General features: G+C 35.5%; 1 protein-coding gene across 1 annotated transcript; it reads right to left on the bottom strand.

Moving 5' to 3' along the window:
* Positions 1-23,520: 23,520 nt before the first annotated feature.
* On the bottom strand, positions 23,521-98,676 carry LOC143248264 (QRFP-like peptide receptor). Its single transcript, XM_076496675.1, has 7 exons — positions 98,528-98,676; positions 79,763-80,127; positions 59,658-59,779; positions 39,064-39,187; positions 31,570-31,775; positions 26,737-26,854; positions 23,521-23,966 (listed from the first exon to the last, which is right to left on the bottom strand). The coding sequence occupies exons 2-7, from the start codon at positions 80,099-80,101 to the stop codon at positions 23,619-23,621; spliced, it is 1,257 nt and encodes a 418-aa protein (XP_076352790.1). The 5' UTR covers positions 80,102-80,127; positions 98,528-98,676; the 3' UTR covers positions 23,521-23,618.
* Between the last annotated feature and the right edge of the window lie 45,503 nt (positions 98,677-144,179).

Here is a 144,179-nt window from a genome sequence, read left to right on the forward strand (position 1 = left end):
GTAACGGCTGACTGCGTTATTTACGTATTATGTTTTTGTATTGTTACAAACGAGTTATTGTTCGCGAACGGCTGACCACGTAACGTTATTTAGGTGTTAAGTTTCCATTGGGGCCTGGCATGGCCTAGCGCGTTAAGGCGTGCGCTTCGTAATCTGAGGGTCGCGGGTTCGCGCCCGAGTCGCGCCAAACATGCTCGCCCTCCCAGCCGTGGGGGCGTAAGCCGTGTTAAGCATAGCAAAAGTTTCAGTCGCAGATTTTCCAAGTTTAACACAAAATTTCACAGCAAGTCGTTGCTCCTTCAGGTAATTCATTCTGAAATCCGCCAAACGAAAAAATCGCACTTCGCTTAAAACCGCGTGGCTAATATACAAATGAAGATATCTGCAATCGGGAAATGGCATCGTAATCAGCTGATCTGTGCAAACCTTGCGACACCAAGCGGATTCCTCTGGAACCAACTGGAGCCGCGCAATTCAAACAGTCCGCGTATTTTTTGAACGGCCCTCGTTGGTAATGAGTGTACAACAAGTTAGCGACAGGAAAGGTAGCTAAGCAACAAGTGTTGGTGATCGCTATATGTTGACGTGTTACAAAATGCTCAGGGTTTGTATCATAAAAGAACCATGTAGCTTTAGAATGTGCTTTAACTTTAGAAATGTGCCCCAAACCCTGATATCTCGAGAAAAATATAAATATATGAAAAATGAAGTAAAAACAAAACTTGTTTTTCTTTGTAGTTATTTGTTTGTTTGTTTTTGAATTTCGCGCAAACCTACGCTTGGGCTATCTGCGCTAGCCGTCGCTAATTCAGTAGTGTAAGACCACAGGGAAGGCAGCTAGTCATCACCACCCACCGCCAACTCTTGGGCTACTCTTTAACAACGAATAGTGGGATTGAGCTCCTCACATTATAACGCCCCCACGGCTGAAAGGGCGAACATGTTTGGCGTGACGGGGATTCGAATCTGCGGCCCTTGGATTACGAGTTGAGTGTCTTAACCACCTGGCCATTCTGGGCAAATACTGTTGGAACATAAAGATGGAAAATTGCTGGAATTTGGATGAAAAAAGTTTCATTTTGAAAATCAAACATCAAGTACACCCTTCTAGCCGGAAAACATGAAAAATATCACAAATTGTTTGAGAAATACCAAGGGTGTAAGTAAGCCTGGGTGATGTGAATATAAAATAATTTTTAAATACTCCCACAAAAAGTGCGCATTTCAATGAAAACTTTCTTCTGAAATATCTGACTGTCTTCGTTTCTAGGAAGAATTCAATACTGAAACATTATGCCTTTAATGAGAAGTAGTATATCGCTTTCGAAACTAAAAAAACAACAAAAATTTGCTTTTACAGAGAAAAAAAAACACCTAAAGATGGATCAGACTGAAAATAAGTCTTAACGACCTTCTAGATTTAGGAATCTTGATTCGAAATTCCTATTTCTAAAGCTTTTCCATTGTTTGTCTTTTTCTTTGACAGCAAAGTAAAATCGAAGCCAGCCGGAATGTTCATGACAAGTCGACGATTAAAGCCTTGGTAGTTTTTACGAAAAGATACCTATTTTGAAAATGGTCCGTTAGCAATATTCGTTCACGGTTTACTTATCAAAAGAATTTTATTATTATACAATCCCTTTTGCGACAATTATGGGAAAACATTATTCATTTATTCTATTGACGGTCTCAGAAACATGACTTTCGAAATATGGTGTAGAACAGAGACGAGAGAAAATTATAACTATATACTTTATAGCTTCATAAATCGTAGTTTTTATATAGATAGTTTATATAGCGTGAGTACCAAATTTAGTTTTCTAAAAGCGCGATAGTTCATTTTTACGTAACTGTTTACGAATCACACGTTGTATAGTTCAGTTGTTGTAAAATGATAATTGAGAAAACTATTGAGTCACGTTACTAGAAACTTCTGAGTTTTTCTGATGTTTTATAGGCGCAGATAGCCTAGTTGCTTTGCGATATAAAACACCAAACCAACCAAACAAGCGATGTTTTATTTAAGTGTTTTTTTTACAGTTTAATATCTGTGTTTCAGCTCGGACAGGTCGTTAGGGCGCCCGACTCGTAATTTGAGGGTGTTGGGTTCGAATCCTCATCACACCAAATATGCTGGCTTTTTCAGCCGTGGAAGTGTTATAACTTGATAGTTAATCTCACTATTCGTTGGTAAAACAGTAGCCTAAGAGTTGGCAGTGAGTGGTGATGACTAGCTGCTTTTACCCTAATCTTACACTGCTAAATTAGTGACGGCGAGCTCGGATAGCCCTCTTGTAGATTTTCGCGAAATTCAAAAACAAACAAACAAATACCATAATATTTAGTTGTGTGTGGAACGTTCTAGGCATCTTTAGAGGTGTGAATACGTGTTGGAAATTTAGTTCGATAGATAGATCTGTACTGAGTGAAGGTGAGTTTAGTCATAAAGAGCGAATAGTGGCAGTTCTGAGAGCGAATTATCACAGATTGCACTGCAATAACAGCAGAAAGAAGAAAAATTCGTCTTCTCAAAGTGTGTTCTAAAGTAACTGAAACACTATGTAAACTCTGACGAAAAAGATATAATTATTTAAACATCTGGGTACAACTGTGATAATAAACAGTGTAACGAATATTTGTATATACCTTTAACTTCTCTTAAATTAATATTTTAAAACAACTAGACTATGTGCTATTTGTTTACTGTTGAAAGTTATTGCCAACAATTCACAGACCCCTACTGTAAAGAATCCGCACTATAATCCTTAATATTGGCCTCATTCTACTTTTCGTGTCACAGTGCTGTTTTTTGTTGGCCGTATTGTATTTCTTGTATCATAGTGCTTAATGTTTTTCTTTATCTTATCGTGCTTTTTGTGTCACAGTTCTGAATGTTTTGTTGATCTTATCGTGCTTTTTGTGTCACAGTTCTGAGTGTTTTGTTTATCTTATCGTGCTTTTTGTGTCACAGTCTGAGTGTTTTGTTGACTTATCGTGCTTTATGTGTCACAGTTCTGAGTGTTTTGTTGATCTTATCGTGCTTTATGTGTCACAGTTCTGAGTGTTTTGTTGATCTTATCGTGCTTTTTCTGTCACAGTTCTGAGTGTTTTGTTGATCTTATCGTGCTTTATGTGTCACAGTTCTGAGTGTTTTGTTGATCTTATCGTGCTTTTTGTGTCACAGTTCTGAGTGTTTTGTGGATCTTATCGTGCTTTTTGTGTCACAGTTCTGAGTGTTTTGTTGATATTATCGTGCTTTTTGTGTCACAGTTCTGAGTGTTTTGTTGATCTTATCGTGCTTTATGTGTCACAGTTCTGAGTGTTTTGTTGATCTTATCGTGGTTTTTGTGTCACAGTTCTGAGTGTTTTGTTGATCTTATCGTGCTTTTTGTGTCACAGTTCTGAGTGTTTTGTTGATCTTATCGTGCTTTTTGTGTCACAGTTCTGAGTGTTTTGTTGATATTATCGTGCTTTATGTGTCACAGTTCTGAGTGTTTTGTTGATCTTATCGTGCTTTTTGTGTCACAGTTCTGAGTGTTTTGTGGATCTTATCGTGCTTTTTGTGTCACAGGTCTGAATGTTTTGTGGATCTTATTGTGCTTTTTGTGTCACAGTTCTGAATGTTTTGTGGATCTTATCGTGCTTTTTGTGTCACAGTTCTGAATGTTTTGTGGATCTTATCGTGCTTTTTGTGTCACAGTTCTGAATGTTTTGTGGATCTTATCGTGCTTTTTGTGTCACAGTTCTGAGTGTTTTGTGGATCTTATCGTGCTTTTTGTGTCACAGGTCTGAATGTTTTGTTGATCTTATGATTTTTTTCTACATTTAACATAATTAACAGATTAAAAATGTTTGGTTAGTATTAGAACAAAATGTTGTCAGCTATTTTTATATCACAACATAATCAAATAACGCAGTATTAACGCTCATGTATCTGCCTTTGTTTCCTTAGCACAGTTTGAATAAATTCTGAAAGACGGACGCGGGTAATCTGTCTATATATACAGCCACAGCGCCACCTGTACAAACACTTTAATCATGAAGAAACAAATCATGTTAATGTTGTGCAAATGAAGTTTATAAACAAAGTAATTGTCAGAAATTGTTTAGGAATAGTTTACGTTCCTTATGGGATGATGTAACCATTTTATTTCTTACTTCTCTCGAGAAAAGTTTCAGTTAAGCAGTACAGATGGCAGCACGTACTTGTGTTGTAAATTCTTATAATTTAATTCTCGTAGAAAGAATGTTTTTAAAATAACACTTAGTAATGTAAGAATGCTTCATAAAAGTTTAATATAAGAGTGTTTGATAAAAATCTACACCTTAGTGTAAGAATTCCTTGTAAAATAATGCTTCATATTCTAAAAATCCTTCTCAAAATTATACTTTCTGATGGATTTACAACGCTAAATTCGATCCCCCTCTTTGGGTTCAGCAGATATCCTGATGTGGCTTTGCTATAAGAAAAACACACATTTTCTGATGTGAGGACCCGGCATTGCCAGGTGGGTTAAGGCTTTCGACTCGTAATCTGAGGGTCGCAGATGACTAGTTGCCTTCCCTCTAGTCTTACACTGCTAAATTAGGGACGGCTAGCACAGATATCCCTCGTGTAGCTTTGTGAGAAATTCAAAAACACAAAACAAAATTTATAACATTCGACTTTTAATGTAAGAATTCCTCATAAAATAGTACTTCCTTATGTAGGAATCCTTCGTATCGCTCTTTTTAACGTAAAGATACAACCTTCTCCTTGTTAACGTAACAACTATTCTCTGATGTGATTCTAAAGAATCGTGAATTTCTGCCGCTGTTTTAGTCCTCAGTAAAAGCTTGTTATTGTTTTCGTAAATGTTCATAACATCTTCAACAATTTCATCGTGAATTTCACCAGTTGGTAAAAAAATAAAAAATAAATTTAATTAATCTACAGGAATATTTTCCTGCTAGTACTGTGCAAAATCGATAAGAACATTCAAGACGCTGTTCTAAAAACGAATCTTCATTGGGTACAGTACAAGTAAATATTATTAAAACCAGTAAATTACTTCATCAGTGCATCATCGACTCGTAATCTGAGGGTTGCGGATTCGAATCCCCGTCGCACTAAACATGCTCGCCCTTTCAGCCGTGGGGGTGTTATAATGTGACACTCAATCCCACTATTCGTTGGCAAAAGAATAGCCCAAGAGTTGGCGGTGGGTGGTGATGACTAGCTGTCTTCCCTCTAGTCTTACACTGCTAAATTAGGGACAGCTAGCACAGATAGCCCTCGAGTAGCTTTGTGCGAAATTAAAAAAAAACAACAAAAAACCCGAAGGTCCTCTAGTGGTAAGTCAGTAGACTTGCAACACTAAAAGCCGGATTTCGATACCCGTCGTGGGCTGAGAACATCTAGCTCATTGTGTAACTTTGTGCTAAACCTGAAACAAACAAACATTTCGATGATGAGCGATAAATAAAAATGCAAAATGTTATAATAAACTTACAATGCTAAAATCCGAGGTTCGATTCCTCACGGCTGACACATCAAACAATCAATTTGGCGCTGCTGTAAAACAGTCAAACAAATCTACTTTTTGTAATTAATGTTGCCCTTACGTATCTATACATATAGTAGCAAAATGTCTCACATTGTTTGTTTTTTTAATTTTGCGTAAAGCTACACGAGGACTATCTGCGCTAGCCATTTCTAATTTGCCAGTGTAAAACTAGATGAAAGGCAGCTAGTCATCACTACCCACCGCAAACTCTTGGGCTACCGTTTTACCAACGAATAGTGGGATTGAGCGTCACTTATAATGACCCCACAGCTGAAAGGGCGAGCATGTTTGGTGTGACGGGGATTTGAACTCGTAACCCTTAGATTACGAGTCGAACGCCCTAACCACCTGGCCATGCCGGGCCCCTCACATTCTTTATCCTCTAAATGGTTAATTTGAGAAAGCGTTTTTTCTCTGTGAGAAAATTTCACGAACAAAAACTGGACTTCCTCCGTTGACTGATTGAAAGAAATATTTCGAAGATAGAAGCATGAACGAAAAAGCACTTAATGAAATGAATGAGTTTGAGTATGTAAACTGATATGAATTGAACATGTCCAATTTGACACTTATAAAAAAAAGCGAAAGTAGCGGTCTTTTTTCTTGTGCTCATTAAAATGACAAGGAATCGGAGCATCCAACAACAAGAGACCCGTCAGCTTCTTAGCGAATGCGAGCGCTCTATTGTGCTGACAACAGACACATGGTGGTTATGTACAACTGAAAATAGATGCATTGTGGTTATGTATAACTCACAACATACATATAATGTTTATTTAGAACTGACAACATGCCAATTATGGTTGCGCACAAATGAAACCAGACACGCGGTGGTAATGTATATCTGGCAACAGATTCATGATACTTATGTAGAACTGACAAAAGATCCGTAATGGTTATGTAGAAGTGAAAACATACCCATGATACTTGTGTAGAACTGACAAAAGATCCACGATGGTTATGCAGAAGTGAAAACATACCCATTATGTTTAGCTAAAGCTGATAACAGACTTCAGTGATGTCGAGAAACCCACTTGTTGAGAAATTTATATGCAAAAACGGCTCGTTTGGGTTGAGAAAATATTTTACATAGAAGAGCGAACAACGTTTCGACCTTCTATGTAAAATATTTTCTCAACCCAAACGAGCCGTTTTTGCATATAAATTTGATAACAGACTTATGGTGGTTATGAATAACTAAGAACAGACCCACTATGACTATGTAGAACTGACAACAGAAACGATAATTATGTAGAGCTGACAACAAGCACTACAGCATCATGCACATCTGACATTAGGCACAAGACAGTTATGTAGAACTACAACAGGTCCAAAATGCTGTATACAACTAACAACAGGCACATGATGGTTATGTAGGACTGACAACAGGCACGTGATGATTATACAGAACTGACAACAGTCATACAATGGTTAGGCGCAATATGGCTATGTACAACTAACAACAGGCACACGATGGTCATGTAGGACTGACAAGAGACACGTGATGATTGTGTACAACTAACAACAGGAAAACAATGGTCATGTAGGACTGACAACAGACACGTGATGATTGTGTACAACTGACAACAGGCACACGATGATTAGGTTGGACTGACAGCCGGCAGATGGTGATTAGATGCAATTGATCTGAACTTAAAGGGAGGCACATACAAATATATTCTTCTTCAGTCACATCAAAAGCTAATTTTGTTGTTATTGTTTTGGTGGGGGGTGGGTATAAAAAACCAGTGGAATCAAGAACTACGCCATCTTTACTTTTTCAGTTTAAAGCTAAGATAACTTATTTCTAGATTTCTGAAAATTGTATTAGGAATTCCACAATTGTTGTTCAGGTCCTACTTGCAGTTTATTATCTTACGTAAACTCCAATAATGTTGACAAGAAATGTATTTATAGTTTATAAGTTGTTTCTCAGAAATTATCAAACGTACTATTTGTAATTCTTCTGCAATAACATGATTTTTAAATCCTCTGTGTCTCAGGGATCGCCACTGTAGTAAGAAATTATTATTATTATTTTTTACATTATCTGAACGGCCTACCGAATGATATAGATTTTTTACCGGTCCAGTCGATGCCAGATTACCTGATTTCCCCAAAAATTCACGTTTCTTCGACAATCAATTTCCCGAATTTATTGTTTTCTGCTTTCTTTGTAATGAGTAACGTGTACTGTTGGGGATTGTTATCAAAGCACTTTGTTAAGGTTTCAGTTGTTTTTTCGATGAATAGAGCCATGAAGTAGTCACATGGGGCAAATTGGGGTTAAAAACAGCTCAATAGAATTATTTTTATACTGATCCTCTAACGAGGTCTAGATTGAGAGACATCTGAAAGGAAAACCGAGTGAGATGACGGGCTTAATGTCGCATAGTTTACGATATGTAGTCGTGATATTAAGACAACAATGAATGTAGTTTAATATAAAAAAATATTTTCATTCTTGTGATTCCAACGGTTTCAGCTCAAAATTTCCCACGTTTGTACACCATCATCTCACACTTTACAAAAGCCAGAAAGTTGTTTTGCTTTTTGATTTGATGAATGTATCGGCTGGATCCTTTATTGTAAATGTCTGTGACTTGTTGGCGATAAATTTCAACAATAAACAAACAGTACGCACTCCACTTGTTTTAAAATAATATATTAAACAAATCAAATGGATATATAAGTATTCGTTACACTGGTGATTATCACAGTTGTATTCGGAGCTTTACATAAATGTCCCTTTTTTTCGTCAAAGTCCACACAGGTGGTTTAATTACTTTAGAAAACAATTTGATAAGACGAATTACTCTTTCTGGTCAGTTATTACCATACAGCGAGTGATAATTTAACTTTAAAATCTGCACTATAACTGATGGTTATCACAATTGTATTCAGACCTTTAAATAAGTGTCTCATTTTCATCAAAGTTCATACACAGAAAATGTGACAGCTGCGAGCCAGCCAGGATTTATAGTTTTAAGCAACGGTAAACGTAGACGTAAACAACAACAACAGTAAACAGGTGACAAAATATTGTAGTGGGCACAACCACACTACATAATAATGTTGACTGATTTTGATAAATGAGTAGAAAGGAGCGAACAGCTTGAGCTGAAACATGGCAGACGACCTACGAGAGCTTGTTAAACAACTAGCCACAAACACCTGCTGTACATAATCCAGCTTATGCATACGAAACCTGAGTGTATGGTATACATAGCCACTACTACTCGGGCTTACGTAAAGATTATACAGAAATTTTTCACAAAATTTGAACAACAAAGTTAATCAACTTATTTTGTTTGTCTCAAATGATTTTTTGCGATCAGTCAAATAAGTGAGCTTTTTTAAAAACATTATATCAAAATCAGTGACATTTCACCTGTGCTTGAACGTTGATTCAAAGAAAAGATGATGTTTTGATGACTCGTTATTTGACGTGAGAAACGTAAAAAGGAATAAAAGAAATAGAATGGAATGATACGAAATAATTCAGACAACTTGTACAGTGTTATTATACTAAAATGTAACTCTTGCTTATATAATACTGGAAAAACATTTTTTACTACGCAATGTGCATCACCAACTTCGCGAAATTTTTTATCCTATTTGTATGTAGATTAACTATAGGGGTCGCTGTTTTCGCGTTTCGCCTCCGTTTCTCGTTACGGAGAACTTTATTTTTCTCCATTCCCAGGGTGGAGATATGACGTCATGAATACATCACACACAAATGTAATGCACTTGCGCCATCTATATAAATATAATAGTACTGTATGTTATATGTCCATGTAAATGCGTGTGTGTATGTTTTTCTTATAGCAAAGCCACATCGGGCTATTTGCTGTGCCCACCAAGGGGAATCAAAACCCTGATTTTAGCGTCATAAATCCGTAGACTAACCGTTGTACTAGCGGGGGGCTCCATGAAAATGCTTCGCAGGTTGTGGTTGGATATTTACTAAACTTGACATGGAGGCTCATCAATTTCATGGGGAAATACAAACAAATTTTCAATTTTGCATTTTGAGGGGTTTTTTTTTTACCACTACTTCATCCTTCTTGATAGATCTTCAACAAGTTTCACACGAAGGTTTGTGTGTTTGGTCAATGAGAAGATATATGAAAATTTACGGTTTCATATTTTGTGTTTTGCTGTTTTTGTGAGCATTTTGTGTTTTTAAAAATATTATATACAAAAGAAACAACTTTTCATATCCTAAAATAACCTATCATTAATCATGAATTTACACAAATTTCATCCAGAGTACTGGTACCCCAGCTAGTCTCAATAATTTTACTTTTTACAAATAGTTTGATGAATTTCGCGTTTGGTCAGGATCTATATAATTGCATTTCCATAAACCAATTATAATATACAAACAAAATATAGCGGACTGGCACAGCTAGGTGGCTAAGGCACTCGACTCCTAATCCACGGGTCGCGGGTTCGAATCCCTGCCACATCAAATATGCACGCCCTTTCAGCCGTAGTGGCGTTATAATGTAACGATCAATCCCACTTTTCGTTGGTAAAAGAGTAGTTCAAAAGTTGGCGGTGGGTGGTGATGACTAGCTGCCTTCCCTCTTGTCTTAAACTGCTAAATTAGAGAAGACTAGTACAGATAGCCCTCGTGTAGTATTGCGCGAAATTAAAAACAAAGCTGTATTTTTTTTTCTCATCGAAGAAATTTCGGAAGATTTAGAATTTAAATTTATTCTTCATTATAAAGTAATATAATTTCTGAAGAGTAGGTCCCCAGTAGCACAGTGGTATGTCTGCGTACTTTCAACGCTATAAATTGGGTTTCGATACACGTGGTGGGCAGAGCACAGATAGCCTATTGTGTAACTTTGTGCTTAACTACCAACAACAACTGAAGAGTAGTAAGGCGCAGGCCATAGGCTATTGGTTCTTGTTCCGGGATACTTATCAGAAAGTCCAAAGTTCGAGTTGCCATGGCGGCACATTATTTTAATACTATTAATCCCTTTGTTCGGTTTCAAGAGCCGGATAAAACTTTGTGGCGGCAGATATTGGTATTTTACTACCATCCAATCAGCTGACTTACTTCATGTTACTATTCAACTTTAAAATAAGAGAGAAATTTCAGTAACAAATATAAACGTCGAAAATCACATCTTTCATTTTCAGAGATTAACGCTCAATATTTGAATTCGTTACATTGTGTTTGTGTTGATTGTAACGGATTTAGCGTTATTCGTGTATTTTTATACCTACGTGTGTTTCAATTCGATGCATGTGGCGTATACTGTTTGATGTGTATTGTTCTTTAAATTTGCAGAAGATTCTTGAGAGTAAGAATCAACAGTATTTATTTTACAGCGTTCGAACATTGTTGAACTTTCTAGAAACTCGCCTTAAACTATATAAATCAACGAGCCAAGAGACGGTAAAAATGTTGATATTATTATTGGTTTGCTACAGTCAGTGTGCCACAGGTCTCGTAAGCTATAATTGTGATTAACACTTATTCATTGGAAAACTTTAGATATTTTACCAGGAACGTTTATATATAAAGATTTCGAACATTGCAAACCGTTCATCTTTACTTCAGACGTTATTATTTTTACGAGGACATTAAATATTTTCGTCGGAAGGCCCGGCATGGCCAGGTTGGTTAAGGCATTTGACTGGTAATACAAGGGTCGCGGGTTCGAATCCAGGTCGCACCAAACATGCTCGCCTTTTCAGCCGTGGGGGGCGTAATTATGTTACGGTCAATCCCACTATTCGTTGGTAAAAGAGTAGCCCAAGAGTTGGCGATGGGTGGTGATGACTAGCTGCATTCCCTCTAGTCTTACACTGCTAAATTAGGGACGGCTAGCGCATATAGCCCTCGAGTAGCTTTGCGCGAAATTCAAAAGAAACGTTCGAAATAAATTACATTACGTAACGAAATGTTGAGAACAAAAATAATTTTGCTCCCCCTTGTTATTTCATGACGTTTTACTTCATGGTTGTGTTGAGCTTTTCAGTTACAGACAACCAACATAAAATATTTATTCTACATAATTAAGTATATCTGACAAACTATGGACTTCACTATGCCACTAGTAATTTATATTTGTGCGTTGATAAAAATATCTATTCCTTATAGAAAATTGCATTACCTTCGTTTTGTCATCCTTAGAAAAGCAATTGGAAAGAACTTGGCAGATGGTATACTATTTGGCTTTTTTCTTGTTTGTTTGTTTGTTTTTGTCTGAAGAAATTAGCACGAATTCGAAACAAGAAAAATCCAATTTGCATGTTTCGTTATATGAGTAAAAGATCTCTTATAGTCACCGAGAACGCCCAATTACTTAGAAAGATAAATGAATGGGGTAGAAATCTTTAAATCTCTTTCGTCGGCTGATCAGATAGATTGCTAGGACACCGTGAAGGACAGCTGTGTTTTGCCGATTTTCCCACCAGCGAGTTAATGCATTTGTGATAATTCTGAAAAGAAGCGAAAAATTTTCCGGAGAAAAGACGAAAAGTCAAAAGGTTCATCTATTAAAAAATTAATCATGTTTTTGTTAAAAATTCCGAGAGAGAGAGAAAAAAAAATATTTTAACGGCAAAGATTTTGAACCTGACGAGTTAATTACGAAGACAAATGGTTGTCTCCTAACCTCTTCTTTTTCTGATTCGTTAGAAAATTAAGTTGAGTTTGTTTGGAATTTCGCGCAAAGCTACATAAGGGCTATCTGCGCTAGTCATCAGTGTAAGACTAGAGAGAAACAACAACCCAAAACAAAAGCTGTGATTCTACTAGAAAACAAAGTTTGTTATTCACGTTATTACTACGGCTTTGTTGTTAGCTTTTCTTCATTTAAATAGAAAGCAGCTTCCTCATATTAATATACGTAAGTTAATTTTGCATTCGTTACTAGGTTCAGTACCAAAGGTAAAATTATTTCTTCAGTATTCCATACGGAATCAAATCCAGATCGAATAGCTATGTAACCAACTGTAAATATGACGTATTATAACATTCAGGCCAACTCGATGTTTTAACGTGCAAATGTTGAATGTAGAAATTATTAATAAATTATTTCTTATTTCTTGACCTGACATGCCCAGGTGGATTTAAATTACTCAACTCGAAATCTGATGGTCACGGGCTCGAATCCCCGTCACATAAAACAAGCTCGTCCTTTCAGCCGTGAGGGTGTTATAATATAACAGTCAATTCCATTATTCGTTGATAAGATAGTAGCCCAAGAGCAGGCGGTGGGTGATGATGACTAGCTACCTTCCCTCTAGTCTTCCACTGCTAAAGTAGGAATGGCTAGCGCGGGCAGGTAGCCCTCGTGTAGCTTTGTGGGAAATTCATAACAAACATCTTATTTTTTAATTATTTGTGAGAAAAAGTTGTTGTTTTTTAATGTTTGTGTGATTTTATGAGCGTTTTTGGAAGACTGGTTACGTATCACATTCCGCTAGGAAGTTTTTATTTTATTTAACAACTCACAGAATAACCGATTAATCACAACCGGTGAGACCGTAAAACGTCACACACACGCGCACACGTAAAACGCAGTTAAGGTTTATGGGAGCAAATGATTCTAAGATCGTTCATCTTTTGATCGTGGAATAACTTTTACTGGATTCTCCATACGATCATAAAGATTCATGAAGAGACGCCCCCGGACACTTGAAGTTGTTTGCGGTGCTTTTATTGTGATCATTCTTGTCACGTGGCTGTGTTTGTCCGATACAAACGGTACTAACAGCGAGTCTCAGTGCCATCCATTAAAACGAAAAAGTTAAAAACCTTTAATGAAAAGGCCCTTTCATTATGTAATAAACAAGAACACATTGACCAGGACAGTATAGAAGGACGCAGCAATAAATGTTCCAACTACACCGAAGGCCTGGCACATTTTTATTTGGTAGACACTCAATCAAATAGTACTTTCTAACTTGTATTATCGGAAAGCGTTTTTATGTTGTTATTTCTGTTGTATGAGAAATCGTAAAAAACAAAACAAAATATCATATTAATTAACTGTTGTTTATATCACAGGAGAAACAATATTTTAAAATGATCCACAACGCAGTTTTTTGAATTCCATTGGTAAACTCGTATATGCTTGCATAAAATACACTCGCTCATGATTCATAAAGGCCCAGTGTACCGATCAAACTCTTACATTGTCCCCAATCAATTCTTCAGGTACTCCAAGGAAGGTGTGTGTGCCCGAAACCAAACCCCGTTTCTACACCTTCCGGGAGCGTCTTGTTCCCCTCCCCCTTGTTAAGCACGCGAAGCTGTACAGATAAAGACATCTCTGGAGTCAACATGCCTAAAGTGTGGTCCCACTTGTCCCAGAACTGTCGGAATAGTTCGCGGACAAACAAACTTACAAGTGAGCAAACACTTAGTGAATGTAGAGCTAACTCGAACAAGGTTTATTTCATGACCAACTGCTTGACTCAGTTCCTTTCTTGACTACTCTCAGGAGAAACAAGCATGTATTTCTACTTTGATAGATTGTTTAGTCAGAATGTTCGTGATGAGTACACTAGAGTGGACAACAACTGTTTGCCTTAGAAAACAAATATAGCAGACGACGTTTCGCAAGCCTTTCGGAATGTTGTGCTCTGACTTTTTACAACAGGCGGTTGCCGTCCATTCTATATACTTAGCATGCCGGTCGTTTGTTATATTCAAAGGGATACTTTAGTGATGGTTATACTAACGTCAGTTTACCCTGATGTAATAATAAATACATTCTATATAAGTAAGTCTACTATTTTACCATTCTAAACTCGGTTTTAAAAAATTAAATTCACATTATAGCAGCTATGGACATTGGACTGAAACAATGTAAACTAGCAGCTAAAGTATTAAATTAGCACTATAGTGGCCCTGTAAATGTGGGCCTTAGGACCATGGGTTTGTTAGTGCTTTAATAATGTGAGATACGTTGAATTTGCTGTTACGTAATAATGTTTGTATTTACCACAGTTTACTCCTGTGTAATAATGTTTCAATAAGACGTGTAAACTTTACTTTGATGTAATAAAGCTTTGAGAAGGTGAGATAAGTGTACTAAGGTTTACTCTGGTGTAATAATGCTTTAACGAAATGAGATATATCAGTTGTACAGCGTTTACTCTGATGTAATAATACTTTCAATAACTGATTGTCTGTTTTGTTTTGTTTTTTTTAATTTCGCGCAAAGCTACAAAAGGATTATCTACGCTAGCCGTCCCTAATTCAGCAGTGTAAGACTAGAGGAAAGGCAGCTAGTCATCGCCATTCACCGCCAATTCTTGGACTACTCTTTTACCAACTAATAGTGGGATTGACCGTCACATTATAACGCCCCCAAGGCTGAAAGGACGAGCATGTTTGGTGCGACGGGGATTCGAAGCCGCGACCCTCATTTCAATAACTAAGATATATTAAAGGCAGAAAACACCGTTATTAGTCAGAGTTACTAAATTTTTGTAGTTTACCTGTTACTCATAACTAAGACTATTTATTAATAATTATAATTACTAGCCGATTACCCGTGGCGCCAGTGCGTTAGCTCCGCGTTTGACGTATTTATGACGTTATAACTGCACCTTGATAATGGAGAAAAATCAAGCTCTCTGTGGCAGGAAACAGAGGCGAAATAAGAAAATCGTGACCCATATTGCAAATCTACACGCACTCAAGATAAAAATTTTGCAAAGCTGGGAATTGCAAATTCTAAAATAGAAATGTTTTTCCAGTATCATACATGTAAGTAAGAGTTCTACTATAGTAGGGCAATGATAATTACCATAGAAATATAGCAATATTTTTTATAGAATTTATTGCATAATTATGTTTACAATGTGTTTGGATGTAATAATGCTTTTGTACTCCAAATATATTCTTATGTTGAAAGGCCCGGCGTGACTAGGTGGTTAAGGCACTCGACTCGTAATCTGAGGGTTGCAGTTTCAAATCCCCATCGTACCAAACATGCTCGCCCTTGCAGCCATGGGGACGTTAAAATGTTACATTCAATTCTACAATTTGTTGGTAAAGGAGTAGCCCAAGAGTTGGCGGTGGGTGGTGATGAATAGCTGCCTTCCCTCTAGTCTTACACTGCTGAATTAGGGACGGCTAGCACAGAAACTCCTCGTGTAGCCTTGCGCGAAATTCAAAACAAAACAACTTTGGGTTAAAATAACATTGATCTTTCTATTATATGTTCGAAAGCTTGGAAACATTACGTTTGTTTCAAACTTTTTAACAGAGTTTCGCAGCGGTGTATCTAACTAAACCATATATTTTACGAAATATTGTGTCTAATATTTTATCTTGACGAAATAAAAGAATCAACGAAACTCATCCTGTGTGGTTATTTGCTGAACTTTGTCACAAAGTATAAATCGAAAACAGAAAATTACGATTTTCGTCAAAGGTGAGAACAAAAAAGTGAATTTAACTTGTGCTGAAAAAGGTGAAAAACTGATTTTATTACTACACAGAAAAGTTCGGTTTTTGTCAATATATAGATCTTAAAGCTGGTTTGTTTGTAGGCGTTGTTAGCGAGGGGGATACAAGGAACGACTCATCCAACTAATATTTGCATAGTCTACCTTTTTATGTTTTTGTTACTTTCTTTTCTGAAGACATCTTGAAATATTGCTTGTTTGCATTTTTAGATTTATTTGTTTCAAAGTGAGAATCTAATTAGTTAGGTAATTTGGTTTGTTTTGAATTCAGCGCAAAGCTACACGAAAGCTACTATTTGACGTCTGCAAGAACTAGTGATTAAAAAATGGCGGATTCCGCATTTAAACTCGTTAAACTAGCTGCGTAGAAATGTTTGTTTTGTTGTTGAGCTTTGCGCAAAGTTACACGAGGATTATCTGCGCTAGCCGTCCCTAATTTAGCAGTGTAAGAATAGAGGGAAAGCAGTTAGTCATCACTATCCATTGCTAACTCTTGTGCTACTCTTTACCAACGAATAGTGGGATTGATCGTCACATTATAACTCCCCCACGGCTGAAATGGCGAAAATGTTTGGTGTAACGGGGATTCGAACCTGCAACCCTCAGAGTACGAGTCGAGTGCCTTAACAACCTGGCCATGCCGGGCTCACGTAAGTTAGTAATTATAGCTCGTATTTTTCATGATGAGGAATTACACATTGTTGTAAAAAATTCGGCACTTTGTTGCATAAAAATTGGTGTCTCATTAAAAAAAGAAATGGTTATATCTCAATAAAACAATTGTCAACACATTTTTCTCAGTCGAATACAAGAAGGCCCTGCATGGCCAAGCGTGTTGAGGCGTTGACTTGTAATCTGAGGGTCGCGGGTTCGAATCCCCGTCGCACCAAACATCCTCGCCCTTTCACCCGTGGGGGCGTTATAATGTGACGGTCAGTCCCACTATTCGTTGGTAAGAGAGTAACCCAAGAGTTGGCGGTGGGTGGTGATGACCACCTGCCTTCTCTCTAGTCTTACACTGCTAAATTAGGGACGGCTAGCACAGATAGCCCTCGAGTAGCTTTGCGCGAAATTCAGAAACAAACAAACAAACAATACAAGAAACTAAAATCATCAAAATTGATTAGAAAATACAAAGTCATGATTATACAAAAAAACACAATTTTGTCTGAACACAAAGCAAAAACAAAAAAATTACGATTCAGTTCATGTATAACAAAACTTACAACAACAGCCCACAACTGAAACATCGTTAAAAATAACTTCTCTAAAATTTATGAAAACTGGAGAAATGTTGGTGGTTAACTTCATTTGATTACCGCATTCATGTCTTATAGCTATAGCTGTTCACAAAGTATGCATCTAATGCTTTCTCAAATAAACTCTAAATGTTTTGCAAATCTCTGTATTTATAAATAGAATTGCAACATCAAAAGTTAGTTTGTTTTAAAGCGAGAGTCAGTGATCATGGAGGCAAGACATTGCCCTGGATTTGTAGGCGAGTCATAACAACTTTTCCCAGGAGCCCTCGGATTACGAGTCGAACGCCTTAACACACTTGGCCATGCCGGACCGTTCCCAGAAAATCATGGTTCATCACTATAGAAAGTTCCTTAATTTATTTCCAGGAGGCGTTTCACAATTATCATACTTTTGCTAGATAAAGTTCCATAATTTTTATTGTTGTGTTTTATCTTCGATTTTTCAAATCTGAGTTTTAAAAACATTGACATTGTCAGATGACTTCGGACATTGCTGATAATAGAGCAGTGTCGTAGGGGATGACCAAAACGTTTTAAGTTTCTTTGTTCTTTCTTTTCTGGTTTATTAGCCGCGGCAAATCGACTCTTTTTCTTCATGTACAAACGTTTAGCTCATGGCTTCGTCTTCTCTTGACCGAGCTGAAATCAAATTACAGTTTTGAACTCATGAGGTCATACCCTTTCGATTAATGTATTTGACCATGCCCAAAATGTCATTGATTAATGTATTCTAATCGTGCCTGAAAACAAATTCAATTTGAGGGTAGGCTGATTAAGTTCCTGTTGAGTACTAAAACCAACTCGAGCATTCTCGCACCCCACTGTTGGTCTCATTGGTCAAGTTATTCTGATTTTGTCATAAAAGAGAATTCCCTCTTGTTTTTCTTTTAAAACGTGTAACATAACGCTCAATAAAAGGCGTTCTAATTTGAATGATCATTACCTGCAAAATCTGTCATGCCATTTCAACTGAATAGACACAGTTTACCAATTGACTACTTCAGCTCAGAGAAATATCAACAGAATAAAGATAGTGGATCAACTTGACCATTTCAGGTTAGGATGTTATAATTAACTAAATAAAGATAGTGGATCGGTTTGATTACTTCGGACAATTTAGCACAATTAAAATATAGCCTCCAATTCTATATGAAAGAAACTTTCTAATAACCGTAAAATTAGCTACTTATTTTTATATTGAAGACATTCATATGCTGCTTCGTTTTGACTAATTTTATGTTTTTATCTGTTATAACTCAACGTAAAGAAATGATCTCTGACCAAAAACTGGATAAAATTACTAACGTACGTGTTGTGTGATTTGTATGTTTCCAAGGGCCTTGTAACCAACAAAATCGTTGACTTACAAGCATATTTGTACATTACACGTTAGAAAAAAAATGGGTTTAAAAAGCCATGTGTTTGATATAGACTCACAATGGTAATTCTAGAGGTAATCTGTTGTATTTATATTAGTTTTAAGGAGATGATGTGATTACATCTGCAAAGAAAATATTTGATGCAAAGTGACGCAAAAGTCGCGCTCCCTAGAGATTTCGGGAAGAAAAAAAATTAAATATTTTTTTTATTAACGTAAATAAAATCACGACCTATATTTTCTGAATGTATCTTTATTAGCTCAGTATCTTGCTATTACAACTTTGTCATGAGATATCAATATCCTTGAGTTTTAATTGGAAATATTTAAACAATGTGAAAACAAAAGCTTATTTGTTTATTAAATGTTCGAATCGCTAACCATAAACTTCAAAGCAAGTATTGGTTCAAAGTTAACAGCCAACAATTCGAACAGTTACTTTGAAAAACAAACAATAATTATCAGTGATGACGAGAAACCCACTTGTTGAGAAATTTATATGCAAAAACGCTCTTCTATGTAAAGTGTTTTCTGTTCGCTCTTCTATGTAAAGTGTTTTCTCAGCCCAAACGAGCCGTTTTTGCATATAAATTAAACAATAATTACTTCTGTCTATTATTCTTGAAATCCACTGTGTATAAAGACTTTCATTCGCGTAAAAAATCAAAGGTTTGAATGTATATGTTTTCTTATAACCAGGAAACCTATCGGACTATATATCTGCTGTGTTCACCCAGGGAATCGAACCCCTGATATTAGCGTTGTAAATCCGTAGACTCATCGATGTTCCAGCTGAGAGCCGAAAAGTATAGACGTATATATATTTTTTTAATTTTATGATGAATGTTTAGTGGACTAGGAAATAGTACATTATAAAACATGAAAACTTTGTCGCCCGTCACAAAGTTGAACCGTGATTAACAAAATACGAGACAAATGTCTTGGGAACAAAACACATTTAATTTAGTCATGACTTTATGTGATAGTACAATACATACTTTTAAACAACAGTTGCACAACATATATAAATAAATATATACACAATACATTTAAGGCATTGCTTATGTAAGGGTGCGCAAATAACGTTTATTTTATCTACATGTTTATATTTCATCCACAACATTAAAGTTTTAAGAAATGTCTTCATAATGTATCACACAGTCTGGCAAAGTAAATCTCATATGAAGAAATACGTGGTTACAGACTATAGTTTACGCACGATAATTTCAAAATAAGATAAAAGAGCTCGTGAATTATTGTGTCCGATCAACTACAACTTGGCCACGTCACTTTTGAACAGAAGCTGAAAGACAGAAAGTATAAGCATTTCAAACACATCACCATGACAACCCAATTACGTTTCACAACAACGTAACAAACACACAACTATGTCGGTATTAACGACAGTACTTTTATTGGGACAAAATTCAACAATGACCAGTTATTACTAAGGAAATTTGCACTCATTAAACGATTTGATATAAGTAAGGGTTTGATAAAAATATTGTTGTGTTTAGTTTAGTAAAATGGGTTTAATCCTTAAACAGCGGCCATCGTGACACCGGGCCTGGCGTAGCCAGGTGGGTTAAGGTGTTCGACTCATAATCTGAGGGTCGCGGGTTGGAATCCCCGTGGCACCAAACATGCTCGCCCTTTCAGCCGTGGGGGCGTTATAATGTGATTGTCAATCCCACTATTCGTTGGTAAAAGAATAGCCCAAGAGTTGGCGATGGGTGGTGATGACTAGCTGCCTTCCTTCTAGTCCCACACTGCAAAATTAGGAACGGCTAGCGCAGATAGCCCCCGTGTAGCTTTGCGCGAAATTAAAAAAAAAAAAAAAACTACGACATTTCTCTATTTGAGGGTTAATGGGCGCACTCAACAATAGAGCTGAAGAAGGGTTACTGTTGGAAAAACAAAGCAATTAATGAGATCTATTATGATCAAACATATACAAATGAGAAAAGTACTTTAAACAGGTCAGAATTGTTTTCTTTCAGCGCAAAGCTATATAATGTGTTACTGTGCTGCGTCCACCATGGGAATCGAACCCAAATTTTAGCGTTATAAGCCCCTCAAGTTTACCGCTAATTCACCGGAGCATTTACTTTAAACCTTCGATGAGAGGTAAAAAGCGTTTACAACAACAATGTAGAATGAACCTTCTAGACATAGATTTCTAACACCTTTATGTCAGTTCTCAATAACTAGGCCTAGCGTAACCTAATGGTTAGGGCACTCGATTCACAATCTGAAAGCAGCGGATTTGATTCTTCATCACCGAATATGTTAGCCCTTTGGCCGCTATAATTTATCACTTCAAAAGTAGGAACGGCTAACGAGAATAGCTCTCGAATAGTTTTGGACGAAATTCGACAAACCAACACAATAATTAAACGTCTTTCAGTCCATATAAAATTTCGAAACATCTATATAAATAGCACTGTTTTCAGTTACTAGTTTCTATTGTATAACCTTTTCAGTCTTCTTTTGTTCATAAAATTTGGTTTAGCTTGAATTTCGCGCAAAGCTACTTGAAGGCTATTTGCGCTAGCTAGCCGTTTCTAATTTTGAACCGAAGGCCTAGAGGGAAAGCAACCAATCGACAACACCAATCGCCAACTCTAATCAAATAGTAGGACTTCACTGTCATTCAAAGCGAAATTTTGCAGCAGCAAAACGCGCATCATCAATTTCTGGATTCACTGTAAATTAGGTTAAGACTAGGTCTAATTGGATTCACAGTAATACTAGGACTAACTGGGTTCACAGTAAGTTAGGCTAATACTAGGACTAACTGGGTTCGCAGTGAGTTAGGAAAACACTAGGCCTAACGTACTCTAATGATAGTAACATTCAAACGAAGAAAGTCCGCATAGTTCTATTTTTGTACAAAACTATTTTATGTTTGCTACTAACACCCAATCAGAACACTTTGATTCTGATACCACATGAAACTAAAGCTGTATTAACAGATAAAGAAAACGTTTGACTGGACTATTTTTTCACTACTTATGAATGAAGACAGAAAGTTTATCTTCTTCACAGTGCAAGAACGATGAATGAACGTCAATGCACTTCTAAGATTATCGAATTGGTTTGTTGTTCTGTTAAATATGCTAATTATTCTTAGATAGGCCAATTTTGCTTTATTTTTTATATTTTTCTCTCTTTTTTTTCCTACAGTAACACATACATACATAGATACAACAAATCATGAACCTAATAGTTGAAATAATATTTAGTATAATACATATCCCAAACATTGATTTGAAAGGTTTATTCTAACAGACAAACTCACATAATTTGGTGTTTTAGAATTTTTGTGAGAGAAAAACAATGAGCACAACAAACTGAAAAGAAATCTTTCAGGTATCCCTAACCAATAACAGAAACCTTTATACAGTAGGTTTATTAGTTTTTGGGGTATATCATATCGTATTCTGAGAGATCCAATGCTGATAACAATTAAATAAGCTCTTAATAAAAAAGTGTGAAATTTGCATTTATAAAGCTTGTCTTATGGTATAACCTCTACCAAACTAGTAATAATAATAACAGCCATCGAAATTTCTTTATATGAATTCATTACATTAGGTTGTTGGTTTCTAGAGTATTTGTTTGTTTACTTGTTTTGGAATTTTGCGCAAAGCTACACGAGGGCTATTTGTGCTAGCGGTCCCTAATTTAGCAGTGTAAGACTAGAGGGAAGAACAGCTAGTCATGACCACTCATTGCCAACTCTTGGGCTACTATTTTAACAACGAATAGTTAGACTGACCGTCACATTGTAACGCCCCCACGGCTGAAAGGGCGAGCATGTTTGGTGTGACGGAGATTAAAACCTAAGACTCTCAGATTACGAGTCGAACGCCTTAACTCACCTGGCCATACCGGGCCTGTTTCTAGAGTAACAAACCTTTTCTCTCTCCTTTATTAATTTCTAATTATATGTATATGTATGAAGGAGAGTTGACGTGAATAGTCGCCAGTAATAAATAAAATTAGTACTTTATCAAATAGTAAAGGTTTATTTTAAATACGGTTCTGAGTGTGTGTGTAGGTGTTATGTAATTACTTAATTTTTAATGGTAAGAATAACATCTCGCTTATTCCTATCTGATCAAAATCGGAAACCAGTGATGATCGCCATAGAGTCGAATTAGAAACAATTAGAAACAAATGTAAGATTTAGAAACATTATTTACTGTGTTTATTAGATCAGTTTGTTATTCAAAGTTCGTTTATAAACACTAATGGTGATAGCTGATCAGTAACTGGTTTTAGTGCAAAAAAAAAAAACCAACAACAACAAAATATACCCGACCTGCTAAACACTGAATAAATAACTGAACTAGATTTATTTTCAAATTTGTTCACAATTCTCTTTATACGTTCTGACAACTCAGTTTGTGGTAGCAACCACTGAACTGAGAAACGCTTTTCTAGAAGCATTTAAAGTTAACTTTCATTATTAGAAAAGCGAGAGTGTTGTCACTACGAATTGTTTCTGTCCCCCCCCCCTATTTTTATAATCTCAGTTTTAACAATATTGTATGCAATACTCCATTGTTTCTCCCCCTATCTTTTTATTGTCCATTTTTGAACAATATTGTATGCAATACTCCATTGTTTCTCCCCCTATCTTTTTATTATCCCCGTTTTGAACAATATTGGATGCAATATTTCATTGTTAGCGGAGGAAAGCGACAATATTATTATCAAGAACTCCCTGTAATTTCTCACTCTACTGCTATCCAGTTTTAGAATAATATTGTATCGAATGTTCTATTGTTAGTAGATAAAAGACTAGCTTGGACGCTTTTGGTTTTTATACGAATATAATGTACTTGGATCTATATTCAAGTTTACCAATTTATTAAATAGAACTTTACAACAAGTATACGTGGATTCGTAACACCAAGCTGCAGTTAATATAAAAGCAATTTTCTTAACAAAAATGGCTGAACGTTTTCAAAACCCATCATTCACTACGGCTGTCGATCGGCCGTAGCTTATGGAAGTGGTGCGCGTGCGGCTGAGAGACGAGTGACCGCGAATTCGCTGCTTTTTCCCTGCGCACATACACATGCGCAGAGCACTTTTGAAGCTACTCCGGAAGTTCTGAGACATGAACCCGTAGACGCAGGGGTTGACACAACTGTTGAAGTAAGACAGCAGATGAAAGGCGGTTCGCAGTGGCTTCAAATAACCATAATTCAAATGATGAAGGTAGCCGAAAGCAGTCAAGACGTTGGTGCTAAGAATTGGAGCCCAGCACGTTACAAACAGGAGCACTACTGCTACTAACATCTTGATAACCTGATAAAAAAAAACACATTTTAGTAGTGAATCATGGATCTGTTTATACTTTTTACACATAATATAGTTCAATATCTTTCACTTCTTTTCACTGTGTCAACAGGAGGTTATGGATCTATTTGTACTTGTTACACATAATACAGTTTAAAATATTCAACATCTTAGTAACACAGGATATTATGGATCTATTTGTACTTGTTACACATAATACAGTTTAAAATATTCTACATCTTAGTAACACAGGATATTATGGATCTATTTGTACTTGTTACACATAATACAGTTTAAAATATTCTACATCTTAGTAACACAGGATATTATGGATCTATTTGTACTTGTTACACATAATACAGTTTAAAATCTCCTACTTGTTAGTGACACAGGAGATTGCGGGTCTGTTTATATTCGTTACTTTCTACCACAAAAGAAGGAATAAAATTCAAAAGTAAAAATCAATCGGAAAAATTAAATAAAAATCTGATGTAAAGAAAAGAGAAGTTTATGCAACAAGAAAAAATTAAATTGGAAAGAAATGTTCCCTAAGGACTTTCGCAGAGCTAATACAAATATTCTACACTCTACGGTGACGGAGAGTTCTTTGAACTTCTATGTTCTCGGTTCCTTGTATCTCTTTAAAAAGTTCTAGATTTTTTTAATGTTTTCTATAGACATTTCGCGAATTATTTTTCTTGCGTCGCAATACTATCACTTGTAAGCAATTTCTGTTTTTTACAGCTGTAGGGTAAATGTTTTAACAAAAACGACATTGAAAAACATATTTTATTTGTTAAACTTGCCATCTTTATATGGCAGTCGAAGTCTGGGCACAGAAGTTACAAATTGTGACTGATAAACGATGGTTTACCTGGAGGTTAAATTTCCTCATTTATGTTTTTTTTGTTTGGTGTATTCCAAGATCAACTCTTCTAAAGAAAACTTAGGTATCATATCATTGTTGTTATGTGTTTTTATTATACTTTAAGAACCTATAATGCTAAAATTTTGAGTTCGATGCTCACGATGGCAAAGCGTAGGTAACCCATTGTGCATCTCTGTGCTCAAACTAAAATACATATTTGTTGAGAAACCATTTACGATAACAAATATTATACATTGAAGTTGTTAAGATTGTATCTTTTGGTCCATAATGGAGCAGCGATATGAAACACTCTTGGTTGAAATGGTCCTTGAAACAGAATAAGAAAAACAAAAACGAAAATAATTCTTAAGCATATTTCAGAGTATCTTCGCCATTAGCTCTGAGATAATTAGTGATGTTGTAGGAAACTGTGATGGAACCTTTTCCTCTGACGACGTTTCAACTCCACCTTCAACCAATGTTCTGCAAGATACAAACTAATGGACTGCATATGCAGCAAATTGTTTTTAATTCGTTAAATGCTATTACTTGTCAGTAAAATACCGAATTTTAAAGTACCTCGAGAAGTTGCTCTAGTTGTTATTATAAATGAGTGAACTAAACTACTTAATGGTTTGGAAAGGTTCAAATCAAAATAATCAAACACGTAAAACTAAGAACAGTGGCTAATGCAGTAATATTTCCATTACACTAATATGTCCCTTTCGGCATGTATGTTTTAAGGATAAAATATTACCTTTTAGAAAAAGGAATTTAAAACGAAGACCAATGTTATTTCTGTCCTAAACAACAAGTTATGTCACACATCAACAAAACGGTTTAGTCAGAGACTTTAAGGTTCTGATTTTGAACTGCTGACCAGCCGGAACTACTAAGCTACGTTAAGTTAAAGCGAATAACTGTATCATTTGTTGCTGTTGTAACATTCCCAGGGAATACCGGGATTGTTGAAAGTGCAAAGAATGTCAGCGACATATTGCAGGATCTAACCTTGGACCTTTCGATTTGCAGCCAGACTACACCTTTAAAATGGAAAATCCAAACAACCAAGCATGTTGGCTTTGCCAAAAGAGTGATACAAGTTTAGCCTGAAGTTTAATAGAAACCAAACGAAACAAGAACAAAAACTAACAATATTTTCTCAAGAACTTAATAATTAAATAAACTTAACTATATTTTATCCACTAACATCAAAATCGAGTGTACTGAAAGGAGTTACAGTTTACGCATCAACTTTACTTACCTTTAATGTAAGGTTATGATAGTTACGGTGAATCTCAAATCACAGTATTTGTACTAACCCGTTTTTAGATCTTAAGCCTATGTGAGGTTATTTATAATACGTTTTTAGATCTTAAGACTGTGTACGATTTTTTATAACTACGTTTTTTAATTTTAAGTCTATGTAAAATTATAATAATTCGTTTTCAGGTCTTAAGCCTATGTAACATTATATTTATTAATACATTTTGTATCTTAAGCCTATGTAACATTATATCTATTAATACATTTTGTATCTTAAGCCTATGTAACAGTATATCTATTAATACATTTTGTATCTTAAGCCTATGTAACATTATATCTATTAATACATTTTGTATCTTAAGCCTTTGTACAGTTATTTATAAAAAATTTTAGAACCTCAGCCGTTTTTTTCCTGATTTGTTCAAAAGTACGTTTTTAGATTCTAGCCTATGTTATATCTTTTCTAATAACACATGTTTAAAATACTAGATTTCTGGTCTCACTCATATAGCTGGCTACTTAAAGTGATCTATTTCTAGATGTTAAGCCTGTGTCATGTCACTTATATATACTTCCGTGGTACGTTATGTGACATCACGTCCGGAACATGTTATATATATCGACATCAAAAACCTTCATTTTTACCTGTTTTACCTGGGCATTATCATCATCTATTCTATGGATAGTGGATCTAGGCTTAGCTATCGTGCTAGAAGACATTGGGTGGTTCTTGGTTCGAATAGATATCTCCATGGAACAGCCCCTGGAACAAAGGAAACACCCAGAATTTAGGTAATTTGTACACATCTCTATTCGGATCATTACAAGATATGCTCACATCGCTACTCGGGTCATTACAAGATATGCTCACATCTCTATTCGGATCATTACAAGATATGCTCACATCTCTATTCGGATCATTTCAAGATATTCTCACATTGCTACTCGGATCATTACAAGATATGCTCACATCTCTATTCGGATCATTACAAAATATGCTCACATCTCTCCTCGGATCATTACAAGATATACTCACATCTCTACTCGGATCATTACAAGATATGCTCACATCGCTACTCGGATCATTACAAGATATGCTCACATCTCTACTCGGATCATTACAAGATATGCTCACATCTCTATTCGGATCATTACAAGATATGCTCACATCTCTATTCGGATCATTACAAGATATGCTCACATCTCTATTCGGATCATTACAAAATATGCTCACATCTCTACTCGGATCATTACAAGATATGCTCACATCTCTACTCGTATCATTACAAGATATGCTCACATCTCTATTCGGATCATTACAAGATATGCTCATATCTCTACTCGGATCATTACAGGATATGCTCACATCGCTACTCGGATCACTACAATTTGTTTTACAAATCTCTACTCAGTTAATTAAGGGATTTCACACATCGCTACTTAGAGCATTACGAAATTTCACACAATCATCATTCGCTGTGTTCAGTATTTACACAAGGAGCGTAACGTCAGAGAAACGATATCTGGAAGCGAAAAAAAGAACTTCTGCGTAAGAGTGTTTTGTCGTAAAGAAAGGAAACTTTGGAATAATTAGAGACTTGTAGAATATCGACAAAAATGTTAAACCTGAAGTGCTCAGAGTTGGAAGCAGACGCACTTGGGAAATCTAATAAATAACTCTCATTTTAAGCTGTTAGGCGATGTGTCTCGACGGGAGATAAAGCATCTTTTAACACTTCATAAACAGAATTTGTATCGTTTTATTAAACGTTCTTTTGTTCCCAGCATCTTGATTGATTAAAAAAACCAGAAACTTGTGTATTAGCTTCTACGATTCGCTCTTCTTTGTTTTTAATTTTCTTGGTTTTTACTGACATCTGTCGTCATTATGTTAATCTGGGCTCCATTAAAAACACTTAAATAATGCTGTGAATTATTTTTTTACTGCCCTTACTTCCAGTGATATTCGATTCATTTCCCAACAACAGTAGTTTTCTTCGCCTGCGTATTTATATATTTAATTTTAAAATGACTTCTTATTCTATTTTTGATATATTTAACTGATGTGTCTGCTGCGGTCTCTCTTGAGTTCTGAAGAATACAAAATTACTTTTGTAAGAATTATTTGGTGTTGTTTATTTTGAATTTTGCGCAAAGCTACACGAGGGCTATCTACGCTGGTCGCCTATAATTTAAGAGTGATATACTATAAGGGAAGGCAGCTGGCTAACACAAATCACTGCCAATTTTTGGGTTACTCTTACCAACGAATAGTGGGATTGATCTTAATATTGTAACGCCCCCATATTTGGCGACGGGGATTCGAATACCAGAAATTCAGACTGTGAGTAGAGCGTTCAAACTATCAGTTCATGCCAGGCCACCACAGAGAAATATGAAAAGCATGGCCGTCAACGTTTGTATACAGGAACAACACAGAAAAATAACATGAATAAATATATCCTACGTTTGTTTGTTTTTGAATTAAACACAAGATTACACGATGGGCTATCTGCGATCTTCCCACCACGGGTATCGAAACTCGGTTTCTAGCGGTGTGAGTCCGCAGACATACCGATGTGCCACTGGAGGGAGCACATTGTATGATAATAATTTTAAGAGAAAACTAATTGAACGAAAAACTTTGTTTTAATAATTTTAGTAAAACAATAAATAAAAAATTAAGGCAGCTATATGCAATTAAAATTCATGTAAATGAAATTATATTTCTTTTACAAAACTGATTACTAACCTGAGCCTTAGGAAGGGGTAAGGCCAATCAGGCCATGACCTAACTACTTTTTCATAGCATGTATTAAAACGTATTTTCGTTCGATACATTAAGTTGCGTGTGTGCATCATTTGTAGTTTAAACTGTCCAATATTCAATGCCACAGCAGTAAATTTACAAAAAAATATTTCTAGGGGGCGTAACCTCATACCCTCTTCCATTAGAAAGGCAATGACCTGAGAGCTTCAAACTTGTTTCCTTCTGCAATTCTGAACAAAAAAAAAATCCAGTTTCACTGAGACAAGCAGAAGTACAGGCAACTGAGATCATGACAACAAACAAGGTTTATCACATGTCATCTCCTCGTGAATTCTTGACAATTACCTAGCAACTGTAACCATGCGTCGTTATGTATGTATATACATATCACTGTTTCACGGTAGTTTTACCAATTTATCACCAGAGATATTGCTTAAGTGTGTGTGTCAGTTCCGTATTTCAATTGATGTAATTTTATGTAATAATACATCAGTTTTGATGTTTCAACGTAGCTGCACGTATTTACCTTTCAGAAATCTTGGAAAATGTATCCTTGACGAACACCATTCGTATGTTAGTAGTGCAGAAGTAACAAACGTAAGCACTGTCAAATACGTTGTGGTTAGGGCCCGGCATGGCCAAGTGTGTTAAGGCGTTTGACTTGTAATCCGCGGGTTCGAATCCCGGTCGCACCAAACATGCTCGTCCTTTCAGCCGAGGGGGCGTTATAATGTAACCGTCAATCCCCCTATTCGTTGGTAAAAGAGTAGCCCAAGAGTTGGCGGTGGGTGGTGATGACTATCTGCCTTCTCTCTAGTCTTACACTGCTAAATTAGGGACGACTAGCGTAGATAGCCCTCGAGTAGCTTTGCGCGAAATTCAAAATAAACAAACGTTGTGGTTAACCATTATTTTAAGAAGCGTGGTATGTGGGATATGTTTAACAGCAGAATACTAAACATATTTCGTAAGTTGCTCTCCCGCTATCGAGATATAAGCAACATCCAGTTTTTCAGATGAAATCGGGAACATACACTGTGAAAACAAAATACAAAAAAATGTGTTAAAAACAGCACAGTTTATATTCCGTGCAGCATCTAGTTAGTGGGGGGTCCAATGGAAGAGCAATAGGGCTGACGATCCGGGTTCGAATCTTTAATAATCGAAAACATGTCCCGCACTTTAAGTAATGAGTGCGTTATAAGAGTGATCATTTGCCCGGTAGATTTACAGTAAACACAAGTACAAATTTTGTACAGTACACGCCTGGTGTCTGATGGCTTCAACACAATTTCATATTCAAAACAACACAGTGTAACACAACACGAATATGCTGACTGATTCATAATATTTTAGTGGAACTTTGTACAATAAAAAATGTAATAAGATTCTGACCTGATGTGTTTAAATAAACACAATATTGAACTGAAAACCGCACGTCGTTTGTGTTTTTAGAAAATATGAAAAAATTAAAGTGTGTTCTTATATCGCTATAACACATCATTGTGTTAAATAAAGCCCTAGTCTACGTTTGAAGAACTCTTGTATCGCTTTTGTGAAATACCACAATGTGTCAAATTAACGTCATGGATTTGTTTGTTTTTGGAATTTCGCACAAAGCTACTCGAGGGCTATCTGTGCTAGCCGTCCCTAATTTAGCAGTGTAAGACTAGAGGGAAGGCAGCTAGTCATCACCACCCACCGCCAACTCTTGGGCTACTCTTTTACCAACGAATAGTGGGATTGACCGTCACATTATAACGCCCCCACGGCTGGGAGGGCGAGCATGTTTGGCGCGACTCGGGTGCGAACCCGCGACCCTCAGATTACGAAGCGCACGCCTTAACGCGCTAGGCCATGCCGGGCCTAACGTCATGGAAGAGATTTCTGTTGAACTAAAGACGTTCGCTTCACCAGTGACACACCAATATGTGTACGTACTTACAACCCTAGAAACCATGTTTCGATACCCGTAGTGGGCAGAGCACAAATGGTTCATTGTGTAGCTTTGCGCTTAACTAGAAATAAACAACCAAACAAAAGATGGTTTCTCTCTCTACTTGCGTCCCTTAGTGGCACAACGATACGTCTTAAATTTTATAACGCAAAAATCAGGTTTACATACCCGTGGTGGGCACATTACAGATGGCCCATTGTGTAGCTTTATACTTAACTACAAACAAACCGTTTAGTCGCAATTTTATCGAAATATGTCAACGTTATGAAATTTTTGTCCTCCATTCTAGAAACTTGTGGTTATGTGTTAAGAGAGCAGTGAGACGACAGTTTTTACTTTGTATGTGTGTCTTTACAAATGTTAAAAATCCCGAGCCGTAAAAAATCACGACTTATTAATGTTTTTTTTTTATTTTTGTTATATTTGTCTCTTTATATGTAAAAACGGCTGGTTTGTTCGCTCCTCTACATAATAAATTTTCTCAACCCAAACCTTGGCCTCTATCACGCCGCTTCAAAACGAGTTTATTTAAACAAATAATTTAAAACAGTTTAAACTTGCTCTTCCTGGTAAAGCTAACTTTCGTGTAGATGAATACAACAAAAACAAATATATTATTCTCCCGATTCTCGATATATTTTGAACAAAGAAAATCGCATTACCAAAAATTTGAGAAAAAGAAACAATTGCAAACACAAGAAAAAATATATTAAATATTTATATCTATCTGTCCTAAAATGTAAATACATACACGTTCCCTAGAGTCATATCCGCACGTTCTTTCACAACAATCCACAGTTGGTGACATATCCTTGTGTAAGTGTAACACATGACACCAGATGGCACCACGAGAATAAGAAAAAGCATATAGACTTCATAGCTTCGCCACATGATTGGACTTTGCCAGTCACGAACGCACCAGTAAGCTTGTATTCGTACACCAACTTCTAAATGAATCTGAAAAGATAATAGGTAGAAATAAAAACAAATTAAACTGGAAGGTTTCTTCCCTTTCTTATGGTAACGTTGGTGGTAAGTTATCGGATCATTTCGCAGAGGGTCTATTTCCTCTTTGTAATATTTTTATAAAAGGTTTTAGCAAATAATCCAACACTTGTGTTACATATAATTTATCAGTAGAGGGCTCTGGCGAAGAAATCGAAAACTGATGCTACATATAATCTACCAGTAGAAGAAGACTTTGGCGAAGAATGCAAAAGCTTGTATTATATATAATGTACCAATAGATGGCTCTGGCTAAGGATCTAAAAACTTACACTACATATAATCTACCAGTAGAGAGCGCTGGTGAAGGAGCCTAAAGCTTGTGCTATATACAATATACCAGTAGAGAGCGCTAGCGACAAATCCGAAAACTTATGTTTCATGTAAATAATTATATAATCTACCGGCAGAGGGATCTAGCGAAGGATCAGAAAGCTTGTGTTCACTCCTTTTTAGTAACTGACTGAAGATGTGCTAATTATGATTTTCAGCGCCTAAGCACGAGAGTAAGAGCAGTTTTCTCAGAGTTAGTATTGTACTGACAGTCTTTACGTGTAATTAACCCATGATACTATAACCTTAAACAAAATACTATAATATGGGTAGTTGTCGAGCTTCTTTATGAATATTTATGCAATATTGTATAAACACCTACCACATTAAATGTTGTGGTATAAGTTTATTTTGTTCCTCTCTGAAAGCAAAATAGCAAACTAGAATAAGTTATTTATTTCAAATGTGAATATTTCTCAGTTGAATCACAAAATTAATTCTTGTAATATAAAACGTCTCTGTTGTCGTACGAAAACTAGGGTTATCATATATATATATAAATTATATCCTCACCGCAATGTGGATCTTACTTCCGCAGTCACTTCCAAAACCTAAAACACATTTTATAATCACATGTTGTAACTTGTACCCTCGGATCTTTTATTTTTAAAATATGCACTGTATTTTGTTTAATTTCAATGTGTTTTGTTTATGGTTTAAGAATTTATGGTTATAATGTAATTAATCAGAGATTGGGATTTGCTATTTGTAACGCAGTCTTTCCTCATGATTTTGTTTACTTATTTGGATGTAACTATATAATTTCACTAAAATATACGCGTTTTGTAAAACAAATAAAAAAAACTTGAGTTACTTATTTAAATTATTAAGATAAAAAGCAGTGTGTTAACGGTGTTTTTACGGACTTACAACGTTAAAATTCGTGGTTCGATCCATTGTGGTGGTTGGCGCGCAGACTGCCCATTGTGTAGCTTTGCGCTGAAACAGAAATCATAAATAAAAGAAGCACGCCCTCTTCACTGTTTTCTTCTTAAATCTGACATTCGAATAATTACGTAACAAACTCAGAAGAGACAGTTAACCCTTGTTTTTCTTAAATGATATAAAAGTTACACAAATTCAATAACTTATGTTTCAATGTTTCGTGGGTAAATAAGCACATCCACAACGACAGCGAGGATATTCTGTTTAATGTAAACAGGAAGACGTATGGTAATTGGATATTTCTTTGAATAAGCTAATATTATGTACGTTTCGCTAAGACTAATGCACTTTATATTTGTGGAGGACAGAAATAGATCGTTCGTTAAAAGCATTCATTTTGTCAACCTTTTATTTTTTGTTGATTCTCTTCAAAATGAAAGCTTTAATTTAATGTTTCACATCAAAAGAGAGATACGAGAGATATGTTATCTGTTTTTGTTCTTTTCAACAGCGTTTCCCGCCTTATTTGCATACGTAATTTACACTTCAAAAGCTTTAAGTTCTATCTTTTGTTGTTCTATCTTCTCCGTCATTTTTTGTTCTAATATTGTTATCATTTTTTGAACTTCGTTCTCTATTCAAACCGGTGTTGTTCGATTAAGCGTGAAGACACGTGCAAGTATAAAACTAAAACAGCTTTCGTTTGGTTCGGTCAAAACAAATTCGGTAAAATATAAGTTATTCCACCTAGCTAAGCGTGAAATGGAGTCCTGTTAAAAACGAACCGTTGAAAATAAGTTACAAACAAAAACATGTCCGAAGATAGAAACATAAACCATGCATCCTTTTCAAGGATAGCTCATCATTATATTTTAAAATCTCACAGACAATCCATTGAAAGACTCAACCATACTTCCTAAGATAGGCTTATTTAGAAAAATCCTTGTTTTCTACCCCCAAGTATAAATACGTGTAAGTAGGCTTAAGAGAATGCATCTGAAATGCAAGGACATGTCGTAATTTCTCCAAATATGGCTGAAGCTATGTTGTATCTGTTCAGAGAGAACAATATTCTGTATTATCTGTTCAGACTCAAGAATATGTTAGAGTATCTGTTCAGAGAGAAGGACATACTGGAGGATCTTCTCAGTGGCAATGACATGCTGTGAAAGGTTGAAGCAGGACTCTGTAGAATCTGTAGAGGATATACTGTCGTATCTGTTCATTAAGGTGGATATATTGCCTTATCTGTTCATTAAGGTGGATATACTGTCGTACCTGTTTATTAAGGTGGATATACTGTCGTATCTGTTCATTAAGGTGGATATATTGCCTTATCTGTTCATTAAGGTGGATATACTGTCTTACCTGTTTATTAAGGTGGATATACTGTCGTACCTGTTCATTAAGGTGAATATACTGTCGTATCTGTTTATTAAGGTGGATATACTGTCGTATCTGTTCATTAAGGTGGATATACTGTCTTATCTGTTCATTAAGGTGGATATACTGTCTTATCTGTTCATTAAGGTGAATATACTGTCGTATCTGTTCATTAAGGTGGATATATTGCCTTATTTGTTCATTAAGGTGGATATATTGCCTTATCTGTTCATTAAGGTGGATATACTGTCGTACCTGTTCATTAAGGTGGATATACTGTTTTATCTTTTCATTAAGGTGGATATATTGCCTTATTTGTTCATTAAGGTGGATATATTGCCTTATTTGTTCATTAAGGTGGATATATTGCCTTATTTGTTCATTAAGGTGACATGTTGTAGAATCAGTAGAGACAGAAGGATATACACTTCAACGTTACTGTTAACTTGTTCAGTTTGGGAATACGTACAGTTCAACGTTACTGTTAACTTGTTCAGCTTGGGAATACGTACAATTCAACGTTACTGTTAACTTGTTCAGCTTGGGAATACGTACAATTCAACGTTACTGTTAACTTGTTCAGCTTGGGAATACGTACAGTTCAATGTTACTGATAGCTTGTTGAACTCGGGAATACGTACAGTTCAACGTTACTGTTAACTTGTTCAGCTTGGGAATACGTACAGTTCAACGTTACTGATAGCTTGTTGAACTCGGGAATACGTACAGTTCAACGTTACTGTTAACTTGTTCAGCTTGGGAATACGTACAGTTCAACGTTACTGATAGCTTGTTTAGTTTGGGAATACGTACAGTTCAACGTTACTGTTAACTTGTTCAGCTTGGGAATACGTACAGTTCAACGTTACTGATAGCTTGTTTAGTTTGGGAATACGTACAGTTCAACGTTACTGTTAACTTGTTCAGCTTGGGAATACGTACAGTTCAACGTTACTGATAGCTTGTTTAGTTTGGGAATACGTACAGTTCAACGTTACTGTTAACGTATTCAGCTTGTGAATATATAGAGCTCCAAATCTCAACCTATTATTTCAAAATCATTGGCTGTGGTGAAAGAGATTCTACGAACGTGTAAAAACCGAATGTTCATCAGAATCCATTTTCATTTCAAACACTTTCAAAATATGGCTTAAGTTTGTTGGTTACAGTCAGCTAAATTAAACGAAAATACACGCGTCTTATTTCACAGGATAATTGGAAGTATGCTCAGAAGTTAAGCCCAAACTAAACTGTACCACACAAGTGTACAAACTCGATCACATATCCCTTTACCATCACGAGTTTACAATTTGAATATCCGGACTCAATCTGTGGGTTTACAATTTGAATATCCGGACTCAATCTATGGGTTTACAATTTGAATATCCGGACTCAATCTATGGGTTTACATTTTGAATATCGGGACTCAACAGATAGCCAAGTTGGCTTTGCTTTCAGACAAAGCCTATGTCTTGATGTACATCATGCAAATTCCATAAAATAATCGGTGTGTATGGTATGTGAGTTCCATTACGTATCTATTAACATCGGTAACTTCCAAATAAACACCGATAAGATACGTTATAGCACTCAATGATGTTCACGCCTTCCTCCTAGATTCTTAGTACCAAATGGACGTAGTAGGATACCAAATAGGCACTCACTAAACGAAATCGTCACTCTTTGTTTGTTTTTTAATTTCGCGCAAAGCTACATGATGGTTATCTGCGCTAGCCATTACTAATTTAGCAGTGGGAAGGCAGCTATTCATCACCACCCACCGCCAACTCTTGGGCTACTCTTTTACCGACGAATAGTGGGATTGACCGTTACATAATAACGCCCCCACGGCTGATAGGGCAAGCATGTTTGGTGTGACGAGGATTCGAACCTGCAACTCTCAGATTACGAGTCGAACGTCTTAACCCACCTGGCCATGCCGGGTCCAAACCGTCACTCATTCTCAACAAATGGGCGTGGTTTAACGTTTCAAACAAACAAATGTTGAGAGTTTTTTATTGGTTCAAGCTGGTTTAAATGTCTTTTTAATGCAAACATATTGGTATTCATGAGGTAAATAAATGTATCAACACTTGTAACTCCAGTTTTCACGGTACAAGTTGCATTTTCCAGTTTACACCACCATCCATGTTGAGATGTGACCCGTACCTATCATCAAGCATCCAAATGGCTGAAAACTACAATGCAGATTAAACTGGCTTTACTGCATAGCTCTATTGTTGTTCCCAGAATGCAGTGCGGGATTAAACACATCAGTCTTTAATATTCTGACGTTTTTAAATGAAAATTTAAAAAACCCACGAGGAAAATATGTTACACTATGTCAACCACACAATATTCAGTCAAAGCCGTTCCTATAATATCAGGGCTCGCGAGACTGGATAAAATAAAACAGTTGTAGGAGTGTTTTTTATTTTATTTTAGGATTGACAGTAATTTTGGTTTTAAAGACCTTAGGGAGACCCCTAAGGCAAACCAGGGGCGCTCAGAAACTTTTGTTTCTCTTCAGCCCCGCGCATGATTGAGGGTTCAAGACCTCTCGATGAGCAAATTGGATCATTGGGTAATTTCTGGAGCATGTTTTGAGATTAGTTGGATATGGTCGTGTAGAAGACAAACGAAGTCGGAGGAGAAAGGGAGGGGCGGTACATGAAGTGGAGGAGTGTAGAAACATACAGGAGAAGATCGGGAAAGGAAGACGTACCACTTTCCAGGGCCTGGGTATAGACATACCCAAATATTTTGCTGTGGGAGAAACGGGAGTGCCCGAGAAAACCCACTTCCACGGCGCCGAATAATCTATCCTAACCGTGCCTTAGATAGCAGAGAAATTTGTAACACGTGGTTAAGGAGGAGAAAGGCATGGTAGTTCGTCATAGGAAAGAAGTTGTTCTCTTCGAGCAGAAATCACATTGCGTCAGCACCGTCCGACGGCCATCGCAATGCTTTGTTTTAATTAAACAGTCGGATTCTCCCGGTCCGTGCCAGTTCTGAGTCGGCTGTTAGTTGCTAGGAGTGTTCTAAGCACTATGTTTATATAAACAAGTTTTCAAGATAACAACGGTTAGGGTGTGAACCAAATTAAACAAGTGAGTTACAATTATTAACGATTTTATTTAAACCATTTACAAATCAGATTTCTTAAGATAAGAATAAATAACACAACATTATTTATTTTATTTTAGTAATAATTATTTGTTATATTTATTTATAATTTTTATATTTTAATTAACTCTAGTTTTATCCACAAAAATTTGTAGATCTAGAAAGTTAGCTTTAAATGCCAAAACGAAACAAAAGAAACAATACTGTCTAAGCTGGAGAACGATTTTACTAAGGGAACGTTGGTGTGCGATTGTGAAAGTGGACCAAAGTGGAACAGGTCACACGAATCTATTACTTTATACTTTGTTACAATACTTATCACCGTAGAATACACGTGACTCACTTTTGACCTATTCATGTTTTAGATACTATACTTAACGGTGTACATTGAAACCACTTGTGTCTTACTTTGTAGATAGTGTATTTAATGGTGTACATTGAAACTAAGCATAATAATTTCAGTTTTATCTGTTATATTTGGAAGTAATGGTGTTCACAATGTAGTATTTCTCAGTATTTAAAATTTTCACCTAAGTTTTTCTTTTTCTCCATATCTCACCATACTCTATTCTTCCTCAGTTAGTTTTTATCTAGTGAGTTTTCACAAACTGTCTAGTAAAGCAGTGTGCTTCCTTCAAATCTTCGTTAGATGGTCAACTCTTAACGTCCGTTTGAATTAACTGTGTGGCTTTTATTAGGTTTGGGTTATTGAAAGATTGCGACGAAACAAGACTTTCGTTTCAAAAGGATTGCATTAAGCTTAACTAAAGGAAGTCATTAAACAAGACATCAGGCGGTTCCTATGAAGAGAGTATGAACTGTCGAAACATTTCACAATTATAAATTATTCTCCATTTTATTGAGCTAGCAAGTTTGTTTTTTCTCTGTAGAACTGAAACTTTTCTCAAAAATGTTTGTCTGTTTGTTTGTTTTGAATTTCGCTACACAAGGGCTATCTGCACTAGTCGTCCCTAATTTAGCAGTTTAAGACTAGAGGGAAGATAGCTAGTCATCATCACCTACCGCCCACTCTTGAGCTACTCTGTTACCAAGGGATAATGGGATTGACCGTCACATTATAACGCCCCCACGGCTGAAAGGGCAAGCACGTTTGGTGCGACGGGGATTCGAACTCGCGACCCTCAGATTACGAGTCGAACCCCTTAACCTACCTGGCCATGCCGGGCCAAAACGTTTGTCAATCACTAGTTAAGCAAGTTTGAGGGAAGCAGACGATAATTCGACCTTGGGAAAAAAAGTGTACTATTCTAACGAGTTACGAATGAAATGTTCTCAGCACAAACTGGAATGTTATAAAAAACAACTTAATATAACGATTTCTGTAGAGTGAATTAAGACTTTTGTTGTTATTTTCTTTACCCACATTTTATAAGTCTTGCCCACTGGTGTGTAAAGAATGAACTACAGTACGGCTGTTGTTGGAGTCTTTACATAAGTAAGACTATTTATCTGTCTGCATGTCTATTTATGTACCTGGTAGAGAAACTCTTACCTGAACAAATACTATCGGAACAGCAAATACTAAAGACAGAATCCAGATAGCTATTATAATCCGACGAGCCTGACCTGTGGTACACATGTAGCGGGACCTGACTGGATGAATTATGGCATAGTACCTGTAAATACACAGAGTTTATTAACTTTCATTACATTTCACCCCGAATATGCTCCACTGGAAAAAAAAAAAAAATATTCACTATGTCAGATTAATTTCGTGATATTTCAAAACGTGTTTATTTATTTAAATCATAACACGACGAGGGCCACGCTGTATTAACAACACAAAAATTAAGTGTACCACGAGAACCAGTAAAAAGGGTTCGTGATGACGTGAAACCAACTTGAAATAAAAATGTATCTCAGAACGGCTGGTATGGGTATTAACACTTTTACTGATAAGGAGAGAACAACGTTTCGACCTTCTTAGGTCATCTTCAGGTTAACAAAATGGCTCTTATCTAATGTATTTTTGGAGCCGTTTTTACGTCTGTCAGTGGAGATTCTTCCCAAAAGAATGCGGTACGTTATTATACGATATACCCTGTTATGCAAGTGTACCCACCAGGTGTTTGCACGTGTGTTCACAGCTACGTCGCCCGAGATCACCGAATTTCTTAAAACGTGACACATGAACTGATGTTTATCAGAACGTTTATCACTTGTTTTTCTTTCCGTTTTCTTTTAATTCTGGGAGAGACGCCTAATCTGGGGGTTAGGGCCTTCGACTCGTAATTATTATTGAATCACAATTTAAAACATAATATAAAACAACAACAAGATGGAACTTAAATAATCCATTGTGTAACTTTGCATTAAGAACATCAAACAGCCAAGAAACAAACAATGTGTGTAATTACTGTTTCTCAGATAGCTTTTGTTTTAATGGCCCGGCATGGCCAGGTGGGTTAAGGCGTTCGACTTGTAATCTGAGGGTCGCGGGTTCGAATCCCCGTCGCACCAAACGCGCTCGCCCTTTCAGCCGTGGGGGCGTTATAATGTGACGGTCAATCCCCCTATTCGTTGGTAAAAGAGTAGCCCAACAGTTGGCGGTGGGTGGTGATGACTAGCTGCCTTCCCTCTAGTCTTACACTGCTAAATTAGGGACGGCTAGCGCAGATAGCCCTCGAGTAGCTTTGTGCGATATTCCAAAACAAACAAACATTTTTTTTCAGAGAACAAAAAGTCACGTGGTTTTTAAAAACAAGTTACAATAGACATACCATCTAGCGGACCGGAAATAAATTGATGTTTTGGAAAAAAAAGAAACACCACGTGTGATTGGAGCCTAAGTTTTCCCTTTTCTTTGAATGATGTGCGATTTTTCAGCATTTGTTATTTTAACACACGTTTATGTGGTAGATATTAAGTGGCAGTGAGATCGCATTTTGAATGAACCAAAATTACAAACGTCTAGAGGCAGGCTATTGCTGGCCAGTAAAAGTGCAGGATGATAACGAAACAATTACGTTCTTATATATGCGTACTGTACGCGTGTTTGAGTTAAACCTCTTTGTGAATCTACTAGGCTTACGGCCTATATATAATACTTTGTCAACAATATTCGGACATAACAAACGTTATCTCTTCCTTTTACATTTGTTTTACCGTTGAACTCTTTTTTTCCTCATAACACCTTCTCTCCTTCTTTGTCAGTCTTATGTTATCTAATCTTCTCCTTCTAATCTCTCTTTCTCTTTCAAGCTCATATTCACGTTTGTTCTCCTAATCTCTCCTTCTCTGTCAAGCTCGTATTCACGGTTGTTCTCCTTCTAACCTCTCCTTGTCTGTCAAGCTCGTATTCACCATTGTTCTCCTTCTAATCTCTCCTTCTCTGTCAAGCTCGTATTCACGGTTGTTCTCCTTCTAACCTCTCCTTGTCTGTCAAGCTCGTATTCACCATTGTTCTCCTTCTAATCTCTTCTTCTCAGTCAAGCTCGTGTTCACAATTGTTCTCCTTCTAATCTCGCCTTCTCTGTCAAGCTCGTATTCACGATTGTCCTCCTTCTAATCTCTCCTTCTCTGTCAAGCTCGTATTCACGATTTTTCTCCTTCTAATCTCTCCTTCTCTGTCAAGCTCGTATTCACGATTGTTCTCCTTCTAATCTCGCCTTCTCTGTCAATTTCGTATTCACGATTGCTCTCCTTCTAATCTTTCCTTCTCTGTCAAGCTCGTATTCACGATTGTTCTCCTTCTAATCTCTCCTTCTCTGTCAAGCTCGTATTCACGATTGTTCTCCTTCTAATCTCTTCTTCTCTGTCAAGCTCGTATTCACGATTGTTCTCCTTCTAATCTCTCCTTCTCTTTTCATTGTTTATTAATTTCATATTGTTGACAGATCTAACCAACATACCAACGTTAATTAGGTGAGGAACAAAATATAAACATTAAATCTGAAATCACCAGATTTCTACGTATACTATGAGGTGAATGTTTTCATGCTGGATTCCTGAGTCGTCGTCGTCTTAAATAATAATGTAGAAGAGACTTTATCATGTGATCTACTCATCCCGTTAGTTTAGTATTATAACAACTTCTCTCAGGGGATTATGGGGTTATAACGGTATGTAGATGTTTATACCTGAAAGGTTTTTTTTTAAGCCAGGGTAAGATGAAAGTAACATTACACTAGAGCTAGCCTTTCTTCCCTTCTCAGACTAGCACTTAAGTAACACCAAGGTAATAGCAACTTTTGTTTTGTTTTTCATATACTGCATTGGGGAAATAATCCGATAGTGTCGTAGTAAAATCGATTTTAATGATATTATGTAAAAATCTTAAAACGGTAACTTTCTCAGCCACGTGCTCTGACAAGTATCCACGTAATCACCGACGGCAGAAACTTAAATGCACGTGTGGAGTCAAATACGAGAACATGTAAGAAACAAAAGCTATTCATTGTATTACCAGATTACGACATATTTATTGTATTACCAGATTACGACATATTTATTGTATTACCAGATTACGACATATTTATTGTATTACCAGATTATGACGTATTTATTGTATTACCAGATTATGACATATTTATTTTATTACCAGATTACGACATATTTATTGTATTACCAGATTATGACATATTTATTGTATTACCAGATTATGACATATTTATTGTATTACCAGATTACGACATATTTATTGTATTACCAGATTATGACATATTTATTGTATTACCAGATTACGACATATTTATTGTATTACCAGATTACGACATATTTATTGGTTTACCAGATTACGACATATTTATTGTATTACCAGATTACGACATATTTATTGTTTTACCAGATTATGACATATTTATTGTATTACCAGATTATGACATATTTATTGTATTACCAGATTACGACATATTTATTGTATTACCAGATTACGACATATTTATTGTTTTACCAGATTACGACATATTTATTGTATTACCAGATTACGACATATTTATTGTATTACCAAATTTTGACATATTTATTGTATTACCACATTATGACATATTTATTGTATTACCAGATTACGACATATTTATTGTATTACCAGATTAAGACATATTTATTGTATTACCAGATTACGACATATTTATTGTTTTACCAGATTACGACATATTTATTGTATTACCAGATTATGACATATTTATTGTATTACCAGATTACGACATATCTATTGTATTACCAGATTACGACATATTTATTGTGTTACCAGATTACGACATATTCATTGTATTACCAGATTACGACATATTTATTGTTTTACCAGATTATGACATATTTATTGTATTACCAGATTACGACATATTTATTGTTTTACCAGATTATGACATATTTATTGTATTACCAGATTACGACATATTTATTGTATTACCAGATTACGACATATTTATTGTTTTACCAGATTATGACATATTTATTGTATTACCAGATTACGACATATTTATTGTATTACCAGATTACGACATATTTATTGTTTTACCAGATTACGACATATTTTTTGTATTACCAGATTACGACATATTTTTTGTATTACCAGATTACGACATATTTTTTGTATTACCAGATTACGACATATTTATTCTTCTAAAACAGGGTTTCACGCTGTAATGACAAGATAATATGTAACGAACGAAAGCTCGTATGTTAATTTTACGAGAATATGCCATATTTATCCTCATTAACAGTATAAAACACAAAACTGTCTTTTTTGGGACGCAACGAAAGGTAAATTCTCTATTACCATGTACAGCCAAATAGTTTGGATAACACAGTTACCATCATCAGGGCTGGTGATGGTAAACTCAAACCATCATAAGATGTGACGTACATGTGGTATCATCAGAACAAAGTTCAACATTTGAGGATATAAATACTGGCAATGTCTTTACATGAGGAGCATGAGGATATAATTGTTAAAAATAATTAGAATAGAACAAACTTGAACACTAGTACTGACAACATCATAAGATGAAACAAAGGAGAATGTTAGTACTGACAACATCATAAGAAGTTGAAACAAACGACAATGTTAGTACTGACAACATCATAAGAAGTTGAAACAAACGACAATGTTAGTACTGACAACATCATAAGATGAAACAAAGGAGAATGTTAGTACTGACAACATCATAAGATGAAACAAACGAGAATGTTAGTACTGAAAACATCTTAAGAAGATGAAACAAACGACAATGTTAGTACTGACAACATCATAAGAAGTTGAAACAAACGACAATGTTAGTACTGACAACATCATAAGATGAAACAAAGGAGAATGTTAGTACTGACAACATCATAAGATGAAACAAACGAGAATGTTAGTACTGACAACATCACAAGATGAAACAAACGAGAATGTTAGTACTGACAACATCATAAGATGAAACAAACGAGAATGTTAGTACTGACAACATCATAAGATGAAACAAACGAGAATGTTAGTACTGACAACATCATAAGATGAAACAAACGAGAATGTTAGTACTGACAACATCATAAGAAGATGAAATAAACGAGAATGTTAGTACTGACAACATCTTAAGAAGATGAAACAAAGGAGAATGTTATTACTGACAACATCATAAGAAGTTGAAACAAAGGAGAATGTTAGTACTGAAAACATCATAAGAAGATGAACAAAGGAGAATCTTAGTACTGACAACATCATAAGATGAAACAAACGAGAATGTTAGTACTGACAACATCATAAGAAGTTGAAACAAAGGAGAATGTTAGTACTGACAACATCATAAGATGAAACAAACGAGAATGTTAGTACTGACAACATCATAAGAAGTTGAACCAAGGAGAATGTTAGTACTGACAACATCATAAGAAGACGAAACAAACGAGAATGTTAGTACTGACAACATCATAAGAAGTTGAACCAAGGAGAATGTTAGTACTGACAACATCATAAGATGAAACAAACGAGAATGTTAGTACTGACAACATCATAAGAAGTTGAACCAAGGAGAATGTTAGTACTGACAACATCATAAGATGAAACAAACGAGAATGTTAGTACTGACAACATCATAAGAAGTTGAAACAAAGGAGAATGTTAGTACTGACAACATCATAAGAAGTTGAAACAAAGGAGAATGTTAGTACTGACAACATCATAAGAAGTTGAACCAAGGAGAATGTTAGTACTGACAACATCATAAGATGAAACAAACGAGAATGTTAGTACTGACAACATCATAAGAAGTTGAAACAAAGGAGAATGTTAGTACTGACAACATCATAAGATGAAACAAACGAGAATGTTAGTACTGACAACATCATAAGAAGATGAAACAAAGGAGAATGTTAGTACTGACAACATCATAAGAAGACGAAACAAACGAGAATGTTAGTACTGACAACATCATAAGAAGTTGAACCAAGGAGAATGTTAGTACTGACAACATCATAAGATGAAACAAACGAGAATGTTAGTTCTGAAAACAGCATAAGAAGATGAACAAACGAGAATGTTAGTACTGACAACATGATGCGTGTATAAAAAGACAAAACATCAGAAAATTACTGATAAGAACATTATATAAAACAACTCAGGTAACCTGAAGGTGACCTAATAAAGTCGAATCGTTGTTCTCTGCTTTAAATTGTTAATACCCATACCAGCCGTCCTGAGATACATAAGATAAAACTGTATGGAAACTTGGTACTGTAAAGAACGTAAGATAAAGCATTATAGGAAATTAATACTGGCAAAAACACAAGGTAAAACAGTATAGAAATTTAGTACTGACAATAGTGTAAGATAAAACACGAGATGATACTAGATAACACGACGCTAACAATAAATAAAGGGTTAGCTACTGACAACAGTAACTAATGTGTTATCAACATAACACTGAAGTGCTAGCTACTAAAAACACAAAATGAAACACTCAGTTATGTCTTGTTTCGTATTCCTCTGATTTGTCCAACAGTGTTATATAGAATATCATTTTAACGTCTACGGTTAAACTTATTCTATCTTCCTCTCTTGTTTGTTCTGTAGTGTTCCACAAAGAGCCATTATAATGTCTACGCTTATATCATGTTCCGTATTTCTCACTGATTTGTTCTACAGAGTACAATGTCACTACTCAGTGACATTTCAGTACTTACATTGTAATTTTTTTGAACGCCAATTATTGTTTAAATAATTTGTTAACTAATTCATAATATTTTCTCGAAACTACTTCTGTCTAAATATTTTATTATCTTAACCTTTAAATTTTTAAGACAATTTAAATTTCATTTCATTTTAAGTGAACTTAAGAAATGTTCATATGTGGGTACGTAAAAGCATTATTTTTAAATTAATTTTCAAAACCTTTCACCTGTTAAACACTGACAATTTATCACGACTTACTTTCTTCACAAAACTAAACTGATATTGAATCAAATTCCTCCTGAACGTTGACGTATGGAAGACAAAAGTGATCAGTTTTTACACGTACCCCTGATTTAGAAGGTACAATGGATGAATGAGTCCTTTAAAGGAAATGTAGAAGAAAAACGCCTGTGGCTTACATATATAGCCAATCACTGTCTTCCATGGTCTCTTCTTTCTTCAATCTTTCCACTCATGACAACATTTTCAATTTCTTCCTTCCTTGCGACGTGTCCCAGAAACTCCAGTTGTCTCTTTCTTATGTTAGTTGTTTCCTCTTGCAATCTGCTCTTGACAAAATTCCTTTAGTTGAGGTGTTCCTTAAGAACCACAACTCAGTTCCTTCAATTTTCTTTTTGACACTTGGCAATTTTGACTCATTTTAATGAGTTTGTGTTTTTCATAATTCATACTAGACGGCACTACGGATTTTTTTTCAGGCTATGTTCGTTTTAGATCAAAGGCACGTGGAGCTAGCTATCTGTTGTGTCTCCTGCGAGGAATCGAACTCCGGATTTTAGCCTTGTAAGTACCCAGACACTGGGCGACACCTCTGGCTTCTGGCACCGTGCTTAATTTAAATTACAAACATATATTGCAAGGTAGAATTTGTCTAGAGGTTGAAAATGTTATAAAAGTTTCTTTTTGCTTTTATTGGTGGAACAATAATAATGATTCTCTTAAACAGGATGAAAGTTTTATTACCTCGTAATACAAGAACGTTGATATATTAGCATTATAACGTTGACTGAAGGCTGTTTACGTCAATTACCAGCCACACATAAAAAAGGGAAAACATTAATTTGCGTTAATTTCAATGCTTTTATGTGCAATCATGAAAAGGTAATAAAAAAAAAGACATCTATACACAGACCCAAGTAAACAGTCATCGCTGTGAAGATGTTGTTTTAACATATATGGTGAAATATTAGAGGTCAGTTTTAGTAAACATCAGTACGTCTTTACACATACAATAACCAAGTCAAGGTCCGGTATGGCCAGGTGGTTAATACACTCGACTAGTAATCTGAAAGTCGTGGGTTTGAATCCCCGTCACACCATACATGCTCGCCCTTTCAGCCATGGGGACGTTATAATATCATGGTCGATCCCACTATTCGTTGATAAAAGAGTAGTTTAAGAGTTGGCGGCGGGTGGTGATGACTAGTGCCTTCCCTCCAGTCTTACACTGCTAAATTATGGACGGCTAGTGCAGATGGCCCTTGAGTAGCTTTGCGCGAAATTTAAAACCAAATCAAGTAAAATAACTTGTCTATATATCAGTAACGTAATAATGTTTCAAAGGGGATTTGGGGACAAATCGTTTGTCGTAATGCCTTATCAAAAGTTTATTCGTGTCTCTGGATATTTCCCTTCAGTTTTAATGTTCAAAATTTCATATAACGATTAAAACATTATGAGTATATCAGGATTTTACATACCAATTATGAGGGGCTCTTGGTTGACCCGTTTCCAATTACGTGTCTCAGTTGCAATATTAAAATTTTCAAATACCATTTCTGATGGAGGCTGTAGCAGGTGCCCTAAATATGCCACTGTTTTCTGACCGCATGTGTTGTGTGTTACAAATAAGTGTTATGTTTACTTCAACACCAATATTCAGTTACCATTGTAACACAGGGAAGATTCAAACTTTCTTTTCCCCTTTCCTTTTTGATTATTAAACCTGCCGCCAACTATTGCGATACTCTTGTTAGACCTAAAAATGGATTTGATCATTACTCTTATAACGCACTCAAACCTCAAATTAAGCCGCGCGACATTTTTTTTGCAACGTTGTCCTGCTGAAAGATCCAGCCATTTCCACACAAGCGAGGGTCTTCATTCAATAAGGATGCTCTTTCCAACATGCCAATGTAGCCAGCTGCTGTTTGACGCCCCTGGATAACCTGAAGCTCCATTGTTCCACGAAAGGAGAAAGCATCCCAGATCATGATGGAACCTTCTCCATTGTGTCGTGTAGAAAATGTCTCCGGTGGGATATCCTTATCATGCTAGTAACGTTGGAAGCCATCTGGACATCCAGGTTAATTTTTTTTCTCATCAGAAAACAAAACATTCGTCCACTTTTCTACGTCCCATGTTTGGTGCTTCTCAACAAGGTTTAACCGAGCTGTTTCGTGGAGTGGAAGGAGATGTGGCCTTTGAAGACATTTACGGTTTTTAAAGCCTTTCTCTCGTAGATGCCGTCTTATTGTTCTTGAACTGCATTATGCGTCCGTAAGGCCTTAATCTGGCTCGACGATCGGCTGGTGTCTTTCCAGAAAACCTGTCGAACACTCCTGCTCAACGCCGGCGAAATTTTCATAGGCCGATCACTTGAAATTCTCGTTTCGTATCGCTCACGATCTGTTAAGAAATTTGCAACAGCATTTTCACTACGCCCAATATCACCAGCACGTTGAGAGAGACCTTGCTTTTGTAGCTCGACAATTCTGTCACGTTCAAACTCTGTCAACTTTTTAGCCTTTCCTATGTTTTTACCCAATGTAACACAGAAGATGTCAGTGGGAGATGTTGACAACGCTAATGCGTGAACAAAAATGACTAAATTTCGTTACGTGTTTACTGATTAACGCTTCATTTCAGTGTGGTTTTAAACTTTTGACCAGCTGGTGTTTAGGCTAATTTCACAGTGTTCACATTTTCCCTATTAAATGCTACAAACGTTTTTTATTTTCCCTTTTCTTATTTTCATCTTTCGAAGCTCTACTCAAATAAATGGTTGAGTCTAACAACGCAAAATCCATATTGTTTCTTTATGTTCATTGGCCTTAGAATTTTGGACAGCAGTGTATATACACTGCTGAAGCAACGTCAGTACAAGAACTGTTCGTCAGAAGCTTCAAGAAATGGGTTTCCATGGCCGAGCAACCGCAAACAAGCCTAAGATCACCATGCTCAATGCCAAGTGTCGGCTGGAGTGGTATAAAGGACACCGCCATTGAACCCTGGGGCAGTGGAAACGCGTTCTCTGGAGTGATGAATCACGCTTCACTATCTGGCAGTCTGACGGACGAATCTGGGTTGGGCGAATGCCAAGAGAACGCTACCTGAATGCATAGTGCCAACTGTAAATTTTTATGGAGGTGGAATAATGGTCTGGGGCTGTGTTTTCATAATTTGGGCTAGGTTCTTTAGTTCCAGTGAAGGGGAAATCTTAATGCTACAGCATACAAAGACATTCTAGAGAATTGTGTGCTTCCAACTTCGTGGCAATAGTTTGGAAAAGACCCTTTTTTTTTTTGTTTCAGCATGACAATGTTCCCCGTACACAAAGCGAGGTCCATGAAGAAATGATTGCCGAGGTTGTTGTGAAGGAACTTGACTTGCCTGTATAGAGCCCTAACTTCAACCCCATCGAATACCTTTGGGATAGATTGGAACGCCGACTGCTAGCCAGGCATTCTTACCCGATCTCACTAATGCTCTTGTGGCTGAATAGGAGCGAATCCCAGCAGCCATGTTCCAAAATCTAGTGAACAACCTTCCCAGAAGAGTGGAAGCTGTTACAGCATCACAGTGGGGACCAACGCCATATTAATACCCATGCTTTTGGAATGAGATGTTCAGCAAGCACATATGGGTGTGACGGTCGGGTGTCTGCATACTTTAGGACATGTAGTGTATATATATAGATAGAATAATCTAATTATACTTAGTTCTCCATTGAATTACATTTATTTCTTTGTTGTCGACCCTTTTATCATTTTTTTAAGTACGTCTTTACCATTTTATCATTTTTATAAGTAAGTCATTACTCTTTTATCATTTTTATAAGTACGTCTTTACCATTTTATCGTATTTTATAAGTCATTTCCCTTTTATCATCTTTTATAAGTAGGTCATTACCCTTTTATCATCTTTTATAAGTAGGTCATTACCCTTTTATCATCTTTCATAAGTCGTTACCCTTTTGTCATCTTTTATAAGTAAGTCATTACCTCTTTATCATTTTTATAAGTAAGTCATTACCTTTTTATCATTTTTATAAGTAGGTCATTACCCTTTTATCATTTTTATAAGTAGGTCATTACTCTTTTATCATTTTATAAGTAGGTCATTACTCTTTTATCATTTTTATAAGTAGGTCATGACCTTTTTATCATCTTTTATAAGTAAGTCATTTCCATTTTATCATCTTTTATAAGTAGGTCATTACCCTTTTATCATTTTTTATGAGTAAGTCATTACCTTTTTATCATCTTTTATAAGTCGTTTCCCTTTTATCATCTTTTATAAGTAGGTCATTACCCTTTTATCACCTTTTATAAGTAGGTCATTACCCTTTTATCATCTTTCATAAGTCGTTACCCTTTTGTCATCTTTTATAAGTAAGTCATTACCTTTTTATCATTTTTATAAGTAGGTCATTACCCTTTTATCATTTTTATAAGTAGGTCATTACTCTTTTATCATTTTTATAAGTAGGTCATTACTCTTTTATCATTTTTATAAGTAGGTCATGACCCTTTTATCATCTTTTATAAGTAAGTCATTTCCATTTTATCATCTTTTATAAGTAGGTCATTACCCTTTTATCATTTTTTATGAGTAAGTCATTACCTTTTTATCATCTTTTATAAGTCGTTACCCTTTTGTCATCTTTTATAAGTAAGTCATTACCTTTTTATCATCTTTTATAAGTAGGTTATTACCCTTTTATCATTTTTTATGAGTAAGTCATTACCCTTTTATCATCTTTTATAATCGTTACCCTTTTATCATCTTTTATAAGTAAGTCGTTACCCTTTTGTCATCTTTTATAAGTAAGTCATTTCCATTTTATCATCTTTTATAAGTAGGTCATTACCCTTTTATCATTTTTATGAGTAATTCATTACCCTTTTATCATCTTTTATAAGTCGTTACCCTTTTGTCATCATTTATAAGTAAGTCATTACCTTTTTATCATCTTTTATAAGTAGGTCATTACCCTTTTATCATTTTTTATGAGTAAGTCGTTACCCTTTTGTCATCTTTTATAAGTAAGTCATTACCCTTTTATCATTTTTTATATGTAGGTCATTACTCTTTTATCATCTTTTATGAGTAAGTCGTTACCCTTTTGTCATCTTTTATAAGTAAGTCATTACCTTTTTATCATCTTTTATAAGTATGTCATTACCCTTTTATCATCTTTTATAAGTAAGTCATTTCCATTTTATCATATTTTATAAGTAGGTCATTACCCTTTTATCATTTTTTATAAGTAAGTCATTACCCTTTTATCATCTTTTATAAGTCGTTACCCTTTTGTCATCTTTTATAAGTAAGTCATTACCTTTTTATCATCTTTTATAAGTAGGTCATTACCCTTTTATCATTTTTTATGAGTAAGTCGTTACCCTTTTGTCATCTTTTATAAGTAAGTCATTACCCTTTTATCATTTTTTATATGTAGGTCATTACTCTTTTATCATCTTTTATGAGTAAGTCGTTACCCTTTTGTCATCTTTTATAAGTAAGTCATTACCTTTTTATCATCTTTTATAAGTATGTCATTACCCTTTTATCATCTTTTATAAGTAAGTCATTTCCATTTTATCATATTTTATAAGTAGGTCATTACCCTTTTATCATTTTTTATAAGTAAGTCATTACCCTTTTATCATCTTTTATAAGTCGTTACCCTTTTGTCATCTTTTATAAGTAAGTCTTTACCTTTTTATCATGTTTTATAAGTAGGTCATTACCCATTTATCATTTTTTATGAGTAAGTCGTTACCCTTTTGTCATCTTTTATAAGTAAGTCATTACCTTTTTATCATCTTTTATAAGTAGGTCATTACCCTTTTATCATTTTTATGAGTAAGTCATTACCCTTTTATCATCTTTTATAAGTCGTTACCCTTTTGTCATCTTTTATAAGTAAGTCATTACCCTTTTGTCATCTTTTATAAGTAAGTCATTACCTTTTTATCATCTTTTATAAGTAAGTCATTACCTTTTTATCATCTTTTATAAGTAGGTCATTACCCTTTTATCATTTTTTTATGAATAGGTCATTACTCTTTTACCATCTTTTATGAGTAAGTCATTACCCTTTTATCATCTTTTATAAATAAGTCATTTCCATTTTATCATCTTTTATAAGTAGGTCATTACCCTTTTATCATTTTTTATGAGTAATCATTACCCTTTTATCATCTTTATAAGTAAGTTATTTCCATTTTATCGTCTTTTATAAGTAGGTCATTACCCTTTATCACCTTTTATAAGTAGGTCATTACCCTTCTTTTCCATTTCTCTTGTTACTATTTTGTATTTAAGTGTCATTTTAATGAAATGTATTTATTATTTTTATGGATATGTCATTTATCTTCAATATTTTTGTATGAACATACCATTTATCTTCAATATATTTTTATGGATATGTCATTTATCTTCAATATTTTTGTATGAACATACCATTTATCTTCAATATATTTGTATGAACATACCATTTATCTTCAATATATTTGTATGAACATACCATTTATCTTCAATATTTTTGTATGAACATACCATTTCTCTTCAATATGTTTGTATGATCATGCCATTTATCTTCAATATGTTTGTATGATCATGCCATTTATCTTCAATATATTTGTATGAACATACCATTTCTCTTCAATATGTTTGTATGATCATGCCATTTATCTTCAATATTTTTGTATGAACATACCATTTCTCTTCAATATGTTTGTATGATCATGCCATTTATCTTCAATATATTTATATGATCATACCAATTCTCTTCAATTTGCTTCTTACTCTTCACCCCAGTGGTTCACCGAAGAGTATGGAGACTCATAACACTGAATATCTGGTTTTGATACCCGCCACGCAAAATTTGTTTATTCTGTAACTTTACGTAACAAACATTTTCATTCCCCTAAATACGTCATCCCTTATATTTTGAACATCACATCCAGCTTTTACAAAAATTCTGGTTTTTTAAAATTCAGATCAAACAATTTCTTTCAAATAATATAATCGTACTTGACAAGAATGTGGTTTGAAGTAACTTACTGACAGCAATCTCTTGTGGACACCAGTAATAAAAAGCAATTTAACTTGTGATTTGTCGTCTGAAATTGATTTCAGATAATCACACCAGAAGGTGCATAATGCTTTCGTTAAAAAGTTATTTTCGTACTTACGTATTAGAGACTGATTTCGAGTTACCTTCGCGAGATATCCACGAACATTTTTTTTTCTCGACAAATTAGATAGAGATTTTATGGCCCTAAAAGTTTCGTTTGGGAAGATCTTTCTAAAAATGAGAAACAATTTCATGGTCCTGCAAGTTTCGTTTCTGAAATGCTTTTTGAATGTGGCAAAATAACATTCTGATATCCAAAGTGTCAGATCACATTTATTCAGAAGAAAGAAACAATTGTGAATCGTGTACTTCCGTTTTGGATTTGAATCTTGGACCCTTCCGTTGCAGATGTAAATCATGGACTTCCGTTCACTGTGTTTTTTTTTGTATCTCAAAGGCTCAAAGATTTGTTTGTTTGTTTGTTTGTCATTAAGCACACAGCTACAGAATGGGGTATCTGTACTCTTTTTATCACGGGTATCGAAACCCAGTTTTTAGAGTATAAGTTCGCAGACATACCGCTGTGGAAAATAAAATTGCAAATATTCTGTTACTAAAAACGCTATTAAAATTTAAATTTTTTCTTTAGTTCAAAACTAGGTTTAAACCGGTTATAGATACATAAATTCCAATCACAGGGCCTACGAAATTATCGCAAAGTTTCATTTTCTTCTTACATTTAAAATTGTTTATGGTGCACAGATACTTTTATCCGTCAGATGGCACTGATTACACAACTCTATTTTTAATTTAATATTTTAAAAACGAATAACAGTTTTGGTTATATTAAATATTAATTTAACTTAAAAACACCCAGGAAGAAAACTGAATACTACCTCTGTCTATACGCAGTTATTAACTTATTTCCCAAAGGAAAATCAAACCAGAAGTTTCATTTACGTCATATTGACAAAACACTATAACAATCAAACAGGCCTGCAATTGTTTTACTGTCTTGAAATTTTTACTCCATCACGTGCAGGTTTTTCATAAAACTTCTAATGTGATTTTACAAAAGTGAATCGTTTTCATTGAAATCGAGTCACATTTTGTATGCTTAAAATGTTGACAACCTTAGGCTATAGATTTCTCTAGATCAACCGCAACGTGAGACTCTTATCGATCGTTCTAGAACCCAAACATAGAAAAAAAGAAATCTTCACTGTGGTAAGCGAAATAATAAGTTGATCTCAGTGAGTTTTTCTTCCTGGTTTGTAAAAAAAAATCCTTACGTGACAGAGAAAGAAAATAATATCATTTTCTATCTTTTTTGTAGCTGAATTATGAAAGATCCACCATTAAAACAAAAACAACTTTTATGAAATTTAAATTCGCAGGCCTGTTGTATCGACATTTTAATTCATTAACGAACCTAGAATACTATAGTTTAGGCTTGTTATATGTATAAAAGGGGGACTTATTCGTTCTCGTGCTCAGACTCTGAATCTTTTAATTCATAGTTCGCGTGCCTTTGCTGTGGGACTAAACGTCATTCGTACTTTGGAGCAGTAGATGCGTTATGGGAGTGATGTCAAATCCCACTACATGTATTAGGTCATAAGAGAGTAACCCAGACAAACATTTCTGGTTAGGGTGTCCCAAATGGAACTCGAATTTGAGTGCATGTGAATTCCCATTTAAATTCACATAATTACGCTAAAACGTCATAATTTGTCCCTCTATGGCAACTGAAAGTAAATGAATATTTCATAAAAAAATTATTAGTTATTTTATTGATGGTACTTGTACTGTCTATACCATATAAAATATTATTATTGATTTTTGTTATAAGCAAGATAATTACTATTTTTAGATAAATATGTAACCTAAAAATATAAAGATGGATCATTCAAACCTAGACATTCACAGAGAAAAGAAATGTTCCTCCTAGACCACCCTATAGCCCAGTTACCACAAAAAAGATTGCCAACTCTAGGTTTTGTCATTATGCTCAAAAACTGAAGTACAAGTCAATCAAAGAGAAAACTTCCTGTCCGCAAGCACGCAATTCAAATTATCTGATCTGTCAAGGCAAAGATGGTTGTTGTGAATCAACCATAGGTAATTCTATGTTTTGTCTTGTAAAGGAAATAATAGTTATTTGGGAGTTGCCAGGATTTGGAACCAGTTTTATGTTGTCTGGAAAAGCAGTCAGAAACAAAACTGAAAACTCCTTTGAAAAGTTTAAGGATCTTTAAAGAAGTAAGACACTGTACTGGAAAAAAAAGAGACATTTTCTCAGAAAACTCTCATATTCCTGGATAAAGCAGACGAAGTATTTGACATTGGAACCAAAGATATAGTTCAAATAATGAATAAAATTGACAAGTTCAGATCCAATGAAGATAAGGAAGGAAACATTCTTTTTTTACAATCTTGCAGAGAGGGAAAAAGTAAAACAGACGAAGTATTTGACATTGGAACCAAAGATATAGTTCAAATAATAAACACAAATGACAAGTTCAGATCCAATGAAGATAAGGAAGGAGACATTCTTTTTTTACAATCTAGCAGAGAGGGAAAAGTAGCAATGTTGGAATGTAACCAAACATTCCAGGAGAAGATCAAAAACAGTAAAAAAAATAATAAAAATCTTGGAGGAAAGGATGAAACACGAGAAAACATCAAGTCTAATTCTTGTAAGTGAAGAAAATCATGATGATGACCAGACAAAAGATGATGATGTCTCACTTGATGAAAATAAAAGTACTGGTGAAAGAGGTAGTTGAAGTAAAGAATGTTCTTCTCCTAATAAACAAGGTATAAATCTAGTAATAATGAAAAGAGGTAGTTCAAGTAAAGAATGTTCTTCTCCTAATAAACAAGGTATAAATCTAGTAATAATGAAAAAAGGTAGTTCAAGTAAAGAATGTTCTTCTCCTAATAAACAAGGTATAAATCTAGTAATAATGAAAAGAGGTAGTTCAAGTAAAGAATGTTCTTCTCCTAATAAACAAGGTGTAAATCTAATAATAATGATAAAATAATTTCGGAGACCACTATCAGTTAGCTCTTGGAACATGTCCTGATTACCACTAATGCTGGAACAAGGGTGCAGCCTACCTTGGAATCCAGTGGAGGTGATATTAATAATGCCATTCTTTCTCGGTTAAATATTCGAAGAAAGTAATGAATAATTATAAAATCTGGAGCTGCAAGCATCACAGAAGACATTTTAAGTCAAAGTCAGGGCTTAATATTGCCTTCACTTCGACATAAAGATAGTGAGGAAATTGAAGGCGAAGATAAAAATTATGGTTGGTGTTTAGATTTACAGTTAGTGCCACTACTCAATTCACAGAACCAATTGGTTTCCTTCTAGAAATCATCCAAATACCTTCTTCAAAAGGTCATGAGAGCAGTTAGCCTTTACAACCTTCTCGAATATCATGATATCACAGATCAGGTCATGGTAGTTTTTGCGACACTACTTCATCATATGATAAGAAATGGTTTACAACTGCTATTGAATTTGTTTTCTGCTGTCATATCCCATAGCATCTTAAATGCTGCATATCATTTAAAGCTCTCCAGGCTTTTAAAATTTGCTGTGACCTCAGACATGACTTGATGTCTGATGATATGGCAGTGGAAATGCTTGAAAGTTTAGGATGGCACACATGGAATCTGACTCCTCAGGTGGTTGTCCTTTCTCCAGGTCTTAAAGACCTTCCATCGGAAGACAGATTAGCTTCCTTGCGGTTTCTTCTTCAGTATAATGTTCCTGATGAATTTTCTCAGAAAAAATCTAACCCTAAAAAAATGTAAATATAATCAGACACTAAACTGTCTGATCTGCTTTTCATCTGAGTCTTATCTTCTTTTTCATCATTTTGAAATCGAAAGGAGCCAACTAGAAACTTGGGAAGTTGGAAGCAAATCAAAAAATCCAAGATGAGAAATGTGAAACTTATGAAAAATTCTGCGCAGATGTTAAACGTATTAAAGTGACAAACGACTCTGCCGAAAGATTTATTAAACTAGTTCGGGATTATATAATGGCGCAACCCCTAACGAGGAAAAAAGACACATTGTTTTCCAAATAGCTCACCATCAAGGGCAGCTTTTTAACAAAGATAGTTGCAAGAAGGACATATATAATATTGTCAAAAAGATTAATTATATTGTTCAAAAGTATATCTTTGGTGTTTTTTGTACTTTACGAATATTTTTGTGTAAAAAAATCAATGACTATTTTAAACATTTAAATTATATTCGTCTTATAGATAATTATAGGGTTGAATTGTTTTTTACTTCAATTTTAACATTCCTCGATATGCTTCATATTCTTGAAAATACTTCATGCTATTGTAATGGCCCTAAAAACATAAAAAAATTCTCAGCCCCCCAGTGGCTCAGCGGTATGTCTGTGGCCTTACAACGTTAAAAACCGGGTTTCGACACCTTAAAGTTTTGTCGATTTGTTATCGACATGAAACAACTAATGTGTATAGCTTAAGTTGATTTTTGTCTAATTTGGAACATCATACCGCTGATGGGTACTGTCGACCAGATGGCTTGGAGATGTTTATGAGTAGAACATACCGAAATGCTTTAATGACGCTTTGGTATGGCATTTTAAGATATAGTTCTTTTTTTGCTTAGTTAACCCTTGATTAAAACCTATGTTACAGACACATCTGGCCTGACATGATTAGGTGATTAAGCGCTCGACTCGTAATGTGAGGGTCGCAGGTGTGAATCCTCGTTGCACCAAACATGCTTGCCCTTTTATCCGTGGAGGCGTTATAAGTTACAGTCAATTCCACTATTCGTTGATAAGAGAGTAGCCCAAGAGTTGGCGGTGGGTGGTGATGACTAGCTGCCTTCCCTGTAGTCTTACACTACTAAATTAGAGACGGCTAGCTCAGATAGCCCTCGTGTAGCTTTGCGCAAAATTAAAAAACCAGGCATGTCTACTACATGTGTGCTTTAGTGCCTCTACATGCTGATTGACTGAATAAAGTTGTTTGTAAGAAAGTTATTCTTCTGTTTTATAAAAACGTCAAGTATTTGCAAGGCTTAAGGAAGCTTAAAAACTAGAAAAGGCTAAAACGCATATATGTAAATAACTTTAATTTCAAGAAAACAGGATTCAAAAAGAAAATGACGTACGAAAGCACCGACTTGCCCCAGGAACACCGTGATGACGTTATAACACAACAAGGAAAGTTCTTTAATATCCATATATATATATGTATATACCAGTGACATATTTGTTCGATTTTTGGTTGGTCAAACTACAATAAAACTGTTAAACTGAGAATATTAGCATTCTACTCTATTTGTAAATTATTTCAGCCCCACGACCCTTCTGGGCAGCCACACAATTTTCTGGCACCTCTGTTCAATTGAGAAAACGGTTGAAGTTATTGTTGTAAAAGAACTGCAAAAGTACAGTCGAGTTTAAAAAAACAGTTAAGGTTTACGATTTCGTTAATATAAAATAAAAATATTTACTTTTCATGATGCCTTGCTCTGCGACACAGTCCGATTCTTCTTGGGGCCCACGGTTTGAGAATCCTGAACGTTCTTAACAAAATTTACATTGTTAAACCTTTAGAGATTTTGAATTTCACTAAACCACGTGTAATACCAAAGGCAGGCACTATTCTATCGACATCAATGTGCGAAACTAACATTATGAAATACAATTTTACACATAAACAACAAGAATGTTGTTTTGATTTGAGCCCGTGATCCTCAAGTTGTGAGCCGAGTGCTCCGACCACCAAGTTGTGTTAGGCCTACAACAAAAAAGTCACTTGAATAAAACGGTAAAGATTTTCCAAAGTGGCATTGATGATAACGAAAAGTTGATACTGTTTATATAAGAAACTTACACATTTAAACCAATCACCATAAAAGGTCTATACAGTAATAAACCAAATAATGGTTGTTGTGGAAAAAGCTGTTAATCACAGTAAATAAGCTAACTTAACAGGATCAGACTAAACAGACCCCTATGATATAATTACACACGATGATTTCTGTTGGCACTTTTATGCCTAATAATACATGTGTAATTCATGTCTGGTTTTGACATTTGATAACATTATATAATATTTCTTTGTAACACTTTTAATCTAATAATATACGTGTAATTTATGGCTGGTTTTGACACTTGATAACATTATATAATATTTTTTGTAAGACTTTTAACCTAATAATATACATGTAATTCATGGCTGTTTTTGATACTTGATAACGTTACATAACATTTCTTTGCAGCACTTTTAACCTAATAATATACGTGCAATTCAGCTAGTTTTTATACTTAAAGTGAATGTACGATCTACGTTTAAAGAAGAAAAAACTGATTTATCTGTTTCGTACGCCCTAATTACGAACAAACAACCAAACCCTCAAGGTACTGACTTTCTAACAGAAATCAACAATATAGCTCATTAACAATATAGATGCTATTTTTTGTTTTACGGGTGGTAAATGTGTTATAAGTGAACTTGTAACTAACTTTCAAGGATTCCCCCAGGCCATTACGTGTACGTATTATTATTATTTTTAATATTTGAAAACCTGATCAGGATGAAATGGTAATTTTAGGGTTAACCAAATTTTACAGGTGTACTGAATACAATCAACTAACCTTTCCACACTCATAGCTGTCAACGTCAGCACTGAACAAATGGACGACACGTTCTGGATGTAGTAGACTAATTTGCAACAGACTACTCCCAAAGTCCAGGAGTACGAGAAGAGTTTAACATACTGCAATGAACAAAAAAACGTTCATTAGTACTGACCAGTCAAAACACAGCCTAATATGAAAACTAGAGATATTTGAAAGAAGGAGAATTGTAATGAAAACATGTTTTTATTCAGTTTTGTTTGTTTGTTGGTTTTTGAATTTCGCACAAAGCTACTCGAGGGCTATCTGTGCTAGCCGTCCCTAATTTAGCAGTGTAAGACTAGAGGGAAGGCAGCTAATCATCACCACCCACCGCCAACTCTTGGGCTACTTTTTTACCAACGAATAGTGGGATTGACCGTAACATTATAACGCACCCACGGCTGAAAGGACGAGCATGTTTGGCGCGACGGGAATGCGAACCCGCGACCCTCAGATTACGAGTCGCACGCCTTAACACTCTTGGCCATGCCGGGCCTCATTCAGTTTTGGTCGGTGGAATACGGGGCCCAGCATGGCCAGGTGTGTTAAGGCGTTCGACTTGTAATCTGAAGGTCGCGGGTTCGAATTCCCGTCGCACCAAACGTGCTCGCCCTTTCAGCCGTGGGGGCGTTATAATGCGACGGTCAATCCCACTATTCGTTAGTAAAAGAGTAGCCCAACAGTTGGCGGTGGGTGGTAATGACTAGCTACCTTCCCTCTAGTCTTAAACTGCTAAATTATGGACGGCTAGCGCAGATAGCCCTCGTGTAGCTTTGCGCAAAATTAAAAAAAACACAAAAACCTCAGTGTTACAGCGGTATGCTTACGCACTTACAACGTCAGAAATCCGGTTTCGATACCCGTAGTGGGCAAAGAACAACTAGCTCACTGTATAGCTTTGTCTTTAATCACAAACAAAATAGTCTCAGTAGCTTGAAAGGAAAAAATGTGTAAATACATAATACGTAACTACTCGTTTCTAGAGCAAAACTCACTCATTAATTTAAAGAAAAAAAATTGAAAACGTAATTATATCCCAGTCATGGCCTGAAAACAAACAACACTACAAAAATTACAAAAAGCAAAAAAGACAACCCTTTTCATTTGCACCGGCTCTGTTTATCTATTCTGTTTAATGTGAAACTGTTATCCTAGTTTCGTCTTAAACGACAGAAAAGACAGAAATATCGAAACCTTACGTTAATTAAACCATACGTTACTTGTCACGGTGAAAAGAAACTTCTTCCGCGTCTTAATGAAGTCATAAGAAGTGAACTACATTTTGCATTTTAAGATAGTTCACTAAGAAATGCTGACGGTATGGTTCCTGTAACGAGAACAATCACTTTAATAATACCAAACGACTTGACAAACGAGCCAACTTCGAATTATGGGTGATTGCATCGACAGAATTTTAAAACCAAGTACAGCATCTGGACAATACACAGTTGTGCAGAGTATTTATTACACATTATGTTTGCTCCTATTCGAATTGAGTCTGATGTATCTTGCATGTAAAGGGAATGCGCCGTACAATTGAACTAAAACCGCTCATAAGGTCTAGCTCATAATGCTATATTATTACACAGGCTCCGTTTGTTTAGGCTAAGGACATTATAAACAGTAAAATATTATAGTACAGTTAATATTGACACTGATCGGATTAAAAACATGAGCTACCACTTATCGAAGATAGCGCCTAATCATGAAATAGTTGCTCTCTCAAACCCCACTGGTCAGTTCTCGAGTACAATCTATTAGATTGAACTTCATAAGAACTTATAACGCTTTAAGGCACATGTCAAGACAAGAACCTCCAGTTAAGTATGGTGAAAAATGATTCTTATCAGAATTACGAAAGGTGTTTGTTTGTTTTGAATTTCGCGCAAAGCTACTCGAGGGCTATCTGCGCTAGCCGTCCCTAATTTAGCAGTGTAAGACTAGAGGGAAGGCAGCTAGTCATCACCACCCACCGCCAATTCTTGGGCTACTCTTTTACCAACGAATACTGGGATTGATCGTTACATTATAACGCCCTCACGGCTGAAAGGACGAGCATGTATGGGCAACGGGATTCGAACCTGCGACCCTCAGATTACGAATCGAGCGCCTTAACCACCTGGCCATGCCGGACCCAGAAATAACTTCTTTCATTGTTTAGATGATGGATGTTTCTTCGTACTAGCTTGAAGTTGAAATGTATTGAATGTAAACAACACATTACTTGTCACAAGTGCAGTTGAATTCCGCATTAACACGCTTGGCGACGCCGGGCCCCAATTAAGTATAGTGAAAAATAATTATTATCAGAATTACGAAAGGTGACAAGAGATACCGGTAAAATGTAATATGCTTTGGTACGTCCAATAAAAAGTTACGATAAAACCAGAGACTTCGATTTTTCAACCTGTTAAAGACACTTAATTACTGTGTCATCTTGACTGTACGACAACACCAGGGGGCGGGGCAGAAACCTCTAAATGTGGAACTGTTTTTAGAGAAAGAAGAAAAGTAGTGACGAATACATATGGGGGAGCGTGCCCCCATGAAAATATTTCGTAAATTTCTCCAAAAATCGTACATTTTGAAAGTATATATGGCTAATTTTATTTCTTTTAAATAACTGGAACGTAACAACAACAATATTTCATCCCCACTCTGTAAGCCCGGCATAGCCACGTAGTTAAGACACTCGACTCGTAATCTGAGGGTCGCGGGTTTGAATCCCCATCACACCAAACATACTCTTTCAAAAGTGGGGGCGTTATAATGTAACGGTCAATCCAACTATTCGTTGGTAAAAGAGTAGCCCAAGAATTGGCGGTGGGTGGTGATGACTAGCTGCCTTCCCTCCAGTCTTACACTGCTAAATTAGGGACGACGAACGCAGATAGCCCTCGTGCAGCTTTGCGCGAAATTCAAAAAATCAAACCCCACCCACCCTCTACTTACGAGCATGTACACTTTTTCATTTTTATTCATGAAAAGACCCTCTTGAGCTCAGAACTACCCGGATATTAGCGACATTTCTTTTATAGGAAATTTAATCAACAAAAATGTTATTATTATTATTATTTTTATCATTACAGGTGCTCTCCACAAACGATCCTTACTAGTCAGGACGCTTAAGTCCATTGTTAGCTCAGCTTGCCTATTATTTGGTATGATTAATTGACCTCTTGAGATAAATTCGATTTTTTTTTATTTTAATGATTGATGACCGAGGTTTCATAAGTGTGATGAAGTCTTTAACATCACAATGAAACAACAAAAAACAAATTTAAATTAAGAGGCTCTTTATAAGTCTACTTTTGACATACATAGGACTATGATATGAAGTAACTTCCATTTATTAAACATCTCTAGAACATAAAATCCATAGATAAAGTTATCGTATTTTATAAAAACAAAAGAGCTAATTTAATGCTCTCTTGACAATAGGATTCTAAGTTTCTTATAATAGAAATTCATTATTACAATATTTTACGGAGAAATTTTTATGTATAAATCCTGAAAACTGCATTTGTATATTTTTACATATGTATCAGGTCATCCCACACGTAATGTCCGAAAATTTAATAGAGAAAGTGCATCATTATTTCTGTCTTTGTAGAAGGCTTTAATGACTACAATATGTAGTACAACGTGTATAAAAATGTTCATACAAATAAAACAAACTAACCCAACTCCACTTTTTAAGATCGTTAATCAAATAAACCCTTATGAAGATGGATGTGTCTGAGGAGCACATTAGACATATAATACTTTATGAGTTTAATAAAGACAACAGTGCAGCAGAAACTACACGAAACATTCAAGGTGTTTATGGTGCGGAGTCTCTCAATGAAAGAAAATGTTGAAGGTGGTTTCAAAAGTTCAGATCAGGTGACTAGAGCTTAAGTGATTCGCCACATTCAGGTCATCCTGTTGAGTTTAATGATGACTTGCTGATGGCTGCACTTGATGAAGATTGTGTTGTAGCAGTTGAAGAACTAACACAGAAGCTTAATTCAACCCATTTAACAGTTCACCGTCATCTACGACAGCTTGGAAAGGTGTCAAAACTTAGAAAATGGGTCCCCCATCATTTGACAGAAGCCAACCTTAGAGCAAGAATGGACATTTGCACTTCTATGCACTCTCGTGAACGTAACACACCTTTTTTGGACACGTTAGTGACTGGATAAAAAAAATGGATATTTTATAAAAATATTAAACGCCGCAGACAACAGCTCAGTACAGGTAAACTGGTTAAAGCACAGTCCAAAATGGACCTCCACCCTAGGAAAGTCTTGTTAAGCGTTTGGTGGGATATTGTTGGTGTGATCCACTTTGAGTCTCTACCACTCAATATAACGATTATACCGGACTTCTATTGTAAATAGTTAGAGCGCTTGAATATTGCACTGAAAGAAAAAAGGCCTACTTTGATCAATCGTAAAGGTGTTGTGTTACACCAGGGTAACGCACGGCTCCATACAGTAAGGATCATATCTGTAAAGATTGGAGAGCTAGATTTGGAAACAATCTTCCACATCCTCCTTATTCTCCAGACCTTGTCACATCTGATTATCATCTGTTCCAAAGTTTGCAGAACTATCTTGATGGAAAAGAGCTTGGAACACATGAAGATGTCAAAACTACCCTCTCTACATTCTTTTTCTCCAAACCCCAAGAATTTCATAGAAGTGGCATTCAGAAGCTTGTGAATTGTTGACAGGAAGTAATTAATAATAATGGAACGTACGTTATTGATTAAATAACATTAAGAATATTTGAAATCCGTTTTCTTTTTCTGAACCTAAAATCGGGCATTATTTTCTTGTCTTTGGTTTCGTTTATTTTGAATTTTTTGCAAAGCTGTATGAGACCTATCTGCATTAGCGGATCCCTAATTTAACAGTTTGTTAACACCACCCACTACCAACTCATGGACCTAATTTAACAGTTACAGAGTCGAGGGACGTTAGTTTGTTAACACCACCCACTACCAACTCATGGACCTAATTTAACAGTTACAGAGTCGAGGGACAGTAGTTTGTTAACACCACCCACTAACAACTCATGGACCTAATTTAACAGTTACAGAGTCGGGGGACGGTAGTTTGTTAACACCACCCACTACCAACTCATGGACCTAATTTAACAGTTACAGAGTCGAGGGACGGTAGTTTGTTAACACCACCCACTACCAACTCATGGACCTAATTTAACAGTTACAGAGTCGAGGGACGGTAGTTTGTTAACACCACCCACTACCAACTCATGGACCTAATTTAACAGTTACAGAGTCGAGGGACGGTAGTTTGTTAACACCACCCACTACCAACTCATGGACCTAATTTAACAGTTGCAGAGTCGAGGGACGGTAGTTTGTTAACACCACCCACTACCAACTCATGGACTACTCTTTTATCAACGAATAGTGAGATTTATCGTAACATTATAACGCCCATATAGTGAGTGAGCATGTTCGGTGAAGGGGATTCGACCCCGCGACCCTCAGATTATGCGTTAGGCACCCTAACCACCACGTCTTTTGCCTTCAATACAAACGGTTGATTTAGTTGAAGGCCTAATTCTCCAAGCACAGTGAAAATTAAACATCGCTTACGTGATACACTGGGTATGAGAGATTTCCTGCTATACAGGATTTAAATTTTTTTTATAGAGTATGAAAGCAAAACCTGTTTCTTTCAGTTTATGATGTCACGTCTTGTACAACGATAATTCTAAATAGCCTCATAACTTTATTCATAGTTGTTAGGAATACTGAGTCTTAGGAACTGGTTCAGGCTTATTTATTAGACTTTGTTTTGTATTATGGTCTAGAAAGATAGAACACATAACTCACCAAAGGACTCGGTTACGAATCACAAATAGTAAGGGGAAGTTTCATCATAAAGAAAGACCTTCATTCAATCTCTAGCTATCATTTTTTCTCTATCTACCAGTATTTCTGAATTTCTAACCAAGCGTTGTGTGAATTCTAGGGTTATGACCTATTAGGCTTACCGCTGAGCAACAAGGGTTAATAGGGACATGCAATGATTCGTTCTCTTTACATTTGGCTTATTTATGGCACTTCTTATGTTTTATCTATCTTATTATTTACTTGCATTTTTCATTTTATTTTTACAAAAAAAATCGAATGTTGATGACCACAGTTTCTCATCAAAACACAAAATGTTTGTTTTTATTGACCACAAAATAAATCGTAATTTTCAGTGGCTTTTTGCAAAGTTGAAAAACAAATATACACACTTTAACCGTGAACTTGTTTAAAATAATGCTTGTTTTGTATGAATTACTTGTAATTCATTAGGTTGTGTTTTACTCAGATATTTCACTTGGATCCCTCAACTGTGCAGAGTGGCTCGTGACCAATATCAAGGCGACTTACCAGAAGCCTTCAATTTAAACGGTGATAGGCTGTTAACGAATATGAAAGTTTTTCTCTATATTCATTAATAATTACTTTGACTAATACTAGTTTCATAATTAGTGAATTCCTAAATACTGACTCTAACAGAAATGTCATTCTTTTATATAGCTTTTTAAGTTCACCAGGTTAAAATAACTTTACTTCACTTATGCTGCTCTCGTCCAGTTCTCTTGTCTTTCCTCTCACTCATAAATACCCCACTCCACCTTAAAAACATTAAAAAGAAGTAATAGAAAAAAAAAACCACGGACACTTTAACAACTTCTTACGTAAGGGGATGAAGAGGAACCACAACGTTCCTGAACACCCCAGTTGGAGAGAGAACTCTTCTGATTTCTCTCTCTCTAAACTAAACCTCTGCCACGTTAGTTTGCGTAGGTTAAAATAAAAACAAATCGTTTTATAACAAGAAGTACAATGTGTGATAGTTTTTATTATAATTATTTAATTGGTACAGAAATGATGAAAGTAACGGAACTTGAATAAAACATATTCCACATTATCAGTTTAAATAATAATATTTCTAATTACACTTTACCTAAGGTAAGAGTATTTCTAATTACAGTTTACGTGGGTAAGAGTATTTCTAATTACACTTTACGTGGGTAAGATAATTTCTAATTACACTTTACCTAAGGCAAGAGTATTTCTAATTACACTTTACGTGGGTAAGTTAATTTCTAATTACACTTTACCTAAGGTAAGAGTATTTCTAATTACACTTTACGTGGGTAAGATAATTTCTAATTACACTTTACGTGGGTAAGATAATTTCTAATTACACTTTACCTAAGGTAAGAGTATTTCTAATAACACTTTATGTAAGATAAGAGTATTTCTAATAACACTTTACGTAAGGCAAGAGTATTTCTAATTACACTTTACGTGGGTAAGATAATTTCTAATTACACTTTACCTAAGGCAAGAGTATTTCTAATTACACTTTACGTGGGTAAGTTAATTTCTAATTACACTTTACCTAAGGTAAGAGTATTTCTAATTACACTTTACGTGGGTAAGATAATTTCTAATTACACTTTACCTAAGGTAAGAGTATTTCTAATAACACTTTACGTAAGGTAAGAGTATTTCTAATAACACTTTACGTAAGGCAAGAGTATTTCTAATTATACTTTACCTGAGGTAAGAGTATTTCCAATTACACTTTACGTGGGTAATATAATTTCTAATTACACTTTACCTAAGGTAAGAGTATTTCCAATTACACTTTACGTGGGTAATATAATTTCTAATTACACTTTACCTAAGGCAAGAGTATTTCTAATTACACTTTACGTGGGTAAAAGTATTTCTAATAACACTTTACGTAAGGTAAAAGTATATTTCTAATTACCCTTTACGGAAGATAAGAGTATTTCTAATAACACTTTACGTAAGGTAAAAGTATTTCTAATTACACTTTAAGTTAAATAACTGTTTTTTCTTTGCGGCGGGGATTCGAACCCGAGAACCTGAGATTACGAGTCGAACGACTTCATTCCCCTAGCCATGTCGGGCCATACCTCAGTACACGTGCTATAAAAGTGTAAATAACCGTACCAGCCGTTCTGAGGTATATTACTATTGTCATGCATCGAGGCTGGCTCTTCACAGAAATAATGGTAATTTTGTCATTTATGGATATTCATCGCCAATATTGGCATATCCGGTGAAATAATGGTCATGTTGTCATTAATTATTTGATCGTTAGGGAAATAGTGAAAGTAAAGGAACTTGAATAAAAATATTCCACATTACAAATTTAATTAATGAACATTCATCGCCAATATTGGCATATCCGGTGAAGTATTGGTCGTTCTGTCACTTATGGACATTCATCATCGACATTGGGATAGTCGGTGAGATAATGGTCATTCTTGAACATTCTTAGACATTCATCGTAAACATTAACATATACGGTGTGCTAATAGTCATTCTGTAAATTTTGGACAATCATCGTAAACATTAACATATCCGGTGTGCTAATAGTCATTCTGTAAATCTTGGACAATCATCGTAAACATTAACATATCCGGTGTGCTAATAGTCATTTTGTAAATCTTGGACAATCATCGTATACATTAACATAACCGGTGTGCTAATAGTCATTCTGTAAATCTTGGACTTTCATCATCAACATTAACATATCCGGTGTGCTAATAGTCATTCTGTAAATCTTGGACAATCATCGTAAACATTAACATATCCGGTGTGCTAATAGTCATTCTGTAAATCTTGGACAATCATCGTAAACATTAACATATCCGGTGTGCTAATAGTCATTCTGTAAATCTTGGACAATCATCGTAAACATTAACATAACCGGTGTGCTAATAGTCATTCTGTAAATCTTGGACAATCATCGTAAACATTAACATATCCGGTGTGCTAATAGCCATTCTGTAAATCTTGGACTTTCATCATCAACATTAACATAACCGGTGTGCTAATAGTCATTCTGTAAATCTTGGACAATCATCGTAAACATTAACATATCCGGTGTGCTAATAGCCATTCTGTAAATCTTGGACAATCATCGTAAACATTAACATATCCGGTGTGCTAATAGCCATTCTGTAAATCTTGGACTTTCATCATCAACATTAACATAACCGGTGTGCTAATAGTCATTCTGTAAATCTTGGACAATCATCGTAAACATTAACATATCCGGTGTGCTAATAGCCATTCTGTAAATCTTGGACAATCATCGTAAACATTAACATAACCGGTGTGCTAATAGTCATTCTGTAAATCTTGGACTTTCATCATCAACATTAACATATCCGATGTGCTAATAGTCATTCTGTAAATCTTGGACAATCATCGTAAACATTAACAACATTTGTGGACAACCTGCGGAAGTTACTTAAATCACAATATATGAGTAAGTTTAAGTAATGAAGCACAAGGATATGCAATAGGTTTGTGAGATCTAGTTCCGAATGACATTTAATATGATTTAGTTCCGACTGACGTTTAGTGAGATCTGGTTCCGAGTAACATTTAATATGATTTAGTTCCGAGTGACGTTTAGTGAGATCCAGTTCCGAATGACACTTAACATGATTTAGTTCCAAGTAACGTTTAGTGAGGTCTAGTTCCAAATGAAATTTAATATGATTTAGTTCCGAGTGACGTTTAGTGAGTTCTAGTTCCGAATGACATTTAATATGATTTAGTTCCGAGTGACGTTTAGTGAGATCTGGTTCCGAGTAACAATTAACATGATTTAGTTCCAAGTAACGTTTAATGAGGTCTTGTTCCGAATGAAATTTAATATGATTTAGTTCCGAGTGACGTTTAGTGAGATCTAGCTCCAAATGACTTTTTAATATGATTTAGTTCCGAGTGACGTTTAGTGAGATCCAGCTCCAAATGACATTTAATATGATTTTGTTCCGAGTGACGTTTTACAATTAAGCCCTGTAAAACTTCATGCAAGAAAGCATTAATAGATGACATATTTTTCATTTGGATGTCCAGTCTTTAATCACTTAAAGTATTTATTTTATATGAAAACACTTTTCCCAAAACAATCAAATTTACCATTAATTACTGTACTAACCAATCAACTTTTTCGATGCCATAGTACCTTCCCTATTAAAACTGTTTTCCTGTTGGCACTGAAATGGAACATTACCTACAGATAAATGTTTAGGATAAAGAAAATTTGTTCAGATGAAACACTTGACAAACTCGGTTTCTAGCGTTGTAAGTCCATAAACTTTTCCGCTGTGCCACTATTGGGTACAATATTTGATCAAAGTTTGAGCGTGTCCTTTAAGAAATGGTCAATTACTGGACCAGCGGTCACCAAACTTTTCGTGTACCCTACTGCCCCCCAAGGAGTGAGAAATAAGAGAAGCTGCGCGCGAGTCTGTCCCCCCTCAACCCTGTGTCTTCTTTGTACGCGCGCGCCATCTAGTATTATATATTGTCTTTCTTCCAGTAATCGAAGTAAGTTAAACCTATTTCTATTTGAGAAAAACATAAATAAATAAACCTTGCGAGTTTCAGAAGAAGAAGAAAAAAATCTCGTCTTGTAGCAGTGGCTATCATAATTCATGGTAAAAATACACAACTGATACAATACGAATTTATCTTTATTTGTGTTCTTTCAATTTCAAAATACGTAATGTAGTATTGATCTCCTAGGTTTCACCTCGTGGGCAATGATAAGGTTACAAATACAACAAACATCCCAAAGCAGCTTTACTCTAAAGGAGAGCATACCTATATACATAAACATGCTCTGCTGTATAATAAAATTAGAAATTTAAAACACCGTCTCATTTAAAAACTACTAAACATCGAGAACGTTTGTAGCCATTTTGCCGAAGCGTTGACCACGTATCTTTCTTTTCCTTACAATGTTTTTTGTTTCTTTTTTCACTGACGCAAAAAAAACGGCAAAAGATTGTTGAAAGCTGTTCTAGAAGATTCTATTCGTGACCTGCTTGATTCAGTCTGTGTGTATCTTTACATGACAACTTCTATTTTCCTTTAACCCCGGCCCGGCATGGCCACGGGTGTGTGATCCTGGATAAATAGTGGTAGCATTTATGTTTTGTTTCGCAGAAAACTCCAGTTTGCAATAAACAAAAAACTTTATGTGGGTTTGAGTAACATTCAGATCCATTTCATGATTTTTTTACTTTATAAAATTTTTGTGCGTATCGTGTAAAATGTTGAACTGACAGACTAGAGGAAGAAGGCTATTTTATTTTTTAGTAGCTGAACAGGTTTATCTATAACTCATTCGTATTTTCACAGTGCAGAGCACGTTTTTGAGATATTGGGATTCCACAAGATACGGTTTGAATATTTTTAGAAATGTTAAACATTGTACTTACATGTTTTGTCTAACACTTAAAAAATTAAAATGGCACACCTGGATCGTGCGTCTCTTGGCGCGAGAAAGATATTAAGAAAGTAAATAAACTAAACAAGTGAAATAAATAAAAAAAAATGCTATTTTCGTGGAGTGATTGACGAAAACGGTTCATTTGTTTCTTTATTTGTTCTTAAATCCAAATCTACGCAATGATCTACCTAAGCTGTGCTCACCCTGGATATTGAAACCGGGTTTTTAGCGTTATAAGTCTACAGACTTATCGCTCAACCCTTAGGGGGCCACGAAACCAGAAAACACTTTACTGACGTCACTTGTAAACTCTTGTGCTACTATTATATATAAAACGAGAAAGCAAAACATTCTAAACGCTGACCTCTGTTTTCTGCAGGTCCCAAGTAATGAGCTAGCCGTTTTAAGTTACTTTGTTATCATGGCCAGGGAGGTTAAGGCATTCGATTCGTAATTTGGGGGGTCGCGGGTTCGAATCCCCGGCCCCACAAAACGTGCTCGCCCATTCACCCGTAGGGCGTTGTAATATAACGATCAATCCCACTATTCGTTGGTAAAAGAGTAGCCCAAGAGTTGGCGGTGGGTGGTGATGACTAGCTGCCTTCCCTCTAGTCTTGCACTGCTAAATAAGGGACGGCTAGCGCAGATAGCCCTCATGTAGTTTTGCGCGAAATTCAAAAACAAACAAACCTTTAACCCTTTCTGTGTAAGAATTTTTTTATGTAAAACAAGTCAGATTTTTATTTTTGTTTTTGATATTCTGTTGTAATGCAAGATAACACGCGAAGAAATTCGGAGAAACAATAAGAATAAAGGCTAGAAATGGTTCACTCAAATTAACTCAGACAAATGTGTGTGTGTTTTGTTTTAATATTGAGGGCACCCGAATGGTATTGGGTAAATCACTAAAGGCGCGATTTATCGAAGTTGTAAAATATTTGTATAAACACAATTTATGACAATCTTACTGTGGCAAAACAGTTTATTAATTATTTGTATAAGTTGGATAAAAATAAACCCGTAGGAGACAAACCAAGTTTAAATTCCATGAAAACTGTAAAACGGAACAACATCGATAAATTCTAAATATCAAATGTTTTCTCTTTTTTGTATCCCGCCCTTGACGTCCGCTGGAATAGCAGTAAGTCTACGGATTTACAACGCTAAAATCAAGGGTTCGATTCGCTTTGGTGAACACAGCAGATAGCCCGATATGGCTTCGTTGTAAGAAAAACACAAACACACCGTCTCCCACCCTCTGAACCGGCATGGCCCAAGAGTTGGCGATGACTAGCTGCCTTCTCTCTAGTCTTACACTACTAAATTAGGGACGGCTTTCTATGCTATCTATGCTAGCCGTCCCTAATGTGCGAAATTCGAAAAACAAAACCAACAAATCCCCCCCCCTCTAACGGTGATAAAATTCCATCATTCATGTTGTTGTTGCTTTTGTCTATTTTAGATCAAAGCCACGGTGGGTTGTTTGTTGTGTCAACCACGTGGAATCGAACTGCTGATTTTAAGCGTTATAAGTCCATAGATATACAGCTGTTCCGCTAGGGGACTCTAGCATTCAAATCCCAATTAAATCATAAAAATTTGTCGTAGATAGCATTTTAAAAATTCTTTCCTTTATTCTTTGTATCCCATATCGTGGTATAACGTATCACAATATTAATATATTCGTACTGTCTACAGAAAATGTCTTTAACGCTAGTGTGAAAGAATGATGCAGTTTAAGCTAAAGTTGTGAAATATAAAAATGTATTTTCTGTTGTTTTTATTTTAAATTAAAGTTTTAACCACCCAAACACAGTCCGTCTTTGTTGTCTGTTGCTTTTTATTTTTTCACTTTTCTTATTCGCTCTACTTGTGTTATTTTGGCAAACCTTACTCACAGTCACTCTTTTTACTTCATATTAAGGTGTAGGTGTTGTGTGCAAAGACGCCAAACTGTCTTATAAAAGGTGGATAGCAAGTTACGTTCTAGTTGCTAATCGATTTTATAAATCACTTCCTGAGTGGAAAAATTGCTTAAATATTGTAATTCTTCAAGATTTTCAAATATCCGTAAATCCATAGCCAGATAAATTGTATATGTTTTGTTTTCTAAAGCGAGTTTTAATGCAATAAACAAGACAAGTTTACGTTTTGTGAGAATCGATAATCTGACAAAAAGCAGTTTCCTCAGAGAATACATATTAAGCGTACCTTTATAGTTTTGTTTGCGGCATAAGCCTTTATAAGAAATCGTCGGATTGTAGAATGGATAAAACTACATTTATTGTTTCCACCCCCATATAAGAAGGATGGCGGGAAATATTTCTCACGTTTCCTCGGCGATCGTCGCTTACGATTCTTATCTATGGTATTGGCGACATTAGAGGGCGCTCTTGGTCACTCTTCAAAATTAAATCACGCGTGTTTTAAATGCTATTTTAGATACTGTTTTTTATTTTTTATATCTTTATCATTTCTGTAAAGAGACAACTTAAAAACCTTTGAGCATTACACTTGCTTTAATGTATTAAACATAATGAGGATATAAAAAATAATAAAACATGCTAGTATTATGGAATGATTTTTAAGATGTATTAGTTATTAATGTCGCACAAGACACCCCCCGACTTTGCGGTTTTGGGTGCGTTAAAAGAGTGACAAACAAAGACCATTGCTCTATTAGAGTAGACTAAAAATTTAGAAATACGAGGGCTGTTCAAAAAATACGCGGACTGTTTAAATTGTGCGGCTCCAGTTGGTTCCAGGGGAATCCGATTAGTGTCGCTAGGTTCGCACAGATCAGCTGATTACGACGCCATTTCCCGATTGCAGATATCTTCATTTGTGTATTAGCTACGCGGTTTTAAGTGAAGTGCGATTTTTTCGTTTGGCGGATTTCAGAATGAATGACCTGAAGGAGCAACGACTTGCTGTGAAATTTTGTGTTAAACTTGGAAAATCTGTGACTGAAACTTTTGCTATGCTTAACACGGCTTACAGTAATGTTGCTATGAAGCGTACGGCATGTTTCAAGTGGCATGAACGTTTTAAGGATGGTCGACAGTCCACTGAAGATGATGAGCGTCCTGGACGTTTTTCCACGTCAACTGACGACCCACACGTCGACAAAATCAACACCCTGGTGCGGACAAATCGACGTCTGACTGTCAGGGAGCTTGCTGAAGAGTGTGGGATATCAGTTGGATCTTGTTACGAGATTTTGACCGAAAAATTGAAGATGCACCGCATTGCTGCGAAATTCAGCCCTCAAAACTCGTGAGTTTTTGGCCAAACACTCGATCACTGTTCTTTCCCACCCACCTTACTCACCTGACCTTGCTCCTTGCGATTTTTTCTTGTTCCCCAAACCCAAAAGACCCTTGAAAGGAAGAAGATTTGAGACGATTCCCGAGATTAAGGCAAATACGACGAAGGAGCTGGAGGACATTACAAAAGAAGCGTACCAGGACTGTTTCAACAAGTGGAAACACCATTGGGATAAGTGTGTGCGTTGGGGAGGAGAGTACTTTGAAGGGGTCCCAGACCTGTAACTTCTAAATAAAGTACATCTGTTTTATGACGTAAGTCCGCGTATTTTTTTAACAGACCTCGTAGGTGGTGTCGACAAGTTCCCTTTTTTTTATCTCTCTCTCTACCCTAACCTGACGATTGAGAACAAGGGACAGCTAGCGCAGGTAGCCCTCGAGTAACTTGGCGCGAAATTCAACAAAAAAAAACCAATGAAAGACCAATGAGGAGATTCTTGGTGAGAGTAAGCTGACAGATAGACGTGTGTTCGCAGGCTCTACAGAGAAAAGGTATAGAAAAACTTGTATTCATATACGTGTGAGTATCACATTCACCTACCTGAGCAAAGACAAACCACTGCACCCACAAGATAAAAAGAAATACCTGCATTAAAAGAGAAGCACCAGCTGAAGGAAAAGGATAAAAGAAAGAACCAACTAGGCCGAGGAAAGTGCGGGTCGCTAAAGAAAAAGCGATGCCGAACAGTGAGTCTGGAAACTCAACGATGACTCCTGAAAAAGATGGAACATCAACTTATAGTGGCCAAAAAAATAAACTAGGTAAGCCTAGTTCGTTTGGTGGCAAAAAAAAACTAGAATTAATCTCTAGCACAGATAAAAACTCCCCGTTATTGGCTCTGTGTAATGTAACCAAAGCTAAATTAACTTCTATAGAATACGATAAAGAAACTAATGGAAGGAAAAACAGAAAACCAAAAAGAAAAATCGTAAAACTAAGTAATTCTAGTGAAAATGAAGATGAAGGAGAATAAATTTCTTATACCGACAGTTCCTTCCTCCACTAATGATAATAATAATTTAAATGTTGTTAATAACTCAAACAAACCCTTGGATGTTGGTAACAATGAAACAGGACCCGGCATGGCCAAGTGTGTTAAGGCGTGCGACTCGTAATCTGAGGGTCGCGGGTTCGCATCCTGGTCGCGCCAAACATGCTCGCCCTCCCAGTCGTGGGGGCGTTATAATGTGACGGTCAATCCCACTATTCGTTGGTAAAAGAGTAGCCCAAGAGTTGGCGGTGGGTGGTGATGACTAGCTGCCTTCCCTCTAGTCTTACACTGCTAAATTAGGGACGGCTAGTACAGATAGCCCTCGAGTCGCTTTGTGCGAAATTCCAACAAACAAACAAACAATGAAACAAATCTAGAAAATAATTCAGATCAAACAAATGAAAACGAAGATTTCACATTAGTAATATCAAAAAGAAAAAGAAGAAATTCCGTACGAAATGAGACTACACAACCTAAGTCAAAACCACCCCAATTTTCTATAATTATCGAAGGCGTTTCTGGCAGCTAGCAGCGGAAATACGCAGATGTAAATCAGGTGTGAAAATAGTAAACGTTAAGCGTCCATCTAGGGGCGGTGTCTTTGTCCGAGGTCAAGGAGCTGCTGACCTAAATAAACTTCTTAAAGAATGGCCCAAGAATGCTTTCAAACCTGCAAACATAAATATACACCTGCCAGGAACAAAACCACAGCCTGAGACTATAGTAATCCGTGGGGTGCATCACTCAACCATCTTTCAGTTACTGAAATCCCAATGAACAGCAACAATGAAAATATAGTGGTTGTTATTCTCTTAGAAAACAACTCGAAAATAACGATAGCAGGATTATACTGTTCTCCAAATAAGTGTATAGATATATATCTAATATACAACATATTTACCCACAATCAAAATACAATAGTAATAGGTGATCTGAATTCAAAACACAAGAACTTTGGATGTAATTCTACAGACTCCAATGGCAGACACCTATTACAATTCATAGATAATAATAGTATTTCTCTTATTAATCATAATACACCTACTCATACTAACTATGCAACAAACTCTAATGATATTCTAGACATCTGTCTCACCTCTTACAATATGAGACAAAAAATTAATAAGTTTTAATGTGGGAAAAGATGTTGACAGCGACCATTTCCCAATATGGTGTGTCTTCGATCTCACCCCTATAAAGATAAAATCAGTAGGCAGGATAAATTTGATAACACAAAGGCTAATTGGCAAGAATTTCAAAAAATGTTAAACAGAATACTAACAGAAAAAACTAAACATACAGCATACAACGAATCAGAAATTGACTCTTATGGTCAAATAATTATGGAGTGCCTTCAAAAAGCAGCTACGGACACGATACCTAAACAACAATATACAACCACAAACAATACATGGAAACCAACAAAACAGCTATTAACAATGATAAAACAACGAATACAATTAAGAAGACTATTCATGGCAACAAGAGAACAAGAAATAAAATCACAAATTAACAACATTAGAAATAAAATTAGAGCAGAAATTAAAGAACTTAAACAAGAAAAATGGAACAACTTCTGCTTTCAACTAAACGAACAAACCGACCCTAGCAAGTTCTGGTTACACTTGAAAAGATTCACAAATAAACCCACTACAAAAAAATACCCAACACTGGAATATAACAACACCTTAACACATACCAACAAAGAAAAAGCAGAAACCTTCAAACATCACTTACAAAACACACAATGATACCGACATGAACAGCTACTACTACAATAAAATAAACAACCACGTAACAGAAACATAGAATTATATAAACCACACATTCCAGTCAACATTAACACCAGCAACACTAACAAAACAAATGACCACAACACCCAACTACTCACCAAAAGAATCAAACTAAATGAACTTGAACAAGCAATCAAAAATACAAAAAACAAAACACAAGGAAACGATGGAATAAAAGCAATACTTCTCAAAAAAGGCACTCCAAAATTATTTGACCACCTATTAGCAATATTTAATCTATCTCTACATTCTGGATACATTCAGGTTTCTTGGAAGCAAGCTAACATTTTAATGTTCCACAAAGACGGAAAACCAGCCAATAAACCAAACAGTTATCAGCCTGACCAGCTGTGTAGGCAAAATTCTCGAAAGAATAATAAGTAATAGACTCTCCACATTTTTGGAGATTAATTCAAAATTACCAGAAGAACAAAACGGATTTAGAAAATATAGACAAACGACAGATCACTTAATTAGGTTAACTGAAACAATAATAAGCTTTAATAAAAATAATGTACTGTCGCTTGTTTCCTTGATATCGAGAAAACATTCAACACTGTATAGCACAATGATCTTCGGTTCCGTATGTATGAAATGGGACTACCGTGTGGAATTATTCACTGGTCATCAAACTTTTTGGAAAATAGAAAATGTAGATTAAACGTAGAGGGAACTTTCTCGGAGTTCTTCACTCCAGAAGCTGGAGTCCCTCAAGGAGGGGTGGTTAGCCCTATTCTCTTTATCATGTATGTAAGTAATATGCCACTAAAAGATCCAAACCATGGATACGCGTCTCAGTTCGCCTACACTACAGTGCCCCTACACCAGAAATAGCAGCCACCAACTTACAACCACAAATAAATAGATTATGTGAATATCGTGAAAAATATAGAATCAAAATAAATACAGCGAAGACTCAACTAGTAATATTTTCAAAATCTACGAAATATCAAAAAGTTCAACCCCAAATCTATATGAATGGGGAACACCTCCAGACGCTACATCTGCAAAATTTTTAGGATTAACATATGATTCGAAACTTACATGGATGAAACATGTAAATAACATAAAACTAATATTTAGCGAAGAATAAACTATGCTAGAGTCTAAATGGTAAAACTACGGAACAACACCAGAAAACATCATTAAAATATACAAGACATACATTAGACCAGTAAGTAATAGACTATGCAGCTCCTGCATGGATCAATGTAAGTGAAAAACAAATTCAAACCAAACTCCAAACATTACAGAATACACTAATTACATCAGCATACAGAGTACCTAAAACCACTTCCTCAAAATTCATGAATAATTACTCAAACATACAAGCAATACCAGATAGACTTCTACATAGTACAATAAAATATTTTGATAAAAATTGGCGAAAAAATGAGTTGTTATGCGAACTAGACAGGTATTGCATATATGATGAAGAGCGACCTAAACACCTCTCCCCGTTAAACTTGTACATTAGATCATTAAGATAAAATCATTTAAAATAATAAATATAATAGTACTAGTATTAGAATATAGATAAAATAAAACAGACCACCTACGTTCTAGACTTATTAAATAATAATAATGGTAATAATAATAATAATAATAAATCAAGAACAATATAAATGGACATTGTCCTGAAAAGGACCAGACTAAATTTATGATATCACTCCAGCCATTCTGTATTTAAATCGAAATATATATTAATCTGGCCACTCCAACAAAGTTATGGAAGGAGGAAGAGGTCGAGTGTACCTGATCCTCTCGGGTATACACATAAATACACCCAAACACCAGAGAGACATAGACTAGACTAGACTAGACCAATGCTACTTTTAAAGTACGCATCTTGATACCTGGGTATCACAAGGTTACTTTAAAAGCACCTCCCTACTCCCAGAATAGCTCAGCGGCAAGCTCGAGAGCTTATACGCTAAAAACTTGGTTTCGATACCCACAATATACAAAGCGCAAATAGCCCACTGTGTAGATTTGCGCTTAAAAGCAACAAACAAGATATTGGCAGTAGGGTAAAAAATAAAGTTTGAAATTAGTAAAGAAATGTCATAACGAAGGCATCACTTAATTTAAATCTAAAGTTGGAAACGTCATAATTAATCTGAGGTTTTCCTCGGTTGCACTGCAAATTGATGTTTACCTGACGTAAACAGCTGCAACTCTCTCAACCAGCCGTATCTCAAATATTAACCTCGTGACGACTAGAAATCCACTTAAGGTAAATATATATATTGTAGATACGGCTGATATGGGTACTGAACACTTATTTGAAAAACACAAAACAAATAACAATGCTTCGACCACCTCAGGCCATCATCAGGTTAAGGACGAGATTTAAAAAAAAATTACCATTACTGATCACGAGCTGTGGAGACGACAGTAATGACAAGTTTAAAATTGTAGGTGGCGCTCTAAATATTTACTTTACTATATGGCAGCTAATATCTCAAAATAAGCAGTAATATTAAGTGAAAACTGCAAAATAGTTTGATTTTGAAACATACAGGTAATATGTTCAGTAATAAGAGATGTTATTCCACGTAATGCTAGACTATGTTATATAAATTTAAAACAAATACAGATGGACGTGGAAGAACGAACTTATATATCGCGATTTAAACAAGGATCTACAAATCTTACCTTCACAGGAACGCAAACGAGAATTAAAAGCAGATCTGCGGACGCCAAACTCGCAAGGAATATATTACTGATAGTGCGCATGCGTCTGAAGCGTACCACCGTGTACATGATAAGAATGTTTCCAGTTAAGCCAACAATAAGGGTGAGGCCGTAGACAATAGTCGTGGGGATTAAGTCGTCCAAGAAGTACATGCTAAAGCTCTCGTTAGGATCATAATCGTAGAAAGGAGTAGGATTTGTGCTGCTGTTGTTTTCATCAGAGGCGGATTCGTTGTTGTTCAGTCCTAATCCGTTCTCCAGGTCGTCCATTTGTACACTAGCTGACAGGGCTTTGGTCATCACCTGGTCAACAAGCACGATAACACCTGCAAGAAAAACAAAGGAGAAAAAGAAGTGGTCAACTAGGAACCACGTGCAGCGTCTTCAATCATTATTACGCTAATTCAACGCCATAATAATGTGGATTTTTTTTTTTTTTCACAGAACGTGCTGAATGGGCCTTCATTAAGGGTTGTTACTCTAGGAAGCAACGATTTCATTCTGTGAATACCTCGAACCAAACAAATCACACATACTGTTCGTGTTTCGAGGTTCCAATTAACTGCTCTACGAAATGTTTACAAGCAAATTTTGTCAAAGAAAATATCTCCGTAACGAATAGAGCAGAGGTAGTTCACTGCGTAATATTGTGCTGAACAAATATAAACGATAGTTGAACAAATTTTAACCACACATATATAAACCCAAATAACACCTAAATAAACCAATTAACGCCTGAATAAGTCTAAATGACAACTAAATAAATCTGAACGACACCTAAATACATCTAAAGGCACCTAAACAACACCTCACGTGTTTGTGGGCTAAAGTGTAGAAGTTAAACACCTCAAGATTTATGTAGAACTGTCCCTCGTTCTTAGTTATGAACCGGGGTAAGCCAGCAGCAACTAATTTCGTCTGGCTTGAATTAAATATATCTATAACTGAAACTCAAGAGGGTGTTCGGAGGTATCGATCTTGGATTTCGCGATAAGAATGCATTTTATCATGTTAACCCCTTGTCACGGCTGGTTCTTGAATGAAAACTCCAACTAGCGAAAGCGTAAGCTACACTTATTTTGATAGAAAGACGCATTTAAAGTTTCAAGATGATACAATAAACTAGAGAAACCTTTCCTAAAAAAGATATATTTTTGTTGTTCACGTCAGATAAAACCATATTTATTTACTCTTACTTTCTCCAGGTGATGTTGTATTTGATTTTTATAGTCTTTTAACGTATTTAAAACAAATTTTATAAAGATGATGACAAACAACTACACAATCTTTTAGGTAACGCAGTGACACATCATTAGAGACGCACGTCTTTAACAGTTAGTTGGTTCTTTTAGCCCTCGGCTATAATTATCTTATAACAATGATTTACTCTCCATTTACGTGTTGTTTTTGTTTGTTTTTTTAAGAATTAAACGAACAAGTCAATATTTGGTCATGTTTCTCGTCTTCATGTCTGTCTTATCTTTTGGTATCTTCAACAATGTAATTACAGTAAGTTCAGGAAATGTTCGTGTACTGGCTGTGAGAAAACATCGTTACTAAGGAGGGAACCACACCAAGAAACATCGTCACTAAAGAGGGAACCACACCAACAAACATCATTACTAAGGAGGGAACCACACCAAGAAACAGTGTTACTAAAGAGGGAACCACACTAAGAAACAGCGTTACTAAAGAGGGAACCACACCAAGAAACATCGTTACTAAGGAGGGAACCACACCAAGAAACAGCGTTACCAAAGAGGGAACCACACCAAAAAACATCGTTACTAAGGAGGGAACCATATCAAGAAACAGCGTTACTAAAGAGGGAACCACACCAAGAAACAGCGTTACTAAGGAGGGAACCACACCAAGAAACAGCGTTACTAAATAGGGAACCACACCAAAAAACAGCGTTACTAAAGAGGGAACCACACCAAGAAACATCGTTACTAAGGAGGGAACCATACCAAGAAACAGCGTTACTAAAGAGGGAACCACACCAAGAAACAGCGTTACTAAGGAGGGAACCACACCAAGAAACAGCGTTACTAAAGAGGGAACCACACCAAGAAACATCGTTACTAAGGAGGGAACCATACCAAGAAACAGCGTTACTAAAGAGGGAACCACACCAAGAAACAGCGTTACTAAGGAGGGAACCACACCAAGAAACAGCGTTACTAAAGAGGGAACCACACCAAGAAACAGCGTTACTAAAGAGGGAACCACACCAAGAAACATCGTTACCAAAGAGGGAACCACACCAAGAAACATCGTTACTAAGGAGGGAACCATACCAAGAAACAGCGTTACTAAAGAGGGAACCACACCAAGAAACAGCGTTACTAAGGAGGGAACCACACCAAGAAACAGCGTTACTAAAGAGGGAACCACACCAAGAAACAGCGTTACTAAAGAGGGAACCACACCAAGAAACATCGTTACTAAGGAGGGAACCACACCAAGAAACATCGTTACTAAAGAAGGAAGCATACCAAGAAACATTGTTATTAAATATATATGCTTAATAGAGAAGCACATCGTATAACATCGTTATCAAAAAGGGAACCACACCAAGAAACATCGTTGTTTTAAAAATAAAGTAATAGAACTTAGATAATACAAAACTCTAAATTATGCCTGCTTGATATTAGTACTTCCATTAAAATACATTAATATTAAAGTGACATAAATCAATCTTGTCTTTGTAACATGCATACTGACAGATTATCACAGACTCCTACGTATTATAGTTTTACTTGAAAGTGGTCGGTGAACAGGGCACAAACAAAAACAAAACGATATGAAAACTTCCAGTGTAAAATAGAGAAAAATTAGTCAACTCTGATCTAATGTCTTTATTGATGGCGCCTTAAGAATTTCACGCTTTCTTCACAGGCGCAGATTTTGCGCGAAAAACACAAACACATGCATCTACTTCTTGCATAGTTTTCTCGTAAAACCTTATTAACTTTTTAATTCGTGTAAAAATGTTGGATTTTTTTTCTTCCTCTATAGAAGTATCGAAAGCATCATGAATTACGAAGTAATTTTGGCTAACACTTACAAAACGTGTAAATCCCATATATTTACATGTAAACTCTTCTAAATGTTTATTTATACGTGGGTGTATTGCTGAATAAAAAACAAAATTTGTGACACATTCAAAGTTCAATCTACTTGTTTGTCTGGACTGAAAGAAGCTTAATGGCTAACGTACCCGACTGTGAACGCAAGGATTCAATGTATGCGACCCGTTACAATATATACGTGCTCCTTGTCATCGAAGCGGAGGGTGTACTGTTAGGAGTGATTATTAATTTGCACCATTAGATTAGAGTAGCCCTAGAGTTGTCGGTGGGTGTTGTTGACTAGATGCTGTTCCTTCGGTCTAGCGGTTCAAAATTAAAGAACTGTTACGTACAGGTATTCCTTATGTAGCTTTGGGTAAATTTTTGAAACAACTATAGTGTTACGTCTTGATTATGCACAGTTTTACACCCGTAGAAAAATTATAAATTAATTTTATTAATTTAACATCTGAAAGAAATGAGCGTAAATTTAGCATCTCCTTGTCTTTGGTGGAAACTACAGAGGTGACACCTAAAGGAAGACGATTTGTTTGTTTGTTTTGAATTTCGCGCAAAGCTACTCGAGAGCTATCTGCACTATCCGTCCCTAATTTAGCAGTGTAAGGGAAGGTAGCTAGTCATCACCACCCACCGCCAACTCTTGGGCTACTCTTTTACCAACGAATAGTGGGATTGGCCTAACATTATAACGCCCCTACGGCTGAAAGGGCGAGCATGTTTGGTGCGACCGGAATTCGAACCCGCGACCCTCGGATTACGAGTCGAACGCCTTAACACGCTTGGTCATGTGCCGGGCCCAAAGAAAGAAGAATGAAATTAGGGTGCAGTCTGCGTGTGAAGGGTAAAATTTGTCTCTATAAATGAGTTGTTTACAGAAGTAGAATCTATTTAGTGGTATCGTTTATTTAGCTGTATTCGCAAGCTATAGCAGAAAGAAGATATAAATTACGTAATTAAAAGTATTCCGAAATCAATAAAACGTGCGAGTGATAGTATTAGTGCCCATAGTAACATATTTTTTAATCTTCTTTCTCATCACGTGTGAGGATTTCGATTAGAAGTTAAATCTCATAGACGGAGTATCTAGTTTATTGTGTGAGCCCTATATAGAGAGATACCTCTCTCTCACAGGCTACATTGTATCTCTCCAGTGCCTAAAGTAGTTTGCTTGTTTTGAATTTTGCATAAACTTACTCCAGTCAATCGGACAATCATTTCGTTTTCTTCTCCGGTAATTCTGAACTGCAAATAGGGCCAGTCATCTTGTTTTCTGCTTAGTAATCCCGAACTGGAAACTAACTCAACCTATTTGTTCTCTTCTCCAGTAATTACGAACTGGAAACGAGGTCAACCATTTTGTTTTCTGCAACAGTTTGTTTATTTCTTTGAATTTCGCGCCTAGCTACTCGATAGCAGTCATCACTAGCAGTCCTTAATTTTGAACTGATAGACTAGAGAGAAGGCAGCTGGTCAACATCACCCACCGCCAACTTTCATGCTACTTGCCAGCGAACAGTGGGATTGTCCATAGCATAATAACGTACCCACAGCTGAAAGATCAAGCATGTTCGGGGTGTAATTTGTAAAAACAAAAAAGATGTCTATTAATTTGCCATGTGCAACATTTTGTTGTTTTTGTTCTTAACATATGAAGAATAAAATTTTAGTTTGTTATTAAATTTCTCTCGAAGCTACATGAGGGCTCTGCGCTAGCCGTCTCTAATTTAGCAGTTTAAGACTAGAGAAAAGGCAGCTAGTCATCGCTATCCACCGCCAACTCTTTGGCTATGTTTTACCAAGGAATAGTGTGATTGAGCGTCACATTATAACGCCCACACGGCTAAAAGGGCGAGCATGTTGGTGTGGTGGGGATTCGAGCTTGCTTGGCAGTAAAACAAAGACTTGTGTATTATTAAAAGTTTGTGTTCGTTCTATCGCTCATTTATACGACTGTGGACTTATAACGCTAGAATCCGAATCCGTGGTGTGCAGAGCACAGTTAGCCCATTGTGTAAAGTTGTGCTTAATTTCACACAAACAAACATTCTCCAGATGTAAGAAGTAAGATTATTTATTTGTGGCCCTTATGAATATTGGGTTAACTCGTGAATTAAAACTAGTCAGCCTGATTATCGCGCTTCACTATTGGGTTAACTCGTGAATTAAAACTAGTCAGCCTGATTATCGCGCTTCACTATTGGGTTAACTCGTGAATTAAAACTAGTCAGCCTGATTATCGCGCTTCACTATTGGAAATAAAAGCTTAAAAGCAATTCTCTTAAATAGAGTTTACTTAACGAGCCTGTAATAAGAGTTATTATGATGTTACCCCTCAGAGGGTTCATCTTTACACAGAGACACCTAAGTAGAACCAGAATGTTTGAGTATGATGTGGGTTTAGCCAGTTACTCTCTTGAAAATATTATGTCCACTGATTTTCGAAAGAAAAGAAAACGAAAAATAACAAACATGTCGCGAATTCATCAGCTTCCCTCAAAAGATGGCGAGCTGATAGTGACGTACCTTCGTTGAAATCAATGACGCTTTCTAGACAATAACACATTTCGCGATTTATCTTCGTTTACTGTGTCTTTTTCTCCTTGTAAATGAATTTTTTGCGTGATTCTACCCGCGTACTTGCAGGTGGCAGACGATGAAAGAGAGTGGGGTTTCGGACCTAGTCACCGTTGTGTTGAATTCGATTTGTACCTTGTCATCGTCTTACCAAAGTGGTTTGTTGAATCTAATAAATATACAATTTGAACGACTACAATCTTCGTAGGGAGTGCAGATCTTACTGTTATCCGAAAATAAATGAATCCTGTTTTCTGTTAAAGCAATATATATATATATATATATACATCTGGTGCATCCGTGCCAATAACTGATATGGAAGAGCAGCACCTCTGGCGCATCATTGATTCTATATAATCTAGCATAAGAAACTTTACATCCATTTGACTCTATATAATCTCGCATAAGAAACTTTACATCCATTTGACTCTATATAATCTAGCATAAGAAACTTTACATCAGTTGACTCTATATAATTTCGCATAAGAAACTTTACATCCATTTGACTCTATATAATCTCGCATAAGAAACTTTACATCCATTTGACTCTATCAAAACTCGAATTTTATCCCGTGGTTTAAAATATACCAGGTGATTTTTGTTTCAACCAAACTTTGTAAGAAATTGGGCAGCCATTTATATTCTCGTGTGGTTTGAAACATACTAGAATATTTGTATCGCGACGTAAGTTACTATATGATGTGACTTATACACACAGTTATTTTATCACACACTTTGTGACTTGTGCTAAGAGACTGACAGTTATGTCACGTGAATTATTATAAATCAACTGATGTTTGTTTATACATAAATCAGTTATATTGAGTTCCTGCGCATCTTATAATCAACGTATCAACAGAGAGCTTATATCACGTGATTAAACACCTACTAGCTGACGACTGTTAACAGAGAGCTTTTGTCCTAATGTTTTTAACACATATTAGCTGATGGTTGTTAATTAATGTTATATGTACCTTGGGATTTAAAATATGCTTGTTGACTATTGTTAGCAGAAACAGTGTATACCCTGATTTAGCCGCATGTAAACAGCGTGACTGAGCTCATGATGTAACCACTCTAGCTGCCTTCTCTCTAATCTATCAGTTAAAAATTAGAAACTGTTAAATAAAACCGACAGTAACATTTAAATTTAATACGAGGGTTGTGATTTAGGTACCAATAAAGAGTGAATGTTAACTTTAGTATTCTTAGAAGCGAAAATTTATGACATGCCTGCTCACATAATTGTTTACTAATCATTTGTTGTGGAGTTAAATCGTTGTGAATTGACGTCACGTTACTCGAAGCTTCTAAATTTTTCTATTAACTAAGTATTACTACACCATAATGTCTCGTAGTCTGTACAAAATTCTAAGGCTCAATCGGGTTATATATATATATATATATAGGCTACGAAGTAGTTAAGTTAATGAAAGTGAAATTAAAAGTGAGTTTAGCCATAAAAGCCGACTTCTAAAGCGAATTTAACAGCTTATCTTGTAGTAACAAAGTAAAGAAGAGTGATTTCTATTGCAAAAAAAAAGGTTTTTCTAAAGTAATTGAACCTGCCATTGTAGAATTTGACAAAAAAAAAACAGACAATTATTTAAAGCTTTGGATACAACTGTGAAAAACAACACTGTAACGAAGTTTTGTACGTACGTTTGACTTGTTTTAATCTATTCATTGTTGATATTTATCGCCATCAAATCACAGACACCTACTGTAAAGAATCGTGGCTTTACATGAAACAGACAGAAACGGCTATGCCCATTTAGATGGCTCTTTATGTGGTTTTGCGTGTAATACTGAAATAAAGAAACAAAATTCACAAAGTTCGCAGTGAGAAATCAAATATGATTATCACGGATAAAACGTAAAATGAAAGCGTTAGAAGTCAGTAAGTTTATTTTATCTTCAGGTTTTTAGTCGTATATTGACAATGATTTCTAACGTCCTATCCGAACTCCAAGGGGCCTGGCATGGCCTAGCGCGTTAAGGCGTGCGCTTCGTAATCTGAAGGTCGCGAGTTCGCGCCCGAGTCGCGCCAAACATGCTCCCCCTTTCAGCCGTGGGGGCGTTATAATGTGACAGTCAATCCCACTTTTCGTTGGTAAAAGAGTAGCCCAAGAGTTGGCGGTGGGTGGTGATGACTAGCTGCCTTCCCTCTAGTCTTACATTGCTAAATTCGGGACGGCTAGCACAGATAGCCCTCGAGGAGCTTTGTGCGAAATTCCAAAATCACATCACCGAACTCCAAATGCCTCGACTCGGAGAAAAGGAAAAGTACTGAGCAATGAAAACCGACAAACCATGGAGAGAAAAATGTCTTGTTTGTTTTATATGTGGTAGAAGTGCTGTAAATGACAAAGTTATTTTTACATATTTGGTAATATTTGAAAAATATACGACAAACAAATCACCGCTCATGAGTGAAAAAGAAACGAAAACCAAGATAAAATGATTCAGCTAGAGAAATTCCTTAGCTGCACAGCGGTATATCTGCTGATTTATACCGCTAGAAACCGGGTTTTGATACACGTGGTAAGCGGAGCACAGATAGCCCTTTGTGTAGCTTTGTGCGTAATAGCAAACAAGAACGAGAGAACCATTACAAATATGTACCAACGAGAAAACAACAGTATATTAAAGTAATTCCATTTTAGATGGTAAAAAATAGATTTTGATGTTAACAAAGTCCAATTTGTCCAATGAAATAATGTGAGTTGTGAGAATTTAACTTTGAAATATTTAAATGGCTAATGAATAACGTTATATGTAATAAATAATTAATAATTATAATTAACATTTAGTTTGGAATGGTCCTGCTGCATTCTTGGAAATAACATATAAAACTAGGAACACCATAAAAAAACAAAGGAAAAGAAGTGCATATTCTGGATTTCATTTTTTTTCAATCTTCTAAATTGTACCAACGTTTTCCATTTTACGTCTAATAACGTTGGGCAAGCAGAAGAAGTCTACAAAGAAATCTAAATTTAATAAGGAAAAAGAGGGGACAGAGAAATCACAAGTTTTATAACCCTTTTACTTCTTACAAACTTTTCTCGTTTTATGGATTAAACTTGCACTCGTAACATTTGTAAAAATTTTATCTTGAAAATGTCGTGTGTAACGAGTTCATATTAGAGACCTGCTACTCCAAAATTTAGACAACGTTCTAAATCCCAAAACTTGCTACTCCAAAATTTAGACAACGTTCTAAATCCCAAAACCTGCTACTCCAAAATTTAGACTACGTTCTAAATCCCAAAACTTGCTACTTCAAAATTTAGACAACGTTTTAAATCCCAAAACTTGCTACTCCAAAATTTAGACAACGTTCTAAATCCCAAAACTTGCTACTCCAAAATTTAGACAACGTTCTAAATCCCAAAACCTGCTACTCCAAAATTTAGACAACGTTCTAAATCCCAAAACTTGCTACTCCAAATTTAGACAACGTTTTAAATCCCAAAACTTGCTACTCCAAAATTTACACAAAGTTCTAAATCCCAAAACTTGCTACTCCAAAATTTATACAACGTTTTAAATCCCAAAACTTGCTACTTCAAAACTTGGATAAGGTTCCAAATTTTGAGGCCTACTACTTCAAATTTTAAATTTCGAAACTTGCTACTTCAAAATTCGAACAACGTTTCAAGTTCCCAAACTTGTTACTTCAAAATTCAGACAGCGTTTCAAGTCCCAATACTTGCTACTTGAAAACATGAAAGGTGTTACAAAGCTTGAGGCCCACAACTTAAAAATTCGGAGAATGTTGCAAATCTTAAGGCCCGCTACTTAGAAATTCAGACAACGTTTCAAATATCAAAAATTGCCACTTCAAAACTCGGGAAGTGTTCCAAGCTTCAAGTCTGCTACTTCAAACTTTGGACAACATTCCAAAGCTTGGAACCCGCTGCTTTGAAATGCGGATGGTGCTCAGGAACTTGAGTCCAGCTGCTTCATGTTTCTGACAACGTTTCCAAAACATGTAACGATCGTGTAAAAATATGATAAACATTGGAACACAGATTGTGGGTAGAGGTTGTAATTACCTGTTGTAGTTTCTTTAACTGAATTGTTTAGGTAGTAATTACCTGTTGTAGTTTCTCTAACTGAATTGTTCAGGTAATAATTACCTGTTGTAGTTCTAACTCAATTGTTTAGGTAATAATTACCTGTTCTAGTTCTAACTCAATTGTTTAGGTAATAATTACTTGTTGTAGTTCTTCTAAATGAATTGTTTAGGTAGTAATTACCTATTGTAGTTTCTCTAAATGAATTGTTTAGGTTGTAATTACCTATTGTAGTTCTTCTAACGAAGTTGTTTAGGTAGTAATTACCTGTTGTAGTTTCTCTAAATGAATTGTTTAGGTAGTAATTACTTGTTGTAGTTCTAACTAAATTGTTTAGGTAGTAATTACCTGTTGTAGTTTCTCTAAATGAATTGTTTAGGTTGTAATTACCCATTGTAGTTCTTCAAACGAAATTGTTTAGGTAATAATTACCTGTTGTAGTTCTTCTAACTGAATTGTTTAGGTAGTAATTACCTGTTGTAGTTCTTCTAACTGAATTGCTTAGGTAGTAATTTCCTGTTGTGGTTCTTCTAACTGAATTGTTTAGGTAGTAATTTCCTGTTGTAGTTCTTCTAACTGAATTGTTTAGGTAGTAATTACCTGTTGTAGTTTTTCTAACTGAATTGTTTAGGTAGTAATTACCTGTTGTAGTTCTTCTAACTGAATTGTTTAGGTAGTAATTAACTGTTGTAGTTCTTCTAACTGAATTGTTTAGGTAGTAATTACTTGTTGTAGTTCTAACTAAATTGTTTAGGTAGTAATTACCTGTTGTAGTTTCTCTAAATGAATTGTTTAGGTTGTAATTACGCATTGTAGTTCTTCTAACGAAATTGTTTAGGTAATAATTACCTGTTGTAGTTCTTCTAACTGAATTGTTTAGGTATTAATTACCTGTTGTAATTCTTCTAACTGAATTGTTTAGGTATTAATTACCTGTTGTAGTTCTTCTAACTGAATTGTTTAGGTAGTAATTACCTGTTGTAGTTCTTCTAACTGAATTGTTTTGGTAGTAATTACCTGTTGTGGTTCTTCTAACTGAATTGTTTAGGTAGTAATTACCTGTTGTGGTTCTTCTAACTGAATTGTTTAGGTAGTAATTTCCTGTTGTAGTTCTTCTAACTGAATTGTTTAGGTAGTAATTACCTGTTGTAGTTCTTCTAACTGAATTGTTTAGGTAGTAATTAACTGTTGTAGTTCTTCTAACTGAATTGTTTAGGTAGTAATTACTTGTTGTAGTTCTAACTAAATTGTTTAGGTAGTAATTGCCTGTTGTAGTTTTTCTAACTGAATTGTTTAGGTAGTAATTACCTGTTGTAGTTCTTCTAACTGAATTGTTTAGGTAGTAATTACCTGTTGTAGTTCTTCTAACTGAATCATTTCTTGTACTTACATGCATTTCACGTAAACAGTATTAAAGAAGAACGTACAGTAACGTATGAAATTACAACAAACGTAGAACATTTACAACGAAACACCAGAACAGGATGATTAACACTTGTAAGTTTCAAAAGGGGTGAGTTTGTTTGTTTTGAATTTCGCGCAAAGCTACTCGAGGGCTATCTGCGCTAGCCGTTCCTAATTTAGCAGTGTAAGACTAGAGGAAAGGCAGCTAGTCATCACCACCCACCGCTAATTCTTGGGCTACTCTTTTACCAACGAATAGTGAGATTGACCGTCACATTATAACGCTTTCATGGCTGAAAAGGTGTGTTTGGTGTGACGGGGATTCGAACCCGCGACCCTCAGATTACGAGTCGAGTACCTTAACCACCTGGTCATACCGGGCCAAAAAAGGAGTGAGAGTTACATAACAGACTTTTTCTTGTTGGCCACCTTTTGTCCTTTGACAGAAATACTTTTTTTCACTTAAATCCACACCACAGAAATAATAAAAACACTTAAAAATGGCTTTATCTGTCCTATAATACAGAATCACATTGGATTAGATGTGGCCTACTGGTTAACATACGTGGTACGTGAATCCAAGGGTTCATGATTGGCGATCCGTTTCTGAAAAATACAACAACAACAAAAGCTCGCTCCGGAGTTTTGGATCGTGTGCACACCATAAGAATAATAATTAAATCACACTATTCGAATAGATGAGAGCAGCCCAAAGAAAGCTGTGGATAGTGTTGACTATCTGCTCTCCTTGTTGTCTGTTTTTGTTTCCAAAATTAGGGTTGGCTATGCATATAAGTTTTTATATATCTTTGAGTTAATTTCTATAACAAACAAAATTGCACTTTTTCCTGTGTGCAGGCGTATATGGGAAAAAATATCCATATTTAAATTCATTACAGAGTTGAGAGAGTTATATCACAACGACTTTAAAACTTCACCACGTCGCTACAGTCCATTTGCCACATCCGGTCTTGTTCTTTCTAAAAAACCGTGTATCTTGTCAATAGCCCTGAAGCATTGTTTTATTACAAAAGACAGCGTCGTAAATTATCATGCCTATAATACACCACTCTCCACGTTTTTCGTAATCCGTCTAGTTTATGTGGAATGATAGCTTTTCGGCACCCTTTTAAATACTCTAATCACATAACAATAAGTTTGACATCTTGGTCTGTACGACTTTATATGCACCGGTTAAAGGAAAAGTATGATTGAAAAGTTTATCTTTATGGACCTAAACTCTGTTAGATTCGTTTTGAGGCGGAGATATTTTTTGATTGTGTTATGTACTGATGCCTCTACCACGTGATCCGTTTTTGTCACTGATCTTTGCATTGATCCTTTGTTTACGATGGCTGGGATGCTACTTTTTACAGACCTCTTTCTGAATGGTCCTGGTACCCCAAGTTGATCCACAATCCTATGGCTTCAAATACCATTAAGTACAAGGGACACCCTAATTTCTGAAATTTTAGATGTTCGGTCTGAGCACATCTTTATGATCAGAAAGAACTGTTACCTACCATTGTCTAAGGTGATCAGTTTTAGATAGCATCAGACTACCTACACTACGCGAAACAATATCAAAATGTAAGTGCGACATGTGCCGTTCTACCATGACGTTATAGTAACTCTCGTTTGGTTGGGTAATTTACATATTCAAACTTGTTTTTACATAACATACTGAACCTCGTATATTTTAAAAACGTATAAAAGTATTGGAATTCACCAGAGTATCGAGAAATCATAAATATTATTCAGGAAAGTTTAAGGCTAATACAGAATTTTAAAATCGTATTAAATTGCATATGTAAATAGCCTTTTTTGTAGGATAGCATTGCTTTTATTTCTATACGATACAGACTAGTGTTTAAACAAAATGTGCATCAGAATGTAAGATATTGTGCGGATCAAAGAAAACTGTCCAGAAAAGATAGCCCTTGGAATAGTTTCATTGAGAAAAGGCTTCATATTTTCATTAAGCACGACTGAAAAAATATTGAACAGTTTCTTCGTCAGGTTTTGAAACAACGTTTTAAAAATGCATTGTTGCTTTATGTAAAACTTCTACGGGACGTGACAGAGAGAGGATCCATGTGGGATTTGTTGTTTTGTTTCGGTTCGCAAATTAAACTATGTGAGACACAATATGAAGCTTCTATATATAGAGTGTAATTATCTTTTTTTGTAGTATCTGTGTATATTTAGTGTAGGTAGAGCTGTGACAATTGTGTTCTTATTCTGGGTGTGGAGTTTTTACTTCACAGTTTGTTAACACTATTTTGCGGACTTATTTTCTAGTCTGATGTTCCTACTGACTTCTTTTTTTAAATATTTCTACATTTTTTGTTTGTTTAATAATTCCTACACAGGAGGTCATGTGCTTTCCAAAAATAAGAAAACCTACAAGAAGCCATGAATACGATTGTAAAACGTCAACTCAAGTGAGACATAAACCTATAATATTAACTTCCAAGGGAACGCGAGTTGAACCTTTAAAATCAAATTCAGCGGGGTGAACCTATAGCGTTGAATTTGGTGGGAAATTGAATCTAAAACTTCGAATCAGGCAGTAGAGGGGGGTTTGAAGCTATTTGGAAAACATCAAACAAAGAGAAATTAATAAGCATTAATATTAGTTTTCTACTTGATTGTACTAAGTAGCCTCACGAGCGCTGCTGTTGATTCAACTAGTACTGAATAACCTCAACAGCTCCTCATTTGGTTCAGCTAGTACTTAACAATGACGGCACTATCTCTGCTCCAACTATCTAAATGATGACACAGTATTAAGCTGAAGATAATCCTTCTGTACGAGAGTGTCGACAGGATTATCATTCCACTGCCATATTATATGCCTAACTGTTCCCAGATGAAGGTCATTCTTCACATTAGATCATAGGAAATATATGTCAGCGACTGCGCACTACAAGCTCATTTATGTATAGGTGTCGTGCTGGCAGACCACGAAGACGCCATATTGACACTTGTCACATCCGGGCAACAGTTTGAACACAATTATTGATTGATTGTCACCATTTAATAACAGTGTTACTATCGTGTTTCTCCGATAATAAGACCTACCCATAAAATAAGACCTAGTGTCATTTTTGGGGATAGTTTTAATATAAGCCCTACCCTTAAAATAAGCCCTAGTTAAGAGTGGCAGGAAGAGGAAAGAAATAAAAAAAAATTAATTTATTAATTAGTTTAATAGTTAGTTAATTAGTTTGTTTAAGTATTAATCAGTTAGTTTAATAGTTTGATAATAGTTTATTTTAAATGGTTAGTTTAATAGTTTTACTTTGTAACTTCATTTTTTTAATATATCAAAATAAGACATCCCCCGAAAATAAGCCCTAGTGTCATATTTTGGAGTGAAAATTAATATAAGCCCTGTCTTATTTTCGGAGAAACACGGTATGTTAAGTCTCATCTGCATTTATGCCGATAATTGTTCTTGCCGTGAATGGACTGGTTCAAAATTTTTCATTTCCTATTTATTAAACATTTATGATTTTTGTTTTTTGGTGTATGAAGTGCATCAATAAGAATTTTGAAGTGTGATTTTGAAACTTCCCTTCAACTACTTTCGTATATCTCTCTAAGCCACCCATTATATACTGAAGAGTTTGGACAGGTATCCCCGTTTAGGATTTTCCATGTTTTATTTATGGGCCTGCCGTGGCCGGGTGGTTATGACACTAGACTCGCGATTTCTTGGTTGTGGGTTCGATTCCCCTACCCAAACATGCTTACCCTTTCCGCTGTGGGGAAAGTTATAATGTGCAAGCAATTCCACTTTTTTTTTTGTAAAAGAGTGGTCTAACGTTTGACGGCGAGTGGTGTTGACTAGCCATCTTTCCTCTACTTTATTACTTCTAAATTATGGACGGATACCGCATATAATCCTCGAGTAGCTTTCTCGAAATAAAACAAACGAATAAATCATTTTTCGTGACAAGGAACTACGAGTGGGCGTTTTCAAGTACTGCCTGGCCCGGTATGGGTAATGTAAATTACCCAACCAAACGAGAGTTATTATAACGTCATGGTAGAACGGCACATGTCGCACTTACATTTTGATATTGTTTCGCGTAGTGTAGGTAGTCTGATGCTATCTAAAACTGATCACCTTAGACAATGGTAGGTAACAGTTCTTTCTGATCATAAAGATGTGCTCAGACCGAACATCTAAAATTTCAGAAATTAGGGTGTCCCTTGTACTTAATGGTATTTGAAGCCATAGGATTGTGGATCAACTTGGGGTACCAGGACCATTCAGAAAGAGGTCTGTAAAAAAGTAGCACCCAGCCATCGTAAACAAAGAATCAACGCAAAGATCAGTGACAAAAACTGATCACGTGGTAGAGGCATCAGTACATAACACAATCAAAAAATATCTCCGCCTCAAAACGAATCATACAGGGTTTAGGTCCATAAAGATAAACTTTTCAATCATACTTTTCCTTTAACCGGTGCATATAAAGTCGTACAGACCAAGATGTCAAACTTATTGTTATGTGATTAGAGTATTTAAAAGGGTGCCGGAAAACTATCATTCCACATAAACTAGACGGATTACGAAAAACGTGGAGAGTGGTGTATTATAGGCATGATAATTTACGACGCTGTCTTTTGTAATAAAACAATGCTTCAGGGCTATTGACAAGATACACGGTTTTTAGAAAGAACAAGACCGGATGTGGCAAATGGACTGTAGCGACGTGGTGAAGTTTTAAAGTCGTTGTGATATATCTCTCTCAACTCTGTATTGAATTTAAATATGGATATTTTTTCCCATATACGCCTGCACACAGGAAAAAGTGCAATTTTGTTTGTTATAGAATTTAACTCAAAGATATATAAAAACTTATATGCATAGCCAACCCTAATTTTGGAAACAAAAACAGACAACAAGGAGAGCAGATAGTCAACACTACCCACAGTTTTCTTTGGGCTGCTCTCATCTATTCGAATAGTGTGATTTAATTATTATTCTTATGATGTGCACACGATCCAAAACTCCGGAGCGAGCTTTTGTTGTTGTTGTTTTTTTTCAGAAACGGATCGCCAATCATGAACCCTTGGATTCACGTACCACGTATGTTAACCAGTAGGCCACATCTACTCCAATGTGATTCTGTATTATAGGACAGATAAAGCTATTTTAAGTGTTTTTATTGTTTCTGTGGTGTGGATTTAAGTGAAAAAAAAAGTATTTCTATCAAAGGACAAAAGGTGGCCAACAAGAAAAAGTCTGTTATATAACTCTCACTCCTTTTTTGGCCCGGTATGGCCAGGTGGTTAAGGTACTCGACTCGTAATCTGAGGGTCGCGGGTTCGAATCCCCGTCACACCAAATATGTTCGCCCTTTCATCCGTGGAAGCATTCTAAAGTGATGGTCAATTCCACTATTCGTTGGTAAAAGAGTAGCTCAAAATTTGGCATTGGTCGGTGATAACTAGCTGCCTTTCCTCTAGTCTTAAGTTGCTAGATTGCGGACGGATAGCGCAGATAGCTCTCATGTAGCTATGCGCTAAATTAAAACAAAAAAACAAGTACTGCCTATTGGAGCTTTCAGGAGCAAAAAAATAATAACAACCTTGTACCAATCTCATTATTCAGTGTCTAAACGTGAGAACTTTAATAATAGTTTACAACAAGGATTTATACTAACTGTTTATCTTCCATATAAGTAATCATATCTGAACACATCTGAGTCATAATGTAGACACAGCAAGCCAACAACAACGTTTCTAAAAGTAAGTTTGGTTTAGTTTGAATTTCGCGCAAAGCTACACGAGAGCTATCTGCGCTAGCAGGCCCTAATTTAGTAGTGTAAGACTAGAGGTGAGGCAGCTAGTCATCACCACCCACCGCCAACTCTTGTGCTACTTTTTTACCAACGAATAGTGTGATTGACCATCACATTATAACTCCCCCACGACTAAAAGTGCGAGCATGTTTGGTGTAACGGGGAATCGAATCCGCGACTCTCAGATTACGAGTCTAGTGCCTTAACCACCTGGCCATGCCGGGCCTTTTTTTTTAAAAAGTAAGTTTAATGCTATACTTTACCACATGTCGCAACTTGTTTGATTACGATAAATCCTAACTCAGCAAGTTATTTCAAGCAGTAATAAAAGATTTTAACTTCTAAGTTGCCTCCCGCTAGTACGGCGGTATGTCTTCGGATTTACAACGCTAAAATTAGGGGTTCGATTCCCCCGGTGGGCTCAGCAGATAGCCTGATGTAGCTTTGCTATAAGAAAGCACACACTTCTAAGTTTATAAATAATATTAAAATATATCCTGCTTAAAATATATTATATATATATATATACATGTATGTATGTATGTGTATATATGTGAAAAACGAACCCCAGCACATGTTACGTGGGTTGCTGAGTAAGAATGAGGTACTATAACTCTAATATTAGAGGTTTCATATGGAATATACAGCCAATAACGGACAGTTTCGAGATTAAGAAAAAATAGGCAAATAAATTGAAATACCTTGTTTGAAAGTGTTTATATTTGAGGGAGGCCTGAGGGTAGTCTGTTTATGAGAATAAAATGCACCCCCGTTTTCAGTTTTCTTTGCATAACACTCCTGTCTTGTGGAAATTGCTGTTTTACAGGCAGTTTTGTGACTTTCTCATTTGGTGTTTCAAATATTGGATCTCACGAAAGTTATGCCTCATACACTAAAAGTACTATCTCCAGAACAATCAACGTGAATTTCTTGATTACTTTAAGTCCTTTAGTGTGTTTTTTTATTATTTCTTATAAAGAAGGAAGAAAAAACAACTTTTGTTTTTCTAAAATAAAACTCACATCAAGAACAACATTTTATCTGGATGATATAAATCAAATTGTGATTGGTTTGGGTTTGAATTTCGCGCAAAGCTACATGAGGACTATCTGCGCTAGCCCGCCACTAATTTAGCAGTGTAAGACTAGAGGGAAGGCAACTAGTCATCCCTACCCACCGCTTGGGCTACTCTTTTACCAATGAATAGTGGGATTTACCGTCACATTATAACGCCCCCACGGCTGAAAGGGCGAGCATGTTTGGTGTGAGGAGGATTCGGACACGCGACCCTCGGGTTACGAGTCGAGTGCCTTAACCATCTGGCCATGCCAGGGCCTCTAATTTTAACTGTTTAGATTAGTTTTAGTTATTAAGATGACGAAACCGAAAGTTCTTCCTTTGTCAGATTTTAGTAAATTAAAAACAGTAAGTAACTGTATGAGATATACAGAATATGACTAGAAATATTGATTGTAAAAGTAGCATAGAAAACCAAATCTACTGATTTTAAAATTGTCAGCTTTATTTCCCGTTTATGTCGCCTTAGGTTTAAAGTTCTCTCTCACGATATATCTCTAATCCTGACTTATCAGATCGTTTAACACCATTTATCTCACCAAATATACTAAGGAGGACAGTACTAAGATCTAAACAAATTGAGCTGATGTTTCGCTATCTAAATCATTCAATAACTTCATTATAACTGATGAACAAACAAACAAAAGAAGGGCGAAAAAAAAAGATTCATCTTACTGTTAGCAGTCACTTTACGCCTCCTGAAAAAGTGAAAACAGTTTTCCGAAATTCCACAGAGCAGACTTCCGAGGAAGAATTCTTCTTGTCAAACGCAAGTCTTGCTCGGAGGGGAGGGTAGTGTCGTGGTTGAAGCGAAAGAAGTTTCTCAAGTGAATGCACGAGACAGTCTAGAGGGCTGCGGTAAGTGCTGCCCTATCTTGCGCGATGCTGAGCATGATGGGATACGTTTGAATAAGATGTTAAAGAATTAATGTAAAAAAAAAAACAGAAGAAAATATAAGGGTAAACAATACGCATTGGATTCGAAAATTACACGATCAGAAACGCAATAATATAGAAATAGTTGAGATATATATATATGTTATATACATATAAGTGTAACACAACTACTGTGTTGCCTCTTATACGTGGAATGAGTCCTCGTTACAGACTGCATAGTCCACAGCTTACGTTGTGAAGTTAGACATCTTTAGAAAAAGTCACTGATTCAATATATTGAGTTCACAGGTCACGTTATGCAGTCCTACTCCTTTATAGGAAGCCATCAATTGAATATATTGAGTCACTGGTCACGTTGTGATGCCGTACACCTTGATAAGAAGTCACCGATTCAATATATTCAGTTTACAGGTCACGTTGTGATGCAAAACGCCTGTATAAGAAGTCACCGATTCAATATATTCAGTTTACAGGTCACGTTGTGATGCAAAACGCCTCTATAAGAAGTCACCGATTCAATATATTCAGTTTACAGGTCACGTTGTAAAGTCTTTACGTACAATGAGAATAAAACTTCGCATTTCTTAAAAGCTCGTCACAGTTTACTTTACTTTTATAAACATTAAGACACATGAGATATCAACTTATAACAGCGTTTGTGATTACATAACTTAAACAGTTGTTGAACACTAAATGTTACTCGAATCGTTCAAATTGTAACATATAATTATTCCATGTTCATAATATTTTTTCTCAAAATATTAAAGGGTTTAAAGAATTCCTAATGTGAAACAAAGTTTTGTTTGTTTGTTTGTTTTGAATTTCGCACAAAGCTTCTCGAGATCTATCTGTGCTAGCCGTCCCTAATTTAGCAGTGTAAGACTAGAGGGAAGGCAGCTAGTCATCACCACCCACCGCCAACTCTTGGGCTACTCTTTTACCAACGAATAGTGGGATTGACTGTCACATTATAACGCCCCCACGACTGGGAGGGCGAGCATGTTTGGCGCGACGGAGATGCGAACCCGCGACCCTCAGATTACGAGTCGCACGCCTTAACACGCTTGGCCATGCCGGGCCATGAAAGAAAGAAATATTTACGGGTATATTTCAAAACAGCGCCCACCGAACGTGGTTAATTTAAATTACAAGTTACTTAAATATTATTAATGTGTGAATTGTGGTATTCAACTATTTGACGCCAAACCTAATGTGTATTACACCAGCTCCAAACTTCATGAACCAAACGAAGTTTCCAATTTCAAAAACAAGAGTTTTTTTCTTCTTTTTGAATTTCGCACAAAGCTACTCGAGGGCTATCTGCGCTCGCCGTCCCTAATTTAGTAGTGTAAGACTAGAGGGAAGGCAGCTAGCCATCACCACCCACCGCCAACTCTTGGACTACTCTTTCACCAACAAATAGTGGGATTGATCTTAATATTATCACGCCCCCACGGTTGAAAGGGTAAGCACATTTTGTGTGGCGAGTCGAGAGTCCTAACCACCCACATAGGCCGAGCTGTCAAAAACTAGAAACTTACGAAATGTCATTATTAGCGCAGGACAAGAAATAAATATGGTATGAAACTAGAACAACCTACTAAACTTTACCTCTAAGGTATTCTGTTTATAGAATATGTTACGATAATTAACTTTTTTTTTTAAAAAAAAAGGAAGTTTTTCAATATTCTAATTTTAAATGTTCAATTAATGGAGATTTTGTGAGCTGGCTTGCTGATTAGGATGCTCGATTCTCAATCTGCGAGTCGCGGGACTGAAACCAACAATCAAACAAATTCGCTCTTTCAGCCATGGCAGCGTTATAACGTCACGACTAATACTATAATTTGTTAGTAAAGAGTAGCCAACAGTTAGCGGTGGGTACCGTCAAGTTTGTTTGTTTGGAATTAAGCACAAAGCTACACAATAGGCTATCTGTACTCTGCCCACCACGGGTATCGAAACCCGATTTATAACACTGTACGTCTACAGGTATAACCGATGCATCATTTGGGGACGGATTATGTTAAGAACGCTTTCCATTTAGTCAATCAGATCAAAAAGTAGGAAGGAAAGCTAGCGCAAACATCTTCCGATAAACTTCGCGCAAAATTCAACAAACAAACAAATGTTGGTCTTCAGTTGGTTTATTGTTGCTATTACTGAAAATGTATTTAATGAACATTTTGTTTCTAACACAAGTGAGTCGTTAAATAGAGCAACAGAGATTCATTCCAACCTAATCACACTAACATACCTTTCACTCTATTATTACATAACAAGTATTTGAACACATAAGGTGCATTTTCGAAATATAAAGTAACACTCAAAACTTGGAAATCCCAAATCTACGTTTCAGCTATTTTTATAAGGTATTGATCAATACCACCTGACAGCTAAAATTTGTATATTGTTTTCATAATTTCCTGTGATTTTCTGGAAACTTCGATTAGACGTATAAGGTATTACACTTAACAAAACGCTTTCCATTGACTGTTTGGAAACTCCAATGAGAAATATAGAGTACAACTGCTAACACAAGTGACTAATCAGAACATGTCATGAGATTATATAATAGTTTGGCATTGTTTGAACTCTACAGCCCACGTGCTGTCAGTTGTTGTTATAATCTTAATACCTTTTTGACAACACGTGTTCAGAGACTTTATGGTCTGTCTCCAGTAACTACAACAACAACAAATGGTGCTTCTGTCATTGCAGGTGGTATCAATACGACAAAGTGTGTCACTTCTACAGTCAACAGTATAAATACCTTATTACGTATTAAACTAAGACATCCTAATACATTTTACTACGTATTAAACTAAGACATCCTAATACATTTTACTACGTATTAAACTAAGACATCCTAATACATTTTACTACGTATTAAACTAAAACATCCTAATACATTTTACTACGTATTAAACTAAGACATCCTAATACATTTTACGCTTAAAATTATTCCATTAGCTTGTGGGCTCAAACTTTACACTAGTTCTATATAAAATCTATAAAGCAAGACATCCTAAAGTTTTACCATTATAGATTCTTGTTGATTTATCCATAAAATTATTCTACTAGTTTTTGGATTAACACTTTCGCTTTGTTTCGTATACCTTACTTTAAAAGTGCTTCATTTTCCAAACTAAAGCAAACTTAGTTTTCTTGACGGATATTTCCCACTAAATTCCAGTGTCAAAACTTCTAAATATTTCTTAGAGCTGGTACGTTAATATACTTTACAACAGTTTCAGTGTTAAACTTCCAGAAGCAACATTGTTACATTTTCACCATACCCTTTTTAATACCATCTACCAGATTCAATGTCAGTCGTCTTTAAGGTGTTTTTTTTCAATATTATCCAGAATTCTAATATTTTCTTTAATATACTCCATAATCATATGTGTTCTTAACACTTTTATTCGTTTATTATTAAGCACAAAGCTCCACCATGATGAGTGACATCACCTTCTCGCGCACACCCACGTGTGACACTGTACTAAAGGGATATTGACAACTTCTGAGTGCATTCTTTTTTCAAAGAATGAATACCGTAGTGTAGAAAGATGTAAAATGGAGATTTATCGACATAAAATGGCAGAAACGGAGAACATAGACCTTCGAGAACGAAAGTTTAGAAATAAATAATATTATTTTTCTGCTATGAGTGCGTTTTATATTCCTCACCATTCATCATGTTAGAGTAAAAAAAGACGTTACAAGCAACCGAATCAAACTTCGCTTCCATATATTTCAGGCTGTAGGTGGTTCAAGCACCTGTTTGTTCGGGCCTTAACTACACGTGGGCAGATGAGGAATTATCGAAGAAGATAGTTTTACGACTCAGATTCGGTCGTGCGAGATTGGTAATGAACTGAACAACCAACAGAAGTAATATCAAATATAAGAAGCGGATCACGAAAACAAAATGAAGGCAGGTTCAATGGTTTATAATTCTAAGCTCTGAAAACACCACGAACTGTTTTATTTTTTTCTCTTAGTAATTAGACACTGGAAATGAAATCTTCTGCACCATAAATAAAAGCTGAAAACAAGATTGACCATCTTGTCTTCTGCATCATAAATAAAAGCTGAAAACAAGATTGACCGTCTTGTCATCTGCACCATAAATAAAAGCTGAAAACAAGATTGACCGTCTTGTCTTCTGCACCATAAATAAAAGCTGAAAACAAGATCGACTGTCTTGCCTTCTGCGCCATAAATAAAAGCTGAAAACAAGATTGACCGTCTTGTCATCTGCACCATAAATGAAAGCTGAAAACAAGATCGACCGTCTTGTCTTCTGCACCATAAATAAAAGCTGAAAACAAGATCGACCGTTTTGTCTTCTGCACCGTAAATAAAAGCTGAAAACAAGATTGACCGTCTTGTCTTCTGCACCATAAATAAAAGCTGAGAACAAGATTGACCGTCTTGCCTTCTGCGCCATAAATAAAAGCTGAAAACAAGATTGACCGTCTTGTCATCTGCACCATAAATAAAAGCTGAAAACAAGATCGACTGTCTTGCCTTCTGCGCCATAAATAAAAGCTGAAAACAAGATTGACCGTCTTGTCATCTGCACCATAAATAAAAGCTGAAAACAAGATCGACCGTCTTGTCTTCTGCACCATAAATAAAAGCTGAAAACAAGATCGACCGTCTTGTCTTCTGCACCATAAATAAAAGCTGAAAACAAGATCGACCGTCTTGTCTTCTGCACCATAAATAAAAGCTGAAAACAAGATCGACCGCCTTGTCTTCTGCACCATAAATAAAAGCTAAAAACAAGATCGACTGTCTTGTCTTCTGCGCCATAAATAAAAGCTGAAAACAAGATTGACCGTCTTGTCATCTGCACCATAAATGAAAGCTGAAAACAAGATCGACCGTCTTGTCTTCTGCACCATAAATAAAAGCTGAAAACAAGATCGACCGCCTTGTCTTCTGCACCATAAATAAAAGCTGAAAACAAGATCGACCGTCTTGTCTTCTGCATCATAAATAAAAGCTGAAAACAAGATCGACCGCCTTGTCTTCTGCACCATAAATAAAAGCTGAAAACAAGATCGACCGTCTTGTCTTCTGCACCATAAATAAAAGCTGAAAACAAGATCGACCGTCTTGTCTTCTACACCATAAATAAAAGCTAAAAACAAGATCGACTGTCTTGCCTTCTGCGCCATAAATAAAAGCTGAAAACAAGATTGACCGTCTTGTCATCTGCACCATAAATAAAAGCTGAAAACAAGATTGACCGTCTTGTCTTCTGCACCATAAATAAAAGCTAAAAACAAGATCGACTGTCTTGCCTTCTGCGCCATAAATAAAAGCTGAAAACAAGATTGACCGTCTTGTCATCTGCACCATAAATAAAAGCTGAAAACAAGATCGACCGTCTTGTCTTCTGCATCATAAATAAAAGCTGAAAACAAGATCTACCGCCTTGTCTTCTGCACCATAAATAAAAGCTGAAAACAAGATCGACCGTCTTGTCTTCTGCACCATAAATAAAAGCTGAAAACAAGATCGACCGTCTTGTCTTCTGCACCATAAATAAAAGCTGAAAACAAGATCGACCGTCTTGTCTTCTGCACCATAAATAAAAGCTGAAAACAAGATCGACTGTCTTGTCTTCTGCGCCATGAATAAAAGATGGAAACAAGATCAACCACTATGTCTTCTGCAACATAAATAAAAGATGGAAATAAGATGAAATGGATTTATTATTTCAGGAGTGAAGGTGTCGCCCAAGTATTTAAATTATAATCAGATCCTTTTTTAGATTGTATGTCTTTCTAATACAAAGCGTTCTCTCGTTCTCTCGCTAGATTTAAAGTCGCTGGAACATATCGGCTGGCTGACTGATCAAAATGTTTAAGGCGTATCTGCAAGCTACCTAGAAAATCAGGTTTCATGCTTGGGTGCTCTCTGAATGGTGCGCAGAGCCATCTGTTTGTTATTGAAGTAAATATATTCGTTCATTGCTCCGTACGTTTCACGGTTAGAATGGACTCATTAAATTTTAATACGTTCAAGAAAAACAACTCACTGTGAACTACAAAACACGTGGACTTTCAATTTAAAAATAAAAATGTCAAATTAATTGTTTTCTTCATATCTCTTTAGTGATATCTCGTATATGGAAGACAAACTAAAGTAGAAAGTTCATCATCTGAATGAACCATAAAGGTTGGTCGTATGTTTGAAAATATTATTAACTAGATGATTCACAAAGTTTAATTATCCTGTTACAGGTCCTGTAAACAATTAATTATTATCTTGCAGCTTGTGTCTGGTGTTACTTTATTCTCTCAAAATTTAAATCAATACTACTGTCAAGCCTGAGTAATACGGTTCACTGTGAATTCAGAAAACTCCCCTTCAATAAACGTGTATCGCATTAAGTCAAAGCAACTTGAGTCCACAGAAACAGTATTGCGATTAAAGTTGATCACCTTGAGTTTCTTTTAGAGTCAATACGTAACGCCGTACTGGAAGTATTTCATATTCGAAGGGTTCGTGATGAATTTATTGCATCGTATTATTTGTTGAAAACTTTGATTCGGTTGCTATTAATCAGAAGAAAATACAATGGGCAGCCTGTACTATTCTCACCGCGGGTATTGAAAGTCGAGTTTTAACGTCATACAGCTGCAGGCTTACCGCTGAGCTTCGTGGATTGAGGTTGATTAAGACAAGTAAAACAATAGAGAAGAAATTATACTCTTTGTTCTGGGGTCAAGTATAAATTTTGTTGTGGAAGAATGTCAAATGCCTAAGTGAATTTTAACTCGGTACTTTCAACCATACTTGTTTCCTTGTGTTACAGTGGTTTTGTTTTGTTTGTTTGTTTTTTGGAATTTCGCACAAAGCTACTCGAGGGCTATCTGTGCTAGCCGTCCCTAATTTAGCAGTGTAAGACTAGAGGGAAGGCAGCTAGTCATCACCACCCACCGCCAACTCTTGGGCTACTCTTTTACCAACGAATAGTGGGATTGACCGTCACATTATAGCGCCCCCACGGCTGGGAGGGCGAGCATGTTTGGCGCGACGGGGATGCGAACCCGCGACCCTCAGATTACGAGTCGCACGCCTTAACGCGCTTGGCCATGCCGGGCGCCTTTACAGTGGTAATTTTACTAGCTTACAACCTACCTACCTACACATGAGCGTCCGTAAAAGTTTTTTTTTTTTCAAGGGGGAGACAAAGTTGTGTGAAACTGTGAATTGAATTTAAGACTTCATACACATGTGCTGAATGAATAAAGAATTTTCCACGGGAGCAAGCGCCTACTTTCGTCCCCCTCCCATGCGGACTACCATGTACCTACTAACCATACGTTTTCCGAATTACAATACAGCGGACTTATAGTTGTTTAAACGTGTAAACACTCAGCTCTTCTATACGTAGGGTATATCAATGGTTCTGAAACATTTTTTGTTCCTCACCATATGTTCTATTCCACAGACCACAACATGATCTGTAAACTCTACAGCTCCGTTCTTTTTGTATTACTCTCCAGTGGCTCAGCGGTATGTCTGTGGACTTACAACGCTAAAAAACGGGGTTTCGATACCCGTGGTGAGCAGAGCACAGGTAGGCCATTGTGTAGCTTTGTACCTAATTCAAAACAACAACAATCTTTCTGTATTTAGGCAACCTTTCAATGGACCACACGAAGAGAACCCGCTGATCACAGGTTGAGAACCTCGGGCATATCTGTTTAAGTGACCTGATAAGCTCCTGCTGGGCTGACTGGATTGAGGAAAATAAGAGTAGATTTTGCTTTGTTTGTCTAGAGAAAAGAAAGGAAGGTTGTGTCCTGTATTCCACAATTACGATGGTTTTCTGTAACTTAGAAACAACGAACATTTTTTAGAACCCATATTAATAAAACCTGTTTATTTGCTTTCGTCTTTTAGGGGCTCTAAATGCACAAAATTTCCAGTAATGTTAGTTTTAAAAAATAACAACAAACAAACAAAACTACCTTATTGTAAATAATTGAATATCTTAGAATGATAAATTAGTGAATATTAATTGCACGTGTTTTCCATACAGGAACAGGTTTACTGTGGTAAATAACGGACAACACAAACATATCACACAGTAGCGTGAGCAGGTTTCACAGTCAACATCCAGAAATGACAGACTGACAAAGCTGTCATTTATGGTAGAAACAAGTGTCACTTGGAGACTCAATAATTTTTGGTTCTCGTGTTCTTATCTCTTATCCCAGCAGATTATAATAGACAGTTGTTTATTATTTTCTTTTATGTTTATGTATTTGCTGTTTTTATAGCTACTCCTTTAAACGGGTGATTGGTTTGGTTGTTGTTATAAGCTCAAAGCTACATTATGGGTTACATACGCTCTACCCCCCACGGGTATTAATAACCGATTTTTACGCGTCGTAAGCCTGAAGATTTCCACTGAGGGCTTGGGTGTAAAATCAATTATGTGAATTCATAGGCTACTTAGCTCCAGATCTGTGGGACTTGTCAGTTTTTTTTTTTCTATAAATTATTTATGCACTCAAGTGCTTGAGAATTTAACGCCTTGTTGGCCACAGGTCTCACTGAAACATGAGACTAAAAATACCACGAATATCGTAATTAATTCTTGTCATTACACATTGGATTTCCTGTATACTTTACGTGGAAAACGATTGGTTTTCACCTAATTAAGCCAGTCAGGTTTTTGATATCAGTGTTGTAGAAGTAAACATGAAATTATTCAAAATGACCCTCACTGGTACTGAATTGTCTTACTGGTTATCTTATTTAAAGAAGTAATGTCTGACTGGTTATATAGTTTAAAGAAATAATATCTGACTGGTTATCTTGTTTAAAGCAGTAATGACTGACTGGGTGTCTTGTTAATTTCTTGCTGGTTATCATGTTTGAAGAAGTAATGTCTTACTGCTTATCTTGTTTAAAGAAGGTCTGACTGGTTATTTTGTTTAAAGAAGTAATATCTGACTGCTTATCTTATTTAAAAAATTATGTCTCACTGGTTACTTTGTTTAAAGAAGTAATGTCTGACTGATTATCTTGTTTGAAGAATTAATATCTGGCTGGTTATCTTGTTTAAAGAATTAATGTTTGACTGGTTATCTTGTTTAAAAAGTAATGTCTGATTGGTTATCTTGTTTAAAGAACTAATGTCTGACTAGTTATCTTGTTTAAAAAATTAATATCTGGCTGGTTACCTTGTTTAAAAAAGTAATGTCTGACTGGTTATATTGTTTGAAGAAGTAATGTCTGATTGGTTATCTTGTTTAAAGAAGTAATGTCTGACTGGTTATCTTGTTTAAAGAAGTAATGTCTGACTGGTTATCTTGTTTGAAAAAGTAATGTCTGACTGGTTATTTTGTTTAAAGAAGTAATGTCTGACTGATTATCTTGTTTAAAGAAGTAATGTCTGACTGGTTATCTTGTTTGAAGACGTAATGTCTGACTGGTTATCTTGTTTGAAAAAGTAATGTCTGACTGGTTATCTTGTTTCAAGAAGTAATATCTGACTGGTTATCTTGTTTAAAGAAGTAGTGTCTGACTGGTTATCTTGTTTCAAGAAGTAATATCTGACTGGTTATCTTGTTTGAACACGTAATGTCTGACTGGTTATCTTGTTTGAAAAAGTAATGTCTGACTGGTTATCTTGTTTCAAGAAGTAATATCTGACTGGTTATCTTGTTTAAAGAAGTAGTGTCTGACTGGTTATCTTGTTTCAAGAAGTAATATCTGACTGGTTATCTTGTTTAAAGAAGTAATATCTGACTGGTTATCTTGTTTGAAAAAGTAATATCTGACTGGTTATCTTGTTTGAAAAAGTAATGTCTGACTGGTTATCTTGTTTCAAGAAGTAATATCTGACTGGTTATCTTGTTTCAAGAAGTAATATCTGACTGGTTATCTTGTTTAAAGAAGTAATATCTGACTGGTTACCTCCCTTAAGAAAAGCATTTTGTTACAACATTTCTGTTTTCAGATAACAGGATGTCACTGGTAATGTCCTGAAGAAAAACACAGTTTAGTTTTACGAAGTTTCGTGTTAGAAATTATATTGTTAATACAACATGAAACTGGTTACAGTATCACATTGTATCCAGATTATGTTAACATGTTGTTTTCTATTTGAATGTTTGTTCACACTTTATAAGATATTTGTATAGAGACGTATCTTTGAATATCACCAAAAACAGCATCAAAGTACATCATGTCTTGTTATCTGTCCGGACGCATGTCACATTCCATTAACGTTTCAAACAATTACTACATGAAGAATGTCATTCTTGTTATCAGAGTCCATATCTGACTTTTTTTTTTAGAAACGTACCCAACCACAAACAAGTTTTAAAAATGACACGAGGGAAGTCAATTTTGATTAAATAAAAATTAGTACGAACACTATTATATTTATACGTTTAAAAACGTATTTATATTTCGACTGAAAGAATCACCGTGAAACATGTAAACATGTCAAATTCTGACCTTCTTCGGAATATTATTTTTTCCTGAAAGATAGCATAAGACATACTACTATATCCCAATCCTCCCAAAGTGAGTAACAAATACTTAAATGCATTATTGAACCTTAGAAAGTATTCTATATTTTTGTTACAAATAACGACGTAAGCTAGACTCAAACGATATTAAATTACTCTGATTCGGACAGCTGCAAATACTTACATCTGTTCAAACGTTTTTTACTGTTGAAAGACAGCAGAGATCTTGGATACATTTCAATTGACTCAGTAGTCTGGCCTAAAAGAATTTATTTTCAAAGCACTAAGTCAACAGATATTTCAGTCCAATAAGAGATATTCATAAACTATACAGACATGAGAAGTATATGTCTCTAAGCCTAAAGTATATAGTGATAAACTAACCCAAGCATTGGTTTGAATTGTTCAGATTTCAGTAACAAGTTCTTAACAAAAAAAATATTTTATTTCGTCTGAATAGAGTTTATTTTAGAACTTCTGTTTTCTGACACAGTCCATCACACAACTATACTTCAACTGTTTAACTTCCATTCACAAGCGCCCCCTGCTAGTACAACAGTAAGTCTATGGACTCAGCAGACAACCCGATGTGGCGTTACTATAAGAAAGCACACACACACACCCATTCTCAAGCAGCAAAAAAATAATCTTATAAATTAAATAAATTACAGTAAAAATTGCATTACAACCTAAAAATAACACAGTAAAAAACTGCATTACAAACTAAAGATAACACGGTAAAAAATTGTATTACAACCTAAAAATAACACAGTAAAAAACTGCATTACAAACTAAAGATAACACGGTAAAAAACTGCATTACAAACTAAATAAATCATTTATCAATCCAAATGTTTGTGCAAGGTATGGAAAAATTCTTTTGCACCCCCAAAAAATAAGTGTTTATTTTCGTTATCTCCAAACAAAAATTGTCACACAGATATTCTCGAACTTCGCTAGGAACAATAATCCTTCTGCCATTTGTGTGCAAAATTCAAGTGCAATACTTCAGCATATGTATTTTAATAAATCAGTAAGTCTTGATGAAAAACTTGTACACTTCTATATTCTGAAAAACATTCTGTAAAGAGTTAAACACCGATTATAGAAATATAAATTTAACGATGAATTCTTGAATATTAGATCTAATCGGAACCATTTTTAGATTGAACAAACACTTCCCTCAGGACCAAGACGCACCATAGTGGCTCAACGGTAAGTCCAAAGGCTCATAACGCTAAAAAAATTGGGTTTCGACACACGTGGTGGGAACAGCACAGATAGCCTATTGCGAAGCCTTTTCGTTAACTACAGAACAAGGAAACGAACAAAGGAACATTAAAGAACGAAAAGGTTGAACAGGAGATGCGTCGGAGTAAGTTTCGACATTGAAATCAAACACACGAAAAGATTTGAGAAATTAGAAGAATCATTTCGTAACACACAAAAAAATGGGTGTGTAAGAAGTAGTGATATCCGTATTAAGATTTGTTTCAACAGACCCTACATGACCCAGTGGGGAACGTTTTTTTTAACTACCCAATCTGGTTTTTTCATAATTTGAACAGAAAAATTTTCGGACATTATTATTGCTTAAAAGAAGGCATTTCTCGCACTCTTTTTAGCTTTGGGGCTGCGAAAGATTTAAAGAGGTAAGGTGATTAAAATCTATCAGTGCATCACCAACTTAATAGTCAAGAAAAAAACACTAAAGTGTCCAAATGACACACAGAACTATTCAGGAACCGTTTAGAACTACCTTAGTAGATACTGTCCAGCAAACTGAGTACAATGTTATGTCTGTAGCTGCTTTCAAAGTTTTTCTGTCTACTTATTCTACTGCTGACTACTGTGATACTTCGATCTTCCCTACAAAATCGCAGGTAAAATCTTTCATATTTTGGTTGAACACTAAATATAAAAAAGATGATAACAGAAACATATAATGTTGGCAATTACCTAAATTAATGATGCTAAGAATGTGGCTCTATTGATATATACTGAATTTACTCTTAGCAGGTGGACCTTAGTACTAACTAGTATGGAGACTTAAGAATGCTGTATTTCACTTCAAAAATATTAATTAACAAACGTGGACCTTAGTACTAACTAGTATGGAGACTTAAGAATGCTGTATTTTACTTCAAAAATATTAATTAACAAACGTGGACCTTAGTACTAACTAGTGTGGAGACTTAAGAATGCTGTATTTTACTTCAAAAATATTAATTAACAAACGTGGACTTTAGTACTACCTAGTATGGAGACTTAAGAATGCTGTATTTCACTTCAAAAATATTAATTAACAAACGTGGACCTTAGTACTAACTAGTGTGGAGACTTAAGAATGCTGTATTTTACTTCAAAAATATTAATTAATAAACGTGGACCTTAGTACTACCTAGTATGGAGACTTAAGAATGCTGTATTTCACTTCAAAAATATTAATTAACAAACGTGGACCTTAGTACTAACTAGTATGGAGACTAAAGAATGCTGTATTTCACTTCAAAAATATTAATTAACAAACGTGGACCTTAGTACTAACTAGTATGGAGACTTAAGAATGCTGTATTTCACTTCAAAAATATTAATTAACAAACGTGGACCTTAGTACTAACTAGTATGGAGACTTAAGAATGCTGTATTTTACTTCAAAAATATTAATTAACAAACGTGGACCTTAGTACTAACTAGTGTGGAGACTTAAGAATGCTGTATTTTACTTCAAAAATATTAATTAACAAACGTGGACCTTAGTACTACCTAGTATGGAGACTTAAGAATGCTGTATTTCACTTCAAAAATATTAATTAACAAACGTGGACCTTAGTACTAACTAGTGTGGAGACTTAAGAATGCTGTATTTTACTTCAAAAATATTAATTAATAAACGTGGACCTTAGTACTACCTAGTATGGAGACTTAAGAATGCTGTATTTCACTTCAAAAATATTAATTAACAAACGTGGACCTTAGTACTAACTAGTATGGAGACTTAAGAATGCTGTATTTCACTTCAAAATATTAATTAACAAACGTGGACCTTAGTACTAACTAGTATGGAGACTTAAGAATGCTGTATTTCACTTCAAAAATATTAATTAACAAACGTGGACCTTAGTACTAACTAGTATGGAGACTTAAGAATGCTGTATTTCACTTCAAAAATATTAATTAACAAACGTGGACCTTAGTACTAACTAGTATGGAGACTTAAGAATGCTGTATTTCACTTCAAAAATATTAATTAACAAACGTGGACCTTAGTACTAACTAGTATGGAGACTTAAGAATGCTGTATTTCACTTCAAAATATTAATTAACAAACGTGGACCTTAGTACTAACTAGTATGGAGACTTAAGAATGCTGTATTTTACTTCAAAATATTAATTAATAAACGTGGACCTTAGTACTACCTAGTATGGAGACTTAAGAATGCTGTATTTCACTTCAAAAATATTAATTAACAAACGTGGACCTTAGTACTAACTAGTATGGAGACTTAAGAATGCTGTATTTCACTTCAAAAATATTAATTAACAAACGTGGACCTTAGTACTAACTAGTATGGAGACTTAAGAATGCTGTATTTCACTTCAAAAATATTAATTAACAAACGTGGACCTTAGTACTAACTAGTATGGAGACTTAAGAATGCTGTATTTTACTTCAAAAATATTAATTAACAAGCGTGGACCTTAGTACTAACTAGTGTGGAGACTTAAGAATGCTGTATTTTACTTCAAAAATATTAATTAACAAACGTGGACCTTAGTACTACCTAGTATGGAGACTTAAGAATGCTGTATTTCACTTCAAAATATTAATTAACAAACGTGGACCTTAGTACTAACTAGTGTGGAGACTTAAGAATGCTGTATTTCACTTCAAAAATATTAATTAACAAACGTGGACCTTAGTACTAACTAGTATGGAGACTTAAGAATGCTGTATTTCACTTCAAAAATATTAATTAACAAACGTGGACCTTAGTACTAACTAGTATGGAGACTTAAGAATGCTGTATTTCACTTCAAAAATATTAATTAACAAACGTGGACCTTAGTACTAACTAGTATGGAGACTTAAGAATGCTGTATTTTACTTCAAAAATATTAATTAACAAACGTGGACCTTAGTACTAACTAGTGTGGAGACTTAAGAATGCTGTATTTTACTTCAAAAATATTAATTAACAAACGTGGACCTTAGTACTACCTAGTATGGAGACTTAAGAATGCTGTATTTCACTTCAAAAATATTAATTAACAAACCTGGACCTTAGTACTAACTAGTGTGGAGACTTAAGAATGCTGTATTTTACTTCAAAATATTAATTAATAAACGTGGACCTTAGTACTACCTAGTATGGAGACTTAAGAATGCTGTATTTCACTTCAAAAATATTAATTAACAAACGTGGACCTTAGTACTAACTAGTATGGAGACTTAAGAATGCTGTATTTCACTTCAAAAATATTAATTAACAAACGTGGACCTTAGTACTAACTAGTATGGAGACTTAAGAATGCTGTATTTCACTTCAAAATATTAATTAACAAACGTGGACCTTAGTACTAACTAGTGTGGAGACTTAAGAATGCTGTATTTTACTTCAAAAATATTAATTAATAAACGTGGACCTTAGTACTACCTAGTATGGAGACTTAAGAATGCTGTATTTCACTTCAAAATATTAATTAACAAACGTGGACCTTAGTACTAACTAGTATGGAGACTTAAGAATGCTGTATTTCACTTCAAAAATATTAATTAACAAACGTGGACCTTAGTACTAACTAGTATGGAGACTTAAGAATGCTGTATTTCACTTCAAAATATTAATTAACAAACGTGGACCTTAGTACTAACTAGTATGGAGACTTAAGAATGCTGTATTTCACTTCAAAATATTAATTAACAAACGTGGACCTTAGTACTAACTAGTATGGAGACTTAAGAATGCTGTATTTTACTTCAAAAATATTAATTAATAAACGTGGACCTTAGTACTACCTAGTATGGAGACTTAAGAATGCTGTATTTCACTTCAAAAATATTAATTAACAAACGTGGACCTTAGTACTAACTAGTATGGAGACTTAAGAATGCTGTATTTCACTTCAAAAATATTAATTAACAAACGTGGACCTTAGTACTAACTAGTATGGAGACTTAAGAATGCTGTATTTCACTTCAAAAATATTAATTAACAAACGTGGACCTTAGTACTAACTAGTATGGAGACTTAAGAATGCTGTATTTCACTTCAAAAATATTAATTAACAAACGTGGACCTTAGTACTAACTAGTATGGAGACTTAAGAATGCTGTATTTTACTTCAAAAATATTAATTAACAAACGTGGACCTGAGTACTAACTAGTATGGAGACTTAAGAATGTTGTATTTCACTTCAAAAATATTAATTAACAAACGTGGACCTTAGTACTAACTAGTATGGAGACTTAAGAATACTGTATTTCACTTCAAAAATATTAATTAACAAACGTGGACCTTAGTACTAACTAGTATAGAGACTTAAGAATGTTGTATTTCACTTCAAAAATATTAATTAACAAACGTGGACCTTAGTACTAACTAGTATGGAGACTTAAGAATACTGTATTTCACTTCAAAAATATTAATTAACAAACGTGGACCTTAGTACTAACTAGTATGGAGACTTAAGAATACTGTATTTCACTTCAAAAATATTAATTAACAAACGTGGACCTTAGTACTAACTAGTATAGAGACTTAAGAATGCTGTATTTCACTTCAAAAATATTAATTAACAAACTACAACTTGCCTCGAAAAATACTTCCAAAACTACCCTCTCTCTTTGTAAGTTTCCGGAATGAACTAATTTTTAATATTTAACAAATTGTAGTGTAAAGACGCCCACTGGCTCCGAATGGAAGTGTTAATAACTTAACCTTCAGTGAACCTGTTGGTCAGTATTAGAGCTCAGTGGAGACACTTGTGATTTTTTTTAAATTTTCATTTTAGGTGTTTCTGCCATAGTTCTTGATATTCAAGAAAATGACTTAACATGGTGACTGCATTATTTGACACAAAAAGTTGTTCTAAATTACGGTTAAAATTATTCTAATTCTAACATTAATAAAATACTGATTACAACTGAACATTTAAGTTCATATTATTTACGTCTCTGGTAACATATTTAATAAAAGGAAATTTATATGGCGACATTGATGGAAGGTTTAATAGACTTAAACTTTTGCGGAGGAGAAGGTGTCTACAAAGCAAGCAGTTTTATTGTGTATTGTGCTGTATTGTGCTGAACAATAGAGTTCAGGAGAGAGAACATGATGATTCATTAGATATGTACATATAGGCAGGCGGGTGAGTGATGGAGTGTGGTGTCCCTCAAATCTTATATTAAAACGTTTCGAAGTCTAAAGTTTTCTCTTAAAAATTTTAATAAACTTATAAAGTTTCGTTTCTGAACGATCATTAGTGCTGTGTGACATCTTTCCACTTTAAACTTAGAATGTATTAAGTGCCCGCATTTTCCAATAAATGAAAAAAAACTCCACCCATAACTGCTTAAAATCCAACTAAGCCACGATTTGTGTCACCTCAGAATGTGATACAGAAAAAGATAAATGTGCCCCTTGTAATGTGACACACACACATATATACATAAATCTGAATCCAGTTTTATGAAGAAATTAAAGAAAAACTGTTCGTAGGAAACTCTTAAGGAAATTAGATTTCTACTCGGATGAAAAAGAAAGAAGCTAAACAGACGATGAACAAAAAATATCCAGTAGCAACCGAAACTTAAATTTCCATGTGATTGCCTATTATTAGAGTTATGGACATTTACTGCACCATGCAGTAACTTGATTAAACTCTTGGCCATAACAATCTATCTGACCACCTAGTAAACATGACAGGTAACACCAGCTCCACAGGAGACCTAGAGGAACCAATGACTGATATAAAGAAGTAAACGTATACTGAAATACATCCAGACCTACCCAACCTAAACCCATCAAGCCTAATGGGTTGAGAGGTAATTTGAGATATGACTGTTACTATAAATCAAACCATGAGTTCACATGTAAAATCAAAATATCAAATACTTCACATTCTCACTGGAAGTTACTTATATATGAGTATGTTAAGGAACAACAACAACCTAGAACCGTTTATAGATAAAAACCAACTTGTATAACACGTGTCTTTTGTCTTAACTGTTTTGTTTAATCCTGTAACGACTAGTGGTCTTCATTTCATAATCTAAGCTTCACATGATTAAGTTAGTTATAACGTGTTACTTACTTGTCAGCGATTTCTCCAAGAAAATCTGAAACATCAAACGAAAGTAAAGACAACACATTATTCGTTGTTTCGTCACTGACAAAAAAACTTAGAATTTATTGGTCTATAGCCAATTACCCTGAACGAATTTCTTCAGTAATTACTACCTGCAACATGAAACACTAAGCTTCCAAAAGAAAGTTACACCTTGCAAGAACATGTTGGGAATATGATAGATAATTACAGCAAGGTTTCATATAACATTAGTAAAGAAAGTTTGTTTGTTTGTTTTGAATTTCGTGCAAAACTATACGAGGGTTGTCTGCACTAGTCTTTCCTAATTTAGTAATGTAAGACTAGAAGAAGGTAGCTCGTCTTCACCACTCTCCGTCATCTCTGGGGCTATCCTTTTACTGACGAATAGACAAATTGACCATAATATTATAATGTCTCTGCGGCTAAAAGGAAGTGCATGTTTGGGAGGCGGGGATTCGAATCTGTGACCTTCAGATTACGGTCCAAAGGAGAATTAAACCACATTATAATGTTATGCCTTATTGTTTCACACAACTACTTCATCAAAAGTATGATAAAGAATCTGTAAAATCGTTAGACGAAAAATGTGTAATTAAACCAGTAAAAATATCAGCCAGCAACTTGGTTTTTACTGTAAACATTACAACTTCCAATTGGTTGTGTTTATACTTACGCTAAAACCAATTTGAATTACGTAATCAAACAATAGTAAAACGTTAACAGACTTTGCAGTTAATACAGATTTTAACAATAATGTATTTTCCGAGATATTCTGGAAACACAAGCTCCACAAGTCATCATATAAATATAAATTTATACATGGAGCCTCCCCAATCCCCCCAAAAAATGTAAGTAATACAAATAGTATAAGTTTTAAGTACATTAAAGTGCAATGAAGGATTTCTTAGCATTACAAGTTACAGAACAAGCGTGAAGTTATATATGATTGTTGAAATATCCACGAAATGCAAAAAAGAGAATTTAAAATCTGACAAAACTATAAAAACAATTCATTTTAGTGATCTTTATACCAGGATACCTCTCAAAATATCAGTTGAAAACTTACATCTGCTATTAAAAGATATTTTCACAACAGTGGTTAGTTAATAATTTAAACGGGTCGTACTAAGTGCTCATAATAAAAGCTATCACTGTTTTACATAAAACAAGTTGATAAATGTTGTTACTTGAGAACACGTTCGTGCGATTCGACTCACAATTTTTTGAACAGACACCTACAGGAGTTACATTCAATTCACAAACAGGAGGCTTTAATGTCAGTTTGTCAACCAGCTTATAATAAAAAACTAAATCGACAAAGCCTGTAGAGATACACCTACGATATACCGTGTTTCTCCGAAAATAAGACAGGGCTTATATTAATTTTCACTCCAAAATATGACACTATGGCTTATTTTCGGGGGATGTCTTATTTTGATATATTAAAAAAATGAAGTTACAAAGTAAAACTATTAAACTAACCATTTAAAATAAACTATTATTAAACTATTAAACTAACTGATTAATACTTAAACAAACTAATTAACTAACTATTAAACTAATTAATAAATTAATTTTTTTTATTTCTTTCCTCTTCCTGCCACTCTTAACTAGGGCATATTTTAAGGGTAGGGCTTATATTAAAACTATCCCCAAAAATCACACTAGGTCTTATTTTATGGGTAGGTCTTATTATCGGAGAAACACGGTAGCAGCACCAAATATGTCACATTTTCTTAGCATAGTTAAACATATCTACCTGACAGATCTGGTATTTCTGAACGTTTTAATAAATACAAATGAAGTACACTATCCCAGTTTAAACATTAATCAAACATTTTCCGTCAGAAATTGATAATAAAACAGAATATTCTGATTTTAAAGTTATAAATCTCTATATCCCAAAGACATTTATGATATAAAATAGGGTACCACAGCTCATTAAATTTGATATAACATAGGGTACCACACCCTGTTAGACTTGATATTAAATAGAGTACCACAACTCATGAAACTTGATATAAAATAAGGTACTACAATCCATTAACTTCGATATTAAATAGAGTACCACAACTCATTAAATTTGATAGAAAATAGGGTACCACAACTCATTAGACATGATATTAAATAGAGTACCACAACTCATTAAACTTAATATAAAATAGAGTACCATAACTCATTAGACATGATATTAAATAGAATACCACAATTTATTAAACTTCATATAAAATAAGGTACTACAATCCATTAACTTTGATATTAAATACTCATTAGACTTGATATTAAATAGAGTACCACAACTCATTAGACTTGATATTAAATAGAGTACCACAACTCATTAAATTTGATATAAAATAGGGTACCACAACTCATTAAATCTTGATATAAAATAGGGTACCACAACTCATTAAATCTTGATATAAAATAGAGTACCATAACTCATTAGACATGATATTAAATAGAATACCACAATTTATTAAACTTCATATAAAATAAGGTACTACAATCCATTAACTTTGATATTAAATAGAGTACCACAACTCATTAGACTTGATATTAAATAGAGTACTACAACTCATTAGACTTGATATTAAATAGAGTACCACAACTCATTAGACTTGATATTAAATAGAGTACCACAACTCATTAGACTTGATATTAAATAGAGTACCACAACTCATTAAATCTTGATATAAAATAGGGTACCACAACTCATTAAATCTTGATATAAAATAGGGTACCACAACTAATTAAATCTTGATATACAATAGGGTACCACAACTCATTAAATCTTGATATACAATAGGGTATCACAACTCATTAAACTTGCTAGAACTTGAAAGATATTTTGTAGAGGGTGCGAGAACACTGACGTATGAACTGTTGACTACAGTAACATTTCATTTTTAACAAATTACACACAGCATTTTTTCAGTTTTGTGGTAAATTTATTTTTAGCTAAACTTTCAACATCAAACATTATTCCACTTTTTTATAATCTTCAAAACGTAAGTTATGAAAAATAACTTTACAAGCTAATATAACACCTATGGCTTATGCATAAGTTTTTTATCTTTACCTAACATAATTCCACACAAGCCTTCCAAAGTTGTCGTTTTGTTCAACACCAACATAATTATATTCCCGGGTGTGTTCGTTGACTTGTTGTGCCCCCAAGTGGCTTAGCGGTATATCTGCGGACTTACAACGCTAAAAACCGGGTTTCGATACCCCTGGTGGGCAGAGCACAGATAGCCCATTGTGTAGCTTTGTGCTTAATTCAAAACAACTACAACGACTTGCTGTATATCATGTAATTAACATTATCAATACAGCATGTAAATAATTTTCTTCATCACAGACGTACATGTTCCAACACAAACTTAAGTATTTCATCTTTCACATTAATAATGTTACTTACCTCCATGAAAAGTTATACCTTGTTAGTTGTTTACAAAGGTGTGGTCGTTGACGCAGTTCAAATTATATAGTCGCTGTAAGATATGAACAACTTTCAGCATTTTAACCCTACAACATCCAACACAAATTTGTGTATTTATCACACTGTAGAAATTTGAAACTATGGCTGTCACCTCTAACTTTACTTAAATTCTCTACTAAATGTTCTTGGATTGTATTTCTGCTTTCAACAACTGGTCATTTTGGTTTTTCCACTTCATATGCTCCCTACCAAATTTGGCCGTTGGTCAAACTGATTTAGACAACGTCAACTTAAAACAAGTTTAACTTGTCCAATAGCACGACATGTCACAAACAGACTGTGCTGTTGTTCAGAATTTACCACTTGCTGAAGAATACGTAAGATTGTGCGTGTGTTTGTAATTTATGGTATTTGATTTAATCAAGTCATTATATGTTTAAGTTATTTATGGTATTAATTTATTGTTACGTGATATTATATTCCTTTAATAGTATTAGATATATTTGTCAAATAGGCACGGTACATGATGTTTTACATACGAAAATTCTTCTTCCCTGCTAGGCCCGGCACGGCCAGGTGGTTAAGATGTTCGACTCGTAATCTGAGGGTCGAGGGTATGAATCTCCGTCACACCAAACAAGCTCACCCTTCCAGCCATGGGGACGTTATAATGTGACGGTCAATTCCACTATTCGTTAGCAAAACAGTAGCCCAAGAGTTGGCGGTGGGTGGTGATGACTAACTGCCTTCCCTCTAGTCTTACACTGCTTAATTAGGGATGGCTAGAGCAGAAAGTCCTCGTGTAGCTTTGCGCGAAAATTCCAAAAAACAAACAAAACTCTTCCGTGCTTAGTAATTCATTAAGCAGGCCTAGCATTAGCAGACGAAGTTGGGATAACGGTCGAGAACACCGCTAATATCTGGGATTTCTAAATGACGTCCTAGCTTTAAGTGGCCATAGAGTTGTTGTTGTTTTTTGTAGTTTAAATACAAGTTATTATTAACTGAAAAATTAGAGAGTAATTATATCAACTGTTTTGGTAGAAGTGATTACACACATGCATTAGTTTCAATAGAGTGGCCGTACGTGTGATAAATATAATTAGTTTAATTAACACAACTAATCGGGTACAGGGATCTCTATAGTCAAAAGAAAAGAGAAAAAACTAAACAATAGAACAGTTCACAACCCCCGAAACATACAAAACGTAAAGCACTGTCACGAGCCTGAACAGAAAAATAATTAATACACGTCTGCTCAACCAACTGTGCCACTAGGGGGCGACGTTTTTCATGTTTTTATTTCAACTTTTCTTCTATTAAAACACTTTTTTTTTGCCCAATTTGTGTTGGAAAGTTCTTAAATTTCAAATCATAATTAAGCAGTTGTTCTTGTCAATGTTATTTTAGTTTTGACAATTTAATAATCGTTTCTTGAGAGATTTGTGTGGATGAACTGTTCTTCTTTCAATACACAGAAGTCGAGGCCTATTTATCTTCATGATATATGTCATTAGTATATGAGATTGAAAGATGCTATCAAATAACTTACTCTAGTTTATTGTACTCGCCGAGCTAGTGCTAATAAAGCACGTCTGACATATTTGAAAATGGCTATAGAGCGTGAGCACACTTTGATTTCTCCTGTTATCTTAGGTCCCATCAAAGACTCTGTGATATAGAGGCTGAGATAGAGGGTATAGAATTAAGGACTCGTGTTAGGTAGTTTGAAGAATGCGAACGTTCCAACAAGTACTTCCTACCCACTAAACTGATTCGGGCCAGGAAATTAGAAATTCGTCATTTTTCACACCTAACGTCTGTTAGTTTCTGATTCTAAAGATATTGTCTTATATGTGATGCTGATAAAGTTAGGAAAGCTTTAGAGCATCACGAAAGAAACACATCATCGCAGCAAGATGGGTTCGCTATAGAATTTTACTGGTGTTTTTTGCCTTCCTCCATTGAGGATTTTGTGCAGGTTTTACAGGAGGTTTTCTGACGAGGTGTGTTACTTGACAGTATGAAGAGGGAAGAGATAGGAGATTATGAATTGTGACTATATGATTTTAACTAAAATATTAGCTACTAGACAGTTTCAGGTTACACGTAATATATTTTCAAAGGACCAGTAGACTAGGTGTATTCCGGCTAGGGATGCAGTTGTGCTGTCCTTCATTTTGAAGTTGTCCATTGAAGGGCTAGCTTGACCGAACACAACGGTAAGGGATTCTGCTCAAGGTTGATCAAATGAAGACTTTTGATCATGTTCAACATGATTACTTGTTCTCGTTGATTAAGTAATGTGGATGTGTTCATAACTTCCTCAGGTTGATCACTGTCTGTTATTCTGAGTTTCTATTAATGTAAAAAAATAATGGATATTTTACTAACTCTATTAGTATTACTCGAGGTGTTCACCAGAAGTGCCCTCTGTCGAATTTGTTATACATTATTTGTGCGGATCCTTTCCATAACATGATTATTCAGCATAATTCTATTTCTGATTTTCCAATTTCATCTGGTACTAGCCTGGTATATCAATACGCTGACGATACAACTTTGATACTCAGTGATTCCACTTCTATAGCTTCAGTTACACAAATCTGTCAAATAAATGGGAGAGCATCTGGTAGTCTGGTTACTTATGATAAGAGTAATATTCTGTAGCTAGAGAATTGGGTCTCTGGAGGAAGGGAAGATTTTCAAAGGATTACAGCATTCTCCCAACCATTAAACGTTCTTGGTATCCAGTTTCATCCTGATAAGGTTATGATATATAGGAAAAAAACGACATGATATTTATCGACACGCCACAGACGTTTTAACATCCTGGCGTTAGAAAGATTTATCTTTGAAGGGTAGGATGCTGATGGTTAATAGTTTAATGACCTCTGTGTTATGGATCATCTCAGGTTCTACATATGACGAATCTAGTCTTGCTTTACTACAGAGAGTTTTTTTAAAGTTTCTATAGGATGGTAACATTCACAGTTTTAGCTAAATCAATTGGCAAGGTTGGGCTCAATGTTGAAAATTTCAGTTATCATAAATATGCTTATAGACTAAAACTGCTTCAAAAGTGTTTGTCGGGAAAGTGTCATGAGGTACTACTGTTGTAGTTAGACTTTTATTATGGACGATATGGTGACATATAGTTTCGTGTTGATGTTTTATCTCGTCAAGCAGTTCCACGTTTCGTGAGACTTTTACCTCCATATGCCACTGAGATCTTTAAAGGGTGGGAGCTTTTTCAGGTAGTTTAGGTTTCATCATCTGCCAAATGATAATTCTTTTTAATATTTTGTCCGGAAAAAACACACAAAAAACTTTATTTTTAACCCCTAGCCTTGTGAACAGACGTTTCATTTTTTTTTTGGAATTTGCTGTTGCGGGAATCGCCAACTCCGACATTTACATTAAAAAATTGTGCCTCGTTTTCTCCAGATATTGACTGTTGTTGAGTTCGTTTCTTCTAACGGTAGTGCGCTACTTATGGAGTTTGTTATTAAACTTTCTATTAACTTTATTTGGCGTTACCTTCAGGTTGAATATCTTTACTTACATCTGAATTACTTTCAGATGTGTGTTCTCTTACGCGTGTTTTGTGCTTTACACGCAATGATGGTTTGGATTTTACTTTATTTCTGGGTCTTCCTTTGAGGAGGATGTTTTGTGGAATAACTTTCATTCTCACGTCAGTTTGGAGATACATTGTATCTGATACTGATTGCCCATCTCTTTGGAAGGGCTGTTTTTATTCTTTTTTTGGTTATCGATACTGGAATTTGAACATCATGCAGAGACTATCATTGTTAAGCGACCCTTATATGATGTCATTTTAGTTGTCTACTGATTTAATGACAGACCATACACTACTGTATGGTCGTGTGAGTGGTTACGTACTTTCTACAACATTTTAACATTTTGAGAATTAAATCACTTTTGAGGTTTCTCTTTATAATGCTTCATTTTAAGTACAATCGGGAGATAGAGTGATAGACTCCCTTGTGGCACAACGGTATATCTGCTGACTTACAACAATAGAAACTAGATTTCAATACCCGCCGTGGGTAGATCACTCATTGTATAGCTTTGCGCTTAACTTCTAAACAAACAATAATTGCTAGAGAAATACAGTTAATTTAAAACACTGAAGTTGAATTTCCATGATGTCTCATTAACATATGTTCGGTTACTTTAACGTCTTTGTTTACGTTCTTAATCTGTTAGTTGTAATAATTAGAGTATTTCAAATACTTCTCGTTTTAAAATATTCAGTATCACTTTTATTTGATATAAAACCATTCTAGGATCAACATAGTCTGAAGGCTGATTTTATACGTGGAAACTAAGAGTAGTAACGTATTTGTTTGCTTTTGGAATTTCCTGAAAAGCTACACCAGGGTTATCTGCGCTCGCCGTCCTTAATTTAGCACTGTAAGACTAGAGAGTTTGTTTGTTTTTGAATTTCGCGCCAAGCTACTCGAGGGCTATCTGCGCTAGCCGTCCCTAATTTAGCAGTGAAAGACTACGGGGATGGCAGGTAGTCATCACCATCCACCGCCAATTCTTGGACTACTCTTTTACCAACGAATACTGGGATTGACCGTAACATTATAACGCTCCCACGGCTGAAAGGGCGAGCATGTTTGAGCAACGGGGATTCGAACCCGCGACCCTGAGATTACGAATCAAGCGTCTTAACCACTTGGCCATGCCGGGTCCAGTGGTAACTTCTTTCATTGTTTAGATGATGGATGTTTCTTCGTACTGGTTTGATGTTGAAATGTATTGAATGTAAACAACACATTACTTGTCACAAGTGCAGTTGAATTTCGTAAAATAGGAAAATACACGTAAAACAAAAAATTAATTTTCTTTCGTAGTAAAATGTGTCTGATTTCATTTTGTCATGAAATTTTATTTTACTGTAGTTGTTTTTATAACAGTTATTTTACTATAGCTATTTCATAAGAGTTGTCTTACTATAGTTATTTTTATAACATACTTGTGTTACTGTAGTTATTTTTATAATAAAATTATTTTACTATAGCTATTTCATAAGAGTTGTCTTACTATAGTTATTTTTATAACATACTTGTGTTACTGTAGTTATTTTTATAATAAAATTATTTTACTATAGCTATTTCATAAGAGTTGTCTTACTATAGTTATTTTATAACATACTTGTGTTACTGTAGTTATTTTTATAATAAAATTATTTTACTATAGCTATTTCATAAGAGTTGTCTTACTATAGTTATTTTTATAACATACTTGTGTTACTGTAGTTATTTTTATAATAAAATTATTTTACCCCAGTTATATTTGTTTGTTTGTTGATCCTTACACAAAGCTAGTTGACAGTTATCTGCGCTAACTGCCCCTTGTTACAAAGTGATAAACTAAAGTAACTTCAGCTAGTTAAGAACACCAACCTCCAACTCGTGGACTTCTCTAATCGAATAGTAGGATTTGACCGTCACTCTTATAACTCTCACGGCTCCAAAGTGAAAAGTACGAAATTTTATTGTACAGAAACTTTAAAATTTTAAATCGCCTAATTTCAATTGAAATCTAGTACGAGAATTCTGTAATTCATCAAACAGTTTTTGTTTCTACTTCACAAAAAATACACTGTTTAGAGTAAGTCTAAGTTATATAACTCACTACGACCAAGAGTTTCTTTATTTATTACACCAGTAATTTTTATATAGGAGTTGTTTCTTTCTAAAGAAATTTATTTTTTACACTACAGTAAGAAATTTTATACACCTGACAAAGACATGTTAAAGAACCGGTTATAGAATAAGTAGGGTATAAAAACAATCATTAGATTTTAAGATAATGTACCTGTTTACGCAGCTCTAAGGAAGTTCTCTTTAAGATTTTGTGATTTTTTTGGGAGATAAGCTTAAAGGAGTTAAAACAGTGAGCCTAAATGCTCGACTACACACTCAGATATCACTAACAAGAGTTGAACGCTCAGACACTATTATCTAAGGTTACAAGCTCGGTCATTATTACCCAAGGTGATAAACTCGGTCGTTACTAAACAGGTTTGAATTCTTGGCTATTATTCCTTAGGGTTGTTATAATTACTCTTACAAAGAACAGAATTGAAATTGTTTGTTTATGCAATCGCTAACAATTTTACTTCCACTTTTACTGAATTTTGGTCTTGCTTGACCAATAATCTGTATATGTTTTGCAGAATAGAATACAAGTTTGTTAGCTATAGAAACAGTAAACCAAGGTAAGATGAACTTTTGTACAAGTAAGTGGTTTCATACAGTAGCTGTTCTATTTGTTTACGTCATAATTTAATAACGAGTTACTGAACTAAGACATCGTTCAATACTCTTCTTTGTTAAAAATAAAATAACGAACATTTACAAGACTGGAAATGGAGTGTTGAGTCTGTGTTAAGCCATTTTAGATGCGATCAAAAATATTCTTATCCAATACAGAATATTTCAGGTCAGCTTGATAAAACGGAGTTATATTTCAGTAATAATAACTATTCATCTACATATGTTAATAAATACTACGTTACATATTTAACCAACAAACATGCCTGATAGTTTGCAAGGTGTTCCCTCCCGTTAGCACAACTATAATTCTAACACTAAAAATTGGGTTTAGCGGTGGGCATACCAAAGACATCTCATTGTGTAGCTTTGCCGTTGACAACAAGCAAATATTTGGTTTTGTTTGTTTTTGAATTTGTGTCTTTGCGCGAAATTCAAAACTAACGAACATTATGCGCACACTGTAACATAGAATTTTGTTTTTAATCTAAAGCCGGATAATGTTTTTAGTTTTTGTCATTTCGCAGTGTTTAATGTGATGAAAAACAACGAGATTTTGTTAAGTGAAGTATAATTGTTTCCATGTGTTCATGTACACTTTTGAAAAATAAAACATCAGAAAAACTTCTATCCGACTGAATTTATTCCAGCAAGAAGTTTAGAGGTTGTAATTCAATACATGAGTTTCATGTTCGGCCTTAAAACATTTATAAAGACAAAAAGGACACTGCAATTTCTTTTCTTTTAGACAAATAAACAGAAAACGACTTATAACTAAACCCATCCCAGAATGATAAAAATAGTGTTTTGTTTCAAAAGCGGAAATACCGAATCATGCTGTTCGTAGCATAAACATTGCTGGAATCTGAGGACAAGAACGAATAACACAGAAACACAAAGTTTATATCAATCCAGTAATTCTTGTGTCCTGCTGCCTTATAGCTCGTTAAGTGTGAACAGTTAACAAAGTTTACATCAATCCAGTAATTGTTGTGTCCTGCTGCCTTATAGCTCGTTAAGTGTGAACAGTTAACAAAGTTTATATCAATCCAGTAGTTGTTGTGTCCTGCTGCCTTATAGCTCGTTAAGTGTGAACAGTTAACAAAGTTTACATCAATCCAGTAATTGTTGTGTCCTGCTGCCTTATAGCTCGTTAAGTGTGAACAGTTAACAAAGTTTATATCAATCCAGTAGTTGTTGTGTCCTGCTGCCTTATAGCTCGTTAAGTGTGAACAGTTAACAAAGTTTACATCAATCCAGTAATTGTTGTGTCCTGCTGCCTTATAGCTCGTTAAGTGTGAACAGTTAACAAAGTTTACATCAATCCAGTAATTGTTGTGTCCTGCTGCCTTATAGCTCGTTAAGTGTGAACAGTTAACAAAGCTGACATCAATCTAGTAATTGTTGTGTCCTGCTGCCTTATAGCTCGTTAAGTGTGAACAGTTAACAAAGTTTACATCAATCCAGTAATTGTTGTGTCCTGCTGCTTTATAGCTCGTTAAGTGTGAACAGTTAACAAAGTTTACATCAATCCAGTAATTGTTGTGTCCTGCTGCCTTATAGCTCGTTAAGTGTGAACAGTTAACAAAGTTTACATCAATCCAGTAATTGTTGTGTCCTGCTGCCTTATAGCTCGTTAAGTGTGAACAGTTAACAAAGTTTACATCAATCCAGTAATTGTTGTGTCCTGCTGCCTTATAGCTCGTTAAGTGTGAACAGTTAACAAAGTTTACATCAATCCAGTAATTGTTGTGTCCTGCTGCCTTATAGCTCGTTAAGTGTGAACAGTTAACAAAGTTTATATCAATCCAGTAATTGTTGTGTCCTGCTGCCTTATAGCTCGTTAAGTGTGAACAGTTAACAAAGTTTACATCAATCCAGTAATTGTTGTGTCCTGCTGCCTTATAGCTCGTTAAGTGTGAACAGTTAACAAAGTTTACATCAATCCAGTAATTGTTGTGTCCTGCTGCCTTATAGCTCGTTAAGTGTGAACAGTTAACAAAGTTTACATCAATCCAGTAATTGTTGTGTCCTGCTGCCTTATAGCTCGTTAAGTGTGAACAGTTAACAAAGTTTATATCAATCCAGTAATTGTTGTGTCCTGCTGCCTTATAGCTCGTTAAGTGTGAACAGTTAACAAAGTTTACATCAATCCAGTAATTGTTGTGTCCTGCTGCCTTATAGCTCGTTAAGTGTGAACAGTTAACAAAGTTTACATCAATCCAGTAGTTGTTGTGTCCTGCTGCCTTATAGCTCGTTAAGTGTGAACAGTTAACAAAGTTTACATCAATCCAGTAATTGTTGTGTCCTGCTGCCTTATTGCTCGTTAAGTGTGAACAGTTAACAAAGTTTACATCAATCCAGTAATTGTTGTTTTCTGCTGCCTAATAGCTCGTTAAGTGTGAACAGTTAACAAAGCTTACATCAATCCAGTAATTGTTGTGTCCTGCTGCCTTATAGCTCGTTAAGTGTGAACAGCTAACAAAGTTTATATCAATCCAGTAATTGTTGTGTCCTGCTGCCTTATAGCTCGTTAAGTGTGAACAGTTAACAAAGTTTACATCAATCCAGTAATTGTTGTGTCCTGCTGCCTTATAGCTCGTTAAGTGTGAACAGTTAACAAAGTTTACATCAATCCAGTAATTGTTGTGTCCTGCTGCCTTATAGCTCGTTAAGTGTGAACAGTTAACAAAGTTTACATCAATCCAGTAATTGTTGTGTCCTGCTGCCTTATAGCTCGTTAAGTGTGAACAGTTAACAAAGCTTACATCAATCCAGTAATTGTTGTGTCCTGCTGCCTTATAGCTCGTTAAGTGTGAACAGCTAACAAAGTTTATATCAATCCAGTAATTGTTGTGTCCTGCTGCCTTATAGCTCGTTAAGTGTGAACAGCTAACAAAGTTTATATCAATCCAGTAATTGTTGTGTCCTGCTGCCTTATACCTCGTTAAGTGTGAACAGTTAACAAAGTTTACATCAATCCAGTAATTGTTGTGTCCTGCTGCCTTATAGCTCGTTAAGTGTGAACAGTTAACAAAGTTTACATCAATCCAGCAATTGTTGTGTCCTGCTGCCTTATAGCTCGTTAAGTGTGAACAGTTAACAAAGTTTACATCAATCCAGTAATTGTTGTGTCCTGCTGCCTTATAGCTCGTTAAGTGTGAACAGTTAACAAAGTTTACATCAATCCAGTAATTGTTGTGTCCTGCTGCCTTATAGCTCGTTAAGTGTGAACAGTTAACAAAGTTTACATCAATCCAGTAATTGTTGTGTCCTGCTGCCTTATAGCTCGTTAAGTGTGAACAGTTAACAAAGTTTATATCAATCCAGTAATTGTTGTTTCCAGCTGCCTTATAGCTCGTTAAGTGTGAACAGTTAACAAAGTTTACATCAATCCAGTAATTGTTGTTTCCAGCTGCCTTATAGCTCGTTAAGTGTGAACAGCTAAATCAAATATTTATATTTTAATAAATTAGACATTTTTGGCACTTTCCATAAATGCAAACATTCCCCACATGAAAAAATGATTTCAAGTGAACATCAGAACACACATAATATATATGTTTCAACTGCGTCACCTATCAATTATTTACATGTATCATTTTCATGGGTTTTTTTGCATAGACTATAAAAGTCGAACTCTATATATGTGTGTATGTTCTTATATAAAACTACTTAAGTATACAGTAGGACTCATTCATAAAACGTACAGACACACAGACAGACAGAGTATTTATTAGTTTCTAGTCTTTTTACTTCATGTTCATGTTTCTTTCTTTCTGTGAGAATTTTATGGTGAAACTATAGAGTCTGGTATTTTCTTTCTACTTTTTGATGGGTGTAATATTACAAATTAACTGTATAAGAAAAACTGGCTTTTTCCAGTTTTCTGACAAGACAGTTCAATACGTAGTTTTATCTATCTCTAAAGGAAAGAAATTATGTCAGCTTTCCGCGAACGGGAAGAGTGACCACTAGGCTTCGCTGTACAGCTGACTTCATCATTATTGCAACTCACTCGCAAAGCTACTGAGAATCGGGTTCAGGTCGCTGGCTGGGCAAAGAATCAAAATAGGGTAACTTTGAAGAATCGTTGGTTGAATAACGCTGCACTTAAAGTGCCTGAACTTAAAGTGCCTGCACTTAAAAGTTCTTTGAATGGAAGCTAAACAAACTTATCGTCGTGTATGTTTGTGTTCTGCCCAGAATCAGATCATAACCACAATGTGTTCTGCCCAGAATCAGGTCATAACCACAATGTGTTCTGCCCAGAATCAGATCATAACCACAATGTGTTCTGCCCAGAATCAGATCATAACCACAATGTGTTCTGCCCAGAATCAGGTCATAACCACAATGTGTTCTGCCCAGAATCAGGTCATAACCACAATGTGTTCTGCCCAGAATCAGGTCATAACCACAATGTGTTCTGCCCAGAATCAGGTCATAACCACAATGTGTTCTGCCCAGAATCAGGTCATAACCACAATGCGTTCTGCCCAGAATCAGATCATAACCACAATGCGTTCTGCCCAGAATCAGATCATAACCACAATGTGTTCTGCCCAGAATCAGATCATAACCACAATGTGTTCTGCCCAGAATCAGATCATAACCACAATGTGTTCTGCCCAGAATCAGATCATAACCACAATGTGTTCTGCACATGTTTCCTCTCGTACTGCACAAACTGTTATTTGAAATTGTCTTTGTGTAAAGAATTCTTTATCAAAATGTTCTGTTACTTACACAACAGCGAACATTAAAATGTTCACTAGCAGATTCAGAGTAGAGATAATACTAAAGTGTTCGGTAACGTATTCAGAGTAGAGATAATACTGAAATGTTCACTAACGTATTCAGAGTAGAGATAATACTAAAATGTTCACTAACAGATTCAGAGTAGAGATAATACTAAAATGTTCACTAACGGATTCAGAGTAGAGATAATACTAAAATGCTCGGTAACGGGTTCAGAGTAGAGATAATACTAAAATGTTCACTAACAGATCCAGATCCAGAGTAGAGATAATACAAAATTATATATATATATATATATATTTACAAGTCTCATAAGCCTGGCAAGCTCTAACTTTCCAATATTTTATACACATAAACGTTTAAAAGGTAGGAAGCATATGATAAAAACACGGTATTTAAACTATATGCTTTAGTGTCAAGTTATTACAGTTCCAATAACAACATCATAAATCCAATTATTGTAGTGAATAAAGTTATTTATTTTGGGCATACGAATTCAGCTGCGTTACTGGACATAGAGGAAAGTCGCAGGATAAATGGTTTTAAGTTACATTAGCTAACAGTCACGCGAATTGCGCGTTCACATCTTTTAAATAACACTTATTAAGTTAACAAATCGAACGTAACTTTACAAAACTTGTTTCAACGCTATGCCTCTTATTATCTCTACTTTCGCAGGTTATACTGACCGCTAGTTACCCAGTAAATCAGCGGAATGTCTACAAATTTACAATACGTGAACTCAGGATTCTATAGTTTGCCGTGGGCAGAGCACGGATATCTTATTGTGTATCTTTGTGCTAAAACAACAACAAGATGGCCCCGCATGGCCAGGTGGGTTAAGGCGTTCGACTCGTTATCTGAAGGTCGCGGGTTCGCATCCCCGTCGTACCAAACATGCTCGCCCTTTCAGCCATGGGGACATTATAATGTGACGATCAATCCCACTATTCGTTGGTAAAAGAGTAGCCCAAGAGTTGGCGGTGGGTGGTGATGACTAGCTGCCTTCCCTCTAGTCTTACACTGCTAAATTAGGGACGGCTAGCGCAGATAGCCCTCGAGTAGCTTTGCGCGAAATTCAAAAACGCAAACAGTAAGCTTGTTTTTGTTTTTTAATTCTCGTTGTAGTGGTGAGTTTCTGTCGACCGTTACATATTGTTCCTAATTTTGGACTGAAGGTCTAGAGAGAAGAGTTTGGTTTGTTTTCGAACCCGCGACGTTCGGATTACGAGTGGAGTGTTTTAATCACCTGGCCATGCCGGGCCAGAGAGAAGAGAGATGGTCAACAGCGCCAACTCTTGGTGTGCTTCTATCAGGTCTAATAGAATTTCACTGTCACTCTTATAACGCACAGTTGGCTTCTCTAAAGATTGAACACCTTCTCGCAGTAAAGGGATACAAATCATGAGCAATTCAGGTTCACTATATTTATGTCAAAGGTCAAGGTTCAATGGAAGAAACCACAATATCTGAGAAATAAAGTGACTTTAAGGTAGTCACCAAATTACACGGTAGTAAATTTACGGTTTTACAGTGTTTAAGTACAGAATTTGACTGCTGTTGGTTGATAAAGCGTAGATGGCCTGTTGTGTAGATTTTCACTTATACATACAAAGGATTAACTGGCTTATTCTTTTATGTATCGGAAAGACTATGGTATGTTATTTTTTTTCCAACTGAGCTGCGTGCATTCTGTTACATTCTGTTTTTTTCTTGGCATTAGACAAAAATAATATCACCAATTATGAAAGAATCATTTTCTTTGTTACTATAACAACAATGCTTTCATGCGCTTTTCTAATAATCAAGAACAGATATTGTCGCTTCAGAAGAAAACCGTCACCTGATTTTCTTTAGCCTAACTATGGTGTTTATACAGAATACTCAATTTTCGTTTTGATTTGATAGGTTTTGTATTCTCTAATTGAGCAAGTAGTGTTTCCTCTAAGCCTTAAGTTAGGTTTATGTATTAAGCCTAATTCTTAAATTAATTACAAACAGGCCTGCTATTACGTTATAAAGTCGGTGTTTAAGTTTTAAGTGGTGAATAATGCTAACTATTGAATATTCTCTTAGAATTTTAACATGTATGTTATTTTTTTGTCTCAACCTGTTGACTGCCAAGTATTTGAGCTGCTACGTCAACTCCGAACCAAGTTCAATGCTTCTAATGCTTCTTCATTTTGTAACCTTTTTCGTGACGCCATTTTGGATCGAAAGTGAAACAATATGTAAGTAGGTCAAATGCATGTATGGTGCTGAAATCTAGCGTTGGAGTTAGGTATTATTGAGAACGAATTAACTCGTCCGTGGCACTGTGTTACCGATCAGCTTGGACGAGTTATCTCGTCTATGGCACTGAACAGGTTAAAGCACAAAAAATACACGTTTATCACCTACCAAATATCTTATCCTCTGTATATGGTTTCCAATCATTTTGGACGGACTTTTACACAAGTTTTGTTTTTTATATAGTTCTCTCCGATATTAAATTAACACTCCACTACAATCTTGCTGTACAAATACACTAAACATTTTCTTGTATTTACTCGGTACTCTAGTAAGTTTGATCTCAAGCGTAGTAAATTCATAAGTTTTGTTTTTCTCAGATACGCAGTTTAACCCGCTAGTTTCTAGCAAACTGATATATCAAATTTGTACCGTTTCTTATCTCTAGAACGTTCTATACCTTCTTTACTCGTTTCGTCTTTCGCCTTTTGTCACGCCATCTGCTACCTTGAAATATAAACCACTGTTACCCACCATATTCTAAGGATTTGTCTTTCTTTCACTTTTAAAATTATCAAAAATATTCCTTTCCGTTATCGTTTAGAATAACGTTATATCAAATATGCGTAGAAACTATAGTAGATAAGTGATTTAATGTTCGATTCCGGGAATGAGATTGGAGACATTCTGTGCGCCCATAATAAAACTCCATAAATATGATTTATGGTAGTTACGGGGCACCTCTTATCACCAAGGAGTTTTGACACATCGCAATCTTAAAGACTCGTCTTCATAACTCTCTATAAACTGTGTAACGTGTAAAATGAAGCTTATAATAGAAAAGAAAAAATACGGAATCTTGGCTCTCTTTTCAAGTTTGTTGTTATATAGATATAATACGGAATCTTGGCTCTCTTTTCACGTTTGTTGTTATATAGATATAATACGGAATCTTGGCTCTCTTTTCAAGTTTGTTGTTATACAGATATAATACGGAATCTTGGCTCTCTTTTCAAGTTTGTTGTTATATAGATATAATACGGAATCTTGGCTCTCTTTTCAAGTTTGTTGTTATATAGATATAATACGGAATCTTGGCTCTCTTTTCAAGTTTGTTGTTATATAGATATAATACGGAATCTTGGCTCTCTTTTCACGTTTGTTGTTATATAGATATAATACGGAATCTTGGCTCTCTTTTCAAGTTTGTTGTTATATAGATATAATACGGAATCTTGGCTCCCTTTTCAAGTTTGTTGTTATATAGATATATTTTTATTGATTTTGGTCTTTCGAAATAGATTTGGACCAAGCGAGGCAAACCAACTTAACGTGTTCTCTACTCTCTGAATCTTAGGATTTATGGTTCGCATGTTGTTGCTGCCAAAACGCGGTCCTCACGTCGAAGCCTTTGTTGTGCCATAATGGTGTTGCTTTAAATTTCGCGCGAAGCTACCCGAGGACTGTCTCCGCTAACCTTTTCTAATTTAGCAGTGAAAGACTCCAGGGAAGGCAGCTAGTTAACATCATCCACCACTAACTCTTAATATATTCTTTTACCAACGAATAATGAGGTTTACTCTCATATTATAACGCCCCCACGGCTGAGAGGGTGAGCATGTTCGACTATTTAAAATATTTACATTGTTTTATGAATCATAAATAGAAGAATTTTGGTGAGAAAATTCGTTCCGTAACAAACTCGTGTATGTGTTTCTAAAAGCAAAGCCACATCGGGCTATCTGCTGAAATCCACCGAGGGGAATCGAACCGCTGATTTTAACGTTGTAAATCCGTAGAGTTACCACTCTGCCAGTAAGGGACAGGTAACAACATTTCCGTCAAATGAATTGTCTGACTTTTTCCAAAGAGACAAGGCCAGGGATGGATACAAAGGGGGGATGCTCCCCCCCCCCACTGGCCATACCAAAATTGTGTACGATTACTTGTAACTTGATATTTTAGAATAAAATCAATAAATGAGAGTTCATACTCATATATGTTACTTGTCTTTGTTTTTAAATTAAATCCCATGAAATTTACTTTGCAGTAAAAAGGAAAAGTTTACTTGGGGTCGGTTTAAATCACTGTTACTTAGTCAATCATACCCCCCACCCCTCACCAAAAAATCCTGTATCCACCCCTGGACACGGCACGGCTAAGTGGTTAAGGCATTCGGCCCGTAATCTGAGGGACGCGGGTTCAAAGCCCCGTCACACCACACTTGCTGTCCTTTCAGTCGTGGGGGCGTTATAAAGTGGTGATCAATCCCACTATTCGTTGGTAAAAGAATAGCCCAAGAGTTGGCGGTGGGTGGTGATGACTAGCTGCTTTCCCTTTAATCTTACACTGCTAAAAAGCCCCGTCACACCACACATGCTGTCCTTTCAGTCGTGGGGGCGTTATAAAGTGGTGATCAATCCCACTATTCGTTGGTAAAAGAATAGCCCAAGAGTTGGCGGTGGGTGGTGATGACTAGCTGCTTTCCCTTTAATCTTACACTGCTAAATTAGGGACGGTCAGCACAGATATGTGTTTTTTCCAGTGTGGCGTAATAAAGGATAATACTGGATAGAGAACCGATTATTAAACACTTAATTACTGTAATATACTTTTAATAAAAATTTGTAAATTAAATGTATGCAAAACTGTATTTATGCAAATTGGACAGTATCACTCTGATGCAAAAGTAAAACGAAATGCTCGTTCCTCCTCTGTGAAACATTTGATTCCATTTTAACATTTCTCTTGCGATCATAAAAACAACAACGCCGAACGTTCACGTTTGTATAAGTTCTGTAAACTATGCAACAACGGACTCTTCTTAAATATTTTCACCTCGTGTCATGAATTCGACGCTCCAAAATTATGCACGAGACATTTAGCTAGAACAGCTTTTCCAGCTCAATAACCATAAATGGTGTATGATTATTCTATATGACGAGAGTGATCATAATAACGACTGCACGAGCAGCAGTTACCTTTGACAACGTGTATTTTTTTTTTCCTAGTTTACACCAGTTGATCCGACTTGATGGTTATTTAACGTCCATAGAAAAGTACAGCAATTACTGAAGTCCTCATAAAACGTTGTTTGTAACTCGCTGTGCAGTACTACAAGGTAATGTTGCTGTAATATATTACGGATAATACTTAATCAATGAAGGCCACCAGTATTCTTTTAAGGTAAGTAGCAAAACCATATTATAAAAAGGCACGTTTTTTTTTAAAACTTGAACATGAAAATCAACGCGTGTTTGCAAGTGAATTCTTTTCAGAAACCTTAGAATAGATTAAACGTAACATAAATTAAAACAAAATTGTCGCTATTTTTTAAGATGTCACGCGGACAGACAGATACGCAATACTTTAAGTATTTGCATTTGTGGAATTTTCCACAAAGACACTCGACGGCTAGAACAGGTAGCCCTCGAGTATTTTTGTAAAAAATTCACAGAGATGCGATATGCGGGTCACGAGTTCGAGTCTTGTTTCCACACATGACTGCCCTTTGAGTCGTGGGGGCGCTATAATGTGTGTGTAAAAGATTAGTCAACGCCCTCCACCGACAACTCTTGTTCTAATCTTTAACCCTTACATTATAGCGCCCCCACGACTCAAAGGACAGTCATGTTTGGAAACAAGACTCGAACTCGTGACCCCCATATTGTGAGTCGAGCGCCCTAACCTTCATACTATGCCAGGCCATGAGCACTTGCGAACACATCAAATATGTTCGAAAATATTCTAAGTATAATAAACCATGTTACGTTGACATTAAGAGTGATTTATAACGTATTCATTCTCATTCATGATACTTTAATATTTTTCTGTAAAAAGTAAAATAAATTAAAAGAAAATTAAAAAAACCTTACAACGTATTTCAATGTGCCTGATCTAAATCAGAATAGTACAAACAACGTTCCATACATTAGTAAAAGACTGGTCCGGGTCGTGATCTAGTGGTCATCACACTGTTCATCGAAGCATTTAGGGCTCGATCCGCGATGTTGCTGAGCATCTTCTTGGTTTTCAAGGTTCGTTATAAAAGTGGCAGTAAACTCCGTTATTCGTTTCAAAGAGTCTGGCAAAGCCATTGTGGCGGCAAGTACTGCTGACTGGCTTTCCTCCATCTGGTCAGTACTCCAAAATTATGAATAACCACGCCTAACTCCAGATATATCTGGTTTAGTCGTTTAGCCCACGTGTTGCATAAGGTGTCGTACATTCCCTATTGAAAAGAAGCTAACCTTAATATGACGTATTAATAAATTCGACAAACATTCCAGACGCTTCAGAGTTAGACCAGAATAATCTACAAACTTAACGTTAAAACCCATATATATATATATAGAACACTTATTAATACTTTAACAAAATTTAAGATTTCTTAAAAGCGTGTTTCCTAAACAATTTCACTCATTAATCGTATAGTTTCGCGAAGATGTCAAGTGTATTTGAAATACTGAATAATTTACAACATAAAGTGTATTTCAACTATTTCTAACTTACACCGTATAGTGTATTTCAAAAACGTCTAGACCACCTTCTATAAATTGAGATTAAAATACGAGCAACTCCACAAGATACAGTGTGTATGAAATACTAGACAATCTACAATAGCAACAGATTCATTCGGCAGGAATCGAAGTTTAATATTTAACAACAGAACAATGGTAGCGACAACGTATATTTGACACGTGTGTCTATATTTATAAAAAATATATATTTAATTTTCGAACGTTTCAGAATATGCTTATTTCATCTTCAGCAAGCTATATTGAACATGGCGCATTAGTCAAACCTTTTATAAAATTTAAATATTATTTTAAAGTAATTAAAATACAGAATAAAATTACGAAATAAGTTAAGAGACAATCCAAGAAACTTTGTCACTGTGAGCGTTGCTAGTTAGATAGCCCCCGCTAATACAGCGGTAAGTCTACGGGTTTACAACGCTAAAATCAGGGGTTCTATTCCCCTCGGTGGGTTCAGCAGATAGCCCGATGTGGCTTTGCTATACAACAAACACACACACACTGGTTAGACACCTGTTCCCCTGAATACAAACCGGTTCTATATAGGTGTTTGGTTATAAGTCTTAGCTCTTCTATCTTTAATCTACAATAGATTGTTTGTTTGTTTTCTGAATTTCGCACAAAGCTACTCGAGGGCTATCTGTGCTAGCCGTCCCTAATTTTGCAGTGTAAGACTAGAGAGAAGGCAGCTAGTCATCATCACCCACCGTCAACTCCTGGGCTACTCTTTTACCAACGAATAGTGGGATTGACCGTAACATTATAACGCCCCACTGCTGAAAGGGCGAGCATGTTTGGCGCGACGGGGATGCGAACCCGCGACCCTCAGATTACGAGTCGCACGCCTTAACACGCTTGGCCATGCCGGGCCTACAATAGATAGTATATTAAGGTCACTACTAATACACATCTAATGTATTTGTCTGCTCGTTCAGAAGCTCGCTCAAAGGTGAACGAAGGCTACTTTCGTCGTTTGTTCTGATGTGACAGACTAGAAGAAAAATGGCTGGTCAACGATGGCTGGAACGAAAACTCACCAGTGTCCTCAAAGTGTGGAGCGCATTTCCGCGACTTCGTGAAGCGAAGCGGGACGTTCTCATCAGGCACGCTCATACCTGGGTCACACCCGACCTCCATAATGAAACTGAGTTATCCTCATAAAAAAAAAAAAAACTGAAAAAAAATTACAGTCAGGTTAGCTGGTTTGCAGTTAAGAACTAAAATAAACGTGAAAAGACCATAAAACTATTTTCCGTGGTTTAGCAGAAATATATCAAAAGGTTTCGCTAGGAATGTATAAGTGAATATCTTGAATTTTTCTTTTCATTTTTTTTATCCAACCCAACAGTTAAAGATGAAATCAATAAAAACCTCTCTGTCGGGCTAAACATATATTTCATGATTTTGTTATCCTGATCGAAACTGATGTATTGACAATGCATCAAGTGCATTTCTTCTTCCTGACACCAGGGGTTGACAACGCATCAAGTGTATTTCTTCTTCCTGACACCAGGGGTTGACAATGCATCAAGTGTATTTCTTCTTCCTGACACCAGGGGTTTCAGCTGATGATACCAAGCTCCTGGACAAATTCCGACTAATGGCACCAAAAATGTTATTTACTTTAATAAAACTGATAAGGACTAGCTTAATCATTTCATAAATTTGAATAAACTCTATTTTAAAGCAGCAGAAGAAGAAAATCGTGAGGGGTGGTAAATGTATCTCATACAAAAATTGGTAAGTTGCGTAAACTCCAACTCGCAAGTTTCTTTCTACGCATCTTCATTAATAGCTTAGTAGAAGAGCCCTCAAACGTGCTCCTGAGCACGACTTTTAGCGGTAAAATAACTAAAGTGGTTTAAAAAGTTTCCAATGAAAATGGCATGTGTAGGTAGTCAGTTTTTTTTCTTCATCCAAATATAAAATGAGGGTTCAGTCACCCGTGGTTCATACTTTACACAGTCCTAAAGTTCAATGAGTTGAGGAGACAAATACTGACCCACAAAGAAAATGTGTTCTATTTATCATTTGTTTTCTTTAAACTTACAAAGTGAAAGAATTCTCTTTCCCCTAACAGTGAGGAAAGGTGTCATTGTAATAAATCCCCTCGATTCGCACCGAAAAACGGAGTTTATAATCGTTTCTCTCCATAAATCACTGACACGTAAAGGAAACTACTACAGATTTCTTTATAACCGTAAAACAACTCGCGAAAGAGTATCTAGACTGTATGTAATTCTTACTCTTTGGATTTTAGTAATGTAAAGATGTTTAATGATAGACATTGAGACATTACAGGTCAAAATATGTAATGTAATCAACACATGTTACCAGTTAAAGGATATGTTTGATTTAACAACACTTTTAAGATGGAAAAAAAAAATTATTTTTCAAAAGCGTCATCTAACTTTCTAATATTGATAAATTGTAAACAAAGTAAAATTTTACTTTTAAGACGTATCCGAACCAGTGGCTGTGAAATCGTAGTGAATGTCGACCTTTTTCACTAATACGTCGTATGGAAACGTGATGTCTCATACTTAGCTTGGTCGACTTTTATTCTTGTTTACATATTTACGATACATATTTTTTTCCATACAATTTTCATTTGTTTTCGTTGTTACTTATTTCCTTCTATTGCCTTGTGTAACACTTACATTGATATTTCTTGACCACACTGAACCGCCTTGAGCCACATCTCGATTGCACTTGGTGAAAGACTGATGTTCGAGATGCGTAATTAATTAGAATGATTTACAACAACTTGATAGTCAGTTATCTGTATAATGGTATAACAGATGCGTAATTAATTAGAATGGTGTACAACAACTTGATAGTCAGTTATCTGTAGAACGGTATAACAGATGCGTAATTAATTAGAATGGCTTACAACAACTTGATAGTCAGTTATCTGTACAATGGTATAACAGATGCGTAATTAATTAGAATGGCTTACAACAACTTGATAGTCAGTTATCTGTACAATGGTATAACAGATGCGTAATTAATTAGAATGGTGTACAACAATTTGATAGTCAGTTATCTGTAGAACGGTATAACAGATGCGTAATTAATTAGAATGGCTTACAACAACTTGATAATCAGTTATCTGTGTAAAGGTATAACAGATGCGTAATTAATTAGAATGGTTTACAACAACTTGATAGTCAGTTATCTGTATAATGGTATAACAGATGCGTGATTAATTAACCATACACAGTACAAGATAACAAAATGTGCATGTGTGTGTTTTTTAGAGCAAAACCACAAACGGCTATTTGTTGTGTTCAACGCGCGGAATCGAACCTCGGATTGTATCATTGTAAGATCGTAAAATTACTGCTGACCCAGCGGTAAACGAGACAAGTTTATATTAGTGTTCAGATACAAAACTGTGATGTGTGATGGTAATATAAAGAGATAAATAAACAACAGACCAGACACAAGACGGTTAGTTTCGTATGACACAGCGTGACCAGCACACGTTATTTATATACAGAAACGGCGTAGTCTGGTATATAGTAAAAAAACATAAACAACTCGACTAGTATACAAACAGATATAAGATAAAAATTGAGCATCTTGGATGTTAAATACCATAATATCATTCATCACCCCACAAATAACTGACATAAATAAATAAATAGCGTTTCAGTTGAACGGTGTTGTACCACAAGCGTTTCAGTTGAGCAGTGTTGTACTACAAGCGTTTCAGTTGAACGGTGTTGTACCACAAGCATTTCAGTTGACACCTAGCTGTTGTAAACCAGCTTGTCTGATGACAGCTTTTCATTTGATATTTTTTATTTGGTATTTCCGAGTAGGTCACCTAACCAGAAGTCATGACGTTGCATTGGGCTTGTTAACGCCAATGTCGAATAACATTGATGTTGGGTACCTTTGCTTTTCAATATTAGTAACTTATAAATTATAATACATTTTAACACACACCTTCCATCTCTCTTTCATCAGAAACCGAATCCTTCACTACATGTTGTTTTAACTTCATCATATCTCTCTGTAAAGACGGTGGATAGTGACTACCTCACCTTACACACTCAACATTCTCTCTCGTCACGTGCGGTCCGATAGCAAGTAACCATTTCCCATAAACCATACACGTTTAATATTTCTCTCAGCACGTGTGGTCCGATAGGTGAGACCACCTCTCATTACAGGTTCAACATCCACTCTCTCAGTACACGTGGCCAAATAAGTAGTGACCACCCTTCCTTACAAGTTCAACTATAAGATAAGGGTAATCCGATTCATATGGGATATTTTTAAGCTACGATTGCGCCATCTTGTGGGAATGAGGTTATATAAAAATAATCTAACTGACAAACTGAAGTATGCTACTGGTTGTTTTGATTGCTATTAAGCGCACAGCTACGCGATTGGTTATCTGCACTCTAGCTGCCACGAGTATCGAAACCCGAATTTTGGCGACGTAAGCCTACAGACTTACCACTGAGCTACTAGATGGGTAGAGAGGGAGCGAAACAGTGTTTACAATAAAACGTTGGAAACTTCACAACTTAATAGAGCGATACAATTACTACTTCTAAATATGCAATTTTTATTCAACCGTAATCTAAGTACCGTGAAAAAAATTGTGGTTTTAAGTTTCACGTAGTTTAGTCAAGTATTTAAATGTGAGATCGAAATTAGGAGATATCCACGACGTACTCCACCAGTCAGGAAAGACTTAGTCAGTAGATTTAATCAGAAAGTCTTAATGTTTGTTTCTGATTGTTGCTGTTTAACTTTTGCCACAATAAGTGAAAAGAATATGACATGATAAACAGTATGAACGTTGCATTAAGGTTTCAGGCAAGATACTATATTTGTTCGGTGATTCACTCAGCAGCTTTCTCGAAAGTGCCCTAAACAAAAAATCTCAACTTTAAACTGCAATGGTAAACATAGAAGGAGATAGGGCTGTTGTTTATAAATGTCCCAGGGCTACTTGTAAACTTTTAAGCTTGAAGATTTATGTAGCATTTTTAAAGAATTTGTAAAGCGAAACGACGAGTTAAATATTTTTTCTGGAGTCTTAAGACCGTTTTCTTACTGTTTCCTATCGTTTTTGTTCTCAAGAGACGTAGTATTCCAGTTTTTCATTCGATTCACAGAAATATCACTTCTCCTCTCCTTTCCTTTTCAATGTTTGCTTACAACAGTGTGAGAAAACTCAACGTGACTGACATTTAAAAAACGGGATGATATTTTTTCTGCTATGTCTTTCCATTCATTCTTTTGCGCTAGGCCTTGCTATGGCTCAACCTGAAAGACACGGTGTTCTCTCTCTTTTAAGATCGATTTTTATCCCTCTATCGGACATCACTCGAAAACATATTCCTCACAAAACTACGTTTTGCACACTTTTGTTGTTGTTTTTTCCACATCGAAAAAGCATCGAAAAAAACCTCGTAAACATGATTCATATGTTAACGTCTTATTATTTTTATGAAGATATATCATTTCAGACATATATATCATAAACACCAGGTTGTAACAACATCGTCTAAAATATTCAGATTTACTTTGAAACTGTTTTTTTCAGTCAAACATAAACTCAAACACAACTTGGATCTCATCAGTATTCAAATACAACAAAATATAGATGAACTCCCAGTCTTACCAATACATTCAACAAGCTAAGCCTAAACGCCTGAGGTAAATCTTGGAAACTTTGACGTAAAACGTTATTAGTTAAATACATGTCACTGGGCTCTATGTAAATCCCTAAAGCTCAGTGTTCAGAACTTGAAGTTAGACCTACAAATAGTCTGAGTTCATTCCAATGCTATTAATCATAATTTTGGCATATTTAATCAAAATTGATATAAGTTTATATTCAAATAAGTCTCTCCGAAGTATTTTTAAAATTCAGAAAAATATTAAAATGGGATTGATATAATATATCATTTTGAAAACGTTTCGTCACGAATTATAATATCGTTTACCCTGAAGGTATTGCTACGGTTCATGTTATTACGTAATATTATTTCATTTTATTCTATGAAAACAGTATTATACAATTGAAACCCCCCCCACACCCACATACAGCAACACACTGGGACAAGTCTTCCTTACCTACTTTAAATATATTTTTCTTAAACTAGCGTTTATCGTATCTATATTTAAAAGTTTTGAACTTCGGTTCTGTGGATTAAACATGGTGGCGAGTGGCATATCAAAATATATTTCGAATAAAAGACATTAAGATAATAAATTTAATATCAGGCCAGGCATGGCCAGTGGTTAAGACACTCGACTCGCAATCCGAGGGTC

The sequence above is a fragment of the Tachypleus tridentatus genome, chromosome 4 (genome assembly GCF_004210375.1).
Source record: "Tachypleus tridentatus isolate NWPU-2018 chromosome 4, ASM421037v1, whole genome shotgun sequence".
NCBI lineage: Eukaryota > Metazoa > Arthropoda > Merostomata > Xiphosura > Limulidae > Tachypleus > Tachypleus tridentatus.

Bases quoted from the DNA above. Each gene is read 5' to 3' on its own strand.
- LOC143248264 (XM_076496675.1), bottom strand. From the start codon at position 80,101: ATGACCAAAGCCCTGTCAGCTAGTGTACAAATGGACGACCTGGAGAAC. The intron at 59,780-79,762 runs GTAAGATTTGTA...TGTTCATTGCAG, and splicing joins TCGTTTGCGTTCCTGTGAAG to TATGTTAAACTCTTCTCGTA. The intron at 26,855-31,569 runs GTATGTATTTAC...CCTTTGTTCCAG, and splicing joins GATATGACTCTAGGGAACGT to GGGCTGTTCCATGGAGATAT.